Source organism: Bubalus bubalis, chromosome 1, assembly GCF_019923935.1.
Source record: "Bubalus bubalis isolate 160015118507 breed Murrah chromosome 1, NDDB_SH_1, whole genome shotgun sequence".
In the NCBI taxonomy this organism is placed as follows: Eukaryota; Metazoa; Chordata; class Mammalia; order Artiodactyla; family Bovidae; genus Bubalus; species Bubalus bubalis.
The window spans coordinates 12,479,010-12,621,384 of record NC_059157.1 but is presented as its reverse complement, the minus strand read 5'-3'; the positions used below and the strand labels follow the sequence as shown (position 1 = coordinate 12,621,384).

Below are 142,375 nucleotides of genomic sequence, written 5' to 3'. Positions count from 1 at the left end.
TGGCCTGACGTGAAGAACTCTCAGATGAGGCTTTTTCCTTGAAAGACTCGTGGCCCGAATAGAATTAAACATTTAAAAAATTCAACAATAGTTCTAAAGGTTCAAAAAAAAATAATTCTGAATGTTCAAAAAAGGTTCTTGTTTTGTTTAAATGTCATGAGTGTTATTACAACAAATAATTCTCTAAAATGAGACTTAATGACACAAGCTAATTGTCATAGCTGATTCAGGCTGCTGTGATAAATTACTGCAGACTTAAACAACAAGCATTTATTTCACATGCTTCCAGAGGCTGGAAGTCCAAGATCAAGGTACCAGCAGATTAGATATCTGGTCAGAATCCTCTTCTTGCTTTGCAGGCAACAGTTTTCATTTTGTTTTAAGAAATCTTTAGATTTATTCTTTTTAGTTATAAAAATAATAGATTCATATTGTAAAAAAGCTTGGAGAATAAAGACAAGTGAGGGAAATAGCATTACTTATAACTCAGAGACAATCCCTTCCAGCCTTGCCTGTTTGTTTAGAATGGATAAAAGAGATTCAACAACTTGGTGCACTCTGACTTTTCACTGAACAGTATAACACAGGCATTTCTTAGGAGAGAACTATAAACTGCTGACCTTTTGCTACTTGCAGCAAAAACTCTTTAGAAAATGTCAGAAATGCCACGTGCTTGTTTTTGGAGCCAACGAGTCCAGAAAGTAGTGAGAGCATCCCTATTGTCAGTAGGCCAGAGGGCAGGGAAACTCTGGAGGACAGCCTGGTGGCAGTGGCAGAGAAAGCAGGATGCCAGCTCCTTTGAGCACTTGGGGCTGAAAGGCCCTGGAGGGAAGCTGACCCCCACAAACCCTCGCCCCCCACTCCCTGAGACCTTCCACCTTATATGCACCCCATTTTACCCACCCAGATCCTCTTCTCATCAGCCAGGTTCAACCCCTCATCCCTGACTTCAAGAGCCTCCACGCATGCTCGGAAGCACCTGTAATCCTCCTGCTGACCAAGATGGGAGTGGCTGCTGGCAGAAGTGAAGGGAACCCCTGAATCACTGTAGCAGGGGAAAAGGTGTTCTCAAGTGCAAACTTAGAAGATGCATTTCCCTAGAACACTCGCTCACATGCTGGATCAGTTACTTTGGGCATCTGGCTAGGTGACATAAAGATGCTCCCACGAGGCATGAGTGTCCCCACCCCAGGACTATTTGAGGACACAAACTGAGCCATCCTCTTGCTGTGTACACATATGGCAGAAAGAGAGCTGGCTCTCTGGTTTTCTTCTTGCTACTGCTAAGTCGCTTCAGTCGTGTTCAACTCTGTGCGACCCCATAGATGGCAGCCCACCAGACTCCCCCGTCCCTGGGATTCTCCAGGCAAGAACACTGGAGTGGGTTGCCATTTCCTTCTCCAATGCATGAAAGTGAAAGGTGAAAGTGAAGTCGCTCAGTCACGTCCGACTCCTAGCGACCCCATGGACTGCAGCCCACCAGGCTCCTCCATCCATGGGATTTTCCAGGCAAGAGTACTGGAGTGGGGTGCCCCAGGGCACTAATCCCATCATGAGGACACCACTCTCGTGACCTCATCTAAACCTCCTTGCCTCCCAAAGACCTTGCTTCCAAATACCATCACATTGGGGATTTGGCTTCAAAATATGAATTGGTGGGGGACACACTGAGTCCATAGCATTAATCTACTTTTTCATCTTATAATTTTTCAGGTTTTCATAATATTTTTGGTTCCCCAAAAGGAGCTGACAATATCATGGTTTTCCCAAAGCTGCCTAGCTAGCAGATTCTCTCTTTTCATATTAAGTCTCTCATTTCACTGAGCTATTCCCTCATTTAACTGTTGGAAAGTTCATAATTTTGTGCATAAAATTAATAACTTTCACACATAGTAGTGCAGCATTTCCCTCTCACAATAATAAATGCACATTTTCACTTCCACTGATTGATGAGATTCCAACATATAAAGCACAAAGGAGATTCCCACGCAAAGTTACATCTAGAAGGCTTGCCTCTATTTCAAAACAGCTCTTAATAAGTCTGAATGCCACGCCTTGTTCCTGTCACTGCTGCCATTATGATTGGCTATGAAGCAATCACACAACCGTTGATCACACAGTTTCAGCGATATAGAAATAATGTTGAAGTCAGTCTCAACTACCTGTCCCTCCAAAGGCCAAGCCCAAAACTGAGCTAAATATCAGATTTCGGCAGAATACCGAGGCCAGAGTTGGCCTTCGGTCCATCTTGAACTTATTCTTCTCTACATTGTTTGATTGTTTTTTAATGAGAAGCATGTATTTGTTTCATGATTGAACAGCTATTTTTATTAAAATCACACACACGCAAACTTAGCATCCTATCCTCAAAAAAACAAAACAAGTTAGATGGGTGGGAATATTGCATTGAACCTCTAAGTGGTTCCCAAGCTTTTGGAATAGCAGTTGTTGTTTGATTGTTATCTGATGCTGGAGTCTGCATCTGAGAGCTTCCAGTGCCCTCAAGGATCACTGTGACCCACCATGCCTCTCACTCAAGAGTTCCTGACGGAGCTGGCTCATTCCCAGCATCAGACTTCCCTCCCTGCACTCCATGTTCTGAAGCTGGCAAAGGCAGTGACTCAAACACAAATCTAACTACCTCCAGTTCCCATGCCCAGCTTGCTAGGGCTTCTTTCACTGACAGGATAAAGCCTAATCCTTGGGGTGACATTTAGCATCTTCCAAAGGATGTCCCCTACCTCTTCACCCATCCTTCCCCTGCAAACCATGCTCCTGGCAACCTGGACTCTGCCCCTCTCTTCCCTTCACCTCAAGTTCTCTTCCTGGTGAACTTGAACTTGCCCTTCAAGGTCCAGTGTCAACATTGCCCCCTCCATGAAGTCCTCTTCCCCCACATCCCCAGCAGAATTTGTCATGCTATCAATGAAGACCGAGAAGCCCCCTCCCCAATCTGTAAATTCCTGAAAATAGTTACTACATCATTGCCACCCCAAGTCCTGTGCACATAGCAAACACATCCTTCCAGCAAACAGAAGGACCTTAGCAAATGGTGCAAGAAAGAATGAACGGATGAATATAGATAATTAGTCCCAATATTTTGTGTGTATTTTACACCCACTCCTTGATATTCGAGGGAATGTTCTGCATAGATTGCAAAACCAAAGCTAGTAACCACTGGACCATTTCAAGCCCCGTTCTCTGGAGACCCCACGTTCACAGCAGAGGCTGAGGGCAGCTCTGAGGTCTAGGAGAAGTCCCCCATCAGTTGGTACAGGTCCGACCCTCACTGGTCCTCACAGGCAGGATCCCAGGGAAGACATATACATAGTATTCTCTTTCATATTCTTTTTCATTATAGGTTATTACAAGATACTGGATATAGCTCCCTGTGCTATACAGTAGGTCCTTGCAGGTTATCCATTTTATATGTATAGTAGTGTGCATCCGCTCATCCCAAACTCCTAATTTATCCCTCCCTTTCCTTTTTCCCCTATGGTAACCATAAGTTTGATTCCTAGGTATGTGAGTCTGTTTCTGCTTTGCAAGCAAGTTCATTCATATCATTGTTTAGATTTCACATATAAGTGATATCATGGCATTTGTCTTTCTCTGACTTACTTCACTTAGTATGGTAATCCCTGGGTCCATTCATGTTCTATGTGAAAAGTGAAAGTGAGAGTCGCTCAGTCGTGTCTGACTCTTTGCGACCCCATGGACTATACAGTTTGTGGAATTCTCCAGGCCAGAGTACTGGCGTGGGTAGCCTTTCCCTTCTCCAGGGGATCTTCCCAACTCAGGGATTGAACCCAGGTCTCCTGCACTGCAGGCAGATTCTTTAGCAACTGAGCTATCAGCGAAGCCAATGTTGCTATAGATGACGTTAATTCATCTGTTTTGTGGCTGAGTAATGTTCCATTTTATATATAATATGTGTATCATGTTTTCTTTATCCATTCATCTTTCAATGGGCATTTAGGTTTATTCCATGTCTTGTCTATTGTAAATAGTGCTGCTATGAACATTGTGGTTCACGTATCTTTTCCAATTAAAGTTTTCTTCTTTTCCAGATAGATGCCTAGGAGTGGGATTACTGGGTCATATGGTAACTCTATTTTTAGTTTTTTGAGGAATCTCCATATTGTTCTCCATAATGGGTAGACCAGTTTATTCCCACCAAAAGTGTAGGAGGGTTCCCTTTTCTCCACAAACCCTCTCCAGGGTTTATCATTTGTATACTTTTCATTATGGCCATTCTGACCAGTGTGAGGTGGACCCTCATTGTGGTTTTGATTTGCATTTCTCTAATAATGAGCGATGCTGAGCATCTTTTCTTGGACTTGTTAGCCATCTGTATGTCTTCTTTGGAGAAAAGTCTATTTAGATCTTCTGCCCATTTTTTTTTTTTGATTGGATTGTTTTTGTCTTCATTGAGTTGTATGAGCTGTCTGTATATTTCAGAAATTATGTCCTTGTGGGTCCAGTTTTGTCTGCTTTTAAACTTCATCCAAGTTGAATCCTAGAATATGTGTCCTTTTGTGCCTGTCTCCTTTCATTTAACCTCATATCCAGAGTTTCACCCATACTACTGTGCTTTCTTTAGTTGTTACAACAGCCAAATAAAATACCAGGGAAGAAAAGAATTTAGGAAACATGTGTAGTATTACTAGCTGTGTCTTGGGCAGTCTTTAGACTGCAAGCTCCTTGAGAGTAAATATGATGTCTTACTCATTTTTTTCTATTTTCAACCCTTAAAAGTATGCCTAGCTTGGGGGAGAATGGATACATGTATATGTATGGCTGAGTCCCTTCACTATTAACCTGAAACAACATTGTCAATTGACTATACCCCAATACAAAATAAAGTTTTTTAAAAAAAATTATGCCTAGCTCGTAATTGGAGCTTGACAATTTTTGGTTGAATTGGAAATTATTATATTGCATAGACCATCTGGCCTTTTATGTCCTGTCTTTTTTTCCCTCTACAGCCTCATCGCTCCTCTAGCCCCATCTCCGCAACACCAGCCTGCCCAGGTGGACTCTGCCCTTTGTCTTTCTTCTCTGGGCCGTGCACAGGCTCTGTCCCTGTTTTCAACTCTATTATTCCCTCTCCAGATGCTAAAATGACTCACCGGGGTGGAGAGAAGGGAGCTGGGAAGAAGTGGGGCTGAGTGGGGATGCAGACAGAAAAGTGTCAGGAGAGGATCCTGGCTGGGCCAGGAGAAGAGCTGGAAGCAGCCTAAATGCGGTGGTCAGACAGGAGACAGAGGCAGGCGCTGTGGGGGCTCCTCCCACCCCGCCTGGGCTCCAGACACCAGCTCCGTGGAGCCCCTCGGTCTGGGTCTGAGCCTCACCACCTTCCCTCCTGGACGTGCATTGCAGCCAAGTTCAGAGCTCACCCCAGCTGTCAGGACACACTGTCACTCCAGCTGTTACTGAGCAATGGATTCCTGTTGCCAAGATATGGATTTGGTTTTAATAACAGTTAGTGCAAACACTGTAAATTTACTGCTGCGAGAGAGAGTTTTTGAAAACGTCCACTCTGGCTATAATTTTTCAGCCGCGCCAGCTGTTTGCGCTCAGCTCATACCTGACATGGTGCTTTGAAATAGCAATCACTGTATTTATAAGAAGGCGAGGACCCATAAATATGTCACAAGTGGAATATACAACGCCATATTTCACCATTTTCTATTTTAAAATTGTGAGTTATGGCTGCAGAAATGCACGCCCATTAAAGGTGATATGATGTATTTTCTGCCCTGTTCAGGAGTCCATCCATCATCGAGACAATAAAGAAAACCGCACTTACTTTTTTCCTGTCGTCTGTAATTTATGATCCCCAAAAAGCTGTAACCTTTTGGCAGGCTTTGCAGAAACCACTGCACTGTTAGCAACTAAATAACCTTTTATAAGGTTTTAAATGTGTTGCTACAGTCTCAATGCACTTGCTATATTGATCCAGAAGATCTTGGGGAGGGGGGAGAAAAAGGGAGTGGGAGGAATGGAGGAAGATGATCTATAACCAGATCGATAAAGGCATATAGATTGTTGAAAGATGCTTCTAATGATTTTTGCCAGCCATCATCTTTCAGCACGCCACGCCCTATCTCTTAGGCTTTGGTCTTGGCTAGAATTGATTGACCTTGCTTTTTCCTCCCTCCCCTCCCTCACTCCAGCTGAGCAGCCAGACAAGGGAGAAGCAGAATGCATTGGCCACCACAGGCTATTTGCAGGAGAGCTCTGAGAATCGCAGGGCTGAAAGGGGTCATCAAGGCTATCTCAGGGCCCAGATGAGGAAACTGAGGCCAGCCAAGCAGCCGTGACGCACACAAGGTCACGTGGCGATGGAGGAGCAGAGCTTTGAGGTGGATTCCTGGTTTTCTGTCCACCCTTTCCCCAAATCTTCCATCCAATGGTGGTCTCCTGTTTACCCCCGAGGAAGAAGTTGTGCCTAGAACAGGTGAACACATTTCTGTTGAGCTCTGCAGAGCCAATAAATCTGCCTGACAGTGAGGTGGAGCGAGAAGACGACGAGCTTGGGAATCAGACAGAACCGAGCTGAATCCAGACCCCGCCTGTCACTCCCATGGGCAGCCACCAGCCTATCTAGGTCTCTGCTACGCCTCCTGCAAGACAGCAACATAATCCACCTAAAGGTGGTGGGAAAGATTGGATCTGATGTCTGGACAACACTGAGCTCAAAGCCTGTAAGTGACAAGGGAATGATGAAAGTGACTGATTCCCTGTTCTGCCCTGTTCAGCCCTCCTCCCATCACCAGGATTTTCGTGGTTCTCCTCCCGCCCTTTTTGGCCCACCTTATTCTCCAGACAATGGCAATGGAAACCCTCCTGAAAGAGCCAGCTAAGGGAGAAAGTCGGATGCCCTTTTCAACTGCAAAATCTGTGGTGTAGAGGCATTACCTTAACTGTCAACGATGAAAGCGGCGGAGGTGAAAATAATTACTTTCCTCTCCTGAACACAAGTGGAGCCAGGCTCCTGGAGCTCCGAGACCACGCCTGGTCAGTTCCCTCTAGAAGGACCAGCAGGAGGCCATTGGTAATGGAGCTTTTCACACTATATTCTTGGTAGGGAACATTTGCTGGGGGAAAAAAAAGTCCTTGTGAAGCAATCGGACTATGGTGCAGTGGATGTATCTCAGGGGACCCTCTTTCCAGACAGCCCTGCGTTTTCAAAAGCAATGCTTACAGCTCCAGGAACACACTGCTTGGGAGCAGAAGTGGACAAATGACCTGCAGGACAAATCCGGCCACAGCCTGTGTCTGTAAATAAATTCCATTAGAACACAGCCACACCCATGTGATTATGTATTGTCAAAGGCTGCCGTCAGCTACAACTGCAGACATGAGTAGTGGTCCCTCAGGGTCCAAGAGGCGTTGGCTCCAGGGTCCCCACTCAGGTCCCTTATATAAAATGATGTAGCATTTGCATGGAACCTACACACATCCTCTCATAGACTTTAAATCATCTCTAGATTACTTATAATACTTGATGTGATGTAAATGCTATGTAAATAGATGCCTGTGTGTGGCAAATTCAAGTTTTGCTTTTTAGAACTCTCTGGAACCTTTTTTACCCAAGTATTTTCCACCTCCAAAGATGCTGAACCCAATGGATAAGGAGGGCCAACTGTAGTTTCGACGGAAACCAGAAGACCCACCAAGTCTAAGACAGTTACCAGGGGAACTTGCTTGGTGGTCCAGCAGTTAAGCCTCCAGGCTTCCACTGCAGGGGGTGTCGGTTCCATCCCTGGTCAGGGAACTAGGATCCCGCAAACCTCGTGGCAAGGCCAAAAAAAGAAAGAACTTTTACAAAATAAAACAGCTGCTAGTTCTTTGCCCCCAAAAAATTGCAAACCCCTGCTCTGAAGTCCACCCAGCTGTGCCACAAGCCAGAGGGGCGTCCCAGCAGCAGGTGGTCTATAAATATGTGTGTGGTGATTTATAGTTTACAAAGTGCTCTCAGGAACGTGATTTTAAGTGAACCTCCCAGCAAGGAGATGGAGATGCTGATTATTCCTGTGTTACAGAGACCTGCACTGAGACCCAGAGTCCAAGCACTTGCCCCCCGGATAGCCCAAGGCAGAGCTAAGTCCTGAACGCAGGCAGAGTGTCCTGAGAGGCCCAGCCTCCCCACCACCCCATCCAAAACAGGAAACCTCATATCCTTTGTGTGCCCCTCCCACACCCCTCTGGTGCCCCAGCCAACCAGCTGGCGACCTGGGATGTCACTTGGCTGCTCTGGCTCTTAGTTTCCTTGCATCCAAAATGAAGTCATGAAAACACTCACTTTGAAGAATGCCTTTCCCCTGGAGAAGGAAATGGCAACCCACTCCAGTATTCTTGCCTGGAGAATCCCATGGACAGAGGAGCCTGACGGGCTACATTCCATGGGGTGGCAAAGAGTCAGACAGGACTGAAGTGACTTAGCACAAAGGGTCTTCCATGATGCAAGTACCCTACAAAGCATTTCCTGGAGGAGGAGGGACCCACCTCCTTGGCCCAGTCTGAACCACCCGTGGACAGGCCATAGGAGAAGCTAGTGAGGCAGACCCGAGGGTGGGAAGGAGGAGAAGGAGAAGCCTCCCTCTGTGGACCGGCCACCCTAAAACCCACGTGGGCCCCTGGACCCCACAGGCCGTGTCAGAGGATGGAGACAGTAGGAGCGGGCCCAGAGAGGCTGCCAGCACACACAGGACTCCACCCTGGCTCTGGACAGAGCTCATCCCCGAGGCTGGAAAAGCCCAGGCTGCCCTTCTGTGGAGGAAGGGTGAGTCAGGGTGGGGAATAACAGGGATACGAGAGGTCACCCCTTTGTCACAGGCCCTGCCGTTCCTCTGTGTCCAAGTCTCTCTCTCTCTCTTCCTGCTCTCTCCCAGAGCACCTCCCCCAAATCATTATTAACATTGTAAATAAAAAGCGAGAGGCAAGTTATTAAATGTAAAATATGCGGAGTTCCTCCCAGAACTCTCCGGGCAGTTCATAAACGTGACGGCTTAATTTTGCTGCCGATCCAGGCAGCTGATGAAGCATTGCCGGCTCCTGGGCTAATTGAAGCTGTTAACGAAGTGGAGGAGAGATGATCGCCGGCGCCCCCGTCCTGCCCGCGGGGAGCAGCGGGGCGGCCCGGGACCCGAATCCGCATCTCCACCCTGTCTCAGCGGCCGCCTCACCGGGCCCCCACCCCCGGCACCCCCTGAGCGAACTCGCTCCCTGTATCCACAGCTCTGCAGCTCAGCCGAGCTCCCGGAACCTGCATCTGGAGTCACTTTAAAAGCCACAAGAGGTCCCCAAGTCTCCCCACGGAGAAAAGTGGTTTCAAACACAGATTGGGGTAGAGTCTGCACAGGGTTAGTCTTCCCATAATCTGAAGAATTCTGGGTCTCAGAGCCCCTGGCCCTCAAACCTCAGACGGAGTGGAAGCAACCCAGATGTCCATCAACGGAAGAATGGACAAACAAGCGCTGGCATGTTTATACAAAGGAATATCATTCGGGCACAGAAAACAAAATAAAGCACTGACACCTGCCACAGCGTGGATAATCCTTGAACATATTATGCTGAGTGAAATAAGCCAGGCACAAAGGTCACTTATGGTATGACCATTTCTATGATATATCCAGAATAGGTAAATTCAGAGAGACAGAAAGTAGATGGGTGAGCAGGGCCTGGGGAAGGGGAAGATGGGAAGTGGCTGCTTATTGGGGCAGGTTTTATTTGGGGTGATAGAAACGTTTGGGAGTAGATAGGAGTGGTAGTCACACAACACTGTAAATTATTAACTGCTACAGAATCGTTCACTTTATATGTATGTGTGTGTGCGTGCTCAGTCATGTCTGACTCTTTACAACCCCATGAGCTGTAGCCTACCAGGCTCCTCTGTCCATGGGATTCTCCAGGCAAGAAGACTGGAGTGGATTGCCATTTCCTTCTCTAGGGGCTCTTCCCAACCTAGGGATTGAACTCGCGTTTCCCGCATTGGCAGGCAGCTTCTTTACCCCTGACCCACCTGAGAATCCCTGTGTTTATCTGTATTTTACCTCAGCAAGGCTGATTTTAACTTCACACTCATCCAACTGGCTCCTCTTCAAGGGCTTTTGACTCTTTGATCTGGGCACTTGGTCAAGCCCTGACTCCACGTTCCTGGCTCCTGTATGACAAGGGGTGACCATAGGCCTCCAGCCTCGTCTTCAACCAACCCAAGTATCAAAAACAACTGCTCACCTTTTGCCCCTGTTGAGGTTTGTGGGCCAGAACAAGAGAGCCTGTGGTAGGGACAGCTCGGTATAGCAGAGATAACTAAGCCTTTGAAGTTAGGAGAACTTTACTGCAGTCCTGATTCCACCATGGTATAGCTGTGAGATCTTGGATGGACTCCCTTAAATTCTCAGATCCTCAGTTTCCTCATCTGTCACACAGGGATGGCCACATCAGCCTTGCCTTCTTCACAGATTTGTTATAAGCCTCAAAGGAGACACTTTGTGTTATTATTGTTATTATTATTATTGGTACCTGTTTAAAAACTCACTGACTCGATGAACATGAGTTTGAGTGAGCTCCGGGAGTTGATGATGGACAGGGAAGCCTGGCGTGCTGCAGTCCATGGGGTTGCAAAGAGTCGGACACAACTGAGTGACTGAACTGATCTGAACTTTAAAAACTAGTGTATTGCACTCAACATCACTAGTCAACAGAAATGCAAGTCAAAACCACAATGAAATATCACTTCACACCTGTCAGAATGGCTATCATTAAAAAGAATAGAAATAGCAAATGTTGGTAAGGATCTCAAGAAAAAGAAACCTCTGTACCCTGATGTTGGAAATGTAAATTGGTGCAGTCACTATGGAAAACAATATGGAGGTTCCTCAAAAAATGAGAATTAGAACTACCATATGATCCAGCAATCCCACTTCTGGATATATATTTGAAGAAAAGAAAATTCCCATTTGAAAAGATACATGCTCCCAGTGTTCATAGCAGCATTATTTACAGTAATCACGATATGGAAGCAACTTGTGTCCACCAATGAATGAATGATAAAGAAGCTATGGTATTGGGAATTCCCTGGATATCCAGTGGTTAGGATTCAGTGCTTTCACAGCTGGGGCCCAGCTTTGATCCTTGGTCAGGAAACTAAGATCCTGCAAGCTGTGAGGCCAAAAAAAAAAAAAAAAAGATATAGTGTGTGTGTATACACATACAATGGAATATTACTCAGCCATAAAAATGAATGAGATTTTGCATCTGCAATGTAGATGGACCTAGAATGTATTGCTTAGTGAAATAAGCCAGACAGAGAAAGACAAATACTGTATGTTATCACATATATGCGAAATCTAAAAAAATAAATAAATGAATATAACAAAACAGAAACAGATTCACGGATACAAAGAACAAACTAGTGGTTACCAGTGGAAAGAAGAATGAGGGGAGGGACATGGTAGGGGTATGAGATTAAGAGGTAAAAACAACTATGTATAAAATAAATAAGCTACAAGGATATATTGTAACAGCATAGGAAAATATAGCCAATATTTTATAACTTTACTTTGGGTATAATCTACAAATATTGAATCACTATGGTATATACTTGAAACTAATACAATATTGTAAATCAGCTATATCTCAATAAAAAAAATAAAGTGTATTAACCAACAAGTATTTATTAAGCAACTGCTCCATTCCTAACCATGTGCTAAGCTGTGCACAGGAAGCAGGGGAAGGGAATCAGTCGGAGACCAGGCATAAGAGACCATTCCTGCCCTCCAGGTTAGAAAGGCCAAATCAACACAAAGGAAGCCATTGGAAAGCAAAGAGCAGCTTTGTACAGTCAGTACTGATGTGTTGCTGGAGGAAACACTGTGAGTTCCTGACACCGAGAGCCCAGGGTCCCAGGTTCTAGGCATGATCGGTGGCCAAGTCAGTGAGCCATTTGAAAGGCACTTAAAATTTTTATTTTTAATATTTTGACTTTAGTTTTCTTGCTTTCCTTTTCTTGGTCGCATGACTCAGCTTGTGGGATCTTATTTCCCCAACCAGGGATGAAACCCACATCCCCAGCAGTGGAAGCCTAGAGTCTTAACCACTGAACTGCCAGGGAAGTCCCTAGTTCTCCGACTTTCAAGAGGAAAGAGTTCACTTTAAGTTCCTCGGAGATCCTTCCTGGCTTTAAAAATCTGATACTAAGCAAAATTAAAACACAAACCAGGAAAATTATTTGTCGTAGATATGTCAGAAGATGGATATTCTTAACATGTAAAGGGGCTTTGAAAATTCAATAGGAAAAAGATGAATATCCCAAAGGGAAAAAAATAGGTAAACAACACAGGTTTTTGTACAAAAACTTCACTACTAATTATAATAAAGAAAAATTGGAAATATTCTAAATCCAAAGCTAAGTAGAATATTTTTTATTTTCACCATGGCACAATCATATTATATAGTCATTGATAATCCATTTTTCATAATACTCAAAGTTTTTGTAATAAAAGAGGAAAAAAGGAATGAAAACTTTCAGAATTCCTGTTTTATGTCTTGTTTGTCCAGAAAAAAAGACACTATATGCATTCAAAAGTTAACACTAGTTATCTCTGAGTATAGGTTAATAATTTTATTTCTCTTTTATTCTTTTATGTTTTTCTGAATTTCTATAATGAGCACATTATTTTCTAATTTAGAAAAAATATGTATAATCTATGATGCAACAGAACAGCAAATTCAGGGTTTTACATTCAGCTCCATTAAAATTTCATTCTAGCACCAAAGTGATAAAACCTTCACTAAAATAAATTTTCGAACGTTATTAAAAATGGCCTTTATTATTTTGCAACTGTTTCTCTACAACAGCATCTGTCTCACTCAGTGGTTGATTAGCCTACCTAAATTCTCAATTATTCATAAAATCTCTTGAGGACAGGAATCTAGTCAAATTTATTCCTGGCACCAAATACCATAATAGGTGTTCAGGAGATGTTGGCTGAAACAAAGGCAAGAATTGAGAGCTCATCGTTCTGAAAGAAATTGACCAAGGGGCAATAGAAAGTGAGGTGGAGGGCCTTGAAGGATGGGTTGTTGTTATTTCAGTCGCTAAGTTGTTTCTGACTCTTTCGCGACTCCATGGACTGTAGGCCTCCAGGTTTCTCTGTTCATGGGATTTCCCAGGCAAGAATACCAGAGTGGACTGTCTTTGGCCATGAACTATCTTTCATTTCATTCATCTGAACAGTGAATGTGCCAGGTCCAGAGGGCTGTGTTGACACTGAAGATCCTGAGTTAGATGGGATCCAGAGCCTTGCAGCTTAGAGATAGAGGAAGACATGCCAAAAGCTGGTGGGGACAGAATAATAGAGCTGAAACAGGAGCACAAAGGAAGAAGCTGTTCATCCTTCTGATGCTGGAGGGCAGGAAAAGAAGCCGGGAGAAGGTGCAGGACCACGAGGACAGTCTTAGAGGGACGCAGAGAGGGAAGGCAGTGATCGGAACCAAGGCTGGGATTCAGGGGAGAGAGGTGGGCTTGGAAAACAACACTCTCAAGGACATCAAGGGACTCCGCATCCTCCCCCATCACCCACATGCACACAAAGCTCACACATGGGGAGCCAGGGTACTTGGAATAGGCCCACCTTCTCAGCAGGGCTCATCCTACACCTAGACCTGGGTGGGTGTCCCAGCAACTGAGCCATTGCGCTCTCCCTGTGACCAAGGTCTCGAGCCTCAACATCCAGCTCTGCAGGAATCCTGTTTCCCCATAAGTCAGCTGGGGTACCTGCCCAGCTCTATGCTGTTGTTCAGGTGCTCAGTCATGTCTGACTCTTTGCCACCCCACGTTGCAGCACGCCAAGCTTCCCTGTCCTTCACCATCTCCCAGTGCTTGCTCAAACTCATGTCCATTGAGTCGGTGATGCCTTCCAACCATCTTGTCTTCTGTCGCCTTCTTCTCCTCCTGCCTTCAATCCTTCCCAGCACCAGGGTCTTTCCCAATGAACTGGCTCTTCACATCAGGTGGCCAAAGTATTGGACCTTCAGCTTCAGCATGAGTCCTTCCAGTGAATATTCAGGGTTGATTTCCTTTAGGACGGACTGGTTTGATCTCCTTGCAGTCCAAGGGACTCTCAAGAGTCTTCTCCAGTATCACAGTTTGAAAGCATCAGTTCTTCGGCACTCAATCTTCTTTATGGTCCAACTCTCACATCCATACATGACTGCTGGAAAAACCATAGCTTTTTTACTATACAGCTCTATATGGGATATTATTTTAACCTTGAGAAGAGGCAGTTCTGAAACTGGGGAGCCCATATCCATGCCATCTGCATCACAATTCCATTGCCTCTTGGTGATAGAGTCTCTTTTCCTGCATGACTGCCCGGAGTTTAATGGGATGACCCTCCCTAATAAGCTGGTGAACGTTTCCCAAGGAATGCCCAGAAAACACACACAATCTACTGCATACAGGGAAGGGTTTGTTGTTTTTTATTTCCATCCAGGAAATGCCAGGATTTCCCTCGGGGTCGCCTTTGCCAGCTCTGATCTGGAATGCATTATTTGAACGCGGGCAAATGTAAATTAATGTCGTCTTCAAGTTGAGTTTCTCAGCAAGGTAACAAAACGTTGACATCAGTCTGAAAGTCAAATTAGGCTCTGCGTGATGTGGTGTGACCTGAGGTGTTGACACCCTGGCCGGGTGCCTTTCGAGTTTCGGGAAAGCTCGTGATTGGGAACAGAGCTCATGACTTCAGCTGGTTCCCAGAACGCCCCTGGACAGCGAAGAACCCTTGGTGAGCAAATCCGTGATGTTGCTTCAGCCTTTTCCAGGAAATGTGCATGGTGCATTCATCCTTCACACCATTACTGGGTCCCTACGACGCATCTGACGCTGTGATGGGTACTTGGGGGCAGCGGGCGACCTCCAGCAGATGTAGATCCAGCCAACAAAATCTTCTCCGGACCACCGCCTCTAGTTCCTACCCCAGAGCTCTCCTCCCTTTCCTGTCAGGTTGGTTTTACCTCATGCTTTCCTTTCCTCACCTTCCAATCACCCCTCCATCCACTGCAGGCCACCTCTGGCCCCACCTCTCCATGGAAACCTCTTCTACTGAGGACACTGGAGTTTCCTCACTATCCACCCAAGGATGGGGCTCATTCCCCCATTCATGTGTGCAAGTGTGCTAAGTCACTTCAGTCATGTCTGACTCTTTGCAACCCTGTGGATGGTCTCTCACCAGGCTTCTCTGCCATGGGATTCTCCAGGCAGGAATACTGGAGTGGGTTGCATGCTCTTCTCCAGGGGATCTTCCCAACCCAGGGATTGAACCCACATCTCTTAGGATTGAACCCCATCCTGCATTTCAGGCTGGGTCTTAACCACTAGTGGCACCTGGGAAGCCCTCCTTCGTCCTAACTTCCTTCCAATGTTCACACACAAAGTTGATGCATCACTCCTTTCTGAAATTCTCCTCCCTCTTGAATGTTACTATTTCCTTATGGTTTCCACCAACATTTCTGACAGATAATTCTCCTTGGAGCCCTCAAAAATAGATAACTGATGAGGACCCCCTGTACAGCACAGGGAATGCTACTCAGTTCTCTGTGGTGACCTAAATGGAAAGAGGGGATCCAAAAAGAGGGGATATATGTATACATATAGCTAGCTGTACACTTTGCTGTACAGCAGAAACTAGCAGAACATTGTAAAGCAACTGTGCTCTAATAAAAACTTAAAAAAAAAAAAAAAGATCATGTCATCTGGGAAAAAAGTGGTCCTAGCCCTCCCTATTTCCTACAACTATAGAATCCAAGCTCCTTGGCATGAAAGATGTCTTGGGATTTAGGCCCTGACAACCTCTCCAGATTCATCTCCCCACCACTCACTGCCTCTCCCCACACCTAATGCCAGAGCAACTCAAAACCATGTGTGAGATCCCTTCAAGACCATGCTACCTCCCATGTGTGCTGTGTGAATGCTCCTCCCCAGAATACCTTTCTCCAGCCCACCTGGTCATCCACCTGGCAAACCTGGACGCTTCTTCAGAACCTGGTCAGTTGTCACTCTCTTGGTGAGGTCTTCTCTGATCAGCTCATCCCTGCTTATTGCAAAAAGAGCCTCCACCCCTCCTCTGGACTACCTCTACTATCTACACTCAGCCCCACTGTCACACGGACCACACTGTCTTCCCAGGGTGCCCTAGGGCACAATTCAGACCTTGGCAGAGCATCCCTTCTGAGCTGCTGGCAGCCATCTGGGAGGAGCTGATCCACTTGGATCACTTTGCCCTGTTTTCAACTCAGGAACACCACAACCAGGAAAGAGATCTGATCGCTGGGCACTTAGGTGGCCTTTCCAGGCTCTGCATGGAGGCTGAATTAAGGACAGAGCAGAGGGCTGCACCAGAGCTCGTCTAGAGGGGGCTCAGGGTCCTCTCAGTCCAGCCCAGCCTCTTTGAGCAGCACAAAGAGGGGACCACAAGGTCCAGGAAAAAGACAGGAATGCCCAGGAAGTGAGTTAGTGAGTTGGCATGGAGTAAGCCCTGGCCCTGCAGTATCTGAGCGAGAGTGGTGAGTGTGGGTCACCGATTTCTCTGATGGGATGTCACCGGCCTGTCCACAAGACGGAAGGCTGAACCTCCTCTTGGTAGAGTTATATCGGAGGGCCTGTGGTTTTTGTCTTAGTGACGATTTTGGTTTTTTGTTTTGTTTTTTTTACACTGCCATGAGATAAAGAGAACAACTTGTTTCACAGTTTTCACGGTAATATCATGTGCATTTGAGAGTTAGGCATGTGTCCTGCTGCTGTAATTTTTTTCCCATCTGGAAAGATGGAGGGGCGGGTGTTCACTCTCCCTGCGACCGTGGCCTTCCCAATGTTGTGGTTTGGCCGCTTGCTCTCTCACGCACCTCCCAGCCCACTGAGGGCAATAAATCATTCCCTTGGGGTGGGTACCATTAAAAACAAAAAGCAGCTGTGCTCAAGGGCCCCTGGGTACAGAAGAATAGAGCCCCTTGCCTTGGCCCTGCTACCACATCTTCTTCCAAAACTCCTTGAGAAGGCAAAACCCTGAGTTCTGAGAAGAGGCCTGGCTGACTCAAGACATGAAGAAGGGCTTTCTGAAAATGTCACGAGAAGTGGGGGTGGGTGGAAGAGAAACGCAGGAGTCCAGTGCATAATGGTGTGTTTTAAACCACATGCCTTTTTCCAGACTGGGTTATTAAATTAATTCAGAACTTATGCTCACACTTAAAAGATTTCTGTCATATTTTATGAACACGATGATCTCAGAGTAATTTGCACTGGAAATGTGTCATATTAAATCAGGGGCACTAATAAACTTTATGACTTAAACTCCACATGGATCAGACATGGCAGATAAACCATCCTACTTTTGCACTCACGTTCATGCCATTGAAGTATGGCTCCTCCTATGGGAAACCATAAATAAGCTTGATAACATTCCTTCTGCCCCACCATAAACGTACCCATCGGTTGGAGGCATCACCTGTCTGTCCTGCTCCTCCACTCCAAAGCGTGTGATGCTGGTGGAACGGGTTGACCAGGCAGAGATATTTCTTTGGGATTTTAAAGCAATTTGACTCCCATGGCCTTATGACCTTCCATTCACACTGGCACGGCCTTTGTGCTAGACTGTGTATAACTGCTCAGGAGTGTTTTACAGGTACAAGTGTTGTATAAAAAGTCCTGGATGGTGAGTTTTGATATCTGAGCACTTCTGGCTCTGCTTCTGGCTGGCTCTGTGATCTGAGCACAAATCAGACAGGATAGTGTAACAGAAAGAGTCCAGGCATGTGAATCAAAGGTTTATTTCCACTTAACAGGTTGGTTTTGTTTTTTTTTTTAAACTTCATGTGATCCAGGCCCTGTGCAAGTCACTAGAAATAGAAGAGTGAATAAGGTTCTATTAGAACCCCAACAAAATTATTTGGGAAGCTAAATTAAATTATCTGGGCTTCCCTAGTGGCTCAGAGTTAAAGAATCTGCCTGCCAATAGAGGAGATGTAAGAGATGCAGGTTCCATCCCTGGGTCAGGAAGATCCCCTGGAGAAGGACACAGCAACCCACTCCCATATTCTTGCCTGGGAAATCCCATGGACAGAGGAGCCTGGTGGGCTGCAGTCCATGGGCTGGCAAGAGTTAGACATGACATAACTTAGCAACTAAACAACAACAACAAATTATTATAGAATACATAAAGATCTGTACAAGTTTATAGAAATACTTTGCAATTTTGTTTGTTTTAAATTTTATTGAAATACAGTTAATAGTTCTAGGTGTACAGCAAAATGATTTGGTTATACATAATAAATATATATTCTTTTTTTAGATTCTTTTTCATGAGTTTTTAAACTCATATAAATAAGTGTCTGAGACTAGCCAAGAAAATTCAGAAGAGTGAGGAGGGACTCATCTCACTAGATATTTAAATACAAAATCAATATATTCAAAGTGGTGTGGTATTGCCAAGCTTTCACACAAACTTCCAGCCAACAAACCTGAGGATGTGGGAGTCAGGGTGAAAAGAAGGGAATGACGGAAAGTCTGTATTGGGAACACATGGACTTCCCCGGACTCCTCACCAATGTGAATAGCCAAGCATCTGCCTTCCCTACTACTCAAGGAAGCTAGAAGTCTTTCTCTGAAAAAAATTAAGCCAAGGAGGTTACAAATTCAGGAGCATAGATTCATCAAAGGACAAGAGCTAGACAAATGGTGAAAATAAGAGAATTCCATGAAAGTCTACTCTTTATATATGAAGGACTGTCCACCTATTCCTGCTCTGTTTCAAAAGTGCAAGCAGCCAAGTACAACCTCACACACATCAACAAAATTCTGAGGCAGGAGACTGGATGGTACTTCTCTGGTAGGGGGAAAAAAAAAAGACTTCCACATACAATAAAAGAATGCTGTAGAAAAGGTCACTTGGCAACCCAATCCTCCTCCCCCTCATCACAAACAACTCCAATTAAACAGGGACAGAGAGCTAAGGATCATCAGACCCCTAAGGAAATCCTTTCAGCAAAGATATAACAGAAAGGAAAAGAATTTGGAAGGAAAATAGACAAGGCAATAATATTCTCAGAAAGAAAAGGTTATTTTTCATCCATAAAGCAGAAGCAAGATGTTATTAAAAAGGTATTAGTGCTGCTAATGCACAACTTGAAAGCAGAAAAGAGCTCTTAAAATTAAAACTGATCATCAAAATAACATTATTCAAAAGGATTAAAATTATAAAGTAAAGAAGTCTCCCATAAATTATAACTAAATGGCAATAAAGTAGAAAATAAAAGCAGAAAAGATACAAATACTTGTAAATCCAAAGAATAAGAATTTCATAGAATAGAAGGGAAAATTCATGGGAAAGAAATTATGAATGGAAAAATTAAATAAAATTTCCTAGAACTACAGAACATGAGAATTCTCCAAGTGACTAGCATAGTGAATGAAAAAAAATTCACATCTAAGAACACCACTGTGAAATTTCAAACATTAACAATAAACAGATAATCCATAAGAAGTCCATTGGTCAAGGTGGGGTTGGATGGAGCAGATGCATATAAAGAAATGGGAATCAGAATGGGTTGAATTTCTCAAAAGAAATCCTAGATGTCAAATGATAGTGGATCAACGTCTTAAAAGTTATGATGGGAATACAAAAATCCATTGCATTACCATACACTATCAATAAACAATCTAAAAAAGAAATGAAAACAATTCCATTTACAATAACATTAAAAACAATAAAATACTTAGGAATAAGCTTAACCAGAAGGCAAAATGCTTGTACACTAAACACTACAAAACATTACTAAAAACAATTAAAGAAGACACAGAATTGAGCAGATATGCCTCTTTGTGGATTATAAGACAATATTGGTAAGATGTCAATACTACTCAGAGCCATCTACAGATTTAGGACAGTCTATTGAAATCCTCTTGAGAAATTTGTATGCAGGTCAGGAAGCAACAGTTAGAACTGGACATGGAACAACAGACTGGTTCCAAATAGGAAAAGGAGTTCGTCAAGGCTGTATATTGTCACCCTGTTTATTTAACTTATATGCAGAGTACATCATGAGAAACGCTGGACTGGAAGAAACACAAGCTGGAATCAAGATTGCTGGGAGAAATATCAATAACCTCAGATATGCAGATGACACCACCCTTATGGCAGAAAGTGAAGAGGAACTCAAAAGCCTCTTGATGAAAGTGAAAGTGGAGAGTGAAAAAGTTGGCTTAAAGCTCAACATTCAGAAAACGAAGATCATGGCATCCAGTCCATCACTTCATGGGAAATAGATGGGGAAACAGTGGAAACAGTGTCAGACTTTATTTTGGGGGGCTCCAAAATCACTACAGATGGTGACTGCAGCCATGAAATTAAAAGACACTTACTCCTTGGAAGGAAAGTTATGACCAACCTAGATAGCATATTCAAAAGCAGAGACATTACTTTGCCAACAAAGGTTCGTCCAGTCAAGGCTATGGTTTTTCCTGTGGTCATGTATGGATGTGAGAGTTGGACTGTGAAGAAGGCTGAGTGCTAAAGAATTGATGCTTTTGAACTGTGGTGTTGGAGAAGACTCTTGAGAGTCCCTTGGACTGCAAGGAGATCCAACCAGTCCATTCTGAAGGAGATCAGCCCTGGGATTTCTTTGGAAGGAATGATGCTAAAGCTGAAACTCCAGTACTTTGGCCACCTCATGCGAAGAGTTGATTCATTGGAAAAGACCCTGATGCTGGGAAGGATTGGGGGCAGGAGGAGAAGGGGACGACAGAGGATGAGATGGCTGGATGGCATCACTGACTCGATGGACGTGAGTCTGAGTGAACTCCAGGAGTTGGTGATGGACAGGGAGGCCTGGTGTGCTGCGATTCATGGGGTCACAAAGAGTCGGACACAACTGAGCGACTGATCTGATCTGATCTGATTGAAATCCCAACAATGTTTCTGCAGAAATGGAAAACTTCATCTTATAGTCATGTAGAATCTTAGGGGAACTTGAAAAGCCAAAACAATCTTGCAAAAGAATAACAAAGCTGGAGGAGGTCTCACACATCCTGATTTCAACACATACTACAAAGCTATGATAATCAAAACAGTGTGGCACTAACATAAAGACAGACAAATAGACCAGTGGAATAGAACAGAGAGCACAGAAATAAACCCTAACATATGGGGAAATGATTTTCAACAAAGATGCCAAGACCACTCAACAGTTTTCAGCAAATATTGCTGGGAACATAGCCATGTGCAAGAGAATGAAGTTGGATCTTTACGTTAAACCATAAAGCAAAATTAACTCAAATAGATGAAAGACCTACATGAAAGAACCAAAAATACAAAACTCTTAGAAGAAAACACAGAGGGAAAACTTCACGACGCTGGATTTGGCAATGATTTCTTGGCTATGACATCAGAAACACAGCCAACAAAAGAAAAAAATTGAGAAGTTGGATTTTATCAAAATTAAATTTTTGTGAATCAAAGAACACTACCAACAGAGTGAAAAGAAAACCTATGGAAATATTTGCAAGTCATACATCTGATAAAGGATTGATATTCAGAGTATATGAAGAATTTCTACAAGTCAACAACAAAGAAACCAACACTCCAATTAAAAAGTTGGCAAAGGACTTGAATAGACACTTCTCCAAAGAAGATATACAAATGGCCAATAAGCATTTGAAAAGATGTTCAATATCATTAGAGAAATGCAAATCAAAACCACAATGAGAAACTACTTCACACTCATTAGGATGGCCTGTATAAAATAAATTTTTAAAAAGAAGAAAATAAAAAAGTGTTGGCAAGGACGTAGAGAAATTGGAACCTTTGTGCATTGCTGATGGGAATGTAAAATGGTGCAGCTGCTATAAAATTTTTTTTTTAAAGGTGGCAATTTGACAATTCCTCAAACAATTCAGTAGAATTACAATGTGATATAGTAATTCCACTTCTAGAGATACACTCCGATGGAGGAGCCTGGTGGGCTGCAGTCCATGGGGTCGCTAAGAGTCGGACACGACTGAGCGATTTCACTTTCACTTTTCACTTTCATGCATTGGAGAAGGAAATGGCAACCCACTCCAGTGTTCTTGCCTGGAGAATCCCAGGGACGGGGGAGCCTGTTGGGCTGCCGTCTGTGGGGTCACACAGAATCGGACACGACTGAAGTGACTTAGCAGTTAGCAGCAGAGATACACTCAAAAGAAGTGAAGGCAGGGACCCAAAGAGATAGTTGTGCACCATGTTCACAACAGCATTACTCACTACAGTTAAAAGGTGGAAATGACCCAACTGTCTATCAACAGATGAACAGATAAACAAAATGTGGTATAGCCATATAATAAAATCCTATCTATAAATTCTGCAATAAAAAGGAATGAAATATTGTTACCTGCAACAAGATGGATGAATCTCAAAAAAAATATGTTAAAGAAGCCAACAGAAAAGAATAAATACTATAAATTTGTAAGATAGTTCTAAAGAGGGTAAATCTCTGGAAACAGAAGGTAGTTGAGTGGTTGCCTGGGACTAAGGCGGGGAGTGGAGATAGGCTTTAAATGAGTGCTGAGAGACTCTGGGGTGTGTCACACAGTGCGATGCTGGGGTGACAGAAATGTTCTAGAAATGGACTGTAGTGAAGGTTGCATTATAAATTTACTAAACTCACCAAATTGTACACTTAACAATCGGTGAATTTTATGGTAGGTAAATTATACCTCAATAAATCTATTTTACAGAGAAGGCAATAGCACCCCACTCCAGTACTCTTGCCTGGAAAATCCCATGGGCGGAGGAGCCTGGTGGGCTGCAGTCCATGGGGTCGCTAAGAGTCGGACACGACTGAGCAACTTCACTTTCACTTTTTCTCTTTCATGCATTGGAGAAGGAAATGGCAACCCACTCCAGTGTTCTTGCTTGGAGAATCCCAGGGGCAGGAGAGCCTGGCGGGCTGATGTCTATGGGGTCACACAGAGTCGGACACGACTGAAGTGACTTGGCAGCAAATCTATTTTATATATTTATAAAAAAGAAAAACTGGTGTCATTACTCCTCCCCACACTTACTGTATTACCCAAAGAGCTTTGTTCTGAAATCCTGAAAGTGAACAGGTGACACCAGCAAAATGAAAATGATGAAACTGTCCACTGAAGTACTTTCTGACACCGGGAGAAAGACTTGCAGTCTTTACGAGCTGCTTGGTCACAGTCTAAGGAGACGGACAGCCTGGGTGGGACCAGAGTTCCTCTTCCTGCAAAGAGAAAATCACAGGCAGCAACGCCCTGTGAAACTGACAGACAATGTGCCCCAGCGTCCCACTGGAGCATCAGAACCCTGGAAAGAGGGACTGTGTTCTCCCCAGTCTCCCAACGTGGAGAAGGAGGGAAGAGTTATTACCATCAGGTGTTTGGAGGAAAGGAGCAAGGCTGGATTTGTGTGTGTGTGTGTGTGTGTGTGTACATGCACGCACTGGCACACAATTAAACTCCTACACAGACACAGACTCATTATATGTACAACATAAAATACAAAGTTTCATCATCAGAATCATATCACAATTATATTACACACTTTTGATTATAGGAAAATGATAAGAAGGCAGTACACTCAAATGCTACTCTTGGTTGGTTGCCCATTTTTAAGTATGAAATGAAAAAGCTTTTTTTAAAAAAATCTCTTTTTACACAGGTTGGTCCTCATACAAATTGGCAGGCAGAATTTGCAAAAAGAAAGTCTCTTTATCTGGAAAGGTAAATGTTTAATTCAAGCTTCTGTGTAGTGAAATTACTTCTAAACAAGATTTTAAAGGATAAAAGCAGTCTAGAGAGTTCTGTGGGGGTTTTTTGGCTACATCTTGCATAGCATGTGGGGGCTTAGTCCCCTGGCCAGGGAATGAACTCATGGCCCCTGTAATGGAAGCTTGGAGTCCTAACCACTGGACTACTGAGGAATTCCCAGATAAAATCAGTCTACAATGTTAATTTCAAAATACACACTGCTCTTGAAAGAATGGACTAGAAAACAAGGAAACAAAAACAGTTGCACTGGGTTCAAACGAAAACCTTTGCTCGCTTCATTAGGTTGGGAGACAACGTCCTTTATCATCACCAGAGCCAGCCATATGGTCGTTACTGTCTTTGTCATGGTCTCCAGTGTGTAAGAAGGTGAGGAAGACCACGAAGGCAGAAGGTGACTCTGGACAGAGGGAAAAAAACCTAAATAACACAGATCTCCAGAGATCATTCTTCTGCTTGAATTTCCAGAGTGGCTGGTTCTGTAATCAGATTAGCCAAATATTTATAGAATTTCTACTTTCCCATTAGCTTTACAGACATAACAAACAATGTGATTCGTTTGTGTGGCGAAGTTCATTGAGGTCAAAGGTAGGAACTGCATTTGACTCTGCCACTTACAAGCTGTCCACTTACATGTGTGCCAGCTTACACATGTTTAAGAATCCTTACTACCCTCGGGATTGTCTTGAGAATTGAATGATGCAATGGCTGGTAAAGCAGTAGCCATCAAGAGCCCACCCAATCAGTCGTGGGTCTTTTTCCATCCCATTCACAACCCTGCCCATGCACACATACACACACACATACACACACACACACAAAACAAGTTTACTCTGAGAAGCCTTGTTGACATTTCCCATGGAAAAATACAAAAGAAAACCATTTTCAAGAAGAAAAACTCAAACAGCACACAAGATGAAGATTGTAAAGGAATTCCTCCTCCCACGGAAGAAGGACTTGTGCCTGGAAACAGCAGAGACACCTACCCCTGCTTTCTCTTATACCTGACAGGAATAAGGCAAGAGGACTCCAGAGCACCCAAACCTGGCTAGGAATGTTCCGGGTGAAAGACAGAGCTGGGTGGACCCGGCGGATTATGAGCTCAAGGCTGCGTGTGCAAGCCCGGTAAGGAGATTGACCCCGGCAGCCATCTTCTTTTTGACCCTGACCTCCTCACGGCGCTCGCGTCGCCCTCACCACAACTCGGGAACGTGGAACAAGGCACCAGACAACTCATTGTCGCGTCCGACCGGCAGCTTCCTCTCAGAGCTCAGAAACAGAACTTCCTCACTCCAGATGTGGTGTTCCCACCACTGTGACCAGCCCAGCGTGACTTGGAAGAAGAGGGGCCACCCCCTCCCACAGGGCGGCTACGTGGGAGGATCTGCCTGCTCTTGAACGTCGTGAACTGCCCAGTCCTCTACCACAAATCTGACTAATCCCAGGATACATTTCACCCCACACTGGGCTCCTTTATTTTATAACCCGCATGGATTTCAAATCTGTTATTTCCTAAAGCATTCGTTTTAACACATAAGGTCTGAAGGACCCATTTCTTAGACTGACCAACTCATCCTAGTTGGCCCAGGACCTCTGTGGCTTAGACACTGACACCCCTGTATCCCACAAAACCTCTCAATTTGGGGCAAACCAGGACAGTTGGTCAATGTTTAATGATAAGGTTCATCATCCTCTGCTGACATTTACGTGGTTAGACCAACAAGATGAAAAGCACGGAAAAGAATGCTTAAGTAGCAATGGTAATTCTGGAAAGTTCTAGTAGGGTCCAAAGCCATACTCGGTAAGATGGACATAGGCATTGAATGTGGCCAAACCAGGTCCCCGTGGCTTTCATGGCAACCTCGGTGTGGAAAGGGGTGGCTGCAAGTCAGCCCCCTCTTTTCTGAGCTCTTTGGAATAGTCTCTCCCATAAACATTTCAAATGATTTGCCAAAGGAGAAAACAGATTCAGGCAGTGGTTCTCAAATCACAGTGCACTTAAGAATAACCTGAAGGGACTTCTCTGGTGGTCCAGTGGTTAAGACGCCACACTTTCACTGCAGGGGACGTGGGTTCGATCCCCGGTTGGGGAACTGCCACATAATGGGGCCAAAATTTTAAAAAATAATAATAATAACCTGAAGAACACATTAAAAATATGCCTTTCTGGCTAGTAAAAAGAGTGAAAAAAAAATCCATACATCAAAGAATGAAAGCTCAGACTGTTTTAATATGAAAATGAGAAAGAAAAATGATCCATGTTATATACCAAGTTCAAAAATCGCACACAATGTGAAGGAATAGTAGAAGACAAAGATATTCAAGTTAGTAAGCCTGAAAAAAACTAGAAATAGGATACTGACTGCTTGAAGTTGGACAATTTGAAGGATGCCATTTTAGGGTGGATTACCTCACATTCTGTGACATTCAATTTCAGTTCTTTTCAGTCCTGCTATGAAACAAGAAACACAGATTCTGGTTCCAGCTGGATTATGCTGCTTCAGAGAATTGTAAAGCAGCAAGAAAAGACTTTCTTCTATATTCTGTAATCTGCTGGGAGTCTTTGCTACCCTCTTCTAATGAAAGTAAAAGTTACTTAATAACAATCAAAAAATACTCCTTTGTCAGTCCTATTCCCTAGGCCCCTACCTAGAAAGTTTAGCTTGGGGGTGTCCAAAAATCAGTCTTTTTTAACAAGAACCCCAAGGGATTCTGATGCACGTAGATTGTGGAGTACACTTTTCAAGGGTCTGGAGCGGAAGGGAAGCTGTGAGAATTACTTGCCCTCTCTTTTTAAGTAAGGCCAAACCATGCAACAAGGATCTCTTGGCATCAGGACTGCTGTTATCCAAAAAGTGCTTTCTTATAAATCTTGAGGTTGTCAGAGTATCTAAAGCAAAGCACATCTGAGTCAACCCAGATAACTATGGTCTATGCACACACACATGCTATGTCATGTATGGACCCATATAGCTCTAATGTATACATAGTTAACACCATAAATCAGATCACAGCTGTTAAAGTGACACTAAGAAACAGGCACTCAATAAGCCTTTATTCCTGGGATGTTTAATGCTGTTGTTGTTCAGTCGCCAAGTCGTGTTTGACTCTTTGAGACCCCATGAACTGCAGCATGCCAGCCTTTCCTCTCCCTCACCATCTCCCGGAGTTTGCCCAAGTTCATGTCCATTTCATTGATACCATCCAACCATCTCATCCTCTTTTGCCCTCTTCTCCTTCTGTATTAACATGTATTAACACATCAGGATTCCAGTCCTGAACACATTAAACCTGAGATGGCCATGACAGTGAAAGTGAAAGTCGCTCAGTCATGCCCACCTCTTTTCGAACCCATAGACTATATCGTCCATGGAATTCTCCAGGCCAGAATACTGGAGTGGGTAGCCAGCTCCCTTCTCCAGGGGATCTTCCCAACCCAGGGATCGAACCCAGGTCTTCCACATTGCAGGTGGATTGTTTACCAGCTGAGCCACCAGGGAAACCTGACAACCAAATAGAGGTGATAATGGGCAACTGAATACAAGAGCCCACCATTCTGGGATTTGGTCAGAAGTCAGATTGGGGGTAGAGATACAGATAATAGGGAGTGAGTCACCTAAAGCCTCCAGGTCTTCAGGAAAACACAAGCTACACAAGCTACAGAGGCTGAGGCTCAAATGCCAAGTCAAGGTCAGAAAGCCCACAGTCAGGAGCCAGGCTCCCTACCTGAAACTAGGAACTGGTAGAACCTGGGCTATCTATCCACCAACAGAAGCCAGACTGTCCATTCTTCAGCTCAGGCTACAGCTCAAAGGCCAAGTGTGGAAGTCCTTTGCCTCTTGAGGGTAAAAACTCTAATTCATTACGGTATACAAACACATGGAGGAAAGCATAGGATTGTACCATGGGCACGCCACAACCCAAGACACCAACAAGAAAAAAGATTCCCACAGACAACATTCCCAAGGGAAGATACACTGAGGCCAAAATCACAGGCTATACGAGGAAGGCTGAAAATATGCCAGGCAATTGACATTACCCCCATCCCTCCAACCCTCATCCAAGGAGAAGGAATAAATCATACCTGCAGAGCTAGAGATAATAAGACAATCTGAAAACGACTTTGAAATTGGTTCAGTGGGAAACAGAAAATCATTTCAGGGTTTTAAGAAAAAGCTGGGCTTGCTGAGGGGGGTATTTTAGAATGATAAGGGTGGCAATGGCAAACAGAATTAAATGGAGAAGGGTGAGATTGGAGGCAACAAGAATAGACCTCACACTACCTACCTACAGGTGATGTCCTCTGTTTCTTCTGAACATTTCTAAAACTTAACCTGCACATTTTTAATAATTTCATTATAATTTCATTAATTTATTTATTTATGGCTGTGCTGGGTCTTCATTGCTGCACAGGCTTTTCTCTAGCTGCAGCTAGCAGGAGCTACTCTCCAGTTGCTGCGTGCAGGCTTCTCATTGCAGTGGCTTCTCTTGTTGTGGAGAATGGGCTTTAGTGCATGTGGGCTCAGTAGCTGAAGTTCCCAGGTTCTAGAGTACAGGCTTAATAGTTGTAATACATAGGCTTAGCTGCTCCATGGCATGTGAGATCTTCCCGGACCAAGGATCGAACCTGTGTCCCTACATTGGCAGGTGGACTCTTTATCACTGGGCCACCAGGAAAAGCTCATCTGCACTTCTTTTAGGACCTTATGACCTCACCACTTTATTCCATGTTTTATAGCTACTTTCCCGTATAGAAGCCATAGAAAGGAATTTGCCAAACTCAAGGCTCACTCTACATATATACACATATATATCTTTCTGTATTCCCCACAGCACCTAACAGTGTGTTGGCCACATGGGAGAAGTTTCATAAAAATGCTTCATGAATAAACGATCCAACACGTGAACTAGCACGACATTAGAAAATGACTGATCAGAACCTTGCTCCGTGGACCCCTGCCATGAACCAGAGCACAAAACCAAACTTGAATTGGCACATCATTAGTTCATCTCCCTAGTACCAGGTAGGTTCCCTAAACTGGTTCTTTCTTAGTCTATGCGGATATCAGCTGCCAATGTATTTAAAAACCAGCTGGATTCAGTGACAGGCTTAAGCCCCATCGCACGAAAATCTTCCACCATGTGTGGATTTCCCCTGTACGAATGGTGGCATGACCTCTCTTCCTCTTCAACTTGATTGTCAGTTTGTAGACATTTGACTCTGTTATAGAAGGCTTTGGCCTAAATCTGATTTTCCCCATTCCTAATCAGTTAGAGCTCTTCTCCTTCCCTCTTTGTAAGGGACCAAGCCTTGGGAAAGAGCGGTGACTTAAGAAATTGCCCAGGACCACAAACTTACCAAATCGAATAGCAGGGCAGCGAAGATTGCCTGCCCCCTGAGAGGTCCTAGAGCCTTGCTCAGGGCCAAAGCTTTCCTGCACAATGATGGTGACAGTGAGGATGAGTGAGTGCAGTGACACAGAGCTACCTTATTCAGTTCAGTTCAGTCGCTCAGTTGTGTCCGACTCTTCGCGACCCCATATACTGAACACCTAGTATTTCCAGGCATGGGACTTCTCTGGTGGTCCAGTGGCTAAGACTTCGTGCTCCCAGTGAAGGGGGCCCAGGTTCAATCCCTGGTCAGAGAACTAGATCCCACTTGCTGAAACTAAGAGCTTGCATGCCACAGCTAAAGTGGTGCAATGAAGATGGAGGATCCCACATGCCACACCTAAGACCCAGCACAGCCAATAAGTAAATATTTTTTTAAAATTATTTCCAGGCATTACGCCAGTCATCTTTAATATCCGTGTGTGCTAAGTCACTTCAGTTGTGTCTTTGTGAGCCCATGGATTATACCCCACCAGGCTCCTCTGTCCATGGAATTGTCCAGGCAAGAATAGTAGACTGGTTTGCCATTCCCTTCTCCAGGGGATCTTCCCAACCCAGCGATCAAACCCAAGTCTCCTGCAATGACAGGTGGCATCTTTACCACCAGCACTACTTAAGAAATCCCTATCTTTAACATAATTTGGCATAAGATTCTCACAAGAATCCAGTTTAAAAGGTACCAGCATGCCCATTTTAGAGATGAGAGACTCAAAGAAGGAAGCTAAATAAGTCATCGCTGTAAGCATCTAGTAGGGTTCAAACCCGGATCAGCCCGAAAGTGCTCTGCGTTCTTTCCATCCCCCCACCCGGCCTCCACACGCCCAGTTTCCAACAAAACACCCAGCATCTCCCTCAGACACTTTGAAAAACTGTCTTGAGGACTTTAGATGATGTACATGAACTTTGGAGCTGGAATTGCTTCCCAGGAGACCAGAAGCATGCTCAGACACCAGCCTCCTGAGTTTTATTCCAGTTTCATTCATGGCCTCTTGAAGAGACTGACTAAATAAACCTGGTTCCATCAAGCGGCCTCCATCTCACCCCACAGAGAATGAGCTGATCCTGCCCAGCTCCTGATTTCCGCACCCTCAATGTGAAGCCAACTACGGGCCCACGTGGCCAATGCAACTGCAAATAAACAGTTCTGAAGTTTTACTGCGCTTATTTGGGGATACAGAGTAAGACCATAATGGAGAAATAGCATTCATAGCACATTCTGGTACTTACATCACTGAAAGGGTCATTGCCAGCGTGGTCAAAATACACTGCCCGGGCTGGCTCTCTAGCTCAAAATAACTGCAGAATTAATTATCTTAAAGGGCTTCAAGAAACTTAAAGTGAATGATTTTTTTAATGATTCTACAAACCACATGACCATCAATGAAACAGAAGAAACAAAGTGTGATCCAGTCACACTGTGAACTATTAGAAATTAGTAAAAACAGATGAATTATAGCTACTTGCAACAACACAGATGAATCTTAGAAACATAATAACCAGGCAAGACATAGGATCAAATGACTCAAAACCAAGAGGAAAAATAAATACAGAAATAGATAGATAAACAGAAAAAAACAATGGAGCAGATATTAGTTATTTAATGGGAAATTTTAAATAGTTATTATTTATTCATTCCACAAAAAAAAGGAAGAGAAAGGACAGAGAATATTACCCAAGAACTGGAATCTGTTCAGGAAAGAGTCAAATGGAAACACATTTGAAATGAAAACAGGAAAATTACTGAAATTAAGAACTAAATAGGGACTTCCCTGGCAGTCCAGTGGTTAAAACTTTGCCTTCCATTGCAGGGAGCACAGGTTCAATCCCTGGTTGAGGAGCTAAGATCTCACACGCCTCATGGCCAAAAAATAGACAGAGAGAGAAAATAACAAAACATAAAACAGAAGCGATATTGTAACAAATTGGGCCAAAAAATAAACAAGAAAGAAGAGTTGAATAGAGGGAATTCCCTGGTGGTCTAGTGGTTAGGACTCAGCACTTTCAGTGTAGGGACCCTGGTTCAATCCCTGGTCAGGGAACTAAGATCCCACATGTCTTGGGCTTTCCAGGTGGCGGTACTGGGAATGAACTTACCTGCCAATGCAGGAGACGTAAGTGAAAGTGAAAATGAAGTCGCTCAGTTGTGTCCAACTCTTTGCAACCCCATGGACTGTAGCCTAGCAGGCTCCTAGGTCCATGGGATTCTCCAGGCATGAATACTGGAGTGGGTTGCCATTTCCTTCTCCAGGGGACCTTCCCAACCCAGGGATCAAACCCGGGTCTCCTGCAAAGACGTAAGAAACACTTTCAATCCCTGGGTCAGGAAGATCCCCTAGAGGCCATGGCAAAATCCACCCCAGTATTCTTGCCTGGAGAATCCCATGAACAGAGGAGCCTGGCTGGCTACAGTCCATAGGGTCGCACAGAGTCAGACATGACTGAAGCGACTTAGCACAAAGAGGGTATTATGCTAAATGAAGTATTGATAAGTCAGACTGAAAAAGACAGGTGCAGTGTGATTTCACTCGAATACTAAACAAACAAAAATTATTTAACACGAACAAATCAAGTATAAACACATATAAACAGAGAACAGAGTAGCGGTGACCAGAGGGGCAGGGGGAGGGAAGGTGAAATGAGTAAGGTGGATCACCTGAACAGTGACAGATGGAAACTGAATTTTTGGTGGTGAGCACACTGTTGCATGTACAGAATTAGACATATAACACTGCACACGTGAGACTTCTATAATATTATAAACCAATGCTACCTCAATTTTTAAAATTTAATTTAAAAATGCCCTGTTAATCAGCTATATCCCAATATAAAATAATAACAAAAAGTTTTTAATGTTTTAATCTGAAAAAAAAAAGAAAAAAAGATTTTCTACAAACTCCAAGCAAGATAAATACAGAGACTGTTCCTAGATAACCACAGGAAAATTACTGAAAACCAAAAACAAAGAGAAAGATCTTAAAAGTAGCCAGAGGGAGGGGAAAATCCACATTTTTTTTTTTTTTTCAAAAAAGCAACAACAAAGCTGACAGGTTAAAAAAATAGAAAAAAACAGGAACTAGAAGACAGTTAAAGGAAATTTTTAAAGTGGTCAAAGAAAGTAATTGCTAACCTAAAATTCTATGCTCAGTGAAAATAATCTTCAGAAGACATACTACAGATATATTCAAGCAATGAAAATCTGAGAGAATTTATTATTAGTATATGGAACACTAAAAGGATTTTTCAGGCAGAAAGTAAATAATTCTAGATGGAAATGTAATAATGCACAAAGGAATAAACAACACCAAAAATGTAAAATGGATGAGCAAATCTAAATTAATATTTATTTATCATATAAAATAGTAATACTAGCGTTTTGGAGGGTTCAAAATATATAAACAGAATAAAATATATGTTAACAATAGAACAAAAGACAGAACGGAGGTAATGGAGTTAAAGTGTTGTAAGATTCTTTTATTGTCCAGGATGTGAAACAAATACTCATTTAAGGTAGGTTATAATAAAATTACGGTACATGTTGCAGTCTCTAGGGTAATCATTAGAGAATGATAAAAATAATGTACCAATAACAAGCTAATGGAACAGGGAAATTGAATAATTTTTTAATGCATGATTAATCCAAAGGAGGAAATAAAGGAGAACAAGTTTAATAAAATACACATGCAGCAAATAGGAAGTAAACAGTAAGATCAGTTTAAACCTTAGTATCAATATTTACTTTAAATATACATGGACCAAAGTCTCCAATTAGAAAACAAAAATCGTTAGACTGGATAAAAATAAATAAAATCCAGCCATATGCAACACACAAGTAATACATCTTAAAACGTAGAAATACAGGAAGAAAAGTTGTGTGACAGTTTTAAAACCTAGTCACAAATCCTTTTGCACTCCTCTCATTAAGAAGTGGGGGTTTAACTCCCCTGCCTCGTCTGGACAGGCTTGTGACTCCTTCAATCAATAAATAATGGCAGCAATAACACTGTGATTTTTTCAAGGCTAGGTAATAAAAGCCTATGCAAATTTGGCTTTATTCAGTGAAATGCTCACTCTCGGAGCTCTGAGCCACTGTATAAGCAGCCTGACTGCCCAGAGGCTTCCAGGATAGCCCAAGTTACATAGAAAGTCCTCACTGAGCCCAGTCTCCAGTTATCCTGGTCTGAGTACCAGCCAGTAAGTGAAAAAGTCATCAGATTAACTCCAGCCCACAATCATTCAGGTGTTCCCAGCCACAACTCCAGACATCGTAGAACAGATACGAGACATCCCTGCTATGCTCTATCCAAACTCCTGACCTGTCTCTACGACAGAGACAAAAGAGGTGTTGGTTTGTCCACCAAGTTTTGAGGCGCTTTGTTATAGAGCACTATATAACTGGAAAAGATTGAAACCAAAAGGATGGATGGAGAAAGATACTCACAGCAGAGATTAACTAAAGAAAGGTGGTGTTTCTAGACAAGTATCAGACGAAGTAGAGTTTAAGGCAAGGAGTTTTACTGAATAATAGTTCTTAATGAAAAAGGGGTTGATAAAACAGAAAAATATAGCAATTCCAAATTTGTGCACACATAATAAGATAGCTTCAAAATATATACAGCAAAAACTGGCAGAATCAAGGGAGAAAATACAATCCACAATTTAGAGATTTTTCTTATACTTCTATGAGTGTACTTTAAAGGGTAAATGTCATTCAGATACACTCTCTGATGACAGTTAAATTGAGCAAGAGACACAAAACAGAAACTTAAACAGGAAACCCCCAGATGTCCAGAAATTAAGAAATATACTTTTCTAAATAACCCATTGATCAAAGCAAAAAAAAAGTTACATTAAAATATCGTATCTAACAACAAAAATTACATCAATAAAAAGAAAAGGCAAACACGGAATGGGAGATATTTGCCATACATATGGAAATTAGAAAATATTTTGAACTGAATGGCAGTGAAGCACCAAAATTAATAGAAGCAACTGAAATACAGATCAAGAAAAAAGGCCCACTCCACTCACCAAAGTGACTAAAAAATTCTTGCTTAAATAACAATACCAAGTACTATCAAGGATGTACAGCAACTAGAAGTCAAACGGTGCCCGTGGTACGGCACGTAAACTGGTACAACCACTTGGGAAAGTTGTTTGGAAGTATCTATTATAATATGTTCATACTTTATGACACAGCAATTACACTCCTCTTACACCTAACAGAAATGAGTACAGACATGTGCCAAAAGACATATGCAGGAAAGTTCACGGCAGCCTTATTTATAACCACCAAAAAATGGACACAACACAAATGTCTATTAACAGTAGAATGAATGAATAAACTGAGTGGTTTATTCACAAATGGAATATCACTCAACCTGTGAAGAAGAATGAACAACTAATACATACGGATAGATGAACGTGGATGAATCTCGCAAATACAATGCTGACTGAAAGGAGGTAGACAGAAGGATAAAGTAAGTGCAAGTGTCTGTGGCTCAGTCATGGCCAGCTCTTTGCCACCCCGTGGACTGTAGCCCGCCAGGCTCCTCTGTCCATGGGATTCTCCAGGCAGGAATACTGGAGTGGGTCACCATTCCCTTCTCCAGGGGATTTTTCCGACCCAGGGATCAAATCTGGGTCTCCCGCACTGCAGGCAGATTCTTTACTGTCTGAGCCACAAGGGAAACCCAGACATAAGGATACATATGTTATAATTCCAAAATTAATTTCCAGTGACATGATTCAGAACAGTGGTTACCTGATGGTGAAAAAGGGTGAGAAAGGATGTCAGTGAAGCTGTTAGAGTGTCAGTAATAGGTCATATCTTGATCTAGGTGTAGTTATATAAGTGCATACTTTCTAAAAAAAATAATAATCAGGCTATACACTGAAAGTTTGTGGGGTTTACTGTGATGTTTGTTATACTTTGATTTTTTTTTTTAGTTTTTGTTTTTTTGTTTTTTTTTTTTAAGCAAAGGGGTAATAAACACGAGATTCAGGATAGTCGTCACTTCTGGAGGACAGACCAGAAAATCAGATAGGAAAGCACACAGATGCTTTAAATTTACATAGCAGATGCAAACCTATACCCTTTTGTATGTATCATATATTACATTAAATGTGAACAAAAATCATTTTAGTTAAAAAAAAAAACCTACTCAAATATTTAGAATGCATGTGCTGCACTCAGGAAGAATTTGTAAACTAAGTTCATATAAATGACCTTCAGAGATATTTAAATACAGGAAGACAGTTGTATTAATTGAATAAGTGCCCTCCGAGCATCACGCTGATTGTCCCTTCAAGAATCCACTTTGTATGAGGCTGAGCAATAATAATGACAGGCATTATTGAGTATACACGACACTGTCTGTCGAGCACTGTTGTGAATGCTTTACATGCATTTAATTGTCGTATAACCCTATGAGGCCGGTACTGTGATCACCCCAATTTAACAGATGGGGAAACACACACAGGGAGTTCAAGTGATTTGCCCGTGGCCTCACAGCAGGCAAGCATGAGAGCCAGCCTCGGAAGGCAGGTTTTGAATTGCAGTCTGGTTTCAGAGCACACTCACTTAACCTCTGCAGCGCTCTGCCTCCTGCGAGAGGCACATCTCCAATTTCTGGGAGTTCTCAACCATACCCAACTCCCAACAAGGCCTGAAATGGAATTCCAGGGTTTTAACACCTGCCTCCTAGAGAAGGGTGTAATGATGTATCCTCAGTAACGATGACAATCAACCATGTTGTCATTACCTTCAATAACACCAGCAATAAATAATAAATAAAGCCCACACTGTACCATATTACGGAGTAGATTTGAAGGTTGCCATGATGGGACAGTTAACATGTGCCTGCATCCCAGACCCTCACTAAGAAAGGAGGAACCTGGATAAATTATCTTTTCTCTCTGAACTTTTTCCTGTCCTTTCTTGGCTTATAGCACCTAACACCTTAAACTATGCACTCAATTTATTTGTGAGGTGTATCTTACCTCTCCTCTGGGAGGACAGAATTAGTTTCTGATTCTTCCTTGACTTCCTTGTGGTCCACATTACATAGACATAGTAGATGCTCAGCAAATACCTATGTGATGAGGGCATCAGTCAGTTCAGTGACTCAGTCGTGTCCAACTCTTTGCAACCCCGTGGACTGTAGCACTCCAGGCTTCCCTGTCCATCAGCAGCTCCTACAGCTTGCTCAGACTCATGTCCATTGAGGCAGTGATGCCATCCAACCATCTTATCCTCTTCCAGCCCCTTGTCCTCCCGCCTTCAATCTTTCCCAGTGTCAGCGTCTTTTCTAATGAGTCAGCTCTTTGCATCAGGTAGACAATATAAATAAAGATGAGTTCAAACACTCCAGTTCTTTAAAAAAGCATGCACATATCCCTTGACCTTGCCCATCAAATTCACTGCTATATTCCTGGGACTTAGAAAAGGACCTGTAAGTTGGTAAATACCACATTTTGCTTGAATGATTGAAAATATGAAGGACAAATAATTCTCCCACACTGTAAAGTATCTATATCCAATTTCTCAACTGTGCAAATGGTCTGACTGACACTTACAATGGGTCAACATGTCTATCAACTCAAAGGAATAAGGAATTTGCTGCTGTACTGCTGGGTCTTGGTGACAGAAGGAAGAGTTTATGGTAGAGTGATGGGCAGCTGGCTTGAGAGAAAACCCTGCCCACTGGCCCAAGCCTGTGGCTGCGTGGTGGTGGCCTGCCTTTGGGGTATGCAGTGAGCACTTCCTATCATGCAGTCTGGGGGAGGATGGGGTTGACTGTAAATGTCTTGAGTATCTTCAAGAATTTTCTTTTCCCCCGATCCAGCTTTATTGAGATGTAACTGACGTATGTGTGCTAAGTCATTTCAATCGTGTCTGACTCTTTGTGACCCTATGGACTGTAGCCTGCCAGGCTCCTCTGTCCATGGGGATTCTCCAGGCAAGAATACTGGAGTGAGTTGTCATGCCCTCCTCCAAGGGATCTTCCCTACTCAGGGATTGAACCTGCGTCTCCTGCAGTTTCTTCATGGGAGGTGGATTCTTTACCACTGAGCCACTGGGTAAGCCCATATATCTTCTATATATACCTATATATCTTATAGCTAATATACCTATATATTTTACAGATATAAATATATAGATATTGTATCTGCTTTATCCATTCATCCAGTAATGGGCCCTTAGGTTGCTTCCCTGTCTCAGCTATGGAGAAAAAGGCTGCAGCGAACATGGGAGTTCAGGTATCTGCTGGAGATCCTGTTTTCATTTCCTTTGAATATACACCCAGAAGTAGAATTGCTGGATCACATGGTAGTTCTATTTTTAACTTTTGAGGAACTTCCATGCTGTTTCCATTGTAGCTGCACCAACTGAATTCCGTGTGAGCATGCACAAGGGTTCTCTTTTCTCCACATCCCTGCCAGCACTTACCTCTTGTCTTTTTGATGGCAACTCTAAACGATGACTTTTCCTTGTGGTTTTGGTTTACACTTCTCTGATGATTAGTGATCCCGAGCACCTTTTCAGGTACCTGTTGAATATTTGTTTTCTTTGGAAAAATATCTACTCGATTTTGCTGCCCATTTTTTTTAATCAGATTGTTTGAGCTTTTGCTATTGAGTTGTATGAATTCTTTTATGCTTTGGATATTAACTCCTTATCAGATATATGATTTGCAAGTCTTTTCTCCCATTCTGTGGGTTGTCTTTTCATTTTGTTGATGGTTGCCTTTGCGGTGCAGAAGCTTTTTAGTTTGTAGTTCCCATTTGCTTATTTTTGCCTTTTTTGCCTTTGCTTTCCATGTCAAACCCAGAAAATCATCACTGAGACTGATGTCAAGGAGTTTACCACCTAGGCTTTTTCTAGGAGTTTTACAGCTTCAGGCCATAAGTTTAAATTTTTTTTTAATTATTGAAGTATAGTTGACTTGCAAATTATGTTAGTTTCAGGTGAACAATGTAGTTATTCAATATTTTTATAGCTTGCACTCCATTTAAAGTTATTATAAAATAGTGCCTATATTCTCTGTGCTGTACAATATCTCCTTGCAGCTTATTTATTTTATACCTAGTAGTTTGTACCATGTTCAAATCCTTAGTCCAGTTTGAGTTGATTTTTGTGTAGGGGGTAAGATAGAGGTCCAGTTTCCTTCTTCAGGGTTTTCTTTTTTTGTCCTGTAAGAAGTCATCACCATAAAGCAATTATCCTCCAATTAAAAGTAGATTAAAAAAATTTTTTAAAGAAGTCACCACCAACATCCAGCTTTGTGGTGGGGAGAGGGAAGGAAGTTCCCCTCCTCGGTCTCCCTTGCTCCACGTCCATCTCCAGTTTTCCTTGGGTCATTATTCCTCTAGCAGTGAGGAGGCACATGCTGGCCCTTTTCAGATAGGCAACATCACGAGGAAGGGTGAGGGACGCCTCGAGGCACCTTCTGGAACAGACGTCTGGGGAAAGACTGTCCTTGCCGTCCCTTAAATAGCAGGCCTTGTTCCTCCACCCGGGACACTAACCCCCTTCCTCTCTCCTCCCCGGTCCTTCGCCTCCTACCCCGCGGCTCCTTCAAGCTCAAAACACAGCTGTCCTGTCCTCTCTTCCTCCCCGCCTCCTCCTTCGGGTCTGCCCCCGGGGAAAGCCAGAGCCTGATCTCAGGAGTAGAGAGATCTACAACACAGCCCACGGAGCCTGGAAGAAATGCCCTGGAACGACACTGGATCTTGGGGGCCTCGCTCACCAGAGCATCAGAACTCGACACTCAGCCCAGCTTGTCTGTTCAGATCCTTTCACTGCACAAAGTCCACTTCTGGTCACTGCATATTGAGATGTCCCCTACAGGGCATCCATCCGTCAGCAAAGCACCCCCCTTCCCTTGGCTGAGCCACATTCGAGGGGGGCTGCCCTGGGGATGGGAGGAGCCTAATCTTGATCGCTCTCTGACACTGAGGCTCAGAACCCAGTGACTGAGACGTTTCCTCCAGACGCCTCCTTGTCTTCTAGAAGCATCTATTCATTCTTAACGCTCTGGGTGAGTTTTTATGGCACCTATTTCAACCCCTCTGGGTGTCTTCCAATGACGTCTGCCTGGGTCCGTTCTCTCGGGCGCTCTCTCCATGTCTTTTTTTGGCTCCTTCTATTTCTTTTTGCCTCTCTCTGTGTGTCTCCCTCTGTCCGGCTCCAGGCCTCTGCACGTTGCCCCGTGTCCCTGCCTCCTTTTCTGTCCCTGAGTTCTCCTCTCTCCTCCATCCTCCAGGAGACCCTGGGAACGGAGCTCGTGGCGCCAGCGCTTTCATCCCGATCCAGGTGGCTACAATCCAGGACAGGATTTACGGTGCCCTGACCCTGAGCCGTCAAGAAGGAACAGCCAGATTAATGGGGTGGGCGGGCTGTGGTAATAATCGTTTGTTTGATGTGACAAGCCTGATAGGCGTTGATTTACTTACAGACTGATGGGCTTTTAATTGAGCACCTCCATCCCAGGCACTTCAAAGGCGGGGGAAGTTGACAAGGGGCCCCTTTCACGGAGGGCTCCCGGTGATTGACAGCCCCCCTTCTGCCCGCGCTCCCCTCGCCCGAGGATTGGGCCCGGCAGCCCTGACCCGGCCCCGCTGGCAGAGTAACACGTCTTTCTGTGCAACTCAGAAATGGCCTTTTGTCTGCTGCCAAGGAAGGCAGGCCCTGCTCGGAAGGGCCGGCCGGTCTCCCAGGAGGATGAGGCGTGGAGGGGAGTCTGAGATGCTGAGAACCGGTCCACAGGACTAAGGTGGGGGGGGGGGGGGGGGGGGGGGCGGGGCCTGCGAACCGGAACCGCTTCTTTGTTCTTCCTATTGTTGCTGGGCCCGCTGGCTTCCGCTCACCTCTTCCTCCTGTCCTCACTTCCTCTCTCTGTTTCAACTCGCCTCTCTTTGCTTGACTCCCCAGCTCATGGCCTCTGCCTTCTCCTCCACTTTCCCCTCGCACTTCTTCCTTCTGCGGGGAAAGGCCCCACGAGGTGGAGTTGGCATTTGCTGTCCCCCGGCCTGACCTGTTGACACCACCCCGCTCCCCCGGGACGGCCGCCCCTTCCCTTCTCAGGCTGCAGGCGGCGAGGCCTCAGCTGGGAGCACCCTGGGACCCCTCCTCGCTGCACTGGTGTAGATGGCCATACAGTGACCAGGGCCACAGAGGCCTAAGGGCAGGGACTCAGGTCCAGTGGGGTTTCCATCCCATTTCTGTTTGGGCTAGAAGAAGCTTTAATCATAGAGGTTTTATTGTGTTGAAGATTTTGAGTATTGAAGGCTAGGACTTCATCCCCACCCATGGGGAGAGCCCCTAGACTCCCGTAGGGTTTCCTCAGGCTTCCTCACTAAGTCAGGGGTCAGTGAGACACCCCCGCCCCCTCAGCCAGCTTCAAGTTCTAAGTCAAGCTGCTTTAGTGACTGTGGGAAGCCATGTTCCCTGTGTTTCTCTTCTTCCTCTGTAGTAACTGAACCAAGATCATTGGGCCAGGAAGTGAACGAGTAGATACCTGGCTAGAAAGGCATCATAATAACTCACATTTGCATAGCATTGCGGAGTTTGGAAAGTAATTTCACATATATTATCTTAATTGGTCCTTTAACCACCGTGTGAGGTAGTAAGTGGGATGTTGTTACGGCCATTAGAAGGTGTTAAAATTGAGACTCAAAGGATAACATGTTCCCAAGAGGCAGAATTGGCTCTCAAACTCAGGTATTTCCCTCCAAGTCTGCTCCTTCCTTGGCCACCCCCACTGTAGCTGGAGACTATTAAACTGTTCCTTTGTTGTTCTTTTAATTATTGTTAAATAATTAAAGGTCTTAGTTTTGGCACTCCGGATCTTCGATCTTTGTTGTGGTATACAGGGTCTTTAGTTGTGGTGTGTAAACTCCTAGTTGTGGCATGCGGCATCTGGTTCCCTGACCAGGGATCGAACCCCAGCCTCCGGCATTGGGGTTGGGAAGTCTTAGCCACTGGACCACCAAGGGAGTCCCTGTCCCGTTCCTTTGGAGGCTGCATTTTCTTATGCCAAGCAGATGGTTCCTTCCTATTTTTCTTTTTTTGTTTTCCCCCTTTCCAGGCCCTGTCCCAGCTCCCCACCTTCCTGGTCTGGATGTCCAGTGACACAGCCTCTGGTCCTAGCACCGAGGGGCTGAACCTCTGCCTCTGTCTCTGCCCCCAGAGTCTTGCCTGCTTCCAAACCTCGCCTGAGAATGTGGTGTTCCCTTAAGAGCTGCTGCATTTGGTTCTCTGGTATCGAAGCTTGTCACCTATCATTCGACGATCCACCCCACAGACTCCTCTCAGAGGCCAGAAAACACATGTCCCTTTCTGACCTGCTGCAGGGGCAGCAGCTTCTACAGAGCCAAGCCCCAGGGCAGAGGCTTTCAAGCAACTAACCATCTCTCCCTTTTCTGCCTCTCTGCTTTGGATATGTTTCCTGGTTGTGCTTAGCGTCCCACATTATAATGATCTGTTTCTATGTTGGTCCCCTCTGGAGAAGGCAATGGCACCCCACTCCAGTACTCTTGCCTGGAAAACCCCATGGACAGAGGAACCTGGTGGGCTGCAGTCCATGGGGTCACGAAGAATCGGGCACAACTGAGCAACTTCACTTTCACTTTTCACTTTCATGCATTGGAGAAGGAAATGGCAACCTACTCCAGTGTTCTTGCCTGGAGAATCCCAGGGACGGGGGAGCCTGGTGGGCTGCCATCTATGGGGTTGCATAGAGTTGGACACAACTGAAGCGACTTAGCAGCAGCAGCATGTTGGTCCCCTCACTGGAGTCCATGGGCAACTACACGTCTTTGCATCTTATAGTTCCAGTGTGCAAAGTGAAATTTTAAAATATTTATTTATTTGGCTGCACCAGGTCTTCGTTGTGGCATGCAGGATTTTCCATCTTAGTTGCAGCATGTGGGATCTAGTTCCCTGACCAAGAATCGAACCCAAGCCCCTTGCATTGGGAGCATAGAGTCTTAGCCCCTGGACCACCAGGGAAATCCCTGAAAATAATGTTTTACCATAGCTGATTCATAATATTATACTACTTTCAGATGTTAAACATAGTAATTCAATATTTTTATAATTATATTCCACTTAGTTATTATAAAATATTAGCTATAGTCCTCCTCCTGCTATACAATATATCCTCGTAGCTTGTTTATTTTATACATAGTGGTTTGTACCTGTGGTCCCTACCCCTATCTTGCCCCTCCTCCCTTCCCCCTCCCCACTGGTAACCATTAGTTTGTTCACTATATATGTGAGTCTGTTGCTGTTTTGTTATATACATTCATTTTATTTTTTTAGATTTCACACATATATGACAATATACAGTATTTATCTTTGTCTGACTTACTTCACTAAGGATAATACCCTCTAGGTCCATCCATGTTGTTACAAATGGAAACATTTCATTCTTTTTTATGTCTGAATAATAGTCCACTGTATATATGTATCACATATCATCCTTTATCCATTCATCTGTTGATGAATACTTACGTTGCTTCCATATCTTGACTGCTGTGAATGATGCTTCAGGAAGCATTGGGTTGCATGTATATTTTCAAGTAAGTGCTTTCATTTCCATCAGATATACATCCAGGAATGGAATTGCTGGATCATACTGTAATTCTATGTTTTTTCCAGTAGTCATGTATGGATGTGAGAGTTGGACTGTGAAGAAAGCTGAGTGCCAAAAAATTGATGCTTTTGAACTGTGGTGTTGGAGAAGACTCTCGAGAGTCCCTTGGACTGCAAGGAGATCCAACCAGTCCATTCTGAAGGAGATCAGCCCTGGGATTTCTTTGGAAGGAATGATGCGAAAGCTGAAACTCCAGTACTTTGGCCACCTCATGCGAAGAGTTGACTCATTGGAAAAGACTCTGATGCTGGGAGGGATTGGGGGCAGGAGGAGAAGGGGACGACAGAGGATGAGATGGCTGGATGGCATCACCAACTTGATGGACGTGAGTTTGAGTGAACTCCAGGAGTTGGTGATGGACAGGGAGGCCTGGAGTGATGCAGTTCATGCGGTTGCAAAGAGTCGGACACAACTGAGTGACTGAACCGAACAGAACTGAACTGTAATTCTATTAACAGTAAAAAAAATATTTTCACGAATGAATCATTTTACTCTATAATTGCAGAGTGGAAATCTTTCTAAAGCATAAAAATCAGAGCCCAGAAGTCATAAGAGAAATGATGGATAAATTTGTCTACATAATTTATCTTTACATATTTTACAAGCAAAGTCAGATGACAATAAACAGGTGTGTAAGGAACATTTGTACAAATAAATGTGTAAGAATAGTATCAGCATTACTTCATATAATAATAGAATATTCGGAAAACACAGCCAGTAAGAGGGACCAGGTAAGTACATTCCGGTACATAACGGTGAAATTTTTGTTGAAATGATTCTTGCTGAACTATTTGATGAAAGGCCACAGTATGGTGTGGCAGGAGAGTCAGACAGCCTAGGATATATTCCTAGTTCCACTGCTTGCCCTCAGACAAATCATTTAAATCTTACATTGCCTCAGCTTCCTCATCTGTAAAATGGGACAAAAACACCACCTACCTCATAAAGTTATTTTAAGGACTGAATGAGTTAACAACACATTTCATCTAATCATCTACATTACACCCTTATTTCACGTCCAACAACGAAAGAAAAATGCTGCAAAATAATCTGTGATACAATGCTCTTTTTAAGAAATCAATGTCAGAGACATTAACATGCAAAAAAAAAAAAAACAACTTAGAATTGATTAAATTTGTCTGTGCAAAACACTTAGAAAAGAGACTGCACAGTCCACACTAAGGGAGCTACTGTCCTCATCGCTGAATTGCATTCTCTCAAGACTTCTATCTGGAGGAGGCAATGGCACCCCACTCCAGTACTCTTGCCTGGATAATCCCATGGGTGGAGGGGCCTGGCAGGCTACAGTCCATGGGGTCACAAAGAGTCGGACACGACTGAAGTGACTTCACTTTCCTTTCCTTTAAGACCCCTATCATGGGCAAGTGAATCTTCATTTATAGGTGAGGAAGCAGAGACTTCAAGAGATGCAATAGCTTGACCAGCTCACAGAGCACTGAGCCCCCAGCAGGCATTTCAACCTGCCCTTAGGGTGCACTCATCCAGTGATTACAAGAGCTGACCACTGCCCACCACGGTGCCAGGGAGTTGGGAGCTGAGTGTTGTTCTCTATTGCATTTGCTTTCCCAAATTGAAGCTTTCCCTCTCTGGTGCAATTACTCTGCTTCTTCCTCCCCCTTCCTCCTTTGTCCTTGGCCCTGATCTTGTTACTTTTGTGTTTATGGCTTTGGGTCGTACTGTATCTGTGTTTTGGATAGTAAGGGACCTCAAATCTTTTACAGAGGCAAAAGAGGTACAAATAAGTATAAAGGTAAGACTTAGCTTTTAAGGATGACATGTAGCAAGAAAAAAGGAGAGAGAAACATGTCCACGATCACGCACAAGGAAACATAGGCTCAGCACCAACACGTCAAGAAAGTGCCTACAGACCACCCTCCAATCCTACCACCGAGGGACTGTGATGCCAGATGTCCTCAGAGCTCAGCTCGCCCCCTCAAGCTAGGTTGTCTGCCACAACAGACTCTTTTTTCCCATGACCCAATGAGACACTAGGAGGTCGAGGGGGTGGAGGGGAATTTTGAGAGGGAATGGGAGGGCAGCTAACTTTAAGATCTTCTCTGGCTCTGCTTGGCACACCCCCTCCCCGCCTCAAAAAAAGGAACATACACCTGGATGAGTGTGAGTTTCTAGGTAACTATTGCAGTGAGTCTGAGGCAACCAGAGCATCCCATGAGCTCCAAAGGGAACCAATGTCTGTCGGTGTTTTCAAGGAGGCCTATCAGTGTTTTTAAGATCAGAATGAGAGACTTCAGGACCCATTTCCTCTGGAGTTTTGCAGGGCCTCCCCACAACCCTAGTGGCAGCTCAGGACCCATGACTCTTAAGATCACAGACAGATGCCATTTGCCACTTCTGCGTCATCATCCCAAGTGAGGAATCCCAATATTCTACCTCTTCTACCAAGCTTGTAATGTTCATGTTAAAAGATAATGAACAGGGACTTCTGGTGATCCAGTGGTAAAGAATCTGCCTGCCAAGGCAGGGCACATGAGTTTGATCCCTGGTCCAGGAAAATTCCACATGTCACAGGGCAACTGAGCCTCTTTGCCACAACCACTAAGCCTGAGCTCTAGAGCCCGTGAGCCATGACTACTGAAGCCCTCTCACCTTACAGCCAGTGCTCCACAACAAGAGAAGCCACCCCACTGAGGAGCTCACACACAACCAGGGAAAGTCCATGCACAGCAACAAAGACCCCGCACAGACATAAATAAAACAAATAAAAATTTTTAAAAGATAATGAATATCCAGGTTCCCAAGGACTGACATAAACAAACTGAATGTAACTCAGTTTAATGTTGAAATTGTTAACCACCTTGAGCTGCTAGTTAATGTGATATCCAAGAAATGTATTTCCTTTAAATTTTAGAATATCTGGTGGAGCTCCTGTGAGTTCTGGGCACCTTGGTGCAAGGGAAGCTAACTGGTATCTCAAGGTGGTTAACAGATAAAGAAAAAAAGAAAAGAAAACAGGGCATAGGATTGCACTGGGCTCTTCGCTCCCACGTAGAGAAGCCACCAGTTGACTAGGGCATTGCATTCTTGAATTTTCTTGGGGTTTTAAGGATGGAGAGGGTTTTTCTAGAACTTCTGTTCACTGTCCCACATGCCCTGAGATCCACAGAGCATTGAGTAAAGAGTGGAGGTGAAAGCTGGGTAAAGTAGTGAGTTTAACAAGGTTAATTGCATTAGGGAGCTTCGCCATTCTCCAGGTTAGAAAAAAAACATGTACTCTAGGCTCCAATCCACCAGAGAAAGAAAGGTATATCAGCAAAGGAGGGGAAAGAGGAAGATGGGTGTTTGGCTATTTATTCAAATACATGCAGTTCATCTCTGTTTAGGGGCCTCCCTGGTGACTCAGATGGTTAAGAATCTGCCTGCAGTGCAGGAGACAGGTTCAATCCCTGGATCAGGAAGATCCCTTGGAAAAGGGCATGGCAACCCACACCAGTATTCTTGCCTGGAGAATTCCATGGACAGAGGAGCCTGGAGGGCTACAGTCCATGGGGTCACTTCTCAAAAAGCAGGTTTGCACCAAATCCCTTCCAATGTCATCTGTATCGAAGCCTCCTGTGAGATAATCCTCTTAATGGAATATTTAAGAAATCAGATATAAATCACCAACCTTTTATCTCACCAGAAGACTCATGTGCCATAGGACGTCTGGTGTATACATCTATCTACATGCAGATGGTTGCAGGTATCTTTCTGAGCAGATGTCACCATATTTTTAGGCTCTATATGTTTTCCAATATCTAAATCTATTTTTTTTCTGGGTGCAAAAATTTTAGCAATTTTAGAAATCAGAGCCCAGAAAAGAGGCACCTGGAGACATTTCCAAATTAAAACACACATCCCTCAGAGAAACCTTTTGTGTCATTTGCAACCAACAAAAGTGCCTATTGTTATGATGTGCTCATAAATAACTTGATTTTGGCATACACTTTGGTACCAAACAGAAGATGAATAAATTAAATGTGATTTACAACCTTTTTCATTTTTATTAGCACTGCTCTGAAGAGTTTATGTAAGGGACGTGCCAGAGCAGTTATGCCAAATGTTTTAAGGCGTTGGTATTGATATTATATAAATTAAGGTGTTTTAATTTGCATTCTTTAATTAACTAAATACTGGCAGAAAAATAAAACACAGGGGCAGCCCTGACTTATTGCCTCTATTAAACTGCTGACGTCTCCGAAAAGATGCTTTAAGTAATCCAATTCATTCGGAGAAGGGGAGGGAGGCATATTAACACTCTCTATTTGGCAAAATATATTGGGGTTTAAGAAACCAATGTTCAGCATTGTTTGCAGGGTGGTTTGGGGGGTGGTGTTTTAAGAAGGTCTGAATTTATGTCCCTAAAGAAGGATCTGACCCGATGCTTTAACCATCCATCCTATGCAAGTCTGAGCTAAAGAAGTGGAGGCAGCCCGGCCCCACCACTGGGCACGGGCAGGCTCCTGGATGCAGGGCCCTGCAGACCTGGACTGCCTGCCTTTGTTGCCCAGAGCTGTATCACTGCCAGTCTCAGAAAAGAAAAGCTGGTTGAATTAACCCAGTGGTCCGATGGATCCCATATCAACACTGTTGTTGTTCAGTCGCTGTGAGTCATGTCTGACTCTTTGGAACCCTATGGACTGCAGCACACCAGACTTCCCTGTCCTTCACTGTCTCCCAGAGTTTGCCCAAACTCATGTCCATATCATGTCCCTATCAACTTAATCATGTCCAGAAATCAAGGAGAGAAATAGCTAACAATCCTTCAGTGGAATTAGCTGCTTCTGGTCAACCCTTCCCTTCACACACAGAACCCCCCAACCACACACACACACACACACACACACACACAGATTCTAATAAGATATGCCAGGAGTACTCTAATTCCTTTCCATAAGCCCTGGATCTGATCACTATCTCCAGTGACTTTGCTTTTTCTTTTCCATTATGGTTTATTACAAAACACTGACTATTGTTTCCTGTGCTATACAGTAGGATCTTGTTGTTTACTTATATCATAAGAGTAGTTTGTATCTGCTAATCCCAACCTCCTTATTTGCTCCTCCCCCATCCTCTTTCCCCTTTGGTAGCCATAAAACTGTTTTCTATGGGAGACTTTTTTAAAAGTTACTCTTACTGTGGAGTCATTAACTTCTCATCCAAGTTCTTCCTTTCTCTTCACTTTCTAGATCATTCTTGATTTTTGCTGTTTCTCCTCTCCTGGTCAGGCTTCATCTTTTATCATTTTCCCCTCCAGACTTTTAGGGGGGAACAGCTCTAAACAGCTCTAAGGAAAAGATTATAACTCCCAGTGGTTGGCCAGAGGAAAGAGCCAGCTCCTGAAACACAGGTGAGAGCATTGTATTTCCCTTCCCTAAACCCGCAGGGAAAGGAGCCATCTGTACAAACTTCCCTGTTCTCCTGCGATTCCCAGGGCCTCTGGCTTCACTTCTCTGCCTGGACTGGGAGTCAGCACGTCAAGGGCAGACCTCTAGGGGCTCATGGATGCTTGTTGAGCTGACCGGAGACATCACCCAGGGAGAGGTGGGCTGGAGAGCGGAATTCACCTTTCTCCTCTGTCCACACTCTCTCTGCACCTTCATACACATGGTCCCTTCTGACACCGCCCAATCAGAGGCAGTTCAAAGGCCACCCAAGTCCCCTTGTCCAGACCTCAGAGGACTGTCGTTACATCACGTCCCCACCCCAGCGTTCTTCCTGGATGCCTTTCCTCACTTGCTCCACAGGATGGATTCCAGCTTTTTAATCAAGAAAATGCCATTCTCCTTCACCAGCCTCCTGCCCGCCTCCCCCAGCCCCACTCGCCCACCCCCCTCAATCGCACTTTCTTGTCGTTCCCCATCTCGCAGCTCTGTCAGTTGTTTTAAAACAAAAACATGTCTCCTGTCATAAATGAGATTGTCATTATGCATGTCGACTGCAGTGGGGGAAAAATTCACCCGGGGCCTGATGTGGAACAGGCATAAACATCATAAGGAAAAGGACACGGTCTCCTCAGCGTTTGCAGCTACTGTACTATTCTGGTTTGGATTGTTTGGGTTGTGTGTGTGTGTGTTGTTTTTTTTTTTTTTTTTTTGGTTGTTGCTGTTGTTTTTATCATTTTTGCATTGATTTATTATTTATTTCAGGAAATGAATGAGAAAAACAAAGACAGCCTGGCAGAAAGCGGTTGTGTTCGATGTATCAAGATGGACCTTGGGAAACGTGGAAGGGGTACCCTCAGGATGCCTGAGAAAGGTCTTCAAGATGGTACAATTCTTTTTTTATATATAAGTATTTATTTTGGCTGTGCCACACATGGGCTCTTTAGTCTCAGCATGTGGGATCTAGTTCCCTGACTGGGGACTGAGTCCGGGTCCCCTGCAATGGGAGCATGGAGTCTTAGCCACTGGACCACCAGGGACACCCCTAGAATTCTACTTTAGACAGTCTGGAATGAATGTTTATCCTGATTCTATGGCCCATCAATACTGCATGCAGTCCTGATTCCTCCCAGTGTCACAGGATCAAGGTCACTCACAAAAAGTGAGCTTGGACTCAGCGGACCAAGGAGGCCCAGCCCTGGGCCTGAACTAGAGGAGACAGAGGCTTTCCTGTGCATCTTTGCAGCAAGAAACTAAGGTGTCCAAACACCTGTAGAACAGCATCGTCTGCTGCTCTTTTTTTAGTTTTTTTTTTTTTTCTTGGCAAATGGTCTATAAAGCAGAAAACTCTTATCATCTCAATCCTTGTTGAGAAGTTACATACCCATGCCCTTGGTACCTTTGAATTCTGCAGGCAATACCTATCCAAAAATACAATATTCAAATATGAACAAAGTGAAGACTGCTCAGCCGCTTTGGCAAGCACTCTGCTAATAGTAATTACTGATGTCATGATTTGATGTCTTCAGACACATCACAAGCCTCGTGCTGGAAATTTGCAGTGAGAACCAGATACAAACCTCCATGGATACAACAGCAGTCTCCGGATTATCTTCGGCACAAACTTCTGCCTTCTTGTGAGCATGAACGAAAAAAGGTGCAAACAATCCAGCGTTTCTGTTAGGGTTCACTGATTGGAAAGTTGGCAATATTAAAATGTGTATTTATCAAAATCATGGATTCCTTGAGGCTGGACGTAATTTTTCCTCTCCTCTTCCTTCTGCTAAATGAGGGAGAAGGTGGGACAAGAAGAAAGAGGAAAGCGAGAGAAGCACGCACATTTTCTTAAATCCAGAGATGGAAATGGAACCCTTCTTCCTGAGCCTTCTCCAGATGAACGCCCAGAAGTTCCTGGAGGCGTTGCCCTGGCTTTCTTCCCTGAGTCCCTCGGCTGAACTTCTCACTCCAAGGGTGTGTTGGGTCCTACCTACTTTCTTGAAAGGGGCTTGTTTTGAACACATATAGCTTTCAGCCCTGCAATTCTATTCCTAGGAACTTACCCTATAATTTTATTAGCACACATGGAGAATGATATATATTATATATATGGTAAGACCCCTACATAGGAACAAGTTCTGTTCCAAGAGCGCTTTTGTAAGTCCAACTTGTTCATAAGTCCAACAAAGTTAGTCTAGGTACCCAGCTAACACAATCAGGTACATAGGTTTATAATACTGTAACAGTATTAATACTGTTAATACTGTACTATAATAGGTTTATAGTAGTTTTCACACAAGAGATACATATGAAACAAACACACAAAGAGATTTTTAACCTTATAGTACAGTACCTTGAAAAGTACAGTAAGACAGTACAATGATGGGCATCCGGGGTGGCATCGAGTGAAGGGGGGAGAAGAGTCACTGGAGGAGAGAGAGGAGGTGGGAGATGGCAGAGCTGAAGGATCGCCACCAGCAATAGGAGACGGAGGACAAGCTGCGATTTCACTCACGCCTGATGTTGATGGAACGGATGTTTGCATCTTTGAAAGTTCCAAACTTGACAGTTCATTTGTAGGGTACTTACTGTATACATAAATACACACATAAACATATATATGGTTATTCGCCACAGGAACAAACACTGGAAACCATCTAAATGTCCACCAGCAGGGGAATGGCCAAGTAAACTCATCACACATCCATGTAACAGTGCAGTGAAACTAAAAAAGTAAATAAACAAAATGCAGAAGCCCATGATGCAATCTCCAAACTATATTAGTTTTTAAAAAAAGCAAGTGCAGAACATTGTGTGCAGTGTGTTGCCCTTTGTGTATAAAAAGGAGAAAGAATACATATGTATTTGCTAATATATGTACAGAATACCTCTGAAGGATGGACAATACACCCACAGCACTGATGCATGGGGGAGAAGAACTGGATTGCGAGAGGGAGGTCTTTTTCAATGCTCATTCTCATAGTTTGGGAATTTGGCGCCATGGGAATGCACTTAATCATAAATAAATAAGTGCATGTTTCCAAAAAAAGTAATCGCTTAAATCATTTTTAAAGGGGGCTTATTATGTAAATCTCCACTCTGAATGGACTACTATATACTTGGATACTTGCAGCCAGTGGCTTGGTTGGGACCCCGCCTCTTGGATTTCCATCTCCCAGCAGAGGCTGGCAGAGGGCCATGGAAATAAACACTCCTCGAAATTGTTCTGACATCTTGGAATTTGGTTTTATCAAATACAAGCAGCGGTAATTGAGCCACTGCCTGAGCAGCTCTTCCCTTTTCTCTAATCGTGTTTGTTGAAATGAATTTGAAGCTGCACATCCCTGCTAATTGGGAGGCCAGCCTAGCAAAGGGCCTGCTTTGGGCAAGTTGAGAGGCTTATCCACCAGAAGGGGGAGTGGACATCAGAGAACTATCATCACCTTCATGGCTGAAGCCCACGGGTGTCAGAAGCAGGTGTGACATCTGCCCTGTGCAACTGAAACAGTCGGTTTGCTACCAGGATCTCTGGGGCCCCAGTGGTTCTGGCTGGGAGGGTGTGCTTAGAGCACGGGGGCAGGACATCTGAGGAACCCTGGTCCCCGCTTCCCTTTCTGGGGCCTCCTCCCTACTCTTGGACTCCCCTTATACCCAAATGAGAGATGGTGCATGAACACACCTGAAATGATGCATACTAGCACCCAGAGGCGCTCAGTAAATGTGGTAGAATCTGAATTGAACATGAAGCAAATGCTTTTTAGAACAATGGGCAACTGGAATCAGCTCCTATGTCTAAAATACATTAGCCACAAGGATATATGGTACAGCACAGGCAATACAACCAACGTTTTATCACAACTTTGAATAGAGTATAATCTATAAAAAATTGTGAATCACTGTTGTACACCTGAAACTAATATAATCTTGTAAGTCAACTGTACCTCAATTTAAAAAACAATATATACATAAATTAAAAAAAAAAAGAATAGTGGGCAACTAAAGTACAAGGTAATGAGCACAATTTCAGTTAAAGCCTCCTGACTTTTTCTTTTAATCTACAAAAGAAGCCCACAGGTGCCCAAAGGAGAAGATTTCCCTGCCTTTTAGGAGCCAGGAATGTGCATGTCTTGGAGGTGACCAGGACTAGCCGGCCTGCCGTGGTCCTTATCTCCCCTGGGATCACCTCAGGCCTGCACCTACCAAGTAGCCAATAAACAGTACTTGAATGAATTCATTCAATCCAGTTCAATTAATGAAATGAAAGGTCACCTTATTCCCTTCCCTGTGTCAGCTTCCTTTCTACCATATTCTCAGTCCTGGTGCGAGTGCTCAGCCGCTTCAGTCATGTCTGACTCTTTGTGACCCCATGGACCATAGCCTGCCAGTCTCCTCTGTCCATGGGATTCTCCAGGCAAGAATACTGAAGTGGGTTGCCGTGCCCTCCTCCAGGGGATCTTCCCAATCCGGGGGTCAAACCTGTGTCTCTTAGTCTCCAGCACTGGGAGGCGGGTTCTTTACCACTAGCTGGAAATAAAAATAAAAACCTGGTTGTGAAGAGCAGTATTCTGGAAGACGATTGAAGTCATTTGCTAATTTTTAGACAGAATTTTAAAAACCTTTGCCAACAAAGGTCCATCTAGTCAAGGCGATGGTTTTTCCAGTAGTCATGTATGGATGTGAGAGTTGGACTATAAACAAAGCTGAGCGCCAAAGAATTGATGCCTTTGAACTGTAGTGTTGGAGAAGACTCTTAAAAGTCCCTTGGACTGCAAGGAGATCCAACCAGTCCATTCTAAAGGAAATCAGTCCTGAATATTCATTGGAAGGACTGATGCTAAACTGAAGCTCCAATACTTTGGCCACCTGATGCGAAGAACTGACTCATTGGAAAAGACCCTGATGCTGGGAAAGATTGAAGGCAGAAGGAGAAGGGGATGACAGAGGATGAGATGGTTGGATGGCATCACTGTCTTAATGGACATGAGCTTGAGTAAACTCTGGGAGTTGGTGATGGACAGGGAGGCCTGGCGTGCTCCAGTCCATGGGGTCACAAAGAGTCGGACACAACTGAACGACCGAACTGATATTGATAATGAGACTGTGCCATGCAGCAGGTGGGATCTTAGTCCCCCACGCAGGGTTCAAACCCACGCCCCTGCACAGGGAGCACTGAATCTTAACCACTGGACCTTCAGTGAAGTCCCTGAAGTCTTTAGCTTTCCTGCTGCTCTCTCAGGCCTGCATTCAGATTAGCTCAGAAACAGATATTGCATTTGAATCCTGGTTCTACCACTTTTGAGCTGTGTAATTTGGGTGAGTTACTTAACCTCTCTGAGCCTCAGGGGCTCACCTATAAAAACAAGCACACTCCCTACCTCATCAGTTTGTAGTGAAAGGTGAATGAGTTCTTACAGGTAAGGAGCTCAGACAGGCCGGCATACCGTAAGGCTCCATAAATGTTATTATTACCCAGGGTCAAACACTCTCTGCTAATCACAGCCAAGGTGTTGGCAGATTACTAAAGGATGATTCCTCCCAGCAGTATCTGCAACTTAAAAGGGGAATCTGGAAGAAACCTGAAGGCCCAAAGGAACAAAGTCGTCAAGGGTGACTGCCCAGGGCTAAGGTTGATGTCTGGGGTGGGGCTGGTGCAGGGAGGGAACTTCAAAAGCACACCTCCTGGCAGCCCCCTCCTTCGCTGCCCCCCCCCCCACCCCCTAGCCGCCCTGCCTATCTCCCTGAGGGCTGATAGGAGATAAACGAAACCACTTCTTCAAAGCACCCAGCTCAAGGACCATGATCAAACACGGGGCTGGAAGATAAGCTTCAGTCTACATTTCCTTTGTCCGCTCCTTCCCACCACTTCTCCAAAGGAAACTCAAGGTGGGGGAGGGAAAGGAGGTAATTCCTCCTTCTTTCATCAAAGGGAATCACCTCCCCATCCCTGTGGTGGTGGGGCTGTGAGAGGAGATCCAGGAGGCCCTGTTCTGCCAGGACTACCATGTGACTTCAGGCTCCCCCAGAAGCTCTGGAGGCCCCGACTTTATCTGTCAAAGCAGGGGGGGAAAAAAACCTGCCCAAAATAACTCAGAAAATTGCTGCGAGATGATGAATGCAAACAGGTATTTGGGGAAAGATCCTTTAATGGGCTCATACAGTTGACATTTTGAAAAATACTAAGTCATCCACCTTTTTGTTTACACAGAGAGGGGAAACAGAGCTAAATAACCCTCCTACGTAAAGTTCTTATTCATTCATCAACAAACTAGCACTGGACATGGATGGCATTCAGACTGCGTGGATTCAAGCCCCCATCTACCACCAGCTCAAATTGGCGGCGGGGGTACTTAACCTCTCTGTGCCTCCACGTCCTCCTGGGTGAAATGGGGTAACCACACGACCTACCTCCTAGGGCTCCAGTGGGGACTAAAGAAGAGAAATCGTGCCAAGCGCTTACACATGCTTGGCTCTCGTGTTAGCTGCAGTGACCACAATGGTTAGACATCCCTTTAGGCAACAGAATACAAAGAGGATGAGAGCTATACAGAAGCATCCGCGGTCCAGCAGAAGGACAGACAAGTCAATAAATACTGGCAGGTGCCAGGTGATGAGTGTAAGAACAGAACAGAATTAGAGCTGTGAGAACAGGGAAGAAAGGGCAACCAGAGTGGGTTCCCCAGTAAGGCCGGTCCTTCTAGCTTTGCCCGCTTGCTCTCACAGTGCCCCAGGCTCTTCTGGCCTCCTGGTGCCCGGGGCTGTGTCTGAAGCTAGGCAGATGCAGGTAGTGCTGAATCAGGGCTCCTGGCCAAGGCAGTAATTGCCAGCCGCTGAAAGATATTAAGTGCCAGGGAGGAAAACCAAGTCCTCTATGAGGCAGACTTTTCAGAGTTCTTACAGCTTGTAAAAAAAAAAAAAAATGTAAATAGTTACCCAGTGAGATATTATTTCCTGTTGTTGCCATTAGGGCTTGAGTGTCATGTAGAGAGAACCCATCATTCAGGCAATTCAGCCTCCTTGACGATGGAAAACTCCGCATTAACGCTACACAGCGCACCTCCCACCGCTCCTCCCAGCCTGACTCAGGCGGGTTTCTTTACGTAAATTGAAATTTTGAAAAAAAAAAAAATCTATAAATATTCAGAATTTCCTAAAGGATTTTCATGATGGCTTCTTAGAGGTTATTTTTTTTTTTTTTCCAAAGACTTGTTTGAGTGGAGACCGGGGAAGGGATATCCTCATTTGGGTAGGGGGCTGGGCTGGAGCCTTGGATCCTCCAGGCCTGGGGGCTACTGTTCTGAGCAATCGCCCCACAGATGCTGAGGACGCCATTGGTCACAGCTATCACTGACTCAGGACTTCCTTTGTGCCAAGCACTAGACGTGCGATATGCATTGTCTGGTTTGGCCTGCCGACCCTGAGGCTGTCACTGCTAGGTTTTTTTTTTTTTTTTTTTTTGCTTAGTTTTAAATATTTATTTCTATGTCTTTATTTGGCTGCATCCAGTCTTAGTTGTGGCACGTGGGATGTTTAGCGGCGTAATGGGTACTCTTTTTTTATTAAGTTGTGGCATGCAGGTTCTAGTTCCCTGACCCGGGATTGAACCTGGGTCCCCTACCCTTAGAAGCATGGAGTCTCAGCCACTGGAGCACCAGGAAAGTCCCACACTCTTAGGTTTTATAACTGAGGAAATCAAAGCCCAGCGGGGTTTCCTTGTCCAGGATCACTGCAGGATTGTGACGCAGAGGCCTAGTTCCCAGAGACCTATCTCCATGAGAGGACTTTGTCACCCACTGCTCACAGACCTTTGGGTGAGTGACTAACCTGTCCATGCTATGCATGGGAATGACAAAGGTACCTGAAGCGTATCGAGAGCCTGAAGCACAGAATGTGACTCTTCCCCACGTGGGCAGGGGTACGCTCAAGCAGCCCCACCCTGCCCTACTGTCATGGTGCCCTCCCTCGAAGGGCAGTCTGGGAAGGGCCTCTTAGCTATGCAAGAGCCACTTTTCTGCAAGGGAAGCACTTGGGCCCTGAACAACACAGTGTCTCACATGGCCTTTTCAGCCACACCCCATCAACCCCAGGAAACACAGCCCAACTTCTTTTAACCTTATTCTCTCCCAGGTGACAAGTCATTCCTTTGAAAATGGCTTTGCAATAGGCTACTAGGACCCCATTTAGGACTCTGTAGAAGTTAGCATTTCAGCTAAATGAATATCAATTACCGATTGTAATAATCCTCTAGCATCCAGTGGCAAAGAATCCACCTGCAATGCAGGAGATGTGAGTTCAATCCCTGGGTTGGGAAGATCCTCTGGAGACGGGTATGGCAGCCCACTCGAGAATTCTTGCCTGGAGAATTCCATGGGCAGAGGACCCTGGTGGGCAACAGTCCACGGGGTGGCAAAGAGTCAGACACGACTTAGTAACTAAACAATAATCTTTTAATTAGGCCTCTGACCTGGCTGAGTATGATTTTCCATTTTCCCAACTAAGGTGATTAGATGGATCCAGCCAAAGGGGCCCCACTTTGCTCATCAGCGTCCCAAAGGGAAGCATGGCCCTATTCCCTTGCTAGCATTTTCCAGGAGAGGGGAAACAGGGTTGGTCTCCACCGAAGTGCTGTCTGGCACCCCCAGTTCCTAGTGATGAGCTGTGAACTAAGGGAGCAGGGTTTTTTGAAGACAATATGTGATTCCCTAGGCAAACTCCCCACCCTTCACCCCAAGACTGGTCACCTTGTCCTCACCTCCTCCTCTCCCCCCACCACTTTCATTCATTCCTTACCTTCTTCTTCACCTTTCCTCCCCAAATAGACAGTAAATATCTTATTATCCTGCATTCTTCTCCCCTCTTTCTGTTGCCTCCTGCCCCTCTATTCCTTCCAAATTCCTACATGCCTTTGTCTCTCTCTCCCCTCCCCTTTGCTCCTAACTAATTCGCCATTAATCATCCAGAACACACATCTGCAGGGTCCGAGCAGGAGTCCTTGGCTGGCGTTCACAGCTGGGCTGGTTGTGATCATCAAGAAGGGGTCTTTCATCTTTTCCTGTCTCCTAGGGCTCCCCTCTTCCCAGATCCTCCTCCTCCAAAGTGGCCTACCAAGGCCCACCGTCTTCATTCTGGAAGGTTCTGCTCGCTCTCTCTGCAGAGAAGTCTCCCAAAGGCCAAATCACCTGGTAGATTGAAGCAGCCTTGCAGTGGTCATTTAGACTTGACACTGGCAGTGGCAAGGATGTCAGAGTGCTCAGAGGCTGGCAGGAGAAGGAGGAGTGGGCAGGGGATAGGGACCACCACAATAAAATAAATGGGGTCTCCCCCCTCCGTCTTGTACCCTCCTTGCTGCGGTATGGAATACATCACCCAGTCAGGACATCCCTTGGCATTCATTGTAACCTAATTTTATCAGGATTAAAATCGGGGTAGGGAACGCCTGTGTAATTTCTTAGAGGTCTAGACATCCTGTCCAAAAACCAGACTGATCCAAGGAGTACATTCAGTTTAGTGTTTGATTGACGTGGCCTGGGAGTGGTGCCTGGTGCCTTCTCTACTGAGCATCATAAAGACTGCCATTTGTTATTTCTGTGATACTCGTTTCTGTTGGAAGAACGCCTTTGAAATCGTCTCTGCCCTTCTGGGCATCTCAGGGCGTTGATCAACGAGCAGCAGAGTCAGGGACCGGCAGTCCGGGAACAATATGCCCCGAGTGACAGACCCGACAATCCGAGTGACAGATGCGGGCTGGAAAAGGGGTGCTCAGAGCGGGGCAGTGACACCAGCGCGCCTCCACTGGCCGCCGAGAGAACCGGGAAAGGGGTCTCCCCAAAGGCCTGCGTACAAAGGGCCAACTTCACCCTCCGATCGGCGGACGGGGGACTCCAACGCCAGGACAGGGACTATGTGAAATCTCTGTCGGGTGCGAAGCTGGCAATGCATACTTTATCCGAAAGGCACGGGAGGAAGGAGACAGGGTGGAGGGGGGTACTGTTATTTTCATTTAAAAGTTTTTAATTCCGAAATTCCCCTGGGAAAACCTAGGGCATCTTCCCCCTCGAGAAGAAAAGGGGGGCGGGGCGTGGAGGAGCCGCATCTTTGGCGCTTACATCGACTTGCTGCGTTTACAGAGACCCCGCCTCTTCTAGGATGCAAACCCCTCCACGTCCCTACCCACCCGCTACCCCTGAAACAGCAGTCAGGCGCGGTGCCATGAGAGAATTGTGTGCCCCTAAGCAGCACGCTGTAAGAAACCCGGAACACACCCAAGCATCGAACCTATAAATCGGTACGCAGGCACCGCGCGCCAGGCGCGTCCCGGCGGCGCGCACCACAAGCGGGGATCGCGCCTTATCGAGACCATCTCACCCCGGAAGGGGAGTCCTCAAACTTGCAGGCTGCGGACAGGGCTGGCTCAAAGTTGCTGGAGCGGTTTTCGCCGCGTCGCGAGAACTGTGGCTGCCTCCGAGGTTCGGGCGCTTCCTAGTGAGCACACCCGGGAGGAAGCCAAGTCAGGGGGGAAAGAGCTGAAAACCCGAGCAGGACCCGAGCCGAGCTGGGGTTCTGGAGGCGCGGCCCGCCCCCAGGCGGCCTCCGGGAGCGGCTGGGACTTGGCAGTCCCGGAGCCGGCCGCCAGGGGCTCCTACCCCGTCCCCCAGCCCACCCAGTTCACCCCACCCCAGAGACACACGGACTGCGGGTGACCTGTCCCCCTTCCCCGGCCAGCACCACCCCACCCAACCCCAGCCGTGCGAAGGGAGAAAGCGCAGAGCGACAGGAAAGCCCACGGAGGGCAGGGCGCATAGCCCAGGGTCCCCGGGGAAGCCCTGATCTCGCCGGGACCCCGGGGCCCGGGCCGGCCCTGTTGGGGGCAGGGGAGGAGGCCGGCGGTGGGTCCAGGCCGCGGCGCCTCGGCTCGCGGGCGCGGCCCCTTTAAGGCTCTCCCCGCCCACCGGCGGCGCCGGGCGCTCTCCCCGCCCCGGGGTCCCGGCGAGATCGGCGATTGGGCGGGCGCGGCGATCCCTTTGAAGTGTGGCTGCCGATCGCGGCTATTTGACGTGCGGCTCGCGGAAGGCGAAGGTTTTTGTGTTGCTCGCCCGGGCCAGCGGTGGCGGCGGCGGCGGTGGCGGCGGCAGCGGAGGAGGAGGAGGAGGAGGGGTGGAGACGCGGCGACCGCTGCACCGCGCTCAGAGCTGCGGAGCGAGCCCACCCGCCCCGGGAGCTCGCCTCCCCGGTGCGCCCCCGCCCTCCCCGCCCCCCCAGCGGCACTGCCTCCTCCAAATGAGCGATTCGCCCGCTGGATCTAACCCAAGGACACCCGAGAGCAGCGGTAGCGGCAGCGGCGGCGGCGGGAAGAGGCCGGCGGCGGTGTCCCTCTTGCCCCCGGCGGACCCCCTGCGCCAGGCGAACCGGCTCCCCATCCGGGTACTGAAGATGCTGAGCGCTCACACCGGCCACCTCCTGCACCCGGAGTACCTGCAGCCGCTGTCCTCCACGCCCGTGAGCCCCATCGAGGTCAGTCCCCTGGTCGCTGCCCGCCGAGCGCCCGCCCCATTCCGCCCACCACTGCCCGGCTCCCTGCGCCCCGCGGCTCGGTGCGACCCTCGGGTCCGTCCCCACTGGCCGACGGAGTGAGAGGAGGGACGGAGATACAGAGGGATCGGAGCCCACTGGGTTCTCCCCACCCCCCCCGGGCTTCTCCCCGGGGGAGAAGGTTCCCCTTCCACGCTCGCCCTTCGGAGCTTCGCGTTTCCTCTCTCGGATTGGATTTGCTTTTGGAGTGTCCACTGGGCCCTTTACTTTTCCTCGGCACCCAGTCCCCAGGCCGGAGAGTCTGTCTCCTGGGCTTTTTTCGGCCCCCCACCCCCACCTCTCCACCCGGGTTTGTTCTCTTTGAAGCCCGATCGCCACCCCCCTCCCCCGTCCCACTCCGCTTCTGCCCCATCCGGTTGGAGCGCACGACGCCCGGGCACTCCCGACCCCGGCTCCTTCTTCCTCCCGCTCCCCTGGGGGCCCTCCCCGGGAGGGAAGGGGGCTCCGAAGGGAGCGCCCGCGGCGGCCCAGGCTCAAGATCCAGCTTCTCCCCTGCTCCTACCCCGCGGCGTCACCGCCAGAAACCCGTCCTAAGCGAAGTTCCCCAAACTGAAGGCATAAGTTTTTAACCCGGGCCTAGAGAGGACGAGATGAGAGAGTAGGGGGCGAGTCACGGCCCCTCCCCCAGCCCCGACTCCACAGAAGTCACCTTCCCCCGGGGTGGCCTTCGGTGGACGCCTTCCTCGGCCCGTTCCCCAGGGCCTGCGGCGACCTCCGGGACCCGGGGCAGCGAGGGATCCCACCACTACCGACGCGCAGTGTAAGCGCAGTTGCGCTCAGCCCCCGCGCTCGCAGCCGGTCTCCCCGAGGCCCTCCTTTCCCATCTCACCCACCCTGCCCCCCCAGGTAACCCCCCCCGGCCGCTCCATGGGTCCCTGGTCTCACCCCCTTCTCCCTCCCCTTGCCGCTGTCTCCCACAGCTGGACGCCAAGAAGAGTCCTTTGGCGTTGCTGGCCCAGACTTGCTCGCAGATCGGCAAGCCGGATCCGCCGCCCTCCTCCAAGCTCAACTCGGTAGCGGCGGCCAACGGGCTGGGAGCGGAGAAGGACCCCGGCCGCTCGGCCTCCGGCGCCGCCTCGGCCTCTGCGGCGCTCAAGCAGCTCGGGGACTCCCCGGCCGAGGACAAGTCCAGCTTCAAGCCCTACTCCAAGGGTTCCGGGGGCGGCGACTCCCGCAAGGACAGCGGCTCCTCCTCCGTGTCCTCCAGCTCCTCCAGCTCCTCCTCCTTGTCCCCGGGAGACAAGGCGGGCTTCAGGGTGCCCAGCGCCGCCTGCACGCCCTTCCCCCCGCATGGAGCGCCGGTCTCCGCTTCGTCGTCCTCGTCCTCCCCTGGCGGTTCCCGGGGCGGCTCCCCGCACCACTCTGACTGCAAGACCGGGGCCAGCGGGGAGCTGGATAAGAAAGACCAGGAGTCCAAGCCCAGCCCGGAGCCGGCGGCCGTGAGCCGCAGCAGCAGCGGGGACCCCGGCCCTCACGGCGGCGGCGGCGGCGGCGAGCCCGGGGCCTCCGGGCGCAAGTCGGAGCCGCCCTCCGCGCTGGTGGGGGCCGGCCACGTGGCGCCGGTGTCGCCCTACAAGCCGGGTCACTCGGTGTTCCCTCTGCCTCCCTCCAGCATCGGCTACCACGGCTCCATCGTGGGCGCCTACGCCGGCTACCCGTCTCAGTTCGTGCCTGGCCTGGATCCCAGCAAGTCTGGCCTCGTGGGAGGCCAGCTGTCCGGGGGCCTGGGCCTGCCGCCGGGCAAGCCCCCCAGCTCCAGCCCGCTCACCGGGGCCTCCCCACCGTCCTTCCTGCAGGGATTATGCCGAGACCCCTACTGCCTGGGAGGTTACCACGGCGCCTCGCACCTCGGCGGCTCGGGCTGCTCCACGTGCAGCGCGCACGACCCGGCCGGGCCCGGCCTGAAGGCGGGGGGCTACCCGCTGGTGTACCCGGGGCACCCGCTGCAGCCGGCTGCGCTCTCGTCCAGCGCCGCCCAGGCGGCGCTCCCCGGCCACCCGCTCTACACCTACGGCTTCATGCTGCAGAACGAACCGCTGCCGCACAGCTGCAACTGGGTGGCGGCCAGCGGGCCGTGCGACAAGCGCTTCGCCACCTCGGAGGAGCTGCTCAGCCACCTGCGGACTCACACAGCCCTGCCCGGCGCCGAGAAACTTCTGGCCGCCTACCCGGGGGCCTCGGGCCTGGGCAGTGCCGCCGCGGCCGCTGCGGCCGCCGCCTCCTGCCACCTGCACCTGCCCCCGCCCGCCGCCCCCGGCAGCCCGGGGTCGCTGTCCTTGAGGAGTCCACACACTTTGGGGCTAAGCCGGTACCACCCGTACGGCAAGAGCCACTTGTCCACAGCCGGGGGCCTGGCCGTGCCGTCGCTGCCCACAGCCGGACCCTACTACTCACCGTACGCGCTGTACGGACAGAGACTGGCCTCCGCCTCGGCACTCGGGTACCAGTAACCACAGCCCTGCCTCCTCCCGTGCCCTCCCGCCCCACCCGCCGCCGCTGCAGCCCCCCGCCGCCTGCCCCCGCCTCCGGAACCACCCCCCCCCCCAACCTCCCAGATCCCTCCCCTCCCCACCGGACTGTGTATTTATTTACTATAATGTTAGCTTACAAGCTGGGAATATAAGTGCATTAACGACCCACACGAGTCAATGGTATGCAAAGAGTCTGTTCGCCCCTCCCCTTCCCGAATAATAATATTAATCACACCAGTAACTACATGCCCCCCCCCGCCCCCCTGCCTTTCTTTTCTGTTTTATTTTTTGTTAGATGTAAGTTTGCCACTTTTTTTTTTTTTTTTGGATTGGTTTGGTTTTACCTGGAGGAGGGGGCAGCGTGGGAGCTTCTTTTTGTTTTCCCTCCGGGGGGACTTGCTTGCATGTTTCCTAACGTTCAAACTACGTTTCCTCCTCCCTGCCCCGCCCCTCTGCCCTTCATTCCTTCTTGTTTCCGTCCATTCGAGGTTCTGGTTTGTTGTTGGATTTTTTTTTTTTCTTTGTACAAGTAACAGAGAGGAGGTATTTTTTTGTAACGCATTCGGGGGTGTTGGGAGCGACCTTGGGGGCTGGAGGTCTTGAGCTCTGTGGCCCCGGGACTCTGCCCTGTGACCACTCCCCTGCCACTCTCTCCCCTCTGGGCTCCTTGGTCTGCTCCCTGGTCCCCCAAATTAGAGCCTTGCTCCCCTATCTTGCTCTGAGCACGAGTCAGTGGCTGGAGAGTCTTCCAATAGCCTTTCCCCTTTCCAGACTCTGAAAGGCCCCAAACACCCCGGGGTGGTCCCACCGCCTGCTGGTGAGGGGGCCGGCAGGGCTCATCTCACTCAAGTAAAAGTCCTAGAAGACCCTGCTGGCATGAAACTTTGCTCTTTATAGTTTGCGAAGTGCATTAATAGTCATTGTTTTTTTCTGATAATTGGGGCAGGTGTCCCTGTCCTGGCGATGGGGGCTGGGTCGGTGATTCTTGCTAGATCCTTCCAAAGCAGACCAGTGGCAGTATCAGCTGGCAATACAACCCTTTTAGCACCTTTGGGGGGTGTGGGAGGGGAGTCAGGGAGCACACGGATCACAGCAGAGCCCGTCACCCCTTCCCAGGCCTGACCCAAGAGTCCCCAGAGTTGGCCGTGGGCTCCCTCAGTTACTGGGATCGAAGACTCGGCCCAGGGTCTTCTCCCGATCCCCTCCCTCCCACCCTCTGGGCCTGATGCAGGGGGCTGCGGGGCCCGTTTGAGATGAATAGAGCTCTCCCTTGGTAAGACTTATTTTGTTAATAAATGGAGTACTTGGCTATATTCACACCGTGGTGTGTTTCTGTCTTGCCTCACCCTCCGGCCCACTTCCAGACACCTAAGCAGATGCCCTTCTTTTATTCTCATTGAAAACACCTTATGGTTTCCTTCTCGGGTTTCCGTTCAAGGACGAGTTTAATGCGTTTTCTCAAGAAAGTCGGGGAGGAAGGGGAATGCGGGAGGTGGGGGAGAAAATCAAACTGCCAGCGCGTTACAAATAATAAAATGCCCCCCCCCCCCCCCATTTTTTTTTCCAACTCGGTTATTTAGCTCCCAAGCTCACTTCAAAGGCCTTGACATCACCTGGGGACGGGGCGGAGAGAGTGTGTGCAAGAGGACTTTTCCTCTAGATAAGGGCCTAGATTCGAGACTCAAGGGGCGGAGAAGGGACCCAGGATCCGGGGCTCAGAGACTCGGCAGCACCGTCCCCGGGCCCCGCGGGCTGGCGAAGACGACGTGCCTCTGGCGCCACCTGGTGGCAAAGAGGCGAGCGACTGGCGCCCGCCGCAAACTCGCCTTCCGCGCTTTGCACTCAAAAAATGAGGATTTCCTCTCCCTGGCAGTGCCTTTCATACACCTTGAAGTCCAAGGAAGGGTACACGCACCTGCCGCGAAGGGCGCTGCTCACAGCTTGGGGACTCCCTAAGCCTAGCGCCGGATTGTGGGCCCCAGCCGTCTGCGCCCCCAGTTTGGGATTTGCGGAGAAGGCGCGGCAATGACTCGGCATGTAGGAGCCACCCTCGGTTTCCCCGTTTTCTTGAGCTGGCACGATAGATACTGGCTTCTGTATCCTTGAGCAGGCGACAGCGAGAGTGCTGTTTTTCAGGATGATAAGGAAAGGGCCGGAGCACCCCTCTACTGCGCTGGGAGTCTCCGGGGTCCGGAGGAGGGGACCAAGGGGCCTCGGGGCCTGCGCGTCTTCCCTGGTGCTTTCTCGTTCCCACCCCACCCTCCCCGGGGCAGGGGGCGCCCCTTGAGGCTGGCCCCTCGCAAGTTCCCGATGCAGGACGCCTGGCGCCCAGCTCTCGGGGTGCAGCGGGCCACGGCGCTCGGATGCTCGGCCTTATGCGCCTAAGGCGTGGAGCCACCTGTTGGGCGCGCTGAAAAATGCCCCCCTTGTCCCCTCCGAGCCGCATTCCTCTGCGTCAGGCGCCTCGCAGCTTTGGGAGCTGCTGCTGTTGCCATTCGTGTTGTTTTGCTTGACGTTCTCGGTGAAGAATGCGACTTTAGGGCAATTCCTGCTCCACAAACTGTGTGCTTTAGAAATGTCCGGAGACCCAGAGGTCACGGGGGTCTCTGCTTGCACTGATTCATCCCACAAATGGCCCCAAACTCCTCACAGGGTGGGTCTTGGCCTCATCGGGCGTCATCCCCTCGGGATTTGACAGAACTTCAGCGTAAGATGTTTCGTGGGGTTTGGGACTGGAGGGGTTGCCCCTATAGCTTTGTTTCTGGGCAAAATTCCTTCCCTAGTCAAGAGAACCTCAGTCATCTTCCGCAGAAAATTGTACTCCTGGAGTAAGATCCTGTATGTGTCCCCAGGGAAGGAACCTGGTCTGCTGGCATCCTTGCCCACAGAGATAAACAGGGTAAGGGAGAGGCTGGAGGCCCGGAAGAAGTCGCCCCTGAGGGGAGCTCAGAGTCTTCCTGAGGGATCATCCTTACCGGACTTCTCAGAGTTCAAACTGGCCCGAAGCTTCAAAAGAACTGAACTGTAGCTACTTGCTTTATTTTTTTCTTTATCTCTGTTATTTTGTTTGCTCTTGGTTAATCTTCCCTTCCTCTCAAATCTCCCTCTTTCTTTCAGGTACCTTTGTTTGTTTCTAATACCTGCTAAAACTGCTGGAAATTGCTCCCTCTGCAGGGGGAGTTAAACTTTTCTCTTAAACTATGGTCAGGGGCTTCCCTGGTGGCTCAGACAGTAAAGCATCTGCCTACAATTCAAGAGACCTGGGTTCGATCACTGGGTGGCGAAGATTCCCCTGGAGAAGGAAATGGCAACCCACTCCAGTGTTCTTGCCTGGAGAAGTCCATGGACAGAGGAGCCTGATGGGCTATAGTCCATGGGGTCGCAAAGAGTCGGACACAACTGAGCGACTAACACTATGGTCTTCAGACCTTCCTAAGGACCACAGGCTCCCCTTGTTGGGACAGGAGAAAGGAAAAGACTTGGTATCTCCCCATATAATGAAAGAAAGTTCTCTCCAGGTACTTGGCTTACAGGAAAGGTGTGAGAATGCACATTAGAAACTCCTCAGAGGAGGAGGTTTCCCCCAGAAAATGTATCATCGGCTTTTGCAGACCAGGAAGGATGCCTTTGGCCTGATTGGAAAAGGCTGGTTCCAGCTCCCACTGTGACTCAAAGGGCAGGCAGGCACTGTAGCCTGGAGTGGCCCAGGTTTCACCCTCTGCCGCCAGCTCTCCCCACCATAAAAGGGTGAGGGTCCCAAGACATGTGGCTGTTTTCATTCACTGGGGCTGGGGGTGGTAGAGGGGAGTGTGTTACTTGCAGGGGCTACAGAAACAAAGTTGCTGTTTTCAGAGTGATAATGCTGCCCACCAGCTGCTCATTTGCATAAATAATTCATCCAGCAACTCTGCTCCAGCATCACCTCCACCTTCCATCTCTCCACCTCCTCCTCCTTTCCCTAGCCCTCCTCCCGCCCCTCCTCCTAATCTCTTCCAGGCGCCAGAACCGGGGGCCTGTGTTCCCCAGGCACTGGGAAGGGTGACAGCCACACAGCTGGACCTTTAGACACTGGACGTTCCTGGCTCAGGGTCATAATTTCACACCTCCTGCCTGGTTATTTTTGTGGCCTCATGGACAGCAGGGAGAGGAAGAGAAGGGTGGGGAGGCCTCACTCACCCTCAGATATTGCTCAACAGAATTGCAGGGGGTTGTTTTTAACTTCCCAGTCACCCCACAAACCCATCCTCAGAGAATCTGCAGCCCACGGGGTAGGTGTGGGGTGCAGGGGCCTCCATCCTTTGCAGCCCTAGCTGCCCTGGCCTCTCCAGCATCTTGGGATGTGTCTCTCAGCAGATGAACTAACCCCTTCCTGATGGATGTCTGGGTTTCCGTGGAATCCGTCTTCCAATAATGCCGCGACTCTGTCCTGTATTAATCATTCTGCAGGGGAAGCTGCACTCCAGTTTTCTGTTTGACTTGATTTCATTCATCCTGTCTTTTTGCAAAATAGATGGTTGAGTGCATCCGATAATGTATGGTTTAATTTGGAGCACTATGGGTTTGAATTACCATTTTCATAATGCGCTGTGCATTAATGTGTTACATCATTTATAAAGAGGAATGTCCCGGGTTTCAAACTTTCCTTCTGAAAGCCAAAGTCACCTCACGGAAACAAAGCCAGATCACATGGACCCAGCTCCTCGCCTGGCTGCCTCCTCCCCAAGCCAGGTGAAACCTGCCAACCCCTCCCCGCCAAAACCCCACCCTGAGGCTTTTGTGTCCACAGAATGCAGGTGGGTGTCAAAGTTTGGGGAGGAACTTGCACATGGCTGCCCAGGAGCCATCAATGGCAGCACAAAAGCTCCCCCTCATTATTGCATGGCAGCCCGGCCCCTTCGAGGAGACCTCCAGTGGTCGGCTCCCCCTCGACCCTAAACCCCACACCCCCTCCCTGATGGCCCGTAATAACACCAGCTGTCTGTTACTCAAACTCTGACTGAGGAGGAAAAAGCACTGATTATCCAAATACAGTCATTAAAGGGGAAATGTGTTTTTAGGACTGTCAGAGTGATTAATGAGAGCTAGCCGTCTTTGCAAATGCACTTGTTTAGTCTAACTGGCAGCTTCTATTTTCCTATTGATTTATTGCAGCCGTTGCCGGGCCTCGGTGTGTGCAGTCAGGGCACTTCACAACTGTGCCCTGTTTAAACAGGAAAAGCATGCACCGTTTTTTTGTCCGGGAGGGAGGGAGCAGCCGAAAGTCTCTCCCCTCAGCGCAGTCTCCAGGGCCCCAAACCAACAAAGAAGACATTAAAAACCTGCAGGCCAGAGAGAGAAGGAAACTGCCTCCCCTCGGTCGTCCCGGTTCCAAGGTCAGCGGAGGCGCACCCTGGCCCCTGGACAAAGCCCCCCCTATTGTCACACTCAGCATGCCCTCATCCTCTCCTCCGGTCCCCCCAAACCAGCTGTCAGCCCCTGAGTCCAAGGACAGGAAAGGCACCCAGCAGAGCGGGGAGGCCGGGGAGGGGGCCGATGGGCTCGGCCAAGCTAAAAACAGAATCGAAGCCACCCTGCCACACAGGGGTGAGAACAAGGTCGGGGGGTTGCAGGAAATTGATGGAGCCCCATGGTTCATTTGGGGGCTTCCCTGGTGGCTCAGTGGTAAAGAATCCACCTGCCAATGCAGGAGACTCAGGTTCAATCCCTGGGACAGGAAGATCCCATGGAGAAGGAAATGGCAACCCATTCCAGAATTCCTACCTGGGAAATCCCATGGACAGAGGAGCCTGGCAGGCTACAGTCCAGGGGGTCACAAAAGAGTCGGACACGACTGAGCAACCAAACCACAACATGGTTGATTTCAACTTTTAAAAAGTGGGCGGCAGACACAAGAGTGCTATTGACTTCATTCCACTTGCACAGTTTGTTTTGACAAATGATGTACCTAATGACCAGCACGGAAATGGCTGCTTGAAAATACAGACCTGGTGTTGGAGAGTCAGACTTCCAGGAGGTGGATCACCAAGGCAGAGGTTACAGGATTCCTGTTATGTGACCAGCGCAACACCGGATGCCAGGAAACACAGAAGAAAACTCAGACCAGATTCCCGCCCAATTTAGTTGGGGGAGACAAGACACACCCATGAGATGGAGAATGAGAGAGTATTCTCTGCCACTGCATTTATGCTGATCTAGTAAGCATTCAGTTGTGCAGTGCAGACAGTGGGGAACTTGACCATTTATAATAAGGGGCTAATTGTGCAGATCAGCAGTTGGGCTGCAGCAGCTGGAGGGAGAGCTCGCTGGGGCTACCTTCCCACGGGAGCCCTGATCTGTTGGGAGGCTCCCCAGTTCCCCTCAGGCCCTTCCTCTTCTGAAAGCTGGAAGATGGATGAGGCCTTCATTCCATGGTGATGAGCAGGCTGAGCCAGAGCTCCAAGCCAGCAGATCAAAGAACAGGCTCCCCAGAGTTCCCTGGGGGCCTAGTGGTTAGGATTTGGTGCTTTCCCTGCAGAGGCCTGGGTTCAATCCCTGGTCTGGGAACCACCCCTTGGAATACAAGGAACAGGCTTCCCTTAACCCACTTGTACCTTCCAGACCTGGAAATGGTTTATGCTTCTTCCTAGATGAAGTGCCTTTACAAGTTTTTCCCAGGGGCAGTGGCCTAGCGCCAGCTTTATTAATACTTACCAAGACAGGAAAAGCTGTCGGTGGGTTTGGATCACAGAGGCGCTGGGAAACTTCTTAAGAGAAAAGAAACGGAACCTGCCGGCTGAGTGGAAATGAAGTGACTGTATGATTCAACACGGAGACCCAGGGTGTGAGTGTCCTTTGGTAGCTTGAGGGAGCAGCCGAAAGTCTCTCCCCTCAGCGCAGTCTCCAGGGCCCCAAACAAACAAAGAAGACATTAAAAACCTGCAGCCCAGAGAGAGAAGGCAACTGCCTCCCCTCGGTCGTCCCCAGATCCAAGGTCAGCAGAGACGCACCCTGGCCCCTGGTAAGTCCAGAAAGTTGTAGTCGTCATTCATAGAGTTAGAAAGAGCACTGAAGCAGGGGCCAGAAAAACCTGGATTTTTCTCTGGTTCTGAAGATTATTGCTGTGCGACCTTGGAGAAGTCACTTAATCTCTCTGAGTCTCTTTTTTCCCATTTCTGAAGTGCAACTGTTGGTCCTTATCATCTTTAAGCATTTTTTTATCATGAAACATTTTATTTATTTGTAGTTGAAGTATAGTTGATTTACAATATTATATTAGTTTTGGGTATACAACATAGCAATTCAATGTTTTTATAGATTGTGCTCCATTTAAAGTTATTGTAAAATAATAGCTATATTTCCCTGTGCTGTAAAATATATCCTCATACCTTATCTGTTTTATACATAGCAGTTTGTACCTCCTACTCCATTACCCCTCTCTTGCCCTTCCTTCTCTCTCCCCACTGGTAACCATTAATTTGTTCTCTGCGTATCTGTTTTGTTATACATTCATTCATTTTTTTAGACCCCACATATAAGTGATAATAGAGAGCATTTGTCTTTCTCTGGCTTCTTTCATTAAGCATAATACTCTCCAGGTCCATTCACATTGTTGCAAGTGGCAGGATTTTATTCTTTTTCATGGCTGAGTAGTATTCCACTGTGTGTGTGTGTGTGTGTGTGTGTGTGTGTGTGTGTGTGTGTATGCACCACATCTTTATCCACTCTTCATCTGTTGATGGACACTTAGGTTGTTCCCATATCTTAACTATAGTAAATAGAGCTGCTACAAACATTGGGATGCATGTATCTTTTTGAATTCGTGTTTTCATTTTCTTTGGATATATACCCAGGAGTGGAATTGCTGGATCATACAGTAGTTCTATTTTTAGGTTTTTGAGGAGCCACCATACTCTTTTGCATGGTGGCTACACCCATTTAATTCCCACTAAGGGTGCACAGGAGTTCCCTTTCCTCCACATTTAAGCCCTTTCTAATCAAAACAGTCTATGAGTTTTTAAATGTTTCAAGGGTGATGCACTATGCTGGTTGGAGTTGGCTCTGACAGTGGTCCTCAGTCTAATGCAATTCTGAAGTTCCCATCAGGACAGTAAATGTGGAAGATCCAGAAAAAGATTCCTTGTGACTTCACCTCCGTGATGCAGGGCGGGCGGAGGGTCCACAAGAATACGGTAATGTGAACTTTCCATCCAGGGAAAGAAAGAAGCATTAAAATACTTTGTTCATTCGACAAAATGCTGAGGGTACGGTGATGCCGGTATTTCGGAGGCTGCTTGGATGCTTAAGTGGGTCAAGCATTATTATTTTAAATAGTGTTGAGAATCCTGGGAGGTTAAACCAAGGTCTACATAAAGAATCTTATTTTTCACAGCCTACAGCCAATTGCTTTTGGAAAATGGAACTGGCAAGGGAAGAAATGAAAGGCAGAGGAAAATCAAACCACAGTGGGGGACCGTTGCTCTGAGTGGGCAGTGGGGATCTCCATCAATCTTTGGAACAGAAAATAAAATGATCCTCCTGGAGTTTAAATCGGAGGCCAGATTTTAGAATGGAAACAGTCATTTGGAAGATGTCGCTGCACGTTCCCTGTGTCCTGTTTGTTCTCCTGGGTAGCTGGAGGTGTGAATTTGTGTGTGTGTGTGTGTGTGTGTGGTGTGAGTTATATACGGGCTTGTACCCAGTCCATAAAGGGAATAGTATGACTACACAGTCACACTTATCCTTCTCACTTTGGACAACTTCAAATACAGGCAGCACCAAACAAATACACAATAAGCCAGGCACACCCTAGAGCAGGGGTCCCCAACCTCCGGGATCCAATGCCTGATGATCTGAGGCAGAGCTGATGTCATAGTAATAGAAATAGTGCACAATAAGTGTAACGCACTTGAATCATCCTGAAACCATCCCCCCGACCTGGTCCATGGAAAAATTGTCTTCCATGAAAACGGTCCCTACTGCCAAAAAGGTTGGGGACCGCTGCCTTATGGCATCTCTGTAAGCATCATTTTGTGTATGCCATGGCACAGTTAAATATTTAATATTTACAACAAACCTGCAGTTCACTCTCATGAAAAAACGGATTTGGAGAGGTTAAGGAAATTGCTCACGATTTCACAGTGAAAGAGCTGTGGAATCAGGATACAAATGCAGTCCTGACTATAAAACTCTGCACTGAGCCAGTAGCTTCAAACTTTGTACCCAGGTGGGTTTAGATGCTGCGGATGGATAGAATAAGGGGAACTGTCCCATCAGAATGTCTTGGCCAGTGTGTCTACATGTGTTGGAACCCTGCTGGACACTGTGCAATTGAAAGTACATGGGTCCTTCCAAGAGTTGAGACACTGCTGAGTGCAGGAGTTTGACTCACTTGTTAAACAATCCAGAGTGCCCCCACTGCATATGAGATACTATGGTCTCCTCTGGGCACTAAAAAGATGAGACACACCCTGGCCCTAGCCTCAAGGAGCTTCAGTCTAGTAGGAGATAGATAAATAAGCTAATTAAGATATGATGGACTCAGGATTTATTAATGCTATTGCAAAAGTCGGTATAGGCTAGATACTGCAATGGCACCCTACTCTAGTACTCTGGCCTGGAAAATCCCATGGATGGACGAGCCTGGAAGGCTGCAGTCCATGGGGTCACTGAGGGTCAGACACAACTGAGCGACTTCACTTTCACTTTTCACTTTCATGCATTGGAGAAGGAAATGGCAACCCACTCCAGTGTTCTTGCCTGGAGAATCCCAGGGACGGGGGAGCCTGGTGGGCTGCCGTCTATGGGGTCGCACAGAGTCGGACACGACTGAAGCGACTTAGCAGTAGCAGCAGCAGCATGCTGCAGTAACAAATTAACACAGAAATCTTGGGGGCTTAACACAACAAAAGCTTATTTTTCAGTTAAACTACATCTCCATCATGGGTTGACAGGGATCTCGTATAAATTAGAATTTGACCAGAGAAGCAGAACCAGTAATATATTAATAGCAAGGCATTTATTGTAAGGTGTTGACAACACAATCATGGTGGCTAGCTAAGCAAGTTAGAAATTCTTAAGGCAGGCAAGCAGTCAAGATCACAAATAGCCTGAAACTCTACCGGCATGAGCCCTACAGAGTCTCTGAGCTCAGAGAAGCATCTTTTAATGGGCTCAACTGATTAGGTCAGGCTCACCCTGGGTCATCTCCCTTTTGAGCTACTTAAAGTCATCTGATTAGGGACTTCAATCACATCCACAGAATTCCTTTGGAAGCAGAGTTTGATTAAATAACTAGGACTCTGGTTCAGTCTAACCAAGGTGGAACTCAGAAGCATCATAGTGTTGCACATAATTAACCAGGCCCCCTGACGTCCCTGCCAGTCTCAGCAGGGGGAGAGCTGGCATGAACAGTCACACAGCTCAGGCCAAAAATGGCGCATATAACCTCTGCTCATAATCCTCTGGCCCCTCCTAACTGCGAGGGCAAGTCACTGACCCTCCCTTGTGCCCACAAGGAGAGGAAAGCAGGAGGGGAACCCCCCCCAAAGGTGCTTTCTGAGCATTCTGACTGGCTTTCACCCTGCCCTTCCCATAATCAGGGCAAAACTAACTCTCTGGCGAGATGAGGGCATGCAGAGACTGCCATGGGCCACAAAAGTGTGTCAGGGGGAAGCCAGGACAGAACTCACCTCCCCCTCACTCCCTCACCTCCACCCGCTTCCCCAGACCTTCCCCAACAGAAGCCCTTCCAAGCTCACACAGCCCTGTTCACCTGGAGAAAGTTTACGTCCGAAATTACAGGAAAGGCACTGGGATGGAATGCTTTAGCCGGACATGGGCTAGGAGAGCCTGAAGTTCAAAGAGGTTCGTGACCTTCCACATACCTTGTAATCTTGAAGCAGCATCTTTTTTTTTTAATATCTATGTATTTATTTATCTGGCTGCACTGGGTCTCAGTTGTGGCATATGGAATCTTCATTGTAGCACAGGGTCTCTGTGGTTGTGGTATGCTGGCTTAGTTGCTCCAAGGCACGTGAGATCTCAGTTCCCTGACCAGGGATCGAACCCACCTCGCTGGCATTGAAAGGCAGATTCTTAACCACTGGACCACGAGGGAAGTACCCTGAGGCAGCATCTTAACATCCACTCCTGACAAGAGGGGTAGACATGCACTGCACTTCCATGCACTGCATTCTGGCAAAGCTTCCATCTGTGAAACTTACAAAAAACTAAGGATCAATTCAGAGTGATAAAAATCGATGGTCACTAACAAACATGTGCCATTAACAGGATGTCCTTGAAGTTCAAAGGAAAAAGGTCTGGACAACAGGACCAGACCCAGCCTTCATCCTTCTCAAACATTAATTGAGTGCTTGCCGTATGCCAGGCACTGTGCTAAGTACTTTCCACACAAAGTTTTACTTAATCTTAGCACCTCTTCTCTGCAGTAAATCTACTCTTAAACACATTTGCCCAACGTCACCAAGTCAGTAAGCAGAAAAGGCAAGACCCCCTACCAGGTCTATCCAATTTCAGAAATCTATGTTCCTGCCACCAGAGCTGTCCAGCCACAGGAGCCTGAGGGGGCTCCGGGGGCCACCCATGACCACCGGCCTAGGCTGCATCAGCCTGGAAGGGAGTGTCTAAGTCCTCCAAAGGCGCCAGGTGGGCGGGGTCAGCATACGGAGAGCATTGCTGACCTCTGACCCTCTCCTCTGAAGACCAGAGCTCAGACAGGAACCTTGAACACCCTGATCCCAGGCTGGCTTCCTGATGTCACCACTGAGCCTTGTGGAGTCTCCTGTGGGAATATTCCTTGAAAACCTGCTAAGTGTGCTAAATGCTATCAGAGGAGAGAAGACACGTCAGACACACACCCCCAACGCTTGCACCAAACTGCTTGCCATCTGGTAGGAGAACCTGGACAAACACACACTAGTAGGGCTTCCCTGGTGGCCCAGTGGTTAAGAATCTGCCTTCCAGTGCACGGAACATGGATTCAATCCCTGGTCAGGGAACAAAGAGCCCACATGCCTCAGGGCAGCTAAGCCCAGAGGGCCACAACTGAGAGAAGCCCCCACACACCACAGCCAAGAGCCTGCACATGCATGCTGAGTCCTTTCAGTCCTGTCTGACTCTTTGCATCCTCTGTGGACTGTAGCCCTCCTCTGTCCATGGGATCCTCCAGACAAGAACACTGGAGTGGGTTGCTGTGCCCTCCTCCAGGGGCTCTTCCTGACCCAGGGATCGAACCCACATCTCCCGCATCTCCTGCATGGACAGGTGGTTTCTTTGCCACTAGCGTCATCTGGGAAGCCCCCCATTGAAGAGCCTGTACAGCCAAAATTTAAAAATTAAATTAAAATAAAATTAATTGAAAATAAATACATGCTAACAACATTACATATAGTCTGACATTAACAAGCGAAGGGGAGCTGCGAAGACTGCGAGGCATTTGGAGCACTCTGGGGGGTCTGGGAGGACTCCCTTGTTCACTAAACCCCCCGGAAGGAGGAAGAAGGGGTCTTTCCAGGCCAGTGGGGCAGCCTGAACAAAGCCAAAGCCAGACCGTGCCAGGGGTATGGGGACGTCCTCCAGCCCATGCCAACCAGCTGCCATCTGCAAGGAACACGGACACCTACAGATGTAACCCTCAGGAAGTCAGTGCTGGGGGCCACCTGCAAGCCTCAGCTCGGGGCTCGGAGCTGAGACCCGCCTCCCACAAGCTGGTGCACAACCTGGCATCACAGCCAGTCACCCCAGACTCTCCTGCTCCAAGGCCAGCTTCCTGGCTCCAATTACAGCCTCGGGGCCCAGAGCCCCCCACCAGGGGCTGGGGAGCCCCTCAGTGTGACCCTGACAGGTGGGTCTCCATTGCCAGCGCCCTTTTCTTGAAACTCACCTGTCTCCCCCTGACCCCGCCCCCTTCTCCAGGGGTGCTGCAGGAGAGACTGCTCTTGGCAGCATCCTCCTTGGCACCCCCTTGCCCCTATAGCCATGGCCCTCCGCCACCGCCTCCCCGGGGCCATCCGTCCCCCCAGCACCGCACACACTCGCCCCCTCTGCCCCCCACCTCCCGTTCCTCACCCCCCTTCCCCTCCATTTGTTTCAATGAACAGCCCCTTTTATCTATTCTGTAGGTACAAATGAAGCTGTCAAATTTGATCAGGCGCTTGATATGACAGGCTGTGGGAGTCAGGACCCCTGCAACAGAGTGTGCCTTGTCCGTCACAGCCCGCCCGACACTTTCCATAATGCCCAGACTGATGGGATTCTGAGTAGGGCCCAGCACATTTTCAACTCTATTTTGGGTGAAAACCCTTCTTGAAAGATCTTGAAAGGAGCTGGCAGTTCAGCCGCCCGGATGATTAATGAGGGTTGGCTCCGCTGGATGGATTTCTCCGGGTGCCAACGGCGTCCTCCCAACAGGCCAGAGGCTGGCCATCCACTTCCCCAAGCCCCGCCCCCTTCCCAGCAACACAGCCCCCCCAAAAAAAGCCTCTCCCCAAACCCTCCTACACACACGCCCCCACCACCACCTCACCTCCGCCCACACGCACCTCTAGCTCTCCAGGCCGTTTCCCCTTTCTCGGATACTGGAGCAGCCCCGCATATGGAAAAAGTTACAAGTTACACGGCACAGCCGTGAGGCCTGGGGTGGGGTGCGCAAGGCCTGCTGGGGAGCCCTGTGGGCCTGCAGGGTGCAGAGGTGATGAAGAGGGGGGATGAGGAGGCGGTGACCCAGGCTGTCCTTGAGCGCCGTGTCACACGCCCCCGTGGTCAGGGGTGGGCCTGTCCACTCTCCCCACCCCGAGGATCTCAGGAGCTCTGGGGATGGAAACCACGGGCATCCTACGCCCCCAAGAGTGAAGCATCAGAGTCCTTATCTTTCTCTCATGTCAGTGTTTCTCAGATGGGACCCTGGGAACAAGACAATTCCCACTTGGGAAGGCATCTCCCATGTAGGGCAGAAAGATTAGCATTCTCGGTCTCAAGACACTACCTGTCGGATTGGGAAAGTAGCATTTATATATACACACATATTAATACCACCACATGTAAAATAGATAGCTGGTGGGAAGCTGGTGAGAAGTTGCAATGTGGAAAAGGAAATGGTAACCCACTCCAGTATTCTCGCCTGGGAAATCCCATGGACAGAGGAGCCTGGCAGGCTACAGTCCATGGGGTGGCAAAAGCACTGGACACGACTTAGTCACTCAATAACAACAACAAAAACCTGTTGCATCATGCAGGGAGCTCAGCTCAGGGCTCTGTGATGACCTAGCAGGGTGGGGGGTGTGGGAAGGAGGCTCAAGAGAGAAGGGATTTACATGTACTTATAGCTGATTCATGGGAGAAGGCAATGGCACCCCACTCCAGTACTCTTGCCTGGAAGATCCCATGGGCGGAGGAGCCTGGTGGGCTACAGTCCATGGGGTTACGAAGAGTTGGACACGACTGAGCGACTTCACTTTCACTTTTCACTTTCACGCATCGGAGAAGGCAATGGCAACCCACTCCAGTGTTCTTGCCTGGAGAATCTCAGGGACGGGGGAGCCTGGTGGGCTGCCGTCTCTGGGGTCGCACAGAGTGGGACACGACTGAGGCGACTTAGCAGCAGCAGCAGCATAGCTGGTTCATGCTGCAGTGCAGCAGAAACTAACACAACATTGTAAAGCAACCATACTCCAATCAAAAACAAATTTAAAAAATTGACACTACTGGCTGGTATTCCCCACCCCACGCCCACCAATCGTAGAGACAAAGTACAATCCCAGAGCCCCCAGGGTGGTACCAGCCCTGGCTGAGGACCACCTTTGGAGTCAAGGGTCTCCTCCCCATCCCTCATGCCTTGAGGGCTTTGCCCCCTGCCCTGCCTCCCTCAGCTCTCATACCCTCAAGCCCGCTCAGCAGGGAGACCCCTGGAAAGTGGGGAAAGAGGAAGTGGGTGCACCCCCACCCATCCCCAACACTTACACCCCCCTCCCGCTGCTCCCTCGGGCCAGCCCTGCTCTGAGCTGTTTTCTTCCCTCCTCTTCTCCTCTCCCATCTCCCCAGCACACTGTGGCTCGTCCATGGGTATGGCAAAAGAATGGTCCCCAAAACTTCTTTGGGGTTTCCAAGCTCAGAAGCCGTTAAGAACAGGCTGGTGGAGGGCGGTTGGGATCAGGAATGGGCTGTTTGGTTCTTTCTGGAACTTGCATAGCTGTCTTTTTCAAGCCAGGCTCCCAGGTCTGGGGACTCCATCTAAGGAGAAGTTGGTCTCTGAAACCAGGGCCATCTCCCACTGTCTCTTATTGGAGAAGCTAAGCATCCTCCATCATGAGCAGGGTGAGGGAGGCGGGGGGCAGGTCCCCAAGAATGCTTACCCTCTTCATGCCTCATTTCTTTATTAAAATATAGCTGATCTACAACGTGGTGTTAGTTTCAGGTATGGAGCAAACTGACTCAGTTACATGTCCATACTACTTTTCAGATTCTTTTTCATTATAGGTTATTCAGTTCGGTTCAGTTGCTCAGTCGTGTCCGACTCTTTGCAACCCCATGGACTGCAGCACACCAGGCCTCCCTGTCCATCACAGCTCCTGGAGTTTACCCAGACTCATGTCCATTGAGACGGTGATGCCATCCAACCATCTCATCCTCTGTCGTCCCCTTCTGCTCCTGCCTCCAATCTTTCCCAGTTCCAGGGTCTTTCCCACTGAGTCAGTTCTTCACATCAGGTGGCCAAAGTACTGGAGTTTCAGCTTCAGCATCAGTCCTTCCAAGATACTAAATATAGTTCCCCGTGCTATACAGTAGGACCTCGTTGTTTAGCTATTTTATATCTGCTGCTGCTAAGTCGCTTCAGTCGTGTCCGACTCTGTGTGACCCCATAGATAGCAGCCCACCAGGCTCCCCCATCCCTGGGATTCTCCAGGCAAGAATACTGGAGTGGGGTGCCATCGCCTTCTCCGATTTTATAGTGGTGTGTATATGTTAATCCCAAATTTCTAACTTATCCTTCCTCCACTTCCCCTTAGTAACCATAAGTTTGTTTTCTATGTCTGCGAGTCCATTTCTATTTTGTAAATAAGTTGACTTATATGTTGTTTTTTAGATTCCACATACATGATGTCATGTGATATCTGTCTTCTTCTGACTTACTTCACTTAGTATGATCATCTCCAGGTCCACCCATGTTGCTGCAAATGGTGCTATTTCATTCATTTTCATGGCTGCTCACTTCCCATTTTCTGCTCTCTCTTTCCTTCTGAAAAAGACAGAGAAATCCCACAGTTTCCCTACCCCTAGGCCACTGTGTGGAGAAGTGGCAACCCACTCCAGTATTCTTGCCTGGAGAATCCCATGGACAGAGGAGCCTGGTGGGCTACAGTCCATGGGGTCAAAAAGAGTTGGACACAACTGAAGTGACTTAACAGCAGCAGCAGCAGGCCACTGGGTAAATGCGCAACCAGCTCTGAGATCATCCAGCCACCAGACGGACCCAAGGCATCCATTCCACATCACCTCCTGAGCACCCAAGACACACCTGGCACAGGGCTGTACCATTGTGAGCAAAACGACACTCAGCGCCTGCCTTCATGGCGCTTACAGACTAATGCAGGGGAAAAACTAAACAGATCAATATATAATTATAAACTGAGGGGCTTCCTTCGTGGTCCAGTGGTTAAGAATCCACCTTGCAATGCAAGGGATACCGGTTCGATCCCTGGTCTGGGAAGATCCTACATGCCAGCGGCTCTAGGGCCCAGGCACCATGACTCCCGAAGCCTGCACACTCTAGAGTCTACAACAAGAGAAGCCCCCGCAGGCAGAAGCCTGAGCACCACACCTAGAGAGTAGCCCCCCGCTCTCCACAACTAAAGAAAGCTGGAGTGCAGCGACAAAGACCCACTACAGCCAAACAAACCAACCTCTGAAAAAACAATTGTAAACTGTGGTGGCAGCAATGGCAAACTGTTTCCTGGTGTGTACAAAGGGCAGGTAACAAGGAGTCCTCGTTTAGAACAAGGTGGCCAGGGAGAGTCTCTGGGAACGTGACCTTGCGGCTGAGCCGTGAAGGCTGAGTGCAGTCAGGCAGGTGAGGCGGGGAGAGTGTCTCGGGCTCAGAAGTCCACACCCGATCAGCAGCCGGGTTTTCCCCTGCCGTGCAGACACTATCCCCTATAGCTATGCCCCCATGGAAGGACAAAAATGCAGCCCTGGGCCCTGGAAGAACCAGGAAGGGATGAATTGGGAGAAGGGATGCTGGGACTAAGAGACCAGACACCACTCGGTCACCCTGCGCCCAGGCCCACCAGCCACAGGAGCGAGGCAGGGCTGCGAACCCACGCAAGCCAGAGGGAGATGGAAGTAGAGCTGGCACTGCCAGGACCTCTCAGAGTCACGGGGACACCCCAGGACAGAGCTTCGAGGATTTTCCAGCTCCCAGAGCTGTGGCATGGACGGCTGCTGATAGAGACCAAAGTTCAACTGATGATCACTCAAATCAACCTATAATTACATGGTTCTGGCCTGGAATGTAAAGCTTGAGGGGGAACTCAGCCTTCCCTCTTTCTGAAAGATATATTTTTGATGAAATAGGCAAGGATGTGTTTCTTACTCCTGGAAACCCATGGGTCTTATCTACCTAAGGCCAAACCTTTAATCCGGCTTTCAAGTCCGCCACAAACTGACCTGTACAGACCAGTCCATCCAGATGTTCCTTCTTCCCTTCCCCATGAGTTCGATGGTCCTTTGACCCCAGCCACTTGTCGGTTTCCCTCACTCTGAACCCCTTGAGCCTCTTATTTTATCCTCTTTCTAGTTCTTCTCTATAAGAGGACCCCTCATCACCCTCCATACATGCTAAGTCGTGCTAAGTTGCTTCAGTCATGTCCAACTCTTTGCAACTCCCACCAGGCTCCTCTGTCCATGGGATTCTCCAGGCAAGAATACCATAGTGGGTTGCCATGCCCTCCTCCAGGGGATCTTCCTGACCCAGAGATCCAACCTGCGTCTCTTAGGTCTTCTGAATTGGCAGGTGGTTCTTTACCACTAGCACCACCTGGGAAGCCCTCTGCCAGCCCATAAATTCCTTAAAGGCAAGAAGGATCTTTTATTCATCTTATGTTCCCTGAGTGCTTGGGACAGCTCCAGGTATGCAGTTGACAGTCAGTGAAAGTTTGCTGAATTCTATTTAATTGGAAAACAGCGAAAGGGTGTAGGTATTGGTCAGCATCTATGAACTGAAGTCCTTAGTTGGCTGAGAGAGGAGACCCAGGGGTGAAACTCAGAGGAGGGACCACAGACAGAGCCACCAGGGAAGAGAACAAGAAGGCACACCCTGCACTGATACCTGAAGTCTTTCCTTCTCGTCAGCACAGAGGTGGTCCTGGGGACAAGGCGGTCACCCTGGGGAATCCTGGTTGGAGTGGAGAACCCTCAAGGCAGGCAGAGGAGACCCACATGGGGACAAGGCCATCATTGACCTGCTTCTTCTACCAACTCGCCACGGTGGCTGAAATTGCCCCCACTCAACTCATTCCTTGGAGTTAAGGAACAAAATCCTGAAAAGACATCATTAGATGTGTTTGCAAAAGGGGTCCAGGGAGAAGGCGACATGTCTGAAGACATCAGTGCTCACCTGTTGGGGAGCAGCCCCACCTGGGTAGGCAGAGAGCGGGAGGCTGCTGGGAACGAGACGTCAGTTGGGAAAGTTCTGGAACCTGACCATTTTCCCAGATGCTCGTGTCCCAGGAGGAGCCAGCAGCCTCACAGCACACGCACCAAGAATGCAGAGGAAGAGACTCCCCGACAGAGAGCAAGCCTGGGGCCACACAGACTCTGTCTCTGAGCCCCATCTCACCCACTCACAGCCGCCACCCCGAGGGAGGGACCCGGGTCCGTATTCAGCGCTGCTACCCCAGGGTCCAGCCCATGCCTGGCTCATCCCAGGCACTCAGTGGATATTTCTGGAACAAACGAATGAGTAAGGCTGTAGAGAGGTGTTGAGATTAGACCCCAAGGAGAAACAGTCCTCGGTCTCAATTCTGCAAAGGGACCCAGAAGACCCGTGGAAATTCAGACCCATGTGGCTGGAAGTGATCCCCCAAATTCGTCAGGTTCCCCCCTCCCATCTACCAGACACGGGTCCACACCTGAGGACGCGCTTGACGAACTGACCCCACCAGCTTTTGGAACAGAACCGAGCTCCCTGCTGTCTTTCAGAATTTCTTCAGGGAGAAAAAGAATTTTCCTGGCTGTGGGGCTAAAATAGAAAAACAAGGCTACATAAAACAGGCCTAAAGAGGGAAAGGGTAGGCCAAAAACAATATGCTCCTCTCTCCCCTGTTTTTTTAGGACCTGGGCTCCTTTCCGCAGCTGGAGGAGGACAAGGAGGGGAAGGGGAGGGGGAAAAATGGGAGGAGAGGGGCTCAGCCTAAGGACCCCCGCCCCCTCACCAGGACAGGGGCCCTCACAGGCAGAGAGTCAAAGAAAAGTTTTCCGAGACTGATTACTGAGAGGGTAACTGGGTCCACGGAGCACATGCGAACAGACTCCTCGTTTCCAATTCAGGACTGTCAGATGGTGATTAATGACTAACAGCCACAGAGCAGCCTTGATTGCCAAGTGCCGTATTGTTAATGCTGACATTTAATGATGCCGGACACGACTCCGGCACAATTCCACACCATCATCCGCAAATAGCGCCCGACGGACTTAATTGGTTAAGTGCTTGTGAGTGAGTGTGTGTGTGTGTGCGTGTGTGTGAAAATGAGAGGGAGGTATAAAAGGCAGAAGAAAGAGGTGAGACGTCTATTGTGAATTCGCCCTACACTCACGTCTGTTTTCCTAGGCGTCACCAAGTTGTCGCAGGAGTCAGAGTCCAAACGACTGTATCTGCAGACCCACAATACCACCTCAGCCCTGACCACGGAAAGGTCTCGAATACAGCAAGACGCCCCCAGCCCGCCCTCCCCACCGGCCCCTGCTTCTGACCCCTGCTGTGGTCACCGCTACCACCATCACCGTCTCTCAGGGACAGCTGGGAACGGGCGTGTTTGTGCAGTTAAAACACAGGAAAACGCGTTGAAAGAAGAAGCTGTCTGGAAGCAGGCCTGGATCCAGGGCTCCCGAGAAGCCACTTTTTCACTGGACTCAGATCAATGGTCCCTTGGCCGCCTGGCTGGGCCGGCCCAGCTCTGCCAAGAGGGAGCTCTTACCCCCATTCCGGAACTCAGCCCTCTCTTAGGAGAGGAACACACTCCATCCAATTGTTCTAGAAACAGAGTCCTGGGCAACAGGGACAGAGAGATGGCGCCCACCAAGGATTCTTGGGGCCAACTGAGCAAGATAACAAAGGGCATGGAGAGAAGTTCCAGGCTCCAAGAGGGCAGATCAAGTCAGGGCTTCTGTATTCATGGAATACTGGCTCCACCGAGACAGAGGAAGGGAGGGGGAAACCCAGGTAGCTGCAATCGAGTTGGGGAAATAACAAGTATAGGAGAACTGTGGACCACGGATGCTGAAGCCAAAGGAGCAGCACAGATGCTCAGGGCCACCAGCCTTCAGAGGAGAGGTCGGTTCAGAGGAAGGGCTGGAAATGTCTAGAAAAGGCGGAGAATATGCAAAGTACTCTGAAAGATGGCAGCCCTCAGGTAGAAAGAGCTGGGAAGGCCGTTCTCCCAGGCGAGGGTTTTAGAAAGTTGGACTCACATGAATTCCCTTTGAAAGGCTTGCTCCTCAGAATGTGGGCCCTGGGACTGCCCTAGTGGTCCAGTGGTTAAGATTTCACCTTCCACTCAGGGACTGCAGGTTCGATTCCTGGTTGGGGAGCTAAGATGCCATGTGCCTTGGGGCCAGAAAACCCAAACACAGAGTATGTGCCTGGTAGTGGGATTGCAGAAAACACATGTATCCCAGTGTTCCTTGCAGCACTATTTACAATAACAAGGACACAGAAGCAGCCTAGATGTCCATCATGACCGATGAATGGATAAAGAAGCTGTGGTACATGTATGCAATGGAATATTACTCAGCCATAAATAATGCATTTGGGTCAGTTCTAATGAGGTGAATGAACCTAGAGCCTATTAGAGTGAAGTAAGTTGGAAAGAGGATAATAAAGATTTTTTGTATATTAATTAAACATTATTTATTAACTAATAAGTATTAATTAATGCATTAATTGTATATTAATGTATACATATGAAATCTAGAAAGACAGTATCAATTAAACTATTTTCAGGGCAGCAACAACTCCCCTGGCAGGGCTGTTCACAGGGCTACTCATCATAAAAAAACCCGGATTCCCACCTCACCCTCGTCTCACTCCCCACGGCCCAGTGAACCACGGCCAGAACACTGCAGAGAATCACCAGCATAGGTCCTGCTGCTTTTTTTCCATTTGGAGCAGGGACCTGAAATGGACAGCCAGACAGACTCGGTTTTCAGGCTATGCTACAATCGGAAGGTCCCAGCTGGATGGCTTTGCAAGGCTCACCCCCATCTGATCCCCGCTGTGAGCTGGTGTGTGTGGGTCACGGGAGTAGGTGAATCTCTCCCTTGGGTGTCCCTGGTCTGGGGTCTTTGTTCCAGCTCAGTGGTTGGGACCGAAACACCCCAGCTGCAAAATCCCATTTATCGCTGAGGCCTGCGCCGTGTCATTACCGCCTGGCTGGCCTTCATTCGGTCTGGCACTCCTGACCTCTCCAACCACCTCCTCAGCTGTGGAAGGGTCAGCCTCAGCAAATAATAATCAAAAGCTAATGTTCTTGTGACTCTGGACCAAGGGATCCCCCTGCTGTGAACCCCTTCCCCTTCCACATCCCTCAGATGAACCAGTACATCTTCCCCGCCTGGACCCCTCCTCTGTGAAATGACAAATGGTTATGCACTTTTCCCCCTAGCTGCCTATTCTTTCTCCTCCTGCCAAATCAAGCTTTTCTCCCAGCTTCATCAAGCTTCCTCTCACTCTGAACTTTAGGAAAGACTGAGAGTCCAGAGACCTGGTTCCAGCCCCTCCTGCTCCCTGGGTGACCCAGGGTGACGCACTCCACATACCTGGGCCTCGGGTTTCCCGCTCCCAGAGGGAGAGGTCTGGATAAGATGGGTTCTTAGCAGGGCTCTTTCCAGCTGGGACACCGTGATCTTGTTTCAGAGGATCGTTACGGGGATAACGAACACCGTGTTACTGAGGGATTTACAATGATACACGCACATTTGGCAATAAGGAGTCTCCTTCCTGGAATCGCCCACCAGCGTGTCTTTGTAAATGTCCTTATTGCATGCATGGTTCCTGGTTTCCTTGGCAGATTGGAAGCAACACAAGGACAAAGTTGACGGTTTCTATTTCTTTGGTATCCTCTTTTGGTGACTAATACTCAGAGAAACCACTCAACAATGTTGCTGACCGGGTGACAGACTGATTACCCCCCTGGCTGCATGTTCATTTAAATAGACTTGTAAGAAACTGAACAGAAAGTGGTCACCTTGGCTTCTCATTGGTGGGTGGGAGGGGAGGGCAGGGAAGGCGGGGTGGAGGTAAAGAACTTCTTTTAAATATGCAGGTCTCACTTCTCTTTAAGGGGGGAGAAAAAAAGACGTTGCCCCGTTGAAACTAGCTGGATTTGGAAATTCAAATGGAATTTTTAATACTGCCTTGCAAATGAGCACATACCAGCATGCCCAAGGCTTAATTCCATTCCCCAAGTGCTTACTGAGTGTACTGCGCGCTGAGTGCCAAGCCCCTGCTCTGTAAAAGGGGGGAGTACAGAGGAAGAAATACTATAACAGAATTTTTTTAAAACAGTTTTAACAGGGCTTAGACATCAAAATACTGTCCCACTCAAAATGAATACTTTGGAATGACATACATTTTATTCTATTCTCTTACCTTGCTTGAAATGCCATGAACCTCTTTTAAAATCATCTTTAAATCCCATCACATACCTTACGGGCAATAACAAACTTGTGTGTGTTGATTAGGGGAGACAAATGTCTGTTTTGTGGATAGACACGCGGCGCTGTGCAGCATGTGGGATCTTAGTTCCCCAACCAGGAATTGAACCTGTGCCCCCTGCAGGGGAAGCTCAGTCTTAACACTGGACTGCCAGGCAATTCCAAGGGAGAGAACTGTCTCTTGAAGTCAAGCTGGATGGTCAGGCTTATTCAGTTTGGTCAAGAATATAAATAATGTTGTGATAGTCGCTCAGTTGTGTCCAACTCTTTATGACCCCGTGGACTGGAGCCCACCAGGCTCTTCTGTCCACAGGATTCTCCAGGCAAGAATACTGGAGTGGGTTGCCATGCCCTTCTCCAGGGGATTTTCCCAACCCAGGGATCGAACCCAGGTCTCCTGCACTACAGGCGGATTCGTTACCGTTTGAGCTACCCTAGAAGCCCAGTCGAAATAGTGAGCATCTTCTAATGATGCTCTTCTTCACACAGACGATAATGCACGGCCTTCCAATGTGAATGCTTTGAAGGTCCTCTTTCACTCACTTGCGTGGGCTCAGCCGTGCCTGGAAACACTGATCTCATGATGGACTTCCTGGCTTATACCTTTGCCGACGCTCTATCCCCAACCCCCATTGTCTATTTCAATCCAGCAGCCCAAGACGGCTTTTAAAAACACCACTCAGATCATGTCAGTCATCTGCCCGAAACCCACAAGGGCCAAAGCCCACAGGGTGGCTTCTGAGATCCAACATGGTCCAGATCTCTATTGTCTCTCTGGCCTCCTCTCCCATCACTGCCTCCTCCAACACCTCATCCATATGGCCTCTGTGCTTCTCCTCAAGAGGCCAGGCCTGCTGAAACACAGAAATCTTTTTGCTGCCTAGGGCTCTTTTTCTCCCTGAGATCCACTTGGACACACCCCTCATTTCCTTCAAGTCTTTGGTTGGTAGTCACCTTCTCAATGAGGCTTTGTCAGACGTTGCACTTAACACCTTCCATTTAATAACTTGACACACAAACACACACATGCACACACTCACCTGCTCGCTCCTGATTCCTCTTACCCTGTTCTTTTCCTTTTTTCCCTGGTACTTATATTTTCACAAGACTATGTAATTTACCTATATATATTATTTATAGTGTTTATTGTTATCTGTATCACCCCTGCCTAGAATCTCAGCTCAAAAGAGGTAGATCTTCTGTTTGGGATTAGTTGAATCCCAAAAGCCTAGAACTGGCACAGAACTGGCACTTAATATGTAATATGTTGAACTGAATTGAAGTCCCAACTTAAATACGGTCCAGTTTCCTGTTGCTTACAGATCTGTTGGCGGGGGCTAGAGACACACACATGAAACTGACAAAACGTCCTTTTTCTTCTTAGCACTTGGCACTGAGCTCCTCTCTTCCTCTGCTGCTGCCCAGGCCCCCGTCAGCCCACGCCTTGGGTTTTGGAAACCTGAGACCCCCATCGGCCTCCAGGTGCTCAATGACTTACACGGCAGACAAAATCTACATTAAGAGACATATACTATCACAAGCCAATGCGGGGGTATCTGAAGCCGTCTTGGGCCCATCACCTGTCACCTTGTGCCATGACCTATGGTGGTAGGTCACAATCACATCAAATCTTATGAAAAGGAAAAGGTCAGCCTGCCAGGGGTGAAGAAAGCTTTGGGCAAGTATGGCCCTACTAGTGCGGAAGACACCACAGAAGGCGGAGCTACAGATAGTAAAGATGGCAGTGACTGTGATCTCTTTGGGTCTGATGAGGAAGGGGAAAGCAAAGAAGCCAGGAGGCTAAGAGAAGAGTGCCTTGCACAGCACGAGTCAATGAAAGCCAGGATCCCAGCCCTTGTTGCCAAGTCTTCCCTCTTACTAGATGTGAGACCTTGGAGTGATGACACGGATATGGCAAAACTAGAAGAGTGCATCAGAAGCATGCATGCAGATGACCTGGTCTGAGGCTCTTCTAAACTAGTTCTGGTGGGGTATGGAATTTAAAAAACTTCAAATACAGTGTGCAGTTGAAGACGACAAAGTTGGAAGAGATATACTGGGGGAGTAGATCACTGCTTTTGACAAGTATGGGCCGTCTATGGACGTGGCTGCATCCAACATGATCTAAAATCCATCGTGGATCAGTGCCCTTAAATAAAAGCCTGAAAGACAGTAAAGGAAGAAAGAGAAAATGACCAAACAGTACAAAACAACTCTCGATGAAGTGGAATCCACTGTGACGCTCCAGGAAGCCTGGTGGGGATGATTGCAAGGCTGAAGGAGGCGGAAGGGCTGAACTTTCTGTCTAGTCAAGCAAATCTTCTCCTTGTCCCCAGCACGTGCCCAGATCATTTCAGCCTCTACTCATTCGCTCATGTCATCCCTCTGCCTGAAGTCCTCTATCCTGCTTGCCTCCTTCCCCAAACCCCAACATCCACGGGCGCTCAGTCCAGCCCTTTTCTCTACAGAAATTTCCGTGGCTGCTCCAGCCCTCCTTGACTTCTCCCTCCTCTGAGCTCTGACTGCATCTACTTCTGGTATTAGACCATTTATCTTCACATAGAAACATTATGTGTGACTGACGTGTATTATTTCCCCAGCTCAGGACCACATCTTTTGCTGCTTTCCTCTCTCGAATAAGACTGTGCTTCACAGTAGAAGCAGCCGACTTGAGTGGCACAGCTGGCTGGTCAAAAGGCAGACAGAAAAGAGGAGGGTGTTCCAGGCAGAGGAAACTCAAAAGCAAAGACCTCACGGTGGGAATTGACGTGATGAGTGTAAAGCTGTTACACCCATAGTTTTCAGCCCAACCGGAGACCTTAATCACCTGAAGGTATTTCCATGGGGGGACCCCATCCCAGACCAATGTTATCAATAAGAATATCAGAGAGGACTTCCCTGGTGGTCCAGTGGTTAAGAATCCACCTGCCAATGCAGGGGACACGGGTTTGATCCCTGGTCTGGGAAGATCCCACATGCCGCGGGGCAACTAAGCCCGTGTGCACAGCAATGACTGAGCCCACATGCCACAGCTACTGAAGTCTCAGCACTGAGAGCCTCTGCTCTACAGCAAGAGAAGCCACCGCAATGAGAAGCCCTCACACCACGGCGAACAGCAGCCCCACTCGTCACAACCAGAGAAAGCCTGCAAGCGGCAACAAAGAGGACGCAGTGCAGCCAAAAATAAACAGGCAAAAAAAAGTTTAATGTCACTTGTTTAGGGGGAAAAAAGTATCAGGGAATGTGGCTTAGGCATCACTACTTTTTAAAGGCTCCCCAGTGATTCTAATATGTTCAGTTCAGTTTAGTCGCTCAGTCATGTCCAACTCTTTGCGACCCCATGAATTGCAGCACACCAGGCTTCCCTGTCCATCACCATCTCCCGGAGTTCACTCAAACCCACATCCATCGAATCAGTGATGCCATCCAGCCATCTCATCTTCTATTGTCCCCTTCTCCTCCTGCCCCCAATCCCTCCCAGCATCAGGGTCTCTTCCAATGAGTCAGCTCTTCGCATGAGGTGGCCAAAGTACTGGAGTTTAGGTAGAATTAAAAACAACCATATTATTAGGGGAAAAAAAAGAAGGAAATAAAAGAAAGAGGAATGTAAAGAAAATTATGAAACAGACCTTAAAAACCGATCTTTTCCACTTTGTTCCATTTGGTAGTAGGCCATGGGAATTCATCTCTGTTACAGTAGTCTGGATGGATCAGCTGGGGACAGACGCTGCTATTCTCTGCTGTGGGCAGAACAGACGGTACCAGCTAACTGTGGGCCAGGCCCAGGTCAATCTTTGCCCATGGGAGTCTGAAAAGTATGAGGAAACTAGAGGATCAATTCAGATCACTTGCAATTTTATGTTATAATTTCTCCCCATCCTGGGTTTTAGCATTCAGTTTCCTCTCTCTCGTGCCTGCCCATCCTAACAGCCAAAAGAAGTATTCAAAAAGTCAAGCTATCATTTCAGAAAGTCCTAGCTAATTCTTCACACCCTTCTCCTTCTGTTGTTCCATTGCTAAGTCACTGGGGGGCGGGGGCGGTGGCGGGGCAGGGGCGGGGCGGGGACTCTTTGCCACCCCCTGGACTACAGCCCACCAGGCTCCTCTGCCTATGGGACTTCCCAAGCAAGAATATCAGCGTGGGTGGCCATTTCCTGCTCCAGAGGATCTTCCCCACCAAGGGATCGAACCTGCGTCTCCTGCTTAGCAGGGGGAATTCATTACCACTGAGCTACCAGGGAAGCCCTCCTCTTCCTCTAGGTCCTTTGAAATGGAGTCAAAGTTGCACCGCCTGGCTCTAAAATGTCACGTGGCTCAAGCGTATTGAGGAGCAGGCCAGGAACTTTGCAGAGCTGGCGAGTCCTCACCTGGCCTGGCCCGTCACCTATCCCAACTGGTCACTCCCGGTCCACTCCGCCGACCAGGCGACTCAGCTGCAATTCCCGCAAGCTGCCTTCAGGGGGCGCGGGGACAGACCCGCCCGGTCCTCCCACGCACAAACCATCACTGTCAACCAAGTCGCCTGTCGCCAAATGCCACGGTTCAGGACGAGGCTTGACCATACAAGTGACTCTGGGAAAGGACACGGGGCTAACATTTAGAGCAGGGCGTAAAGGATTGAGATGAAAGCTTTTCCCGAGCGAAGATCTGCCTGGGGCGGGGGGAGGGGTGGATCGGAGGGTAAGGGGTGGGAAGACTAGAAAAGGAAGAGAAGGGGAAATAATGTTGGCACCTGGTGGCTGCAGGAGGGAGAGAAGGGGGCGGGGTGCCAGGGAGAGCGAGGGGGTGTGGAAAGACGAGGCTGGAGCGCTGATGACAAGCTTTCCCCAACCCCACGCTCCTGCTGGCCAAGTTCCAGCCTGGATCCCAGGGGGCCGACCTGGGAGGGGTGGGGGGCTCCTCCCTACACCTCCTCGCTTCCTGGTCCCCGGGCAGGAATCTGCTCTGGCCGACCTGTGCTTGTCCACGCGGAACCCGGCCCCTGGAAATGGGATGGACCAGCCCCCAGCAGCGAACCCCATATATACCGAGAGGTAACCTGAAACCCCAGAGCTGGGCCAGGGTGGGAGGAGGATGGAGGGGGGGCGGGATGAGGTTTTTCCACTTCCATTCGCAACTGTCAGGCGGGTGATTAATGACCAACAGGTTTGGAATCGCCTTTATTGCCAGATCAGTATTGTTGCCCGTGACAGCTAATGAGGTTGGACAGGCTTCTCCACACTGAGCTTTATGGGGCCCGGCTCCCTCCCCTGCAGAGCTCACAAGCCCTGCCAGCTTTTGTGCTCTGGAATGTTCCAGCCCCACCACCCCCACTTCATTCTTCCAACACCACCTCCCCCCCCACCCTCCGCAAGTGTCCTGAACCACCGTCTCACCCAGAATCTGCCCCAGCCACAATATGGGTACCAGGGGGTTCCCATCCCAGCCTGATCAGAGAGACCCAGCTGTTACACCCACCCCACCCCACCCCAGGAGCCCTCTCCCAACCCCTGCTGGAGCTGGAGCCCTGGGTGCTGGGGGAACTCAAGAAAGAAAGGAAGGGATAGGAACAAAAGCAAACCTTTACTGAGCTGGGGACATCCCCTGGAGGAGGGCATGGCAACCCACTCCAGTATTCTTGCCTGGAGAATCCCACAGACAGAGGAGCCTGGCAGGCTGCAGTCCACAGGGTCGCAAACAGTCGGACAGGACTGAGCGACTAAGTACAGCACCACAGGGCCCTTAGGTTGAAGACAAGAAGAGGCTTCTATACGCCTGCTATGTAGACAGTCTGACCAGCGACCTTCACAAGCCGTTCCCTGGACAGCTGTAAAACCCAAGAAGGGTGTTACATGCTTACCACTTGAGTCCAGCAAATGTGCTGGGTGAGTCCAGCAAATGTGTTGGGGTGAGGATGGAGGAGTTAGAGAACTTAGGAAGTTTAATAACAGTTACTAATGATTTTTAGCCAACCACCATAAGCCTAGATACACAAAGCCTGTTTCGGTGCAGAAAGCAGCTTGGTCTGAGGTCCCCAGATCAGGAAATACTGGCTTTGTTTTCTGCTCTCCTTCAAATAATCTTTACCTTTGTGCTGGTTCACATCTTGATACGGTTAAGCACGTGTTTGCCTGGGGTTTAATATTTGAAGGAGTTGGAGCAATGTAATAAGCAAACAGCTTAAAAGGCCCAGAAAGACCCCCTCAGCTTAAAAATCTATTACTTTTCAATGTGATATAAATGTATTTTGCTTCTGCTCAGAGCAATTTCCGAGTTTACTCTTATTAAACCAGGAGACGGCTTAGCAGAGTTCCTGATTTATGAAACACATACTAGATTCATTAAAACCTTAAAAGATTTAATACATTTTATCAGGACATTAAATCTGGGCAGGCTTTTTAAATCAAATACCTGCCATATTTCATCCCCCACACCCTGCGCACTTACTCAAGAACACTAAAATGTGAACTGACAAACATCATGGGTGTTTCAGGCCTGACTTCTAAGTGGCATTAAAGTCCTCCCCTCCAAGATTTACAGCCCGGCCTCTCCCCATGTCTCATCTTCTGAAGAACAAGTGATCTCCCTCTTTGGAATTCATTTCAGTAAGATGAGCTGAGATCTACATTCCAAGCATATACACCAGTAGTTCTGTGGGCTTCCCTGGTGGCTCAGTGGTAAAGAATCCACATGCCAATGCAAGAGACATGGGTTCGATTCCTGGGTGGGGAAGATCCCCTAGAGAAGGAAATGGCACCCCACTCCAGTATTCTTGCCTGGGAAATCCCATGGACAGATAAGCCTGGTGGGCTACAGTCCATGGGTCGCAAAAGAGTCAGACACAACTTAGTGACTGAACACATGGATAAATATATGCAGAACAAATGCTATACAGTCTTTTTAAAAATTCCTAATATTTTTATGGATTCAAAGATTCAAATGAAGGCGCACCCCAGGCAAACCAAGCCAAGCCACACTTCAGGCCATCAGGCCTCCAGCATAGTTTCCCAGGTGGCTGACTCCTTTCTCATCACTCCTTCACTCCCAAAGCACTGTGGACATTGATCAAGCCGCCTCTCTGAAGACATCCTCCCCTTTGCCCTTTGTTTTTCCAGGAGTGAAATTAAAAGGTTGGATTAAAATCACAGGCAACAGTGTATATGTCCATCAACAGCTGAGTGGCTAAAACAAACTGCTGTACAACTGTGCTGTGGAATATTACACAGCAATGAAAAGGGAATGACCTCTTGATCTAGTTAACAACCTAGATGACTCTCCAAGTAATTATTCTGGGTTTAAAAAAAAAAAAAGCTAGACATCCCCCTCCCTCCAAAAGGAGTACATACAGCACAATTCCATACATACATAATTCTACAAACTAAGCTAGAATAACAAGAAGATGAGTTGGCTTTGGAATCAGGGGTCATGGAGAGGGCTAGGAGAGAAAGATTGCACAGGGCATGAGGAAACTGAGGGTGTGATGCATGCGTTCATTATCTTAACTGTCGTCATGGTTTCGCAAGTATGTATGGATGTCAGAACATCAAACTATATGTTTTATGTGCATTTTATTGTATGTCAATTATACCTCAATAACGCTGTAAAAACATAGTCACAAAATGATCTCTAGGGGACTTCCAACTCAATTTTGTTTTCGTGATTTCTCTTTGATCCTTTTACAGAACTCCCTTGAAGAAATGTCATTAGCCCCAAGCAAATATCCTTTTGTTGTCCCAAGACACCAGCCCTAGGTTTGCCAGCTGGAAAAGTTCTGAGTAGCCCTCGTAAGAACTTAAGGTTGCAGTTCTTCACTCTTTTTCCCCAACCAAAATCTTACTGGGATCAAATGTCCTAAAAGATGACCTCTATTCTCTGTTTAGAGCATTAGCGAAAGAAGAAAAATCAAAATTAAAAAAAAAAAAACTTTTTCCAGCAACTTCCACCCTTGTGATATAGATGAACTGAAGCCAAAGATTTTAAGAGCTGCCTGGTTGCTCCAGGGCTAACCCAGTTATTGATGAAAAGGATTCTAATATGGAAAGAAGGTGTCTCTTCCATTGTTGGAGTAGCACCTTCATCAACAATTAACTTGTTGGAGGACTAAACAGCTATCCAGAGATTGGGGGACGTGGATGGTTGAGATGAGCATGTTTTTTCAAAATCCTGCTTCAACTTCCAAAATGAACCAGCCCAACTTAAAGTTCCACAATATCTGACCACTGATCTACATTGCTGCAAAGTTACATCTGAAATAAACGTGGTAAGTGTGTGTGTATGTGTTTTAAGTTACATCATTATTTTCTAATTCATCTGCTATAATGAAGAAATGGACTTGGGGTCGTTTGAATTTATGGGCTTCACTGGTGGCTCTGAAGGTAAAGAATCCACCTGCAATGAAGTACACCCAGGTTGGATCCCTGGATCAGGAAAATCTCCTGGAGAAGGGAATGGCAACCGACTCCAGTATTCTTGCCAAGAGAATTCCATGGACAGAGGAGCCTGGAGGGCTACAGTCCATGGGGTCGCCAAGAGTCAGACACGACTGAGTGACTAACACTTTCACTTCATTTGAATCTGGCCTTGGCAACTTAAAAGCTTTGTGATTTGGACACTCCTTTAACTTCTCCAAGCTTCAACGTCCTTCTCTAAAATAGAGTTGAACTCAAAGGATTAAGCTGAAGACTATAAAATGGGAAAGGCACAGGGCCTGGTATGTGGAAAACATTCAGTCATGCTTTATGAAAACTGTATTGTAAACATTTATGGAGGTATCATTTTGGAATCCCTTATCACTTTCTCTGATAAGCCTTCATCTAGTTACAATTCAAAACCATAGACCTTAGAGCTCATCCTTCTCTCACTTTCTGTCATATTAATAACCTGAATCCAGGACTTCTCTGGTGGTCCAGTGGTTAACAATCCACACTTCCAGTGCAGGGGATGCTAGTTCAATCCCTGGTGAGGGAAGTAAGATCCCATGTGCCTCGGGACAACTGAGCCCTCACTCTGAAACTACTGAGCTGCCAGCTGAAATGAAGATCCCACATGCGGCCACAACTAAGACCCAATGCAGGCAAATTAAAAATTTTTTAATTACAATAATAATCTGAATTCACATATAAGAATGCATTAAGGAAAGTTCCTATTTAAACCAGCAAGAGCTAATGCTTATTGGACACTTAAAATGGGGCAAGGGTTGTTGTACATGCTTTTCTCGGTTTGTCATTTAATCCTCACAATAGTCCTGTAAAGCTGACCCCCATTTTACAGATGAAGAAACTGAGGCACAGAGAGTCATTTTCCCAAGGTCCCACAGCTAATAGGAGGCTGAGGAGAGGAGGGGGCGCAGGATTTAAATACAATTTCACCGTGGAGTATCTGCACTTTGCCACTCCTCTCTACTGCAAGTTTTTTTTTTTTTTAATGGATTTTTAAACATAGACCTACCTCTGGTTATGTTGGGTATAGAGTCATAAAAATCACGGGCCTCTTAAGGAGTTTTCAGAAATATTGTGTCCCTCTCACTCGTGACTGACTCTTTGCAACCCCATGGACTGTAGCCCACCAGGCTCCTTTGTCCATGGAATTCTCCAGACAAGAATACCGGAGTGAGTTGCCATGCCCTTCTCAGAAATATTAGGTCATCATTTAGTTACAGTTGTAGGCAGGGCCATAAGTAAATAACCCAGACCTGGTAAAAGTCTCCTGAGAAAGAAACCCCACCACTTCCGTTCATAGATCATTCCAAAGTTTAGTCAGGAAATTCTTAAATGATAACTAATTTAACTCTCTTATCTGCAAGCTAAGTCCCATTCCTCCAGCTGATAAACCCCAACATTTCCACTTCTCTTATTCATTCACTTAACTGTTAAGGAAACATTTGTTACATGTGAACTATTAACAAAACTTTTATTAAGTGTGTGGGGCCCAGTTCTGTCACTGAACTTGGAGAGGAAACACTCTTCAGTTCTGATAGGATCAATCAGGAAACTGGCCGAGCCTGTGTGCACCTGTGTGTGTTGGAGGTGTGGTTGCAGTGACAGGAGACCCTCACTTACGAGGTGGGCACGCGGACCCAGGCAGCGCCGCGCAGCCCACTTGTGGACTTAACAGACAATGAAACCTGTCAACGCAAACTCACCCAGCGCAATCCCCCAGGAGATGGTGAGAGAGGAGGTTGGAAATGGGCCAGTCCCCAGCAACCATGTCTGGAAAACCTACACTTTCCTTTTCCTGCGTCCTAAATCTGTCCAACACCCCCAGCTTGCCATCTTCCCTGTGTAAAATGCTTTCCAAGTACAGAAGACTGTAATTACATGGACTCTCTCTTCCACGAACACAATAACTTCAGTGGCTAAATTAGAAAGGTCCCGGGGTGATGCTGTCGACCAGTGAAGGCTGCAGACTGGGCGACACGAGGTCTGGATGTTGGCTCTGGATCCACTGTGCTGCTGTTTTTACTCAGCACCAAAGTGCCTGGGATGCTGAAGGAAGACCCTGTCTCCACCCTCAGGGAACTTACAATCTAGCTGGAAGATACAAGTGCAAGACCCTGTGAGGAGCCAAGATCCCCTGGAGAAGGAAATGGCAACCCACTCCAGTATTCTTGCCTGGAGAATCCCATGGACGAAGGAGCCTGGTGGGCTACAGTCCACGGGGTCGCAAAGAGTCGGACATGACTGAGAGACTTCACTTTCACTTGCTTTCACTTTCAAAGAAGAGTTAGCAGATGACACCACCCTTATGGCAGAAAGTGAAGAGGAACTAAAAAGCCTCTTGATGAAAGTGAAAGAGGAGAGTGAAAAGTTGGCTTAGAGCCCAACATTCATAAAACTAAGATCATGGCATCTGGTCCCATCACTTCATGGCAAATAGTTGGGGAAACAGTGTCAGACTTTATTTTGGGGGGCTCCAAAATCACTGCAGATGGTGTTTGCAGCCATGAAATTAAAAAACGCTTACTCCTTGGAAGGAAAGTTATGATCAACCTGGACAGCATATTAAAAAGCAGAGATATTACTTTGCCAACAAAGGTCCGTCTAGTCAAGGCTATGGTTTTTCTAGTGGTCATGTATGGATGTGAGAGTTGGACTGTGAAGAAAGCTGAGTGCCGAAGGATTGATGCTTTTGAACTGTGGTGTTGGAGAAGACTCTTGAAAGTCCCTTGGACTGCAAGGAGATCCAACCGGTCCATCCTAAAGGAGACCAGTCCTGAATATTCATTGGAAGGACTGATGCTGAAACTGAAACTCCAATACTTTGGCCACCTGATGCAAAGAACTGGCTCATTTGAAAAGACCTGATGCTGGGAAAGATTGAAGGCAGGAGGAGAAGGGGACGACAGAGGATGAGATGGTTATATGGCATCACCGACTAAATGGACATGAGTTTGAGTAAACTCTGGGAGTTAGTGATGGACAGGGAGGCCTGGTGTGCTGCAGTCCATGGGGTCGCAAAGAGTTGGACACGACTGAGCGACTGAACTGAACTGAAAGCCGACTATGATCCAGTTACCCTCGCACTTCATTCAACCTAGATTTTGTTCATAAAAAAATTGAGATAATTCCTGCTTAATCTACTTTACGGTGCTGTGGGGACCTCAGAAGCGAAAGCTCCTAGAAAAGCATAAAGGGCAGTTCACAGTAGGGACTGTTGATTAGCGACGTAATGGTGCTAATCTGCACATTTAAAGGATGTTTCATTCAGCGGTGCTACAGGTTAAGTGGAGCTGAGAGCTAGAACGGTTGCAATACGCTGGTAACCTGCTCCGGCGTTTAAAAAAACAAAAACAAAAAAAAACAGGCTTGATCTAATGTGGAGGGGAATCCGGAGCAGACTCCAAACTCAAATCCTTTAAAACTGACGTCTCTGTCTGAGCACCCACAGCCACTCCGCTGGTTCCCGGGGGTCACCCGAAAATCTCAGATCGGGGTCCCGAGCGCCCGGACCGAGCCGCGGGCGCCCCCTGGAGGCTATCCTTGGACACTGCCCGCTCGGGGCGCGGGGGCGGGGTCGGCTATCGCGGGGTGTGGGTGTGGGGGTGTGGTCTTCTCGCGTGAACAAATAGCGTCATCGAAGCGACGGGCCCGGAAGGAAGTAGCGTGCGGAGGGGTGTGGTGGTTTCTGCGGTCGCATTGGGGGTTTCGGCAGAGTACGGAGCGCCTGGAGGGACAGACAGCGTGGTACGCGGCCCGCGCCCCTTTGCGCGCGCGCTGGGCCTCGGTGAAGCCCCCGGGCCGGAGCTGACTGACGAGCGGCCTTCCCGGGTCGCCTGCACAGCGTCCTGTGTCCCTCGGGAAAGGGCGAGCAAGCCCTTCCCGTCTCGTTCCTGCCCCGCTGTAGCCTCTCGGCGGGGCCGAGCGGGGTCTCCGGGAGGGCTTCGACCCCGCGGCTCCTGAGGGGCCGCGCGACCCTCTCTCGGAAGAGGGCGGGGAAGGGGCGCGCGGTGGGGCGGACGGGGAAGGGAAAGGCTTTTTTCCGCCCGTGCTGATCAGTAGCCGGAGGCTGCGAGGGGAACGTCGAAGAGCCTCGCAGACCGACGTCCGCGCCCGAGTTCAGTCAGACCCGGGGGGCAGAGTCCACGCCTCGCGCCTGCGGGCCTCGGGGCGCTCAGAGTTGGGAGCCTCGCTGTCAGTGTGGAGAAGGAGACGGCACCCCCACTCCTGCCGCCTTGCCTGGAGAAATCCCATGGACAGAGGAGCCCGGCGGGCCACGGTCCTTGGGGTCGCAGAGAGTCGGACACGACTGAAGCGACTGAGCACGCAGCGCGCTCTCAGTTACTGTCGTTTCTTCCAGATCATTCGGGGTTCAGGAAATGAGCCTCTGGATGCTCATTCTTTCGCGTCCCGGTGCCTGAATGCTGTCGACCCAGGAGCCCCAGTCTTCCCAGCCTGGGGGACCCCCTTACCCCCACCCCCCACCTCAAAGTGGGCTGGGAGAACCTGCCAAGTGCAAAGTGCCAGTCAAGCATATGGGCCGGAGCGTGGCTTCATCCTTGCCCAGAGCCCTGTATCTGGCTAGGGCCAAAGGAATAACGGAGAAGGTGGAGGAAAGGCCAGAGAATCCCGCCCTTCTGAACTCTGCTCGCAGGCTCTCTGTGGCTCCAGCACCCGAAAGGAGTCAATAATGGTTTCCTTTGAAATGGCAGGCAATTAGGACTGGGAGGCTCTGACCAGAATTACACAGCCACAACTGCCTGTCACTTGACATCCTCTGTAATTTGGGGCCAACGTAACTGCAGCTGCCTCTTTCCCTGCTGCTAACATGAGTGGCTCCGGTGACAGCCCGTTGGTGTTCACAGGAAGAGAGGGCTGTGTTCTGAACACTGCCCACCTGGCACTGGTTCTCCCCTGGGCCACGGGCTGTGTCTGGAGCCACTGCCTCTTGCAGAAGGTGGAGAGTGTAATTCCACAGCTGAGGCTCCGGGGTGTCGACTGAGAGCAAGGAGGAAGAGGTGTAGATCTAGCTTGGTGTTCACACTACTACAGGTTGGACGTGAGCCACTTGCAGGAGCTCAGCTTGGGGAGCTACTCTGGCTGCCAGAGCTCTCCTCCCACAAGTCAGGGCACACACGTTTTCCTGTATCTTTTCCCCCAGGGTGAGCGTTCGCCAATGGCTCAGTTGGGAGCGGTTGTGGCTGTGGCTGCCAGTTTCTTTTGTGCATCTCTCTTCTCGGCAGTGCACAAGATAGAAGAGGGACATATTGGGGTGTATTACAGGTAAGGCAGCGACAGGGAGAGCCTGCAACTTCCTGTTCGGTGACTGTCTCCTAGTCAATGTGTAACAGATTGTGCTGGCCGGTTGCATTTATATTGTGTTCAATAGGGAAGTCTTCAGACTGAGCTTTGTGCCGGTGACTATGGAAGGGGAATACACACTCATGCACGTACATATATAGAGAAATGTAAATATGAAACTTACTAGTCTGATGCCATGGATGGTAACTAATACACGTGTTAGGTTTAGAGACAAACGTAAAGGCAACCATGCTCCTTGAAGATCATCTCTGAAACACTGTTTTCTCCTACTTCCCTCTGGGCATCTTGGTACCACAAGCTCACCTCTGAGGAGTGCCAGTTCTTCATGGCAACTTGAGATATAATTTGGACCTAGGCCTTAAAATTAACATTTCAGGGAAAATGAAAGGGCCTGCAGGTTGATTTGTACCCATCGAGGCAAGCTCTAGGATAGTGGTTCTTAAATAACCTATTCTGTCACTTTATTTTGATTGCTCTTAAAAAAAAAAAATGTATCTGTGACTTAAATAGCATGAAGCAAAGAAACACTTTTAAATCTTGGGTTGCTTTCCTTTGAGTAACCTCCATAACCAAGTTTTTGCTTTAAATCTTTGTGAACTCCTTCTTATATGCCTCTATGAACTCCTTATTAAAGCCCTTTGATGCTTTTTCTCAGGCTGCCAAAAGCAAGTTCTGGAAGTCTGATTGGCTTCCACTCTCCCCTTTAATTGTGTCTTCCCACCATCTGCTTCTATGTCTTACAAAGTGAGAGTTGCTCAGTTGTGTCCGACTCTTTGAGACCCCATGGACTATACAGTCCATTAAATTCTCCAGGGCAGAATACTGGAGTGGTAGCCTTTCCCTTCTCCAGGGATCTTCCCAACCTAGGAATCAAACTCGGGTCTCCCACATTGCAGGCAGACTCTTTACCAGCTGAGCCACCAAGGAAGCATGTCTCCCAAAATGACTTTTAAGTCTATTACCATTCACATATAGCATGACTACAAAGGTAACTCCACTGCCCCAAAAAAAAATATTTAGATGGTTTATAAAGTTTCCTTAAAATTATTCTTTTGGATGTTTGTGTCACTGAACTCCAACATTAGTATCGTTAATTGGTCACTGTATTAGTGAACTTAACTGACCTTGTGGATTGTCACAAGCTCAACAGATGTGACAAAACACACCTCCTCTCTTAGCTAAGAATCTGCCTGCCAAATCAGGAGTTGTAAGAGACATGGGTTTGAATCCCGGGTCAGGAAGATACCCTGGAGAAGGAAATAGCACCCCACTCCAGTATTCTTGCCTGGAAAATTCCATGGACAGAGGACCCTGGTGGGCTATAGCCCGTGGGGTTGCAAAGAATCAGGCACAACTAAAGTGACTGAGCCTACACACCTCTCTTATCTCAAGTATAGCCAGGGATTCTACTGTCTTTATTCCACTTTGTGTGCCGTTTTTCTCTCTGCAAAAGCATGAATAATGGTTTTAGGTTTTACCATCAGGCTTCGTAGACTATTAGAGTTGAGCTGAGAGGAAGAAAGGGATCCGTGGACATGGCTCTGGCACCTGTCCCTCTGTCTTAAATGTTTATGGGGCTGCAGAGAAAGTGGGCCCAAACCGTATTGATGTAACAGACATGTCTTTGCTAAACTGAGCCTGCCTCTCTCTTCCTCCACTGCAGAGGTGGTGCCCTGCTGACTTCCACCAGCGGCCCTGGCTTCCATCTCATGCTTCCTTTCATCACATCATATAAGTCTGTGCAGGTATACTGGGCTTGAGGGGGCAGGGTTGGATGACTGCAGATTTGGGGTGGTGATTAATGCATGATTTAGAATGATTTAGCCCTTGGATGAGTGGATAAGTATGATGCCTTTTGAAGGAATTCATTTAGTAGATCATATATATAATACAGATTAAAAAGTCTGAGGCTCCATGAACCATCTACTCTGGAGTTTTACTTAATTGTTGAAATAGCTGAATGGGGTCATTGCCTTGGCCCATCGGTCCCAGGTGGGAATTATGTCTCCACTTCAAGACAGAGCCAGAGAAGAATCTGTTCTGAATGCATAGAAGGAAAAGTAGGATGTGTGTGTGTGTGTGTGTGTGTGTGTGATAAACCACAGGCTCCCAAGATAGATGGAAATAAAACATGATAATTTTGTTGGTTCTTATTTGAACATGAGCGATGTGAACATAACTTGTCGGGGGTGCGGGTTGTTGAACTTAATGAAGGGAAATGACATCTAAAATAGGGATAGGATTAGCCATGACAGATCTAAAGCCAGGCTGAATTAGACTAGTCATCTTTGAAGTATGTCCAACAAGAGGAATAAGATTTAGAGAATGACTTTTAAACTAACCCAGGAAAGTGTCCTGGGTTACCTCATCAGCATTTGCCCTGTAGGTTTCTTCTGCCATTTGCTATGCTTTATGGTTTTCAAAGTGAGTTCATGCATATTATCTCGTTTGAGTCTCCCAGTAATCCTGAGAATGGGCTGAACAGGTTTTACAGGCTGAGGGGTTAAATAATCTGCTGTTTCCAGACTGGTAAATGGAAGAGGTGAACGTAAACACAGGTCGTGGGACTCCTAGTCCAGGGTCCTTTCCCCTAAACCATTATTACTCAGCTTGTTATATGGTGGTGCATTTACAGCGAAGCTGGGGTGGTACTTTTGCCTGGTTTTGTCTCACACACTGCAAATAAGGAGGATTCAGTGGGGGTATTCACATTTAACAGAGGCAAAGCTTAACCCAAATAAGTATTCAAGACCAAGGCCAAGGGATTCCCAAAAGAAGTCACTTTCTTGGTCACTTCTCACCTTATAGCATCTTCTGTCTCTCCTATTTCCAGACCACACTCCAGACAGATGAGGTGAAGAATGTACCTTGTGGGACAAGGTAAGGTGCCCAGAATCAAGCTGTGAAGACAAATAAGAGGCAGGACCATCTGACTGGCTGCCGTAAGAGACAGTGGAAAGGGACACCCCCTAGATGGTTTCACCGAGTTCTCTGCCCCCAATCTCCCTGTGTTCTGAGTTGAGTAGGTGGCGGAGACAGGTTTGGAAGGGCCTTGAAGGCCATGATGAAGGCTTTTAGCAGGTAAATAACTTGATAGAGGAAGATAAACCTAACAGAACTAAATATGGAGAATGTTGGATAGGTGGTAGGAGAAGACTGCAGGGCAGGGAATTGAAAGAGAACCGCTGCAGTGGTCTGACTGAAAAGTCAAGGTGGTCGGAACAGGGACAGAGCAACAAAGTAAACCACACGCTCGGACAGATAGAGAATCGGAATTTCCCACAGGATAGCTGGCCTGATCTCATCACAAAGGCTTTGTATTTGGAGGGCTTGGGTCGAAAAAGAGACATAAAGACATAAGCAATGCAGTGGTGAACCTTGATCAGAGCCCGGTTCCAACAGAACAGCTCTAAAAGATGTTATGGAAACTGTTAGTCATCTTGGACTGCCATAGTGGAATACCATCGCCTGGGTGGCTGAAACAATAGACATTTATTTTTCTCATGGTTGCAGAAGCTCAAAGTTCAAGATCAGGGTGCCAGCAAGGTTGGTTCCTGGCCTGCAGGTGGCTGCTTTCCTGTGTCCTCACATGGCCTTTCCGCTGTGCATGTGTGGGGAGAGAAAGAGATCTCTGGTGCCTTTGTCTTCTTCCCTTTACCAGTCCGGTCAGTTTAGGGCCCCATCGTTATAACCTCATTCAACCTTAATCACCTTTGTAAAGGCCCTGTCTCCAAATGCACTCACTTTGGGGGCTCCAGTTTCAGCATGTGGATTTTGGGGCTCATACAAATTCAGTCCATGATGGGAACCTATGGGAAAAATTAGAGAAGGGCTCATTAGATGAAGAGGAATTATCGCTCATTTCCCAGCTTTAGGAATAGTATTGTGACTCTGCAGGGGACTGTCATCATTCTTAGGTGATTGGTGCTTGCCAAGTGTTAGGAGGAAAGTATCCTGACTGCAGCTTGCTTTGAAATGTTCAGCAAAAAAAAAGAAAAAGTAGATCAATCAACAGGTAGTAAAATGTTCATGATTGTTAAAATTGGGTGTCGGTATATGAATGTTGTACTGTTCTTTTCTGTATGTTTGAAGGTGTTTTCTAATGAATATTGAGGGCAAGTGGGGAGAGAGCTGAACTAAAATGATGGTGAAAACAGTGAGAAACACTGACCAAAACATTCCACGTTTTCAAGTTCTGAGAACCCCGTGACCTTCCTTAATCTTTTCCATGCAATTGGTAGCTTTATTCAAAAGTCATTGCAGAGTCAAAACATATGAACTACTCTTCTTGTATCCCAAAAGTTTCACTTTTGTCCTTGTGGAGATGTTTTTAGGAGGTATGATTTCTCAGGAGATTATGATAGAAACTCAGAAGGTCTCCTGCCTTGAGATCCACACACCTGTGACCCCCATGAACCCTCCTCCTTTCCTGCCGAGTCCCACACGCGCACACACACATACATACCACCACCACCCCGGGAGAGGCCCAATATTCCCGAGCTCAGCACTGACTGAGCTGCTGTCCGCGCTTCCTCCAACAGCGGTGGTGTGATGATCTACTTCGACAGAATCGAGGTGGTGAACTTCCTGGTCCCACACGCAGGTACCTGCTTGCAGTGCACCTCCCCTACCCCACCTCACCCCCTCCCCGCAGCCCACTCTCCCTGGCATCATCCCCAAGTCTCCCCCCACCCAATCCCCGTGTCTGTCGCAGCATCTCGGGAAGGGACAGCCTGTGTGTCTGAGAGCGTGGCGGGTCCCGCCCTCCTCACTCTGAACGTCTCCTCCCCCGCAGTGTATGACATAGTGAAGAACTACACAGCCGACTACGACAAGGCCCTCATCTTCAACAAGATCCACCACGAGCTGAACCAGTTCTGCAGTGTCCACACGCTTCAGGAGGTCTACATCGAGCTCTTCGGTAAGAAAATCTCTTCGGATGATCACCTGCTGCCTAATTCAGCTGCCCACGGGGCAGGGTGGGTACCGAGGGACCAGAGTGTTGAAGATCCAGTGCCCGGGAAGCAGGCAGTCACACAGGGCACTGCCGGGAAACACGGGTGCCGATGGAAGAAAATGGTGAGAGTGGCTGAGTGTTGGACACGGGAGTCATAGTGAACGAGAGGACTCGCTCCTGCCCTGCCTCAGACCTGGGATGGAAATATGTGCCCATGTCCCTAAATTTCCTTCTGTAATGAAGAGGGGTCAGTTCCAGAAGAACCTTAGAGAATACCCAGCCCAGCATCCTCCTTTCAAGATAAGGATACCAAGGTCCCGAGGGAGAAAGTCCCAGAGCTGGCTGGGAGCAGAGGTGAAGTCCAGACCTCCCTCCTCTGGCTTCTGGCTCCATCCACCTCACCCTGGATGAAGGGCGCCAGGACAGGGTGATGAGAACCACGGGGTTACATTTTTATTATTGTTTGCTTTAGTGTGTTTTTATTTCTGCCGCACCTCAAGGCATGTGGGATCTTAGTTCCCCAGCCAGGGATCAAACACACACCCCCCGCCCTGGAAGCGTGCAGTCTCAACCTCCGGGCCTCCAGGGAAGTCCCAAAGGGTCACATTTAATTCTAAAAGTGGGACAAGGACTGTAACTACTTAGAGTCCCTAGAACCTGGGTGGGTTTCGCCTGTTGTTAGTGATGGTTTTTTACCCCGTACCCATAGAGAAGAATGGGAAAAATGCTTAAGGAAAAATGCTTAATACAGAAAGGACCCACTTTGGTCTTCAGTTCACACTTTGTTTCTTTTTTTCCTGATCAATGAAAACATAGCCTGACTTCAGCAACAATGAAAAGAAGCATTTCAGTAATTGTTACAGCTCATTTGGGGTAAAGCCTTCTGTTAAATTCACTGCTAGGAGTGTTCTAGAAGCCAGGGCTAAAAGCAAATGCACTTTGCAACCAGTGCCAGGACCAGACAGTTGGTTTTCCCCAGGAATCTTAATTTAAAGGGCCTGGAGTGAGAATATCCTGTAGACAGAGGTGGAGTCGTTGGCGACCCCAGTGATCTTAACTAGGCAAACAGCCTTTTGCCCTGTGTTTCAAATTTGGAAAGTCATCAGAAGCCATTTTAACTTTTCTGCAGAAGAAAATGGGTTTAAATTCACTTTATAGACTTTGAAGTCTCTTCCCATGTTTGGATTTGGTGTGCTGTTTAGAAAAATTCAGTAACTTTGCTATTTTTTTTACCTCAACCCGATAGAATTTCATAAAATATCATTTGTTTTCTCTCTAGCCATCGTTTTAGCACTAGTGCCAGTAAATGAACATTACAAAGCATTTGCAACAACGAAAGATCTCTAATTTCTATGAAGAGAGAATTAAGATGTGAAATTGTTCTGCATTAGAAAACTTCTCACTGTCTTGTCTTGCAGATGAACTTGGCAGCACAGTAAAGTAAAGCTTTGTGTACAGAGGAGCTGGGGATTTATGTTTGCGTTGGAATATTTTCCTTTTTGAAGTTTGTTCTTGCCAGCAAGCACTGTTTTGCTTAGCATCCATTTGCATCTGCAAAGGAGAAACTCGCGTCTCTAATCCTGGGTCCTGATAATGGAAGGGTTTTCTCTGCTCCCCTCCTCCCAGTACTCTAGCCCTAACTCAGCTTGATGCAGTTTTTATCACCGCCTACACCGAGGCATCCATGTTTCCCGTTTGATGAAAGTGTTATCCAGGACTTTGTGTTTACTTAGTTCAGTTCAGTCACTCAGTCGTGTCCAACTCTTTGCGACCCCAGGGACTGCAGCACGCCAGGGCTGCCCCGTCCATCACCAACTCCCAGAGTTTACTCACAGTCATGTCCATCGAGTCGGTGATACCATACAACCATCTCATCCTGTCTTCCCCTTCTCCCACCTTCAATCTTTCCCAGCATCAGGGTCTTTTCCAATGAGTCAGTTCTTCGCTTAACTTAATCAGTTCTTAACTTAATCAGGGTCTGTCAGCATAACCATCACCCATAAACAACTTGGTCCTGGTGTAAATTTGTTAGTAAGGTATCTTGTAAAATATTTCCTCTAGATTTTCCTGGAAAGTTACTAGCCCAGGGCCATGGGTATCTTCCTTGACTCAGATAGAATTTAATCTGAGAAACAACCATGTTATTAGCTTATGGAGGGTATGAGCTATTTCCCTTAAAGTTTGGCCAGTCTCTTATTTAAAATAGAAAATATGAAATGTTATGTTCATCTCTAGCCATCAAATTGTTATACCCATGTCAGGTGTGAGGTGCTGCCCTTACGGGCATTTCTGCCTCAGTGCTGAGAGGCTGGTGGGAGCATATGCATATGTAGAAACATTAATACCCCTTGCTTAGTGATATGACTATTGAAGAAAGTACTGTTCTAAACCCTAACGATCAAAGTGTAATAATTAAACAAGTTCTTTATCTTGACTACTGATTAGCTTAAGTATATCCCCAAACCTCTGTGGGCTTCAGTTTGAGCATTTATAACAGTCAGGAAGTTAGACTTGCTGTTCCTCAAAGGCTCCTGGACCAAGGATGGCCACGTAAAGCAGCTGGCCGCTGACAATAAAGGAGATGGTTCCATGTAGGTGTTCCAGGCTGGTTTCAGGGCGTCCTTTTCTCAGGGCCCTTCGAGGAGCTTATTGAGGATCTTGTGGGTGGGGGCAGGGAAGGGAAGGCCCAGGCCAACGCTGACAGCCTGTTCTGGGTCACAGCTAGAGCGGCGATCAGTTACAGGTCTTCTAACGCTTAGCCATAAAATGACTCACAGACAGAAGAATCAGAACCAAGACAAACAACACATCAAAAGACTCAGGTTCAGGACTTCCCTGGCAGTCCAGTGGTTAAGACTGCGCTTTCAGGGCAGGAGGCGTGGGTTTGATCCCTGGTCAGGGAACTAAGATCCCACAAGCTGAGTGGCTCAGCCGAAAAAAAAATTTTTTTAATGTTTAAAAAAAAGACTCAGACTCCTTTCCAGAACTGTACATGGTCCTTTTCCCCTTGATTGATGGAGTTCCTGATGGAATTAGTCTTCCTTGGGGCCTCTCTTGATGTTAAGAGTCTGTTTTTGTTTTAGAAATTTGTTAATAGATTTAGTGTGTTTGACTCCTTTCAAAATACCTGACGTGACCGTCCCACCTTCCTTCTTTGTGAAAGATGGGCGGCCACCTTCTCTGGCTGCTGTCTGTAGGGAAGGGCCGCTTCCTGACTCAAGAAATGTGCTGGAGTTGTTGTTTGTTCTCTTAAAACTCAGTTCCCTTCTGGGCGAGGTTGATGTTTTCTTGAGGCCGCAGGGAAAGGACACTCCCATCTGGCCACATAGCGGGCCCAGTGGGTGTCCGCCGTGAGAGTCTTCCAGGGAGTCTTCAGACGTTCGAGCTCTGATGAGCGCTCTGCCTCGGGAAGAGCTTTGGCCCGTTGGGTACATTCCTGAGCTGGTGTCTTGCCTTGCTCTCTACCCCATGCTTCCCTCCACCCTGCCTAGAAAGCATCTCAGCTCCGTATTCTGTCTGTCTTGATTCCAGATCAGATTGATGAAAATCTCAAACTGGCTCTGCAACAAGACCTGACCTCCATGGCCCCTGGGCTCGTCATCCAAGTGAGCACCACCCTGGTGGGACACCCCCCACCCCGCCCCCATCCCCAGGAAGGCACAGCCCCTCTTCCAGAGGATGTCCTGTCTGTGCAGGAAGACCAAGGACCCGTGGGAGCTGGTCCTTCCGCACCCCCATGCCCCCATCAGATGCTGTGTTTCTCTCTTTCCAGGCTGTGCGGGTGACAAAGCCCAATATCCCAGAAGCCATCCGCAGGAACTATGAGCTGATGTGAGTAGGCCCCCGCGCCTAGGCGGAAGCACCGCCCTGCCCACCTCCCGCTCATCCCATCCCAGGGCTGACCAAGCCGTGGCGCGCGTGTGGTCCCCTCTAGAGTGTCTGTACAGCCATCGCCCTGGAAGACAGGGCAGGTGTGTCAGGTCGCTCACCTGGACTCCGTGACCAGAGGGCACAGACGCTCTTCAGAGGGTCGGGGAGTCTTGCGCTCCCTTCACGGCTCACGCTGGAGAGGACGGGAAGGCAACTGAGTGGGCAGGCGGGTGCCTGTCACTCAAGTCAGTTATGCTTTATTGCTCACAAGTGGGTTTTGAAGGAGAAAGCTAGCCGTGTTACTGTCTGCAGCATATTCTCCTTCACCTGGGACCTAAGGGGCCTTCCAGGGCCTTCTCTGGTGGTCAGTGGTTAAGACTGCATTCCAGTGCAGGGGTTGTGGGTTCAATCCCTGGTCAGGGGACTAAGATTCCAAATGCCGTTCGGCACAGGCAGATTTACAAACAAGACCAGACCTCCTGAGGGTGGAAGGAATGACAGCTTACCTCTCACGACAGGGCAGGGGGCTTGGCTTCCCGGGGGCCAGGGAAGTTCCGAGGAAGCTCGTCCCCAGCGGCCTCACAGCTGCACACTTTTCTCCCCTTCAGGGAAAGCGAGAAGACGAAGCTCCTGATCGCAGCCCAGAAGCAGAAGGTGGTGGAGAAGGAAGCCGAGACAGAGCGGAAGAAGGCCCTCATTGGTCTGACTGTGCTTCTGCGGTCCAGGCGACAGAGGGGCTGGCGGGGTGGGGAGGGCAATTCGGGAAGCCTGGGACACGGTCCCCCGAAGCCTTGCCTCACACAGGAGCAGCCTTCGTCCCCCGGGAGCAGAGCTGAAATTGTCAGATCGTGGCTGAGGGTCGAGCTTTGTGTTTCCACAAGCCTCTTAAATGAAAGGAGCCCTTCCTGCTAACCCTTCATGCACAAAGACTGTAGCACTGATGAGCCCTTCCAGTGAGCCTCGGGCTTTTCTAAACACTGGTGTGCAATTCATCCCGCTCCTCACACCCCCTCCCCCTCCCCGGGTGAGGAAGCCGCCATCCGCAACCTGCTCTCACTGAGCCGAAACTCAGAGAGGCTGAACTACTGCCCAGGGTCCCATGGCAGGGGAGCAAGGGAAATGGGGTTCAAATCCAGGGGCTCACCTCCCGGCCCTGGCTTCTCCACCACTGCTCCAGACTGCCAGCCACGGCCCTGGCCCCTTCCGAAAGTGCAGTGGCAGGAGGGAACTCACACCTTAACCCATAAAATATCCTTTTGGAAGGAACACCCTGTGACTTACGAGAAAGGTCGGGGCCGGCTCCTCACTTTCGTCAGAGGAGTGACTCCCCCTGGGGCCGGGCGCCCCCACTCACTGTCTTGCACTGATACGCAGGCCTGTGCTCCTTAGGGTGTCCCACCCCTGCCCGGGGGACCTGCATGACTGCCCTCTGGGCCAGTGGCCCTTCACCTGGGCCCACTCACTGCCCTGCCTCAGGGCCTCGGATCGGGTGAAAGGTGCACGCTTTTGAAATATCAGAGCTCTGAGGCTTTTCTCCACACAGAGGCAGAGAAGGTGGCACAGGTGGCCGAAATCACCTTTGGGCAGAAGGTGATGGAGAAAGAGACAGAGAAGAGGATCTCGGAGATTGAAGGTGAGCAAGCCCGAAATCCCTGCCCCCGCCTTCCTCAGACCCCGCCGTGCGGCCTGGCGGGAGGCCTTTCCTTTGCCCTGCCTTCTCTGTTCTCAGATGTCACGGGTTCTTTGGAACATCCCTCGTTCTCTGTGCGCTGACTCAAGTTTTGGGGAGATGCAGGCCAGTGTGGGATTAATTTTCCACTTCAGTCATTCATCAGATTTGAGTTGGGTGCCTTCAGGACTCTTTTGCTGGGCTGGGCTTCGGAAAAAGGGGAGCCATGTGGTCCCGGCTGTCCTGGGCCCGCAGTCTGGCCGGGAAGTAAACCAGGAAGCCAGGGCGGAGCAGCAGCCCGCTCCGCACCCCCCCCCCTCCCCGCCTGCCCCGCTCCCTCATCGCAGAGGCCTGTGAACCCTGTCGCTTTGGCCTCTCGGGGTCCCTGTGAATGTTAAGCCAGGTGTGAAGAAGACACCTGTCAGCACCAGTATCACGAGCTGGAAAAAGGTGTTTCCTTGCTGGCTTTTCTGGTATCACTCACCTTCAGGCCCCTGCCCTCAGCCCTCCCCTCATCCCACCACCCACCTCCTCCTCGAGCAAACTGTAGGCCGAAAATGACCTCAGGGCCCGGCCCCAGGCTCCACAGCGCAGTGCCCAGTTACGTTCCTGACCTGCCCTGTCGGGCTTAGCGGGCCCATGGAGGAGCCAGTGAGGATTTTATGGATCAGTGGTTCCTCACGGGGAGCTCTTAGCCAAGCGGCACATTTTTGTTTCTCGTAAACACAAGTCACCAGGTGCTAAGGCAGTTGAGTTGGCCGCTTGCTCCCCGGGGCCCTGCTGAGGCTGCACAGTGAGAACCCACCTTGCTTCCCGGGTTTTGGTCCAGGTGTTGCTCACATGAGGTTGGCCTCATCCCCAAGGACAGGGAGGAAATGTCAACAACTTTGTATCAGTTCTTGACCGAAAGCTGGTCTCAGCAGATTAAGGAAGGGGATTGTTTACCTAGTAGAAGCTTAAATCATTCTTAGTCCAAATAGGTGTTAGTCTGGACCATGGCCTGTAATTGTTTTTGAGTGGGCCAGCTTAACCACTGCTAACGAGAGCCTTTCTGAAATGACCGATGGAAAAAAGAGAGAGATGAAGTTGGAAACGAGCTGTACTGTTTTGTTTACGCCAGTCGGTTTCAGGGCAGCTCCACCTCAGGCCACATCCAGAACCTTCTTCTGGCTTCTCTGGCTCTTGCTGTGTGGCACGAGGGGAGAGGGCCAGGGCAGAGAGCTCAGAGACAGGAGGCCGAGGCTGTGTCCCAGCCCTCTCCTCCCTGGCCCCAGAAGGGGTAAGCAGGTGGAAAGAGGATGTTTGTTTCTATGACGCCATCAGAGAAACCGCTGCCAGGCACAGCGACAGGCTTGCACGTGGTCAGCTAGTCCCTTCCACCGGGAGACGCTGGCACAGCACTTTTGCCTCCTGGTCAATTTTCACAACTTGCGAAATAGGAGAAAATGCCTTTTCCCCAGTTTTGTAAATAAGAGGATCAGAGCCCAGAGAAACCAGAGCAGTGTGCCCAGGATCACGGGGCCAGCTGGGCAAAGTTGCGGGGACCTGCTTTCTAATGGCCTCTATGCTTTGATTCTCTGCGTTCTCTCCTTAAGATGCTGCGTTTCTGGCCCGGGAGAAGGCCAAGGCGGACGCCGAGTGCTACACTGCCATGAAAATAGCCGAAGCAAATAAGGTAAAAGGCCAGTGCTGCCTGGCGAAGAGAAAGTGTACACTGTTTGCGGGAGACCACTGCCTCCCCCGCCTGGCCGTAATCAAGGACTCCTGTGCCCTGTGGGCAGGGTCTTCCCTTTCCCTTGGACCCTGATAGAAGTTTAATTGTGGTGATTTTTTAAAAATATTTATTTATTTATTTGACTGCATCAGGCCTAAGTTGCAGCGCTCAGGCTCAGTTGTTGCCATGCGTGGGCTTTGTTGCCCCGCAGTGTGTGGGATCTTAGTTCCCTGACAGGAATCAAACCCCATGCCCCCTTATCCCCATTGGAAGGCAGATTCTTAACCACTGGACCATCAGGGAACTCCTTAATTTTGCTGTTAAACACAGAAATTCCTAAAATTCTCACAGTTCTTACCTTGAATACCTGAGATTCACGCTCTCCCAGAGCAGTGGTTATACAATAGTTGTTCAGTCACTCAGTCATATCCAACTCTTTGCAATCCCAAGGACTCCAGCACACCAGGCTTCCCTGTCCCACTATCTCCCGGAGTTTGTTCAAACTCATGTCCATTGAATCAGTGATTCCATCCAACCATCTCATCCTCTGTCGCCCCCTTCTCCTCCTGCCTTCAGTCTTTCCCAGCATCAGGGTCTTTACGTGGTTACTAATATAACAGGGAGACCAGGGAGAGGAGACAGGGTGTGGTTCTCACGGAGACACTCCCTGAGAAAAGTCAAGGGATGGCCCCCCAAGGCTTTTCCCTGATCTGGCCTCACCACTGTTTTCTTTCCTGTTTTTGCTTCTAGCTGAAGCTGACCCCTGAGTATCTGCAGCTGATGAAGTACAAGGCCATTGCTTCCAACAGCAAGATTTACTTTGGCAAAGACATCCCTAACATGTTCATGGACTCTGCGGGCAGCGTGGGCAAGCAGTTTGAAGGACTAGCTGACAAGCTGAGCTTTGTCTTGGAAGATGAGCCCATGGAGGCAGACTCCGAGAACTGAATGTTTCCGTCCACAACCTCCAGTGACACTCCGAGAGAGATCTTTATTTTTTAACGAGGAACCAGGATGTCCCCTCCCTTCCACACTACCTTCTTTGACTCTCTTCCACATACCATGGTGAAAAAAAGAAGAAACGGACCTAAATCTATTTTCCTTCCTGGGAAGGGCAGGGCAGGGACTGATGAACTGGGGTTTTATTCGGGTAAGTAGGTTACGTGACTTAGGTTAAGCTTTGGAAAAGGTGGGTTGAGCTCTGACCTCCAGGCACTGATTTTTGCCCTTCTGAGGCTGGCTTAATTAGGGATGCTATCAACAAGAAGTGGGAGAAGTGCAGGAGGTCACCTCCAGGTCTGCCCTAGAGTGGGAAAAGGCAGCAAAGCCGTCGTGAGCCGCCTCCACAGTGAGAGATGCCCATGGGTGAGGCCCAGCTCCTGAGCAAACACGTGCTTGTGAGTTTGCCAGCAGAGAGTAGGGAAGTGGACATGAAGGATGCTGGCTCTCCTGGCGTTTCTGGCTCACGTGAGTCACCGCGCAGGGGCGCCGCCTCAGGCTCTGGTGAGGGTGATCTGGTGCTAGCTTTGCAAGCTTTTCTACACACCACCCTCTCTGCCCCAGAGCATGGTGGCTTCTGGCCTCATTTCTGAGTCAGGATTTGGCCACCACCCCCAGTTCTTTTTAAAACTTTTCACCTATTCCGTGATTTGGTTTTGTTTTTTTTCTCTTACCTAGTCATTGGTTCCACTCAGTATCAAGAAGGCAGGAACAAAGAACTCTCCAGTGTCTTAAAAGCTACTGAAGTGGGACCACAATACCCGTTCGCCTCTGTGGTCCCTGCTTGGCAAACAGTATCTGTTCCTTGAGATCAAGTGTCTTTTTTTATTGTTGTGGAGATTCTGCGTTGAAGAGCTCCTCTGGGTGAGAAGGATGGGTTGTCCAAAAGTTGTCCCAGTCTCAGCGTCTATGACTTGTGCTGAGAGTTCATCTGATACGGTGATAAGAGGGAGCCTGTTCTCTGAGCAACTCGTGTCTTTAGATCCAGGGTTCAGGGGTCACAGAGAGATAGCTGTTTGGGTTCGAGTCAAGAGTTCCTGCCCGAGTCCCTGCATCAGAAGGGCCACATCAGAATCCACTCAAATGTGTTTTCATTACTAATTTGGGGATTTGGTTGAGGGAGCACAAACCAGAAACAGAGGTTTCCTTGCATTCTGGAGTTGGAGTCGGGCGGGGTCATGCACCAGCTCACCAAGTGGAGGGCAGCTGCTGGACTGAGCTTGCAAGCCTGTTGATTTCATCCAGGACAAGCCCTGGCTTAGGATTTGTTACTAGCTGCCCCCACCCCCACACCAAGAGAAGCTCCCACTGTGCCCCCCTCCTCTTGGTGGAACATGGTGATGATATCTGGGACAGATTTCCATGTCATTCTTGACCCTACACCCAGACTTCTGATTTATCTGATGGTCCCAAAAGCCGGGAGTTGGGGGAGCATTCAGCGGCCTAAGAAGACACAAAGGGTTAACTTGTCTTAATTTAAATGTTGCCCTTCTCTGTTCTAATTTCTGGAACTTTGAATTCTCAAACCACCAGTCCTGGTCACACTTTGTGCGGGGATCCAAAATGTCCGAGGAGTGATGGATGTTAATATGTTCAGGCGTCTTTGCAGAAGGCAGTTAGTCTCCTAAGACCAACACAAAACATCCATCATTAAGATATACTCACCCTCACTTCAATGCCATGAATCACGTGTCAGGAGCACCGTGTCACATCCAGCATCCCTGACTTACATATTTTTCTGCTCTTCTGCTCTGAGACTGGCTGCCTAAGCTCAGAGAACACTTCTTTCCAATGGGATATGCAGCATGGACATCTCAGCCTGTCCGAATAGCACGCTTGCTTGGGTGGTTAGAACACCACTCTAACACTAGCGTCCCGTGATGGCCTGTCCCTTGCACTACACAGGAGAGCCTCAGTGAAGTCCTGCTACCCCTGCCCCCCAATGTCAACGTCCTTCTTCTGTAAGCAAAAATACAAGTATTGTAGTTCCCAGTCGTTTAATTCCAATGGTTGTCTGTACCTGCCTGAATAGGAAAATCATGGGAATGGGCTGTTTCCTTGGCTTGGGACAACTAACCAGTCTGTCTGTGTGACTTCGTTTTGGTAATGCTTACTAGAGAACCTGATGTGAAAACATTTGAATTCTAAACATGTAAAATATGACAGCCTGCCATTTGGCAGGCAGTAAACTCATGGCTGCTATTGATAAATGGAACCTCTATCAAAATAAGGAACTGTTTCTAAAATTCAGCTTTTGTAGGATTTTCCAAGGAAAAGTCACCTTGGTTGAATGTTTCTCACTCATTAAACTTTGCAGAAATGATCCATATTCAGTACCTGTTTTTAATCACTTTTTAAATATCAGGACAGAATGAAAGGAAGCCACAGTTTGTTAATTTTCATCTGACTAAATCTGGAGGGATCTGTGATCATAATAAATTGAGGGGAGGGCAGAAATTACTGGAAGAACTTTAGCAATATAGTCATCCCTCTGTATCCATAGGGGACTGGGAGCCCCGAGGATACCAAAATCTGTGGGTGCTCAAATCCCTTATATAAAACGGTGTCGTACAACCACCCTCCATACCCATGAATCCACAGCTACAAAGGGCTGACTGTATTGATCCAAAAAAAAAAAAAGAAAGTGGATTTTTTAAAATGATCTGTTGCAGTTTGTGGGTCTCGGTATCTTTCAACACATAACTTCACCATTTATAGAGTTAATGGTGGAAGTGAGATCGGCGTATTTACTGACTTACCCAGGTTTGAGGATAAGTGAATCCTGACTAGTGGCTTGTCCACCAACCACTGATGCTTTAGTTCTGTTCAGTAGGTTCTAGTCACGGCTTCTGTTGTTGCCTTTTAAAAGAAGTGATAGCCAATCACTTTGTATTTTCATTCCTCTCTATTTCTGCTTTTGAGCAAGCTGATAATTGAATGGTCAAAACCAATTCTACTGGCAGAGAGCCCTGAGGACTGAATGACCCTCTTTGTAACTGAGAAATGATTCCTGTTATATTAATCATTCTACAAACAATATGCTGGATTCATTTGCCCTGGGTTGATAGATGGAGGAACTCTTTTGGACAACCCTAAAGCTGTGATTTTATGTGTTAGTTTTATTTTCAGTCTTGCTAAATAAAATGAGTCTTTGTATTTATTTTTCTTTTATTACAGTGAAATTTAGCAGTAGCAGGTATTAGGCTAGGAGATACAAAGAGATAAAGCATCTCTGCCTAGTGAGTTAAGTCATGACCCCAAATTATTCTGATGAATATCTATTCCCATTATCAATGTAGAAATAATAAACACAGCTCATTTATGAAAATGGTGTCATTGTACAACACAGGAGAACAACCAGTATTTTTAAATGAATATGAATGGAGCATAGCCTTTGAAAATTGTGAATCACTTATCCTATACACCTGTAACAAGTAACACTGTCCAACAACTAAAAGTTGCAGTGGTAACTTCCCTGGTGGTCCAGTGGTTAAAACTCCCCAAGTTTCCACTGCAGGGGGCCTGGGTTGAATTCCTGGTCAGGGAACTAAGATCCCACATGACATGCTGAGAGTCCCAAAAAAAAAAAAGTTGCATCATGGTCAGTTGGTGTTCTCTAGCTCCTCAGAGACCAAAGAAGAGGAAATTGGCTCACAGAATAGAGCATTTTAAAAGATTTTACTGAAGACTGTCTAAAATTGGAAAGTGTCAGACACACAACTTAGCGACTGAACAACAACAAAATGTGAAACGGAGAAGCGGTCATCTGCACATAGTCCAGAGATTAACACAGACAGCATTGTCTTCTCTGATGGCCTGAGAAATTGGGGCCATTCTATGCTGTTTGGGATGGTTTAAATGTCCGCCTCACCATAGGAAAGACCACATGGTCTCTAAAGATCCTCCCCACGCCTCGGGTTCTAGAGTCTGTATTGCCATTTCAAAAGCCACGTGTGACAGCGTGTTTGCTGAGGGGTTGCTGTCACGGCTTCTCTCGCTGAATTCATTTAAACTGGAACACGGGCATTATTTGTCCGTTTCTCTTCAGTGTCAAGTAACCAGGCAACAACTTTTTTTATTATGTTATCTTTTTTTTAAATCCTCCCAAAAGAATCACAGTAAACTCAAAGGGAAACAATTTTAAAATCCATAAGTGTTTTTTCCCCCACAATTCAGGGCCTTAGACTACAGAGGTGAATGTTTTAAAAGCTTGATGGCATTTATGGTGAGAACGTATACTAGATTTTTAGAAAGTTGTTTATAAAACCTGTTTCTCTGGGTATTTGATTTTCTAATCTCTTTTCCTCTTTGTCCTTGCAAACCACTGGAGTGATTTAAAGACAGTTACTGGTGATGAGGTGACTAGTAGGGAAAAATGAAAGGTTAAGTTAGATGGTCGATGTCCCAAAAAGAGGAAGAGAAGAAACGAAAAAAAAGAGGAGGAAAAGGTGGAATAAAATTCACTCAAAAGTACAGCTGTGTTTTTTGTTTTTTTTTTAAAGAAACGATAATGAGACTGGAATCCTCATTTGTCTTTACAATCCTTTTTTGTCTTTACTTCTGTTTTTACAAGGTCACAAAATGTTAGAGATGAAAAGTCCCTTAGAAATGAATCTGCAAGAAATCCTGTCCTACTCACCTTGGTCTCCTCCGGTTCCTCTACAGAGAACACGTCTCAGTAAAGGTTGTCTAATGGATAAGGTGTAGGGGCGAGACGTGTGTTCGTTGAGCACTCGCTTGGAGGGGCACTCTGCTAAGCTTGTGTCATGGGTCACCTTGACTGGTCCTGACAGCAACTCTGAAGACGAGACGGACTCCTTTTTATCCACAAAAAACTGAGAAGTTCAGTTGCTTACCCAAGATCACAGTTTAGTGATGAAACCAAGATTCAGCTTGGGTCAGCCTTGTGCCACTGCCACCCAGGCTCGCCACCACTCTCTTCATTAACTCAAAAGTTTAAATCAGTCTTCTGATACTTTTGGGGGAACCACACTCACATACCCCATTGAGGTGGGGAGGCTGACCTTGCAGTTCAAAGACCCGACCTATTAACTGAAGATTCTTCTACTTATTGTCATAATGACCTATCACCCGGTCTGTTGAGTATTTATGGTTTTTAAAATGTTTTCTAAAAAGCATATCTTCAACTTCCATGGTGGTCCAGTGGTTAAGAATCCACTTTGCTATGCAGGGTGGTTCAATCCCTGGTCAGGGAACAAAGATCCCACATGCTGCATGCCAACTAAGCTCACACACCACAACGAAGACCCAGAACATCCCCCCAAAATTTTGTGATAAAAAGCATATCCATTTAAGTGTGTTATGCTCACCCAATCCTTCCTCCATACAACCCTTCACCATAACCCTCATCACCGTTTAATCTTGCTCCTCCCACCACTGACTGCTGGCTAGCACCTTCCAACTTTGCGTCTCTACAACAAGCATCTATGAGTATATTCACACTGTGAAGGGCTGCTGCTGCTGCTAAGTCGCTTCAGTCGTGTCTGACTCTGTGCGACCCCATGGACTGAAGCCCACCAGGCTTCTCCGTCCATGGGATTCTCCAGGCAAGAACACTGGAGTGGGTTGCCATTTCCTTCTCCAATGCATGAAAATGGATAGTGAAAGTGAAGTTGCTCTGTCGTGTCCGACTCTTAGCGACCCCATGGACTGCAGCCTACCAGGCTCCTCCATCCATGGGATTTTCCAGGCAATAGTACTGGCGTGGGGTGCCATTGCCTTCTCCCATGAAGGGCTAGTCATGTTTTAATTTTTATCACTCTGGCAGGAGGAGAAATTATCAAGTCCAGAGACATGTTACTTGAACACATTTACTGCAACCCCAGTTTACAGAAAACCCAGTTTTGTGTACCTGGTAAATGGAAACGTCCCCAAAAGAAGTCCTTGATGACAGGGACCCTAGGTTTTGTTCAAAGTAATTTTCCCAGAGCAGACGTGAAACTATCTTAGTCTCCCAGGGTCCAGGAAGACAGTGAGAGAAGAATGAATGTTGCCCTTTCTTTCCAGAAGGCTCAAGGTAAGCCCAGTCACAAGACAACCTGGAGAGCAAATTTTAGACCCTTCTCCAATAAAATAGCATCTCATTCATTAAGCTGAATTAATGTTTGAGAATCTTGCAACAGTCTAGCCATACAGCCAAGAGTATTTTCCTTAACAAAATCCATCTCTTTCTACTTGCCCAAAGCACCTAGCATTTCATCATCCAACTACTAAACTTAGTATTTTATGGAGTCAACTTCTGTGTTACTTGGCGCCTCATCCTGTCTGTGACTTTCATATGGCCCAGATGTGGACACACAGCCCTAAGAAATAGGCTGAATGTGTGCGGGGCCCAGGCTGGACTGTCTGAAGCTGTCTGAGCCCTCTTCCCAGAAGCTGGCTCCTGCCACTGGGGAGACTGCAGTGTGGACAGTCAGATCTGAGCCTTAAGTCCTAACTACATACTGGGATTTGTAAATTAAGTACAATAAGAAAGAATCCAAACATCTCATTTTCTATTGGTTACATATTGAAACCTTACTTTGGATTTTCTGGACTATGTAAAATGTATCGACTTAAAAAAGACACACAGAGTGAGAGTTGCCAGTTAAGTTTTATTTGGGGCAAAATGCGGACTGCAGTCGGGGAGGCATCATCTCAGCTCTACAAGACTGCTCTACAGAGGTATCTGAAGTGCTTGCCTCCCAGACTGCAGTCCGCATTTTACCCCAAACAAAACTTAACTCACAACTCTCATGTTGCGAGTTAACACAACACTTTCATGTTGTGCATCCTTTTTTTAAGTCAACAGTTAGGGCAACTGACAAAGCAACCCAGAGTGGACTTCCTTCCTTGGCATGGACTCCACGAGGAACTGGAGCTGTGGTTCCGGCAGCAGCCCCTTGCACCCATCCGCCTCCTAGGGGAATCCAAACAAATTTGGGGAAGTCTCTCCTGGTTCTCAAATCTCACATATTGGTTGAGATGCTGAGTTTCATTTGGCAGTGGAGCAGGTTACCTGCCCCCTCCCAGTTGGAAATGTTAAGTAGGTAGAATAGGGAAAAGGAGTCCAAAATGGCGGTGGCTAAAAGACAAGGAAGGTCAAAGGAAGGTCCGAGGACCAGAGTGAAGACTTCAGGCAGAACAAACAGCACTCCTGGCTAAGCCCAATTTGCATAGGGCAGGCCCAGGTGGAGGAAAAACATATAAAAGGAGGAGCCAAAGCGCTTTCTCTCGGACTCGCTCTCCCTCTCTCTCTCACTCTCTCTCTCTCCCTCCCCACGCACTCCTCCACTCTCTTCTCTTTGAGTCTTGGATTCTCCTGCTATCTTCTAAATAAAATGGAGCTGTAACACTGATTTGCCTAAGAGCTGTAGCACAGTTTGTCCAAGAACTGAGAGCTGTGATGCGCCGAGGGCTTTAATGTCCATCGCTCCAAATCTTTGTTGTGATGAGACAAAGAACCAAGGAACATACACTCGCGTGACAGAAAGATATGGGGGAGCGGGGAGCCGGTGAAACATCCGGGGCTTACCCACTCATGGTCTAGACATGAGTGGGGCTCGGCTGAAAGATACCGAGAAATTCCCACCCAGTGGAAAGGTACTGGGTGTGTGTATGGGGGAGGGGGTTGCTCGACTGAAAAAAAAATCGAGGAATACCCAGGGCTCAGCTGAAAGATGCCGAGGTCACTCCTTTGTAGGGGACTAAGTGGTCTTGGATGAGTGGTGAGATAAGAGGCTGATCTGACTACCTCAATTCGACTGCCTTTATAGAATCTGTCGGGATACAAATGAGAATGTATGAGAGCTTTGCTGTGAAAAAAAGGAACAAGACTCCTCTTGGCTGGTTGCGCTTTTCTCAGGAGACTGAGAAATTTATGGGGATGGTGGAGGCCTAGTCCTCATATCATGCAGTGGTCCCATAAGGAAACCCACCCACTAACTAAATTACTTGCTCGTCCAGAGGTGACACATAAGAACTGACCATCCAGCCATCTGAGCAGCCACAGTGGTCTTAGACTGCTGGAGGCAGAATTGAGACATGTAACACGGCAGAAACGACTCTGGGGTGACTCCTGGGGGAGTTAAGCTCACAAGAAGCACACGGGCCCACTACACAATTTCACTAGTGACTTTTATCCCTGATGAACTTAAAGTGGGAAACAGGATCTCTCACTTTTGTCCCTGATGAACTTAAAGTGGGAAACAGGATCTCTCAAAAACAGAAACGAGGGGCACCAGAAAACCAACCACTGACTAACACTCCAACCAGATTCACATACAATACATATGGTGCGCATACTCGCAAGTACCTAGTTAACCGGGGATTCTCCAGGCAAGAGTACTGGAGTGGGGTGCTCTCTTGCCTGGAAAATCCCACGGACAGAGGAGCCTGGTAGGCTGCAGTCCATGGGGTCGCTAAGAGTCGGACACCACTGAGCGACTTCACTTTCACTTTTCACTTTCATGCATTGGAGAAGGAAATGGCAACCCACTGCAGTATTCTTGCCTGGAGAATCCCAGGGACGGGGGAGCCTGGTGGGCTGCCGTCTCAGGGGTCGCACAGAGTCAGACACGACTGAAGCGGCTTAGCAGCAGCAGCAGCAGTTAACCGGGGAAATTATACCTAAAAGAGATCTCAACCTAAAATGGCTAAATTGGGGCTCTTTTGATATCTCAAAATTGATACTTTAGCGCAGACAATTAGAAACGGCTGGCCCTGCTTACCTTGACTGATATCTAGAAGTTGCTAAAAGAGGAAATGATAGAGTAACATTTTTGAAGGAAACCAACTTCCCCTGTAGCTCAGCAGAAAAGGATTGGCCTGCAATGCAGGCAATCCAGAAGTCATGGGTTCGATCCCCACATCAAGAAGATCCCCTGGAGGAGGTTATTGACAAATAAAAAGATGTACAACTTGAGAGTTACAAGTTAAATTTTATTTGGGGCAAAATGAAGACTGCAGCCCGAGAAGCAGCAACTCAGATAGCTCTGAGAGACTGCTCTAAAGCGGCAATGGGCGAAAGTCAATATATAAGGTTTTGGTGAAGGGGGAGTTTAATACCATGAAGCACTCATTTTACGAAAGGTTTTTTTTTTAGTCATGAGGATCTGATGTCACTATGAAGGAATTCAGTGCTTCTCTAGATATGAGACGATGAAAGGATTGAAATCATAAAATCTGTTACGAAAAACAGCCAACTATTTAAAGACCTGTCCCACCAGATTCCCTGGAGCACAGAGTGCCTAAACTCCACCCTGAACTCCCTCCAGGGCTGTTGAAGGTCAACAGCTGTAGCAACATGAGGTTCAATCTCCTTAGAGGCAGATGGCAAACACCTTTGTTGTTCACTCGTTGGCAATGCTCTTGCTGCTGCTGCTGCTGCTGCTGCTAAGTCGCTTCAGTCGTGTCCAACTCTGTGCGACCCCTGAGGCGGCAGCCCACTAGGCTCCCCCGTCCCTGGGATTCTCCAGGCAAGAACACTGGAGTGGGTTGCCATTTCCTTCACCAATGCGTGAAAGTGAAGTTGCCCAGTCGTATCTGACTCTCAGCAACCCCATGGACTGCAGCCTACCAGGCTCCTCCGTCCATGGGATTTTCCAGGCAAGAGTACTGGAGTGGGGTGCCATTGCCTTCTCCGGCAATGCTCTTGGTAAGTGCCAATTTGTAGTTGATAGGGGCATGGCAACCCACTCCAATATTCTTGCCTGGAGAATTCCATGGACAAGAGGAGCCCGGTGGGCTACAGTCCATAGGATCACAGAGTCAGACATGACTGAGAATGCACGAACCACAAGAAATTGCTTGAAACTGTATCAGAACTAAAAATTAGGGCTGCTAGCACTGCCTCTGCCAGGTCGCAGGTCGAGTGAGGCTGGAAAGTCACGTTGGCATTTATGCCATTTAACTTCTGATTTCTGGGCATCACTTTACCATCTTTTGGGAACACTCTTGTCACTTGGCTTTTGATTTCTGGGCATCTCTTTGCCTTTTGTTTTATTTAGAGTGTGATCCCTGGCAGGTGAGGTTCTGGTTTGGTTTGGTTTGAGCATGCAAACATCTGGTACAAACTTCTCGAGCTAATGTGGGAAGCACTTCCTCTAAGGTTCCACACTCCACCTGGGAACCCCTTGGGAAAAAAATTTTTAATGAGTGGTCACCCTAGCTATGATTCAATGACAAGAAAAATGGCCTAAAAATATTAGCTCTTTATTGACACAGGCTAGGAAAATGGACCCAAGTTCCCTTATCTCCAGAGTTTTCTCCTATAATCAACAGCCTTGGGCTGATCAAACTAAGAACCCCACTTCCCGAGAAGGACAAACCCTGCTGGGACCAATCTGCCCTTGTTATCAGAGCCAATTTGACCACTCTCTGGTCTAAATTTTGGCTATAAAACTATGACCACAGAGTGTGGAGCTTGCTTAAACTCATGTCCATTGAGTCAGTGATGCCATCCAACCATCTCATCCTCTGTCGTCCCCTTCTCCTGCCTTCAATCTTTCCCAGCATCAGGGTCTTTTCCAATGAGTCATCAGGTGACTCTTCGCATCAGGTGGCCAAAAAAAAGATGATTTTTGACAGTGTGGTCACAATATTCTTTAGACTCCAGAGAAAGCTTGAAGAAATTATCTCTTGCTCTGAGGTAAAACTCCTCCTACATCTTGAGACCAGAGCTCTCTGGATCACTTATTTAGACCATCTAATTCCTGAAACCAAAAGAGGAAAAAAGGGAAGGAAGCATTAAAAAAAAATTTTGCTCCAACTGTTATTCACAACTAGTGAGTTTTATATTGTGATATCTGATTCACAACTAAGTTTGGAAAACAGAGCTGTGAAATATCTTTTGAATCTATTTGTACGTCTCTTCGCCAACAAAGGTCCATCTACTCAAAGTTATGGTTTTTCCAGTAGTCGTGTGGATGTGAGAGTTGGGCCATAAAGAAAGCTGAGGGCCAAAGAATTGATGCTTTTGAACTGTGGTGTTGGGGAAGACTTTTGAGAATCCCTTGGACTGCAAGGAGATCCAACCAGTCAATCCTAAAGGAAATCAGTCCTGAATATTAATTGGAAGGACTGATGCTGAAGCTGCAGCTCCAATATTTTGGCCACCTGATGCGAAGAACTGACTCATTGGAAAAGACCCTGATGCTGAGAAAGACTGAAGGCAGGAGGAGAAGGGGATAACAGATGAGATGGTTGGATGGCATCACTGACTTGATGGACATGAGTTTGAGCAAGCTCCGGGAGTTGGTGATGGACAGGGAAGCCTAGTGTGCTGCAGTCCATAGGGTGGCAAAGAGTCGGATACTTAAGGACTTAACGACTGAACAGCAACAATGAGCTGTTAGGTAAACTGTATTAAGAATAATTATGCTTTAGGAATGTCTGTCTAATACAGTCGCTCCAGATTAGGGTAACTTGACTTTCTAAGGGTTGTGATTGTCAACTAAAAGACATGCACAACTTTAGAGCTACAAGTTGAGTTATATTTGGGGCAAATTGAGGACTGCAGCCTGGGAGGCAGTACCTCGGATAGCTCTGAGAGACTGCTCCCAAGAGGCAGTGGGGGAAGCTCAATATTTAAGATTTTGTCGAAGGTGGAGTTCAATACAATTAAGCGCTCATTTTACAAAAGATATTCAGCCAGTATCTGTTGTCATCATGAAGGGATTTAGTGCTCTTCTAGATATGATGAGATGCAAGCAGCTGTTGACCTTCAGCACCCGATGAGGGAGTTCAGGGTGGAGTGAGGTACTCTGTGCTCCAGGGAATCTGATGGCACAGGTCTTTATATAGGTGGATATTTCAGGAACAGGTTTTATGATCCTGATTCTTGCATCTCCTCTTATCTAGGAAAGCACAAAATCCCTTCATGGTGGCATCAGATCCTCCTGACTAGGGGGAAAAACTCGTACAAAGTGATTGCACTGAATTTCCCCTGCATCAAAATCTTATATATTGACCTTCCCCCACTACCTCTTTGGAGCAGTCCCTCAGCTATCGGGGAGAAGGCAACGGCAACCCACTCCTGTGTTCTTGCCTGGAGAATCCCAGGCAAGGGGAGCCTGGTGGGCTGCCCTCTATGGGGTCGCAGAGTCGGACACGACTGAAGCGACTTAGCAGCAGCAGCAGCTCAGCTGAGCTGCCGCCTCCTGGGCACCTCATCTTGCCTCAAATAAATATGCAACTCTCAACTTGTACATCTTTAGAGGACAAATGTACTTTTTGTGTGCCTATTCGAAAAATTTAAATTACATATGTGGCTTACAGTGGGCAGCACTGAGTTGAAGGATAACCAAAGGAAAACAGCCATGCATGTAAATCCTGCCAAGTTCTTTAGTAACAGCTTTCTCTCTCTTAACGGTTCCTCCCAAGAATCATCTGAGATAAAAGTCACGTCTCCCCGATAGAGGAGTAAGACCTCAGTAGCACACTAGGTTCTCTGCACCTCCCGGCTTCCGCGGGGGCGGGCGGCGGGGCGGCGGGGGCGGCGGGGCGGCGGGGGCGGCGGGGGCGGCGGCACCAGGAAGGACGCCAGCAGCACCCAAGAGCCTCGCAGGGCCTCAGAGGCGACCTCCCCAAGATGGCGTCGCCGGGGGGCGGGACTGTCCGCCGCACCACCTCCGTCCCACCCCGCGCTGGCGATTGGCTAAAACGACTCAGTGCTTAGTGGTGATTGGGCCTCACGGAAACCCGCGCTGGGCGGGACCGGAAGGGGTCTCTGCCAGGGGTTCGCGGGCCCGGGGCTCCACGTTGGTCCCTGGGGGATGTGGAAAGCTGGCAGCATGTCGGCGGAGCTGGGGATCGGCTTCGCTCTGCGAGCAGTGAACGAGCGCGTGCAGCAGGCGGTGGCGCGGCGGCCGCGGGTGAGGAAGGGGACCGCGCGGGGACTGTGGGCGGCCGCGCCGAGAAAGGGGGACACCTGCGTGGGAACGGGTCGTCACAGTGACGCAGAGGGGTCTCCTGGAGGGGCGGGACCTGCCCGCTGCCTTGGCATTGGCGCAAGCTGCAGAGCCCCCCAAAAAGCTAGCGAAGGCTAAGGGGGTTCCCCAGCTCCTGTCAGATTTTCTGAAGGTTAACGATCCCAGGAAAATGACCAGTCTCTAGGCAGCGCGACCATTGTCCAGCCTGCTTCGTGGTAGGGGTCAGCAGCCTTGGCGGAGGGGAGAGGGGCCAGGCCTGTATCCAGAGACTGCAGGGGAAGATGCCCACTACAGGTGCACCCAAAGGAGGCCAGGTCTGCCGGGGGTCACGTGTGTGCCATTTCCTTCTCCAAGGGGTCTTCCCAACCCAGGAATCGAACCCGGGTCTCCTTCATTGTAGGTGGATTCTTTACCGACTAAGGGAGGGAAGCTTCAGTTTTGCCACTGTTTCTTTTCTTTCTTTTTTTTTTTTTTTTCAATATTTCATTTATTTGGCTGCATCAGGTCTTAGTTGCACCACCCAGGATCTTCGTTGTGGCACGCCCCCTTGTCTCTAGTTGTGAGGTGGGCTTAATTGCCCCAAGGCATGGGGGATCTTAGTTCCCTGATGAGAGATGGAACTTCCATTGGAAGGCGGATTCTTAACCACTGGATCACCAGGGATGCCCCTCTGCCACTGGTTCTGCCACATAAATTGCAGAGTTACCCTAAGGCTGCTTCTGAGAGGCAGTATTGATAGCTACCCCAGGATCACAATGAGTTTCCAAAACTGTTGACCTTGGGGTTTTAGGAGCTGGAAGTGGCCTCCCTTCTAGTCAGAGATTGATGCCTTTTCTTAACTAAGTGATTCTTAAACCTCCAACCTTGCCATGCAAGAGTCAGCTGAAGAGTTTGTTTTAAAGCAGAATTCTCAGACTCCAATCTGAGATTCGGACCCAGTGGGTCAGGAGGGGACCCAGATGATACTGGTAATATTGGTTAAAGACCACACTCCTAGCAAATAAAGCTTTTACTTACCTTCCCAGCTCTCCTGAGAGAGAAAGGTGTTCTGCTAGCTTTTTTTTTTATTTAGTTTTTACATGTATTTATTTTTTGGCCATGCAATGCAGCATGTGAGATCTAAGTTCCCCGACCAGGGATCAAACCCACGCCCCCTGAAAGCACAGACTCTTAACCCCTGGACCACCAGGGTAGTCCCTTCTGCTCTGCTAGATATTAATGTGGCTAACATGCATACAAAAGACATTTCATCAACATTATTTGATACTGATAGCCTTGCTGTATTGGAAAAGTGGATCTTATCAAATGCCAAGTAAAGATCTCTGCCGATCCATCCTACAGGATGTCCTACAGGACTTATCAGGATAAGTCCAAACATTGACTCATCTGGCTCTTTTCCTCTTGGCAGCATCTCCCAGCCATCCAGCCCCGGCTAGTAGCAGTCAGCAAAACGAAACCTGCGGACATGGTGATAGAGGCCTACAGTCACGGGCAACGCACTTTCGGGGAGAACTATGTATGTGAGGGCCCTTTTCCTGCCCGTAAGCTGCTCTCAGAAGAGTCGTATGTGCCAGGCTTCTGACTTACTCTGTTTTTTACCCTGTAGGTTCAGGAACTGCTTGAAAAAGCATCAAATCCTCAAGTAAGTGGAATCTGAATTCTTTGTATCTAAATCTTGACTGTTCAGTTGGAAATTAGACCCACCTTGGTAGTTGAGTTTCAGAGCAGGAGGTCAGGCTGATGGTAGAAATGCCTGCGTTCGCCGTGAGCCCCAAATATTTCTCATCTAGATTTTCTCTCTCAACGCTGTCGTTTTCTCCTTTGTGGCTTTTTTGAAGATGGTAATTTTAGAAGCTTGCTGTAACCTTGGATCCTTTTGAGATTTGAAAGCTTTAATCAGTTTCTTCTCAAGGGGAAGTATCTGAAAGAAGGGGAGAGTTGACAGGAACAAGGAAGAGAAATAGAAGCCTTCAGTTTTTCTCTAAGTGTCTTTAAGGGCCTGACTGAAGATGCAATAGTGGTTAATTGCTTAGACCGGAAAGGTGAGACGGGAACGTGCGAAGTGTGTGAGTTGACAAGCCCTCCACACACTCACCCACCTCTTTCTCTTCAGATTCTGTCTTTGTGTCCTGAGATCAAATGGCACTTCATTGGCCATCTACAGAAACAGAATGTCAACAAACTGATGGGTAAGATAAAACTCTAAATATGAAGACACAGTTTTTTCATCATTGTATCACATACAGTCCCTTCTGTGGAAGAGGAAATGTTTTAGATTATCCCTCAGTCACCATTTATGCTTCAGGGATTCTTTTGGGAAAGAAATATTAGTTCTTGATTAAAGGGAAACATCATGATAAGAACAAAATGAACTCACAGTTGGCTGGGTATTATATACTTGGAAACCTACCCTAGCACACATTATGTATTTTTTGGGCGGTTTTTGAAATAAACGAGAAGGAATTGAAGCCCATAAAAATTTTTTGGCTAGCACAGGAAACACTTTTGCCCTTTTCCTTTTTTTTGTTTGAGGTTCGTTTTATTGTGTAATGAACATAATTTTCTTTTTATCTATTTATTTTTGGCTGTGCTGGGCCTTCGTCGCTGCAGGCGGAGGCTACTCTTCATTCTGTTGTATGGGCTTCTCGCTGCAGTGGCTTCTCCTGGTGTGGCGTGCAGGCTCAGCAGTTGTGGCTACTATAACCTCGCCTCCCTCTCGTTACAGCTGTCCCTAACCTCTCCATGCTGGAGACGGTCGATTCTGTGAAGCTGGCGGACAAAGTGAACAGTGCGTGGCAGAAAAAAGGTTCCCCCGAAAGGTTAAAGGTTATGGTCCAGATAAACACCAGCGGAGAGGCGAGTAAGTGAGCAGCAGACTTTTTCCCCTTAGGATATGGTGGAGCGCAGGACAGATGGCAGGCCTGAACACCCGATGCAGTAGGTCACAGAAGGAACTCGCGGGGCCGTTAAATAAGCTGTCGTATGTAGGGTCTCGGTGGCACGAGGACCTCCAAACCAGTCCACGTCTAATTCTTTAATGCGTTCTTAGTTTCTGAAGAGGCCGGCAAGGAGACTCAAGAAGGGGCTTGTGTGACTTTGATCCTGAAAATTCCCGGAGGTCACCCTCCCTCCCAAAAGAGATTGCGAATTTACATGTGTAATACTTCTCAAACCTTAACAAATCATGTTTCCATTATTGGGAGAAAATCGAACAAAACCCACTGTGGGCACCAGTCAGGGAATATCTTGACAAGGCTTGGGTTAGCAGTATAGCACAGAAGTCAGAGCCTGAGCCTGGAACAGGCAGACCTGGGGTTTGAGCTCTACCACGCTCCAGTGCTGGAACCTTGAGTGATGTGCCTGACCTTCCGACCCTTCACTTTCCTTACCTGCCAGCGATAGCAGAGCGGTAGTTCCAAGGGTGCTGCGAGGCTTGAGTGTGGAGATGGAGGTAAAGCTGTTGGTACAGGACCCTGTGCGTCTTACTTGTTCGCTGTTTGCTAAGAATCCGTGTTTACAAACCAGTTGTTTGCTGATAGAGCTTAGGCTGAAGGAACAAGCCTGGGGCCTGGAGTCAGGCTCCCGGGATCCACATCCCAGTTCCTCACTTCCTGGCCCTGTGGCCTTGAGAAAGGCCCTTAGCCTCCCAGAGCTTCAGTCTCCTCTTTTTTTAGAATGGAGAGAGTGAGAGCACTTACTTCACAGAGCTGCTGCATTAAATAAAAAACTGTAGGGACGTGGCGTGTGCGCCTGGTACGTAAGCATTCACTAAATCTTAACAATCAGCATTATCTGTACGTGCACCTAGATTATACGTTACTTGATCCTGATAGGTAAACCTGAAACGGATTCCAGATGGAGTCCATTACAGCATTTCTTCATTTGCCCTAATTAAAGATTGGAGTGTTACTAGCATCTCTCTTTGTTAAATGAGGGAAGGACAGAATCTGTCCTCATACCTGCATAACAAGTAATGTTTTGCTACAGAATCCTTCTCTGTTTTTTTAATGAGCAAGATCAGGTAAATTTTGCGAAGTTCTAGTCAAAACTATATGATATGTACTTCATTTTTATTTGTTTTTACAATTCCACTAATAAATTAATGAAACCGTAGAAGTACCAGATTTGGAAAAATAATTCTCTGGTTAATCTGGCATTTGGGCAATGTGCATCTTCTTGGTGTTTTTCTGTTTTTCTTTTTAAATGTTTTGGCTCCACCGCACACCCAACACGCAGTATCTTAGTTCCCTGACCAGGGATATCAAACCCGATGGCTTCCCCCCGCCCTCACACTGGAAGCACATAATCTTAACCACTGAACCGCCAGGAAAGTTCCAGATAATTTTTTTTTTTTAGATTAATTTTTTTTTCTTTCTATTTGAAGAAAAGCAGTGTTTTGGGTGTTTTTTTTTTTTTCCTTTTCCCTCTACTCTAGCTGTCTTCAGATGCTGAAACAGAATAAAGAGAATCCAGTTTATAGCTCTTCCCTTGAGACACTCAGGACCGGGTCAGAAGGGGAGCAACACAGACAGACATCTCACCATTTCAGTCACCATTTCAGTCTTGAGGACAAGTTCTCCCAAGAAGTCCTCTTGCCTGAGAGTCGCCTCCCCTGTCCTAGGGAACGGTGTTCCTCTGGCTTCCTAGAACCTCTCGGTCTTCTGTCTCTTGTGAAGGCAAACACGGCCTGCCCCCTGCAGAGACAGCAGCCCTGGTGGAACACATCAACGCCAAGTGCCCCAGCCTGGAGTTCGTGGGGCTGATGACCATCGGGAGCTTCGGGCATGATCTTAGTCAAGGACCGAACCCAGACTTCCAGGTACTCGGGCCCGGGGTGGGGGCGGTACTCACGTCCACTGAGGGTATCCGGGGCTGGCTGCTGTCGTCAGCTCCACAGACTTTGCAGACGTGTCTTGTCATGTTACTTGATAACCCACTCCTTAAACTCTCCTCATACGGAAAACGGGAACAGGTCCCCCGAACCCCCACAGACCGTTCTCCACTCAGTCTGAACCTGCCTGACACACGGTCTTCAGAGAAAACGAGCTCCGGCTTCCTCTCCAACGAGTGACAATTTTCTTGAAAGTAGGAGAGCTCGCTACAAACCCTTCCAGTGATTTGTGGTGATTTTGACAGGCCTCAAAGCCATGAGGAATAAAGTAGTTTCTGTCAGAGGTGTTGAGATTCGGCCCCTCTCAGCCATCCTCGGAGAAGGCAGGGGTAAAATGGCGTCACACTTGTCTCCCCGTCAGGTGTTGCTGTCCCTCCGGGAGGAGCTGTGCAAAAAGCTGGGCGCCCCCCCCGAGCAGGTGGAGCTGAGCATGGGCATGTCCGTGGACTTCCAGCACGCGGTGAGTATGTCCCGGGCGCCCTCGGGTGCCTGCAGGACGGGTCCAAAGGCAACACCTAGCTGTCGCATCGAGGCACCACGCGGCAGTGTCTCTCACCCATGCTGACGTCCCCGGCCCCTTCTTTTTTTTCAAATGAACTGTATAGAAATTATAGCTTGACACCTCATTAAAAAAAAAAAAATACAACAACTCAGTTTAATTCCCTAAGTGGGATCTAAAGGAAAATCGAAAGAAATTAAACTGCAGCTTTTTAAAAAGGCATTTCCCTGTGTTCATGCTTGGGCGTGGTCATATGACACCGAGTCCTGACGAAGTGTCTGATCGTACGCAGAGATCCCCCAGGATGCAGCAGCTCTGAGCACACACTGATAGATGTGCTGTGTTAGCAACTCACATACACCATCTTCCAGAGTGGAGGCTAATGTGATCAGGTTCCAAGAACCACACTGTAAAACTTTCCTCTGGATCTACAGTAGTTGCAGGATTGGAAGATAGAGTATATTCAGTTCAGTTCAGTCACATCCGACTCTCTGCGACCCCATGAATCGCAGCACGCCAGGCCTCCCTGTCCATCACCAACTCCCGGAGTTCACCCAGACTGACGTCCATCGAGTCAGTGATGCCATCCAGCCATCTCATCCTCTGTTGTCCCTCTCCTCCTGCCCCCAATCCCTCCCAGCATCAGAGTCTTTTCCAATGAGTCAACTCTTCGCATGAGGTGGCCAAAGTACTGGAGTTTCAGCTTTAGCATCATTCCTTCCAAAGAAATCCCAGGGCTGATCTCCTTCAGAATGGACTGGTTGGATCTCCTTGCAGTCCAAGGGACTCTCAAGAGCCTTCTCCAACACCACATTTCAAAAGCATCAATTCTTCAGCACTCAGCCTTCTTCACAGTCCATCTCTCACATCCATACATGACCACAGGAAAAACCATAGCCTTGACTGGACGAACCTTTGTTGGCAAAGTAATGTCTCTGCTTTTGAATATGCTATCTAGGTTGGTCATAACTTTCCTTCCAAGGAGTAAGCGTCTTTTAATTTCATGGCTGCAATCACCATCTGCAGTGATTTTGGAGCCCAAAAAAATAAAGTCTGACACTGTTTCCACTGTTTCCCCATCTATTTCCCATGAAGTGATGGGACCGGATGCCATGATCTTCGTTTTCTGAATGTTGAGCTATAAGCCAACTTTTTCACTCTCCACTTTCACTTTCATCAAGAGGCTTTTTAGTTCCTCTTCACTTTCTGCTATAAGGTTGGTGTTTCTCCATAAAATGGAATTCGATCCTGTGCTCGCTCACTCACAGGGAGGGTTGCTCATCTCTGAAACCCCAGCATATGAGAAGGGTGTGTGGGCCACCCCGCATGGCTGCCACCCCTGTCGCCCACCCCACTAAGTGCCAGTCGCCTTCCCCAGTCTCTGCAGTCTCGCCTTACGTACTTCGTAAACACCCCTTTGGGTAGACCACTGCCCCACAGTCCTTCAGCTGCATCTGCTACATCTCATTATTTTTTTAAACTTAACCCCTTCTTCTTCCCCACAGATTGAAGTGGGATCTACCAACGTCCGCATCGGAAGCACCATTTTTGGAGAGCGAGATTATTCCAAGAAAATGGCCCCAGACAAGCCCGCAGCAGAGCTGAAGGCCCCGGAGGAGATGGCCCAGGCACACTGACCCGAAGCCGGATCCAGGAGGACTCACTGTGCGCTCACCTGGGCCTCCACCTTCCAGGGGCCCCAAGTCACCACACCACCATGCCCTCCTGGGGACCTGACAAAAGCATGCCCAGGGCAATGTGTGTGGCTGGGAAGCGTCTTACCTAGTGTCTGACACAGGAAGCTCACTGCAAGCAGTGGCTTTGGACTGGATTTGAGGAATCCAGACGTTTCTGCAGATCAGATGCCTAGGCCAGGGCCAGGAGTCGAGTTCAGGCTTGAACTTTGCCCAGGAATGCATTTCCCAGGTGTTGCCTGTAATCGCCACAGTTAGAGGGATTCCCACTCGTCATCCACTTGGATAGAAAATCCCTGTTGCCAGCTCCGTACAGACCCCACAGAGCAGTCACCTCTGCCACGCTGGAGCAGCATAGTCTCTGTCCCCCCGCTTCCATCCCACCCAGTTAACATCGGTCTTCACTCCAGATGGCAGTTTGGGTAACTTCAGGACCCAGCTCGAGTTAATCCTGCACACCCATATTGTGGCCGATGAGAGTTGTATCATCCATCAACCACCCTATGACCCTGAAAATTACAGGGTGACTACCATGAGCAGGCCTCGGGCCTTCCTACCATCCCGTCCAAACACAGGACTTTGAGCTTTTACCCAGGGCTCTGTGGTGATGAGAGTCCAGTGATGCAATTTTTCCCCCCACTGCAGTCCTTGCTGTGGTAATTTCATATCAAACACCAGTGGATCTCCAGTAGCTCGCCAGAAATTAAAGATTTCCCCCAAAGCCAGTTCAGGCTCACAGTTTCAACAAGACTTGACTTTGAGGGTCCTATTCCTGGGAGTACTTTTTAGGCGCGTTTATAGCTTCCCCCCCCGACTGTATTTATAAGCCAGGATTTTGCAGCTCTAGATTGTCAGTAGTGTAGCTAGCTCTTCAAAACCCAGAAAGCACAATTCTCGGGCAGTCACGACAGATGGCTGTAGTCTGGGTCATCGTTTGTTTTCTAGGTGGGTTTTTCGTATTTATTCAAACCCCAGTCTTTTAATTGTATGAAAACAACTCCATGATAATGCTGCAGAATGCAATTTTGTAAAACTTAAACCATTACGATTCCTATACTGTTTCAATCAAAGCTCTCATGTGATAATTCAGCATCTATTAAATAAAAATGTGAGTTTGAATTACACCTTCTGTGCTAATTACAAAGCAATTAAAAGATTTCTTTTCTACGATCTGGTGTAGTGAGTGAGTCTAACAGGAGGGGGCATTGGACCCAACTGGAAGCCACCACACCCATCCTGGCATTGCACAGCTTACGAGAATGGTGCGCCTTAGGCCACAGTTCAGTCACTCAGTCGTGTCCGAGTCTTTGCAACCCCATGGACTGCAGCACACCAGGCTTCCCTGTCCATCACCAACTCGCAGAGCTTGCTCAAACTGAAGTTTATTGAGTTGGTGATACCGTCCAACCATCTCATCCTTTGTCGTCCCCTTCTCCTCCTGCCCTCAATCTTTCCCAGCATCAGCGTCTTTTCCAATGAGTCGGTTCTTCTCATCAGGTGGCCTAAGTATTGGAGCTTCAGCTTCACCGTCAGTCTTTCCAATAAATATTCAGGACTAATTTCCTTTAGGATTGACTGGTTGGATCTCCTTGAAGTCCAAGGGACTCTCAAGAGTCACAGATGCAGCCAAAGCCACACTGCAGATAAAAGTAGGGATTCTGACGTTCAAAGCCTTTGACTGTGGATCACAATAAACTGGAAAATTCTGAAAGAGATGGGAATACCAGACCACCTGACCTGCCTCTTGAGAAACCTGTATGCAGGTCAGGAAGCAACAGTTAGAACTGGACATGGAAAAACAGACTGGTTCCAAATAGGAAAAGGAGTACGTCAAGGCTGTATATTGTCACCCTGCTTATTTAACTTATATGCAGAGTACATCATGAGAAACACTGGGCTGGAAGAAGCACAAGCTGGAATCAAGATTGCCGGGAGAAATATCAATAACCTCAGATATGCAGATGACACCACCCTTAGTGAAACAGTAAGTGAAGAGGAACTAAAAAGCCTCTTGATGAAAGTGAAAGTGGAGGGTGAAAAAGTTGGCTTAAAGCTCAACATTCAGAAAACTAAGATCATGGCATCAGGTCCCATCACTTCATGGCAAACAGATGGGGAAGCAGTGGAAACAGTGTCAGACTTTATTTTTCTGGGCTCCAAAATCACTGCCAATGGTGATTGCAGCCATGAAATTAAAAGATGCTTACTCCTTGGAAGGAAAGTTATGACCAACCTAGACAGCATATTCAAAAGCAGAGACATTACTTTGTCAACAAAGGTCCATCTAGTCAAGGCTATGGTTTTTCCAGTGGTCATGTACGGATGTGAGAGTTGGACTATAAAGAGAGCTGAGTGCCGAAGAATTGATGCTTTTGAACTGTGGTGTTGGAGAAGACTCTTGCGAGTCCCTTGGACTGCGAGGAGATCCAACCAGTCCATCCTAAAGAAGATCAGTCCTGGGTGTTCATTGGAAGGACTGATGAAGCTGAAACTCCAATACTTTGGCCACCTGATACGAAGAGTTGACTCATTTGAAAAGACCCCGGTGCTGGGAAAGATTGAAGGCAGGAGGAGAAGGGGACAACAGAGGATGAGATGGTTGGATGGCATCACCAACTCGATGGACATGGGTTTGGGTGGACTCCGGGAGTTGGTGATGGACAGGGAGGCCTGGCGTGCTGTGGTTCATGGGGTCGCAAAGAGTTGGACACGACTGAGCGACTGAACTGAACTGATTACTGTAAATTCTAAAGGCCAGAAAGTTAAATGTTTGCATTTCAGGAATTATGAAAAGAGGGGGCCTCTTGCTGTTAAGAGACTCAAAGCTACCTCTAGGTGGCGACATTGGCTAACCTGAGGGGCAAGCATTGGGGTGCCACTGTCGGCAAATTACCCTGGGAGAGACTGTCATCTAGCATCACCCTGTTTTTAATAAATGTATTTATCTATCGGGAGAATGGTTTCTAATGGAGATTGTTTACTTATTTGGCTGCGTGGCATGGGGGATTTAGTTCTTTGACCAGGGATTGAACCTGGTCCCCCTAAATTAGGAGTGTGGAGTCTTAGCCACTGGACCACCAGAGAAAGTCCCACGCCTTCTCTTTTTCAACTTCATCTGAGAAGGTAGAGATCTGAGAGAGGGGCCGGGGTCAAGGAGGGCACCCCACCCACCACCTTCACAGCATCTGCCACCTCCCCCTGGCTGCCCTCCGGGGTTCTCCAGTCACCCCTCACCCATTCTTTTTAAGTCAAAACAGAAGCCAGGAAAGACACGGTTTTCCCAAGCGACGTGGCTGACTTCTGCAGAGTCACAAGGTCCTTCCAGATACCTCATTTCTCTGCAAACTCGGCTGAGGGTTCTGAGGGTTCCATGGAAACTTTGGGAGAGACATAGTTGGAACAAGAGACCCCTCAAGCTTGTGCGTGTCTTCAGATCAAGAAAAACTAAGGAGGGGACCTGGGGGGGAACTCTGGGAGGCTGACTCAAACCCAGATCACTAAAGGAAACCAAAGTCCAATATGCCCACCACAGGCCAGGACCTTTCGCAGAGAGAACCAATTGTGACTTTGTCTTGTGTTACGTGGGCCAGGCATGAGTATTCAGATTTCCGTCAAAACCCTGACAGCGTCCACGGCAAGTTTCCTGAGTGACAACCGCACGCCATCCTGGATCCCACCCACCTGTGCAGCCTGTCTCTGACGATGCTGTCCAGCCCCTGGACCCTGGTACCCAGCCCCAGAAAGTCTGGACACGCAGAAATTCCCCAGTGAATCCTTCAAGGTTCTGTCTTGGGGAAGTTCCTCACAGATTCACCGCATCTCTTAACAAAGCAACCTCTTAATATTCAAATGGGCCTCCTCCATCCCCTTTTATAATCATTTATGACACACAAATTACCATGACTACCTCCTCTGATTCTGCCCTCATGGCAGCCAGTAGGGTGATTTAGGCTGCTGGGCGGTGTCCCTTTGTGCATGGGGCACCAAGACCCAGAGGAGGTTCTGTGTGCTCCTTCCCTGAGGTCAGAGTGGGTTGGTGGCAGGACAAGAAAGAAACTCAAGACCTTTGATTCCTGGTCCAGAGCTTGATCACCACACCACCCTGGCCTCCTCTGCTGTCTCAGCCTTTAATAATTAGTGAGCGGCATATCCTTAGATTTATAAGCTTCATTTAGTTTATTATTGTTTTGATTTCTTTGGCTGCACCGCTCAGCTTGTGGGATCTTAGTTCCCCAACCAGGGATCGAACTGATGCCTACGGCAATGAAAGCTCAGAGTCCTAACCACAAGGGCCTCCCTATAAACGTCATATAAAAGAAAATTCTTACCATGAAAGAAATGGATGATTTCCAGCCTGCAGTCATTGTTGAGAACTGACAAGTCTTAATGCAGAACAAACTTTGGAACCCCAAGTAGAGGGGATGGGAGGGAGGGAGAGAATTAAACCCAGCCTGATTGGACTCACCCTTTGCTTTCTTTTACCCTGTTTCCCTCACGTAGATGCAAACTGTGTCACAGGCTGCAGGGCTCAGAGTGTGTGCATAGTGCCCTTTAGCCCCCATGGCCAGACAGGCGCTGAATTCTGTTCCCCAAGGCTGGGCCAGGAGGAAGGAGGTCAAACGGGGCATTCGGAAAATCCAGGACATCCTTGTCCTTGAGACGAGAAGTGGCCCCAAAGCACCGAGGGTGGACGCCTCGCCCCCCTGTTCCTAGAGGGCTTCGAGGAGACCAGAAGTGCAGCCGTGCAATTGAGCTGATTTGCGCTGGGAGCCGTGGCTGTCTTTACCATGAAATCAGTTGAATGCTATTACATCAGCCTCGTGACTAAGGGCGAAAGCATCCAACCGTCCACGAGACAGTTTTTGCTAATCTGCCCTCCCCTCAAGCAGCACGTAGGTAGGGAGAGGGTCTCTCTTTTTTTCCCTACCCACTTTGCCTCAACCACACCCAGTCGCGCCCAGCTTTATACCCGGTTTGTAGATATCTCAGGCCGCCTGTGGCCGAGTCTTCATTCGCAAGGTCAAGTCCCTCTCTGAAAAAAAAATCATTTCAGGGTCCCAAAAGGGACCTCAGAGCTGACACTGTCTTCTGTCAGCTCCAACACAGGGGGCTGACACGGCACACGGTGGGGATGGAGAGGGGGTGCGGGGCGACGGTGGAGGGGGTTACTCTAGGCACCGTTTTTTGTATTTAAAAATCAATACACTGTCCAGCTCCTGAGCTTTGAGACCCCAAAGGAGCAGAAGCCACCCTCCGAGTGCCGATGGCCTTCTGGAAGGTTCTCTCCGCGAGCTGGCTGGCTGCACTCCTGCCTGGAGCTCCCCAGCTTCAGAGCTAGGCTTGACCCAGCTGCCAATCTCCAAAATAAAATCAATGTGTGACCTTATTCACCAGCTGTACCGAAGAAACTAGTGCAAACCAGGGCCAACTTTGAAGCCAAAAAGGGAAGATGAGAAGTTGGGAGAGAGAGAGAGAAAGAACGGGGGTTGGGGGGAAAGGAAAACTTGGCTGGACATGAAAGGTGTCTTGTCTGTCTGTTCCCCATTAGGCTCGATTCTCTTGCAATCTGCAGCCTCAACATAATTCTCTTGACCAGAAACTCTCCGGAGAGATAGTGTCAGAAGGAAAAACAAACAGAATGGCATCTCAGACAGCAAAGTCACTTAAAAAGCTATCCGGGGGAGTGGAGACGGTAGGGGAGGGCGGTAGGAGTCAGCTCCTAGCGGGTGCTCCTCACAGCAGGCCGCCTGTGGAGGACCACTCCCCTGGGACAGACAGAGACATAAGGCGGGGTACCCCCAAGAGAGGGCTGGTGGGCCAGGCGAGGAAGCAAAACCCCAAGTCCTCTGCCCTCCCAGCCTCTCTGACACCTCAAAACCCACCTTGGCTGGCTTTCCCAACTGTGCGCTCGACACAAAACCCCATGGTGCTGGGCTTTTCACAGCCCGCAGTGCATGGAGGGGACTTCAGAAGGATTACCTGAGAAAAAAGTGCTCCCAGTTTGTCCTAACTCCACTTCTTGTTTCTGACTGCCGCCAGCAGCCAAAGGCTGAGAACTATAAGCTGGCAGCCAGCTCCCCAGGCTGCAAGGCCTGTTCCCCCAGCCCCCTTCGACCTGCCTTTGAGCAAAGCCAGCTCCGTGCCTGCAGGAGCCTGGGGGGGAGGTTAGGACTTTGGAGTCAGGGTGCAGTTCTGCACTCAAGTTTCTGGGGCAGGGATCCTGTGAAAGGAGAGGGTATTGGAAGAAAAACTAATCAGAAGAAGAAAGTAAGAGCTTTTCCCTGCCTTTCAAACTTGTTTATTGCTAGGATATCTGATTTCAGCGGAGGAAGCCGGCACTGAAGCAAGATTTTTATTGGCCCCAAGCAAGAGGCATTCGGGGTTTGCCTTTGAATTGGTTTCCCCAAACCTGGAAGGACAGAAGCGCCCTCGCTGCTTTGATGGTGCAGCTCTGTCCTTTGGGGCCCCCGGACTCCCTGTTTTCCTTAGCATCCTCTAAATGCCCCTTGGAGGATGAGGTGGGGAGCGAGGGGGCCCAGAGTGGGAGGTGGCCTCGTGGATATTTCAGAGAGGAGAGTAGAAGAGGGGACAAACAATTAAAAAATTCAGGAATTGGCTCCAGGCCTGTGCTCTCTGCCCCCCTTCCCCCGAGCAGGGACCTGGAGGAGGGAAGGTCTGGTTTGGATGAAAGCTCAGTGTCTCTAGCTGACGGGGTTAGGCGGGCTGCTCGGAGGGCCAGGCCTGATGGTTTCAATGTGTGTGGAAGATAAAGCCAGATCTGCAAAGGCAGGCCCTGCCCACGGCCCTCCTCAGCTGGGCCGGCGGGCTCTGGGGAGGGGGGTGCCCAGCTGGGCCATAGGCTCCAGGGGCTGCTGCTGACCCCCGCCCCTTCCCCGGGCTCCCCACGGACACCTTCCTGCCCAGACAGCAGCTGTTTGGGGGCTGGAGCCCTGGCCTGCCCAATCTACTCTTGGGCACAGGCTTCCTGCCTTTCTCTGGCTTCCCAAAGGGGCATCTCCTCCCCTGGAGAAAGAGGGGGGTGCGCCTCCATTTGGAGGCCTCTGGGTGAGCCCAGCCAGCTCAACCTTTACCCTCTCTGCATCTGACAGCTGGCTTTCCCTGGGACTCCCCCTCATCACCCTTCCCTCTGCAAACCACAGGTGACAGGAGGGGCCCCGAAATGGAGGGCTCTAAGTGTCTTTGCAGATTGATCCCTCCACGGAGGGGAGTTTGCTTCTAGGGGTGCCAGGATTTGGGGGTGTGCGCTGATGGTGAAGGGCAGCCCTCTGCCAGGAAAGAGCCTCTGCCCTGGTATGGCCCTCTTCCCAGTCCAGGTTGGGGGCCAGGAGGTCCACAGAGAGCCACCTTTCCCCCTACCCCCCCGGGGCTCACAGCGTCTCTGTGTCTGTGTGATGGGTCCCTGCCCGCCTCGTCTCCTCCCCCCCCCCACCCCCAGCGCACTCCTGGAGCACTCTGCTCACCTGGGACGCCCGGGCCCTTTTTGGCAGCCTCCGTGCCGTTTGGCGCTCTGAGCTGAGGCCTGGAGCCTCCCTAGGGCAGGAGGTGGGGAGCAGGGAACAGGCCTCTCACTGTGTCCACTGCGAGGAACCCAGGGCATCAAAAGGGTTTTATGGAGTGAGCTTGGGAACCAGCTCCCAGGGAGAGGAGCTGCAGGCGTAGGTGTAGAGGGACTGCACTGGGGGAGGGGAGCTGTGTGCGTGCACACGTACTCACACACACACAGGCGCACGCATGCCCACGAAACTCTCTCCAAGACTCTGACACCCGTCTGTCTGGGTCCGAATTCCCAATCTGCTCCCTGCCAGCCATATTCCCTCGAGCCAGAAACTAAGCCCCTGTGGTGCCTCCATCCCCTCAACCTGCAAATCGGGCCTCATGGTGTCCTTGTGACGTTTAAACGTGATAAAGTCCATCACGTGCTCTGCACATAGTAAGTGTTCATTAAGCACCAGAGACCAGCAGTGGACCCAGCCCGGCTCGGCCTTGCAGTCTGCCAGAATCTCTGTGGAGCAATGGGGTGAGCGGAGCGCTGATGGATGGAGCAGATAACTGTGGAAGTGGGGGGGAGTCGAGGCGGGGGGAACTGCCACCTTCCTTCAGAAATGAAACAGGAGCCTCTGAGGCTGAGGAAGGGGACCCTCCAAGAGGCAATTAAAGCCCTGAGAGCCCGACAGGCTCCCCTCAGGGGTCTGACACTGGGAGAGTCACGGTGGCCGTGGTAAGGCCAAGTTCCCCTTCAGAAGCCAGCCCAGGATAGACACCCAAGCCTCCCCTTCCTGTTCCCCTAGCTTGAAATGAAAGAGGCGGCTGGAGACTGGGGCGCAAAAACAGCAAAATCTGCCCAGAGTGAAACCAAAACTCCACACCGTCTCACAGGAGAGGAAAGGAGAGAGAAAAGCACACAGAAGGGGGCCTCCCTGGTGGCTCAGTGTCTAGGACCCCTGGCTCCCAAGGCAGGGGGCCCCAGGTTCAATCCCTGGTCAGGGAATGAAGATCCCACATGCCAAATGTCCCACAGACTGCAACGAAGATCTCAGATCTCGTGTGCTGCAGCTAAGACCAAGGGCAGCCAAATAAATACTAAAAAAAAAAAAAAAAAAGAAGAAGAAGAAAGGAAGGAAGAAGAGTACAGAGAGGAACAAAGAAGCAGATGGAGGTGACAAGACAAACACCAAAGGGCCAATTCCAGAGCCCCCCCCAACCCCAGCCCCACGGGCCCACCAGGCGCCAAGAGGACAGCTGCTGCCAGGAATCAAGGTTCCAGGCAAAACCCAACTTTTCCAGCCAGTTAGACATCTAGGGAATTCCCTAGAGGTCCGGTGGTTAACACAGCCAAGGGCCCCCAGGTTCAATCCCTGGTCAGGGAAGTTAAAAAAAGAAAAAGAAGTCCACTCTGCCAGGCTGTGTGAGTAAGGACGTTTCTCTGAGATCCCTTGTGACTGGAGGGGCTTCCCACGCGCTGCAGGCGGCGGGAAGTGACCTACGGGCAGGGGGCGGTGGCACTGGGAGAGGGTGACAGGGACCCAGAGGATCGGGCTTGGGAATCTGAGGACCGCCTCTGGGAGGGGCCGCTCCAGAAAGCCACCCCACCCCTGAGGCCTCCTTCCCAGGCTGCGTCTACAAAGAGCAGAGAAGTCTAAGGAGGACCAGGTCACAGCCGCAGCTAGCAGGAGGACTGGAAAGAGGCCCTGCCTTGCTTCTCTCTACAAGCTCTTGCGCGCTGTTCCACTTCTTCACCATATGTGTCTATTCCTTTGATAAAAATAATTCTTGTAAATAGTGGTGAGGGCTGGAAGAGGCTTGGCTCTAGACAAATGTTTGAGGTTTGCCTCAACCTGGGCCTCCCTGCCACAGGCTTTGAAGGGGAAGAATTACCCCCAACCCGGCCTGGAGCCCTGGGGGGTGACCCCAGACACGCCAGGCCAGCCTGGATCATCCTCCACCTCCCCGCCTGCCCAGAATAACGCCGCATCCTCCACCACCAGCTGCCTGCTCCTCGTCTGTTTGCCTCCCTGGGGTACGACGGGGGCGGATGTGCAAGCCTCAGCCCTGGGGTGCGGAGACTGACTGGGGACTGACACCCCCCACCGCAGGGCACGGGGCGGCTGCCGTGGGAGGGGTGTCCCGGGAGCTGGGCCCACCCCCTGCACAGCACGGAGAGGCGGGTGGCCAGTGAGCCCTCCCCACCACACACGCACGCTCACACACACACACACTCACTCGCTCACACATACACAGTCACACACACACACCAAGTCACACATGCACACACACATACACACACTCATACACACAGACACATACACTCACACACTCACACATACACACACGCGCGCACACATACTCACATGTACTCACACACATACACACTCACACATACACATACACTCACACATCACATTCACACACACACACGCACTCACACACACACACGCATTCACACACACACACACTCACACACACATACACATTCACACACAACACACACAAACACACACTCACACTCATACACACACACACATACATACACACACACATACACACATACTCACACACACACACCTCACACACAGACATACACTCACACTCACACACAGACATACACACACACTTGCGCACACACACACATACACGT

The 142,375-nt window shown here is 48.2% G+C and overlaps 3 protein-coding genes, 5 long non-coding RNA genes and 1 pseudogene across 8 annotated transcripts; 5 read left to right on the top strand and 4 right to left on the bottom strand.

The window, feature by feature from the left end:
- Positions 1 to 48,115: 48,115 nt before the first annotated feature.
- Positions 48,116 to 49,946, top strand: LOC112582976. Its single transcript, XR_003107341.3, has 3 exons — positions 48,116 to 48,250; positions 49,050 to 49,170; positions 49,814 to 49,946. It is a non-coding gene; the product is annotated as an uncharacterized LOC112582976 (long non-coding RNA).
- Positions 48,740 to 59,372, bottom strand: LOC123330845. Its single transcript, XR_006547067.2, has 3 exons — positions 57,246 to 59,372; positions 56,507 to 56,659; positions 48,740 to 50,869 (listed from the first exon to the last, which is right to left on the bottom strand). It is a non-coding gene; the product is annotated as an uncharacterized LOC123330845 (long non-coding RNA).
- A 3-nt stretch (positions 59,373 to 59,375) lies between these two features.
- ZNF703 (zinc finger protein 703) lies at positions 59,376 to 63,657 on the top strand. The gene is made up of 2 exons (XM_006050954.4): positions 59,376 to 59,789; positions 60,788 to 63,657. Exons 1-2 carry the CDS (start codon positions 59,556 to 59,558, stop codon positions 62,315 to 62,317), a joined length of 1,764 nt encoding a protein of 587 aa, XP_006051016.2. The 5' UTR covers positions 59,376 to 59,555; the 3' UTR covers positions 62,318 to 63,657.
- Positions 63,658 to 78,238: 14,581 nt separating this feature from the next.
- LOC123330810 lies at positions 78,239 to 85,150 on the bottom strand. The gene is made up of 3 exons (XR_006546993.2): positions 84,365 to 85,150; positions 80,658 to 80,868; positions 78,239 to 78,569 (listed from the first exon to the last, which is right to left on the bottom strand). It is a non-coding gene; the product is annotated as an uncharacterized LOC123330810 (long non-coding RNA).
- A 694-nt stretch (positions 85,151 to 85,844) lies between these two features.
- Positions 85,845 to 87,389, top strand: LOC102411909 (annotated as a pseudogene).
- A 9,877-nt stretch (positions 87,390 to 97,266) lies between these two features.
- On the top strand, positions 97,267 to 114,529 carry ERLIN2 (ER lipid raft associated 2). Its single transcript, XM_006050955.4, has 12 exons — positions 97,267 to 97,422; positions 98,837 to 98,958; positions 100,661 to 100,742; positions 101,831 to 101,877; positions 103,539 to 103,600; positions 103,793 to 103,918; positions 107,486 to 107,559; positions 107,727 to 107,785; positions 108,433 to 108,524; positions 109,368 to 109,457; positions 111,089 to 111,168; positions 111,958 to 114,529. Exons 2-12 carry the CDS (start codon positions 98,852 to 98,854, stop codon positions 112,153 to 112,155), a joined length of 1,017 nt encoding a protein of 338 aa, XP_006051017.1. The 5' UTR covers positions 97,267 to 97,422; positions 98,837 to 98,851; the 3' UTR covers positions 112,156 to 114,529.
- On the bottom strand, positions 102,225 to 109,116 carry LOC112582972. The gene is made up of 3 exons (XR_003107334.3): positions 108,331 to 109,116; positions 107,944 to 108,017; positions 102,225 to 102,806 (listed from the first exon to the last, which is right to left on the bottom strand). It is a non-coding gene; the product is annotated as an uncharacterized LOC112582972 (long non-coding RNA).
- Positions 114,530 to 124,904: 10,375 nt separating the features above from the next.
- Positions 124,905 to 133,389, top strand: PLPBP (pyridoxal phosphate binding protein). The gene is made up of 8 exons (XM_006050956.4): positions 124,905 to 125,078; positions 126,544 to 126,651; positions 126,742 to 126,777; positions 127,249 to 127,324; positions 127,861 to 127,995; positions 129,812 to 129,954; positions 130,388 to 130,486; positions 132,031 to 133,389. Exons 1-8 carry the CDS (start codon positions 124,980 to 124,982, stop codon positions 132,160 to 132,162), a joined length of 828 nt encoding a protein of 275 aa, XP_006051018.3. The 5' UTR covers positions 124,905 to 124,979; the 3' UTR covers positions 132,163 to 133,389.
- On the bottom strand, positions 125,588 to 139,623 carry LOC123330775. Its single transcript, XR_006546933.2, has 2 exons — positions 136,548 to 139,623; positions 125,588 to 127,056 (listed from the first exon to the last, which is right to left on the bottom strand). It is a non-coding gene; the product is annotated as an uncharacterized LOC123330775 (long non-coding RNA).
- Positions 139,624 to 142,375: the final 2,752 nt, after the last annotated feature.

Excerpts from the sequence above, each read along its gene's own strand:
- ZNF703 (XM_006050954.4), top strand. The coding sequence starts at position 59,556 with ATGAGCGATTCGCCCGCTGGATCTAACCCAAGGACACCCGAGAGCAGC. Across the intron at positions 59,790-60,787 it reads CGCCCGTGAGCCCCATCGAG|CTGGACGCCAAGAAGAGTCC; the intron begins GTCAGTCCCCTG and ends TGTCTCCCACAG.
- ERLIN2 (XM_006050955.4), top strand. The coding sequence starts at position 98,852 with ATGGCTCAGTTGGGAGCGGTTGTGGCTGTGGCTGCCAGTTTCTTTTGT. Across the intron at positions 100,743-101,830 it reads CATCATATAAGTCTGTGCAG|ACCACACTCCAGACAGATGA; the intron begins GTATACTGGGCT and ends TCCTATTTCCAG. Across the intron at positions 107,786-108,432 it reads CGCAGGAACTATGAGCTGAT|GGAAAGCGAGAAGACGAAGC; the intron begins GTGAGTAGGCCC and ends TCTCCCCTTCAG.
- PLPBP (XM_006050956.4), top strand. The coding sequence starts at position 124,980 with ATGTGGAAAGCTGGCAGCATGTCGGCGGAGCTGGGGATCGGCTTCGCT. Across the intron at positions 125,079-126,543 it reads CGGTGGCGCGGCGGCCGCGG|CATCTCCCAGCCATCCAGCC; the intron begins GTGAGGAAGGGG and ends TCCTCTTGGCAG. Across the intron at positions 126,652-126,741 it reads GCACTTTCGGGGAGAACTAT|GTTCAGGAACTGCTTGAAAA; the intron begins GTATGTGAGGGC and ends TTTACCCTGTAG.